The following is a 126820-nucleotide window of genomic DNA, read 5'->3' as shown; positions in this document are numbered from 1 at the left end:
CATTTGTTGAAACATCTTAGCTGGTATTCCATCAATTCCCAGAGTCTTGTTTTTTGTCAATGCCTCAGTACAGTTTGGACGTCTTCCTTCAGTACCATCGGCAATGGGTTATGCTCTAGTAGTTACCATAACACCAAATCCTTTCCATTGAGTTGATTCCAACTCATAGTGACCCTGTAGGACAGAGTAGAACTGTTCCACACGGTTTCCAAGGAGCAGTTGGTGGATTCAAACTGACAACCTTTTGGTTAGCAGCTGTAGCTCTTAACCACTGGACCCCCAGGGCTCCCAGTAGTAGTTCCTTTATTCCTGCATTTCTCTCAGTGTCCTCTCTTGCCTTGGCCATTTTGTACTGACTTCTCCCATATTATGTATTGCCTCTCCCTTTACAAATATTAACACCTGTCTACTGTCTCTTTGGCAATTTTTCTTCCCTTACCCTCCCATCCCTGGCAACCATCAAAGAGTTTTTTCTTTTTTTTTCCTGTGTGTAAACCTTTTGTTGTTACTTTATAAAAGCAGTCTCACACAATATTTGTCTTTTTGCAATTGATTTATTCCACTCAGCATAATGCCTTCCAGATTCATCCATGTTCTGAGATGTTTCATGGATTCATCACTATTCATTATCATTGCATAGCATCCCATCGTGTGTATGTACCACAGTTTGTTAATCCACTCACCTGTTGATGGGCGCTTAGGCTGCTTCCACCTTTTTGCTATTGTGAAAGATGCTGCAGTGAACATGGATGTGCATATGTCTATTCATGTCACAGCTCTTATTTTTTTAGCGTTATATACCTAGGAGTGGGATTGCTGGATCATATGGCATTTCTATTTCTAGCTTTTTGAGGAAGCACCGTACTGTTTTTCATAGTGGTTGTACCATTTTACATTCCCACCAGCAGTGTATAAGAGTCCCAATCTCCCCACATCTTCGTCAACATGTGTTATTTTCTGTTTGTTTTATTAGTCAGTAATGTTGGGATGAGATGGTATCTCATTGTAGTAGTTTTGATTTGCATCTCTCTAATTGCTAATGATTGCGAGCATTTCTTCTTGTGTTTGTTAGCAGCCTGAATGTCTTCTTTGGTGAAGTGTCTGTTCATATCCTTTGCCCATATTTTAATTGGATTATTTGTCTTTTTTTGTTGAGGTATTGAAGTTTTCTATAAATTTTAGAAGTTAGACCCTTGCGGATATGTCGCAGCCAAAATTTTTTTCCCAATCCATAGGTTCTCTTTTTACTCTTTTGGAGAAGTGTTTTGTTGAGTGTGTTTAATTTTTAGGAAGTCTCATTTACCTAGTTCATCTTGTGCTGTGTGTGGCATTTTTAATTATGTCTAGTAATCTATTTATGCCATATATTAGGGCCCCTAGCATTGTCCCTAATTTTTCCTCCATGATCATTATAGTTTTAGGCTTTATATTTAGGTCTATGATTGTTGAGATTGTGTGTCAACTTGCCTAGACCATGATTCTCAGTGCTTTGGTGGCTATGATGTAGTCTGGCAGTCGTATAATGATGTAATCACTTCCGTGATGAGATCTGATATAATGTGATCACCTCCAAGATGGTGTCTGCTCCGAGTAACCAATCAGTTGAAAGGGAGTTTCCTTGGGGTTGTGGCCCGCATCCAATACGGGTGGACTTTCTGGCAAGGCTCTCGGGTTTTTGCTCAGTCTGGATCCTGCAGCTGGCTCCTGTTCATCTGACTTCTAGCTCTTGTGACTTGAGCTAGCAGTTTACCTGTCGATCTTGGGATACGTCAACCTCCACAGTCTGTGAGCTAGTGGCCTGCTAGCTTACCTGCTGATCTGGGATTTGTTGATCTCTGCAGCCTGTGAGCCAGAGGCCTGTTGTCTGACTTGACAATCTTGGGTTCACCAGCCCCTGCAACTACATGAGTCAGGAGAAGCCTCCAGCCTGACCCATGGGCTTAGGACTTTCCAGCCTCTACAATCTCGTGAGCCATTTCCTTGATATAAATCTCTCTCTATATATATATATTTGTATATATATACACCTCACTGGTTTTGCATCTCTAGAGAACTCAGACTAAGACAAGGTCTTTGATCCATTTTGAGTTAGTTTTTGTGTATGGTGTGAGGTATGGATCCTGTTTCTTTTTTCTGCAGATAGATATCCAATTTTGCCAGCATCATTTGTTGAAAAGACTTTATAAAAATGGCATGAGGGCAGTGTCTGACCTCCTCTAACTTCCCAAGGGGTAAGAAGAGTCAAGATTAACAGCCCAAGGCTGATTCCTATGAGGCAGAGGTCAGACATGCCTCCCCTCTCCTCCCTCTTTACCATTTCTGTCACCAGCTGTCCCTCCCACAGCACTCTCTACTACTCTGCTGGGTTCAATAATTTATTGCAATGGCCACAGAAATCACAGACAATAATTGGGATAATGGGTTTTTTGGGGGAAGTAACAGGTTATAATTCAGGTACTGGGGGTTAGGACTTAACATGTTTTTTGGGGGGACACAATTCAACCCATTACAACCACTTAGACCAAAGCCCATTGCTGTCAAGTTGATTCCAACCCATAGTGACCCTGTAGGACAGAGTAGAACTGCCCCATAGCATTTCCAAGGCTGTAATCTTTAAAAACTAGTTTTTTTTTTTTTTTTTTTTTTAATCTTTATGGGGAGCCCTGGTGGCACGGTGTTTAAGAACTCAGCTGCTAACCAAAAAGTCAGCAGTTTGAATCTACCAGCTGCTCCTTGGAAGCCCTATGGGGTAGTTCTACTCTGTCCTACAGGGTTGCTATGAGTAGGAATCAACTCGACAGCAACAGGTTTTTGTTTTTAATCTTTATGGAATCTATATGGAAGCAGACTGCCTCGTCTTTCTCCTGCAGAGTGGCTGGTGGGTTTGAACAGATCTTTCAGTTAGCAGCTGACCACTTAAACCACTGCACAACCAGGAGTCCTAACCACTTAGAAGTCTGTTACAAAATCTGGATGAGAAATGACTGAAGCCTGCACTCAAGCGGCGGGAGAACACTGGGGACAGAGTGGAGGAGGTGAAATGGAGAGGGGAGTGTGGGCCAGAGAGGAGGGAAGGGGAGACAGCCTCATGGAAGTCTCCCAGGTTTCCCACTCTGTTGCCTGATGGGGAAGGGGATAGACTGTCCCTTCCAGGTCCCCTCCCTTCTGCCTAAAGCTTAGGATGACCCCCAGACCACTAAAAGAGTGTATTGGCTCCCCTCCCTGCCCCACCTTCCCTCCTCCAACTCTGTTTGCCTGCAATCCCCCGAGAAGAGAGAGAGAAAGAGATGAAATCATGGAACAAAGGGGATTAGAGCCACATTTCTTCCTTTCTCTACAATGGAAAACTCTAAGTTTGTTGGGAGAGGGGGGCTCTCGGGGGAGGCATGATGAGGTTATGGTTTTGAAATAGTTGCTGTCTCAAACTACCAATTTGACAGGCAACAAGGTTCTCATTTTTCTTTCTTTTAAGTGGGTTCTCTTCTTGGTACCCCCAGCTTAGAGCCTTCTCTGGGGTGAGGCCATTCTAGGATATTCCCCGCCTACGCGTGCCCCTGCCACCTGGCTGGGCACCCAAAGAGGGGGAAGTTTCCACCTCCTAAAGGGGGAAGGGCTCCCCCACGCAGGAGGGGGGTCAGAGCAGTAGGAAAACCCAGAGGTGGAGTTGGAGGATTTGATTTCATGTCCAAGTTCTGCCACTTCCCAGCTATTTGAATTTAGACAAGTGTCTTACCCTCCCTGAGCTTCAGACTCTTCACTGGCAAATGAAAATGATCATACCCAGCTCACAGGGTTACTGCGATGACTAAGCAATATTTTGTCTGTGGAGGATAAAAAGGGCTTTGAAAGTCAAGCCCACTCCAAAAATTGCAGGGCCTGGGGCAAGTGTAAAATGGGGACCTACCTCCAGTTGCCATCCAGTTGACTCCAACTCATGGCAACCACATGTGTGTCAGAGGACAGCTCTGTTCCATACAGTTTTAACTGGCTTATTTTTCGGGAGTAGATTGCCAGGCTTTTCTTCCAAGGCACCTCTGGGTAGACTCAAATTTCCAACCTTTTCTTTAATAGCCAAGCACTTAACCTTTTTTTTTTTTTTTGTATGAGTCAGAATCAACTCCACGGCAATGGGTTTAAATACTTAAGTGTTAAAAATCAAGCTTAACAAACTCTTAAATGAAATATGTTTCATCCTCCAACCTTGACAAACATGCTATTATAACAACGTGGAAGGCCAGATTTGAGTTCAGAGTTCCTGGACTCCTTGGAACACAATAGCATCGGGGAAAAGCTAGCCTAGGGCTTTGGCTCTCGGGCCATTCCTTCCTTCTCTTCCCATCGTCAGCACCAACCTGTACAGCAAGGGCTTCGTGCCGAAACATGAGGACACCCCTTCCTAACATCTCACCTCCACCCACATACCCCAATGCAAACAGCAGCAAACCTAGAGATGCACCCGCTCGAGGCACCTGGGGAGGATAGAGTGGGGGAAGGGGGCCATGCAGACCCTGGAAGCAGGCTTGGAGCTGTTAGGGCAGAAAATTCCAGGGTCGCAGGAAACCAGAGCATGGTGTGGAAGTGGGTGTGGGCTCCGGGTGGGCACATCTGCTTGCAGTGGTGTCACTGGGGTTGGTGTTGCTCAGCGAGGTAATTCATACTTTCACCTCCCCCATGGACCTCCTCCAGTACCAGACCATACAGAATCCTTAGTAACGTTTAGTATCAATTTTAATCATAGAATAACATGTGATATAGTTGTAATTGGCTTTTTAAACGTGATATTTCTTATATGAATAATAACAATGAAATTATTTTGTAAAATCTTTCTGCATTGAATTTCAGCATCATTAGTTACGTTATTAGTAACTGAAAGGAAGCCTTTTTTATTTTTCTGCTTCTTTTCCTTTAATACTTCATTCTCAAAAAAGTTATTGATATAGGTTCACAAATATTCATTACCGCAATATTGTAGCTAAAACACCAGGAAATTTGAAAAAATGAGTGACTATAAAAACACTGGCAGCAAGGAAAACAGCATGTGTTTGTAGCATGTACAGACAAAACCACGTGATTGAAAGGGTCATTGTAATAGGGTAATAGTGACAGCTCTGACTGGAATGCATTCAAAGGTTCAAAAAATAACACAGAGTTTTAGTCTTGTAGGTATATTGAGACGTGTACTCTGGGCTTATGAAAAATATTTCTGTTGTTGTAACTACCTACCTACCAACTGCCATGGAGTCGATTCCAACTCATAGCAACCCTATAGGGTTTCCAAGGCTGTAAATCTTTAAGGAAGCAGACTGCCACATCTTTCTCTTGCCCAGTGGCTGGTAGGTTCGGACCACCAACATTTTGTTAGGAACAGGGCACTTTAACCATAGTGCCACCTAAATACAGGGGTATTTTTATAAAAAAAAAAAAATTATGAATTTCTGCTGAAACACTGCACAAAAATTTTATAGACAATTATTTTGGCGTCACCTCCTCTGACAGTAGTTTCTGCCCCCCGCCCCCACTAGTAATGCCACCGTCTACTTGGCACCCTGGACACCTTATCCCATGGAGAGGGCCATGGCTGGAAGAAGCCAGAGCAAGGTCTATAAAGCTGCGGACTCAGACCAGAGGCTGCTGTTATCTGCTCTAAGGGTGGTAGGTGCTGCTGTAAACTAGAAAGCGATTGTGAGTAGGCAGTGTTATTATTCTTTCTGCAAGGCTTTAGTACTTCTTTCCTTTCTTTCTCTCTGATTCTCCACCACTCTCTTTCCTATTTTCCTTGGGAAGAATTTGGAGATAATTTACATGCTAGTGGGTCAGAGAAGTGGGAGAGTAGATTTCTTAGGGGACAGATGAACCAGGATGTTGGAAAGTCTTGAGTGAGGACCAAGGCCTCTTCAGGCCTAGGTGCTGCTAAGCATCTCCCTCCCCACATCTCTGCAAGACTTAGGGCTTATTATTTATTATCTGAAAACAGAGAATCCTTAGAGCCTTAGACAAGCGCGTGGCCAGAGACACGGGGAAAAAAATGTTCCAAGCACTCACCATGCACGATGACAAATGTAGTGCTGGAAGAGGAGATTTGGAGACACACAGTGACGCCCACCTGAACAGGAGATCCAGGCCCAAAGCTGGGCTCAAAGCCATCCTGCCCCACGCCCCCAAACCAGGTGAGACTGCATCCCCAGGCCTTGGTGAGCTGAGAGTACAGAAAAAGAGGCTTTAGGAAGCAATGCAGAGGGGACTAGAGTCTGAACCGAGAGTCAGGAAGCCTGGGCCTGCCTGAGGGGGTGTTCTGGGTAAGAGGAACATGGTCTTAGACCTAAGACCTAAAACTAGCTCTACTCATCCCAGCTACTAGCCATTGACCCAGGCAAAGTCCTTTTCCTCTGAGCCTCAAGTTCCTCATCTGTAAAATGGAAATAATGGTGTTTTTTCACAGAGTGGTGGTAAGGATTTAATTAGATAAAAGCATGAGACGTGCTTAGCACTGTGCCTGGAGTACAGAAAACAATAAATGCTGACCATATATATGATTGTTACTATGGTCACAGTGCCTGGAAAATGTCAGTCAAATGATAGTTGAACTCGTATGACCTTCAGTAGATCATGTTCCATTTATGGGCCTCGGTTTCCTCAACTGAAGAATTTCCTTTATTCTCTAGAAACATTTTGCTGTCAGTGCCCAAAGGCCCCTGACACAGATAACAGCTAACACTTACAGACACTTGCTGTGTGCTGGGCACTGTCTGAAGTACTTGGCATGAATTACATCATCTCATTCCCCACTATCCCCTTTGAGTGGCCTTCTAGTATTACCCAGGAACCTGGGAAATAGAAGGCTTAGGGAATTTGCCCTATATGACCCAGCAAGAGCCAGGCAGGCTGGCTCCAAAGTCCATCCTCCTGACCTCCAATAATCTAGTCTCCCCTTCCCTGTCCAGATGTGGACTGTGCTCCTCCTGGAGTGACCAGGCGGCCATTTTCAGGGATCCTCCTGTCAAGCCAGCCAGTTGACTGACTTGGCTGGTCCCCCACCCCCTACTGAACTGTGACTAGTGATGAAGCCAAGTTAGTCATTTTGGTCTTTGAGTCAAAGATCCTGCCTCCACGTGTTTAGACTTTCTGACTATGACACAGTCCCTCTGGCTCTGGGTTTGAAAGAATCAGCAATAGGAAATGCTGATTTTGAATTGAAACAAGAAAATGGCCATTCCTGAGATCATATGCATCTTAACCAAGGGCTTCGGCCCACGTTGTCTCACAGGGCACTTGCCACCACATGGTAAGACACACATGCCTGGGACTGTTAGCCAGTTTCACAGATGGAGAGGCCCAGCTGGCCTGGGATTGCACAGGGTGGAGGTGATGGTGGAGGCGGGATCTGAAATCAGGCCTCCCAGTGCTCCGTCCTATGTACACCCTACAGCCCAGACCCATTCTACTGGTAACACCCTCTGAGGGACCCTGAATCCCCAGCACTAGGGGCATCACTGTGAAGGGTGGGAATGGCTGCAGACCATTTGGCCAGACCTCTCCCATTTGCTCTGCCTTTTGGCACTGATCTGCAAGGTTACATTAAGCGTTCTTTTCTGTGTTGTTTGTGGGCAGAAGCAGCCTTGAAATTGCAAGGAACGGAGGTACCTGGCTCCCTGGAGACAATTTCAGAGTCCATCTCCCCACCTTGTTTATTTGTAAAATGGGAACACAGACACAACTGGTGTATGTTTTACATTAAACCAAATAGGAGCTTGTGGCATTTCTGTCTGCACTTGAGACATGTTTATACTGCTGGGTCCATTATGAATCTGTTTAATATCCTCTGAATTCTCCGAGTCCTCCATCCCTGCAGCCAGGAAGTGGGTAATGTGCACACGGGGAAGAAATTTCCAGGCACTCAGACCTTTAGGTAAAGGAGGACGCTTTTTTCTTTTTTTTTTTTTTAAGGGAGAAAAAGCCTGTTGCAAAACAAAATTAAAGTTTTCCTGTTCAGAATGGTTTTTCCAATGAGCTTTTCCTTATAGAAAGTCGCCCAGGTCCGAGAGAGAGAGAAAGTCTGAGGGAGCTACCAGGTAGAGGAACCTGGGGCCTACATTGTGCGAACAGCATCCCTTTGCCCTGGAGAGCGTGGGGTGGGGACACGGAGGTGAGTAACCCTTTAGGGGCTGAGGAAGACATGGGGGATCTGCATCCAGGAGCTCGAGGTCAACAGAGGGCTGCTTGGCTGCTGGGGGCTCCTGGGAAGCCAGCTTCAGGCTAATCCTGCTAGATTGGGAACAGGCTTCCCACAGGACTGCTGGCAGGAGCAGCTCCCTGCTTGCTGGCAGAACAGAGAGGTATTTTAGGGAGAAAAATGAGATTCTTGTTATTGCTTTATTTCTCCTGCAGAAATGTTGGTGTGTCCTAGCCAGAGCCAAGAAGAGAGGTAGGTGGGTGCCAACAGAAGGGTGAGCTCATTGCATGTGGGGATAGGAGGTGTTGCCAGCAAGGCACAGTGTAGAACAAAAGCTCCTCGTTTGCCATCCCAAACCCCTTGTCAAAGCAGAGCCCTTTGACCCTCCCATCACCTCCCCACTCCATTAGCTAGTCTGTCACTTTCCTTCTCCATCATTTCATCTCGCTTCTCCATTATTCGAGCCCTCTCCTGTCTGATCCCTCTAGTTTCTTGCATCTCGGACCAAACACTCCCTCCTCAATACCCTGGAGCATCCGTGCATGTTTGGAGACTGTGTGAAGGAAAGAGCCCAGGCTTCGGAGTCTCAGAAACATCTATCCAAATCCCAGCCCCACCACTTATGGGCTGTGTGATCCTGGACAAGGGTCTTGCCCTGTCTGGGCTTCTGCTGTCTCATCTGTGGCCGTGTTATCTTGCAGTGAGATGAAAAAGGAAATGAGAAAATACCTGGCAAATAGATGCTCATTTAATATTTCCTTCCCATGGAAGAAAAGGACATTGTATAATTAAGGGATTAAGAAACTTTGTCGTTGTTCATTGCCACCCAGTTGGCCCCGACTCATGGCAACCCCACGTACGACAGAATGAAACATGGCCCAGTCCTGTGCCATCTTCGTGATCATTGGTATGCTCAAGTCCATTGCTGCAGCCACTGTATATTTTGAGTGCCTTCCAGCCTAGGAGGCTCATCTTCCAGCACTACATTGGACAATATTCTGTTGTGATCTATAGCGTTTTCACTGGCTAATTTTCAGAAGTAGATCACCAGGTCCTTCTTCCTAGTCTTAGTTTGGAAGCTCCACTGAAATCTGTCCACCATAGGTGATCCTGCTGGTATTTGAAATACTGGTGGCATAGCTCCCAGCATCATAGCAACACACAGGCCGCCAAAGTACCGCAAACTGACAGACGGGCAGCAATGTCAAATTCCCGCCGGACTCGGAGAAATAAGGGGTCACAGGTTATGTGTTGTACTCATTACAGAGACCTGGTAATGGCCTGAGGATGACACAAATTGCTCTGGACTGAACCTAGAATTAAGAAGAGGGATTTGGGAGCGGTGAGGAAGCTTCCCCGGTGTTGGCCAAAAAAGAAACAGCATGCATGGCCAGAAACCTAGGTCAGAGAGGGCAAGGAACAAGATGATGCTGGCTGGATAAAAGCAGCCTGAGAACTGAGCAGCAACGAACTTCATAAAGTGGCACAAAGTTGTACCAGTTGGAAATTCTAAAAGGTGAGAGTGAAAAGGTGCTGGCCCACAGAGTCACCTATGTTGGGGCCCAGAGCTCTTAACTGGCATTTTGGCTGCCAGGGAAGGGCCTGAAACACACCCTCCAATCAACTTTGATTTTCCACCTATGAATCACGAAGAGGTGTTATTAACAACGGGCAGTCCGGAAGCTTTCTGAGGAAGAGCCAAATCCCTTTGTTTCTGTGGGCTGCATGATCGCATGTGGTATCTGTATGTAAATGTCACAACATTTAAAATTTTATCACTCTCTGGAATTATTGTATTAAATTTCACATCCTTGAAATTCCCAGCCCCCTGGGCAAAAACCCCAGTTGGCCTGCCCTGTTCTGGCCCTGGTTATGGGGGAGGTATCTCTGTGATATAAATTAGATTGGTTTATGCTTCCTGGATTTTATTTCTCCTTTGACTTCCTTTTGTAGTTCATAAATTTTTTTTTTTTTTCGTTTAATCCATCCTGTCTCAGTTTTGCTAAGGAAAATTAAGAAAAGGGGTTTGGGTCCACGCTTTGATGAGGGAGGGACAAAGAATGGACCAGAAGCCTTTGGGGTCACCAAGCAGGGGTGGCAATGGGAATGAACACAAATGAGGTATGCACTTTCTGGGACTTGCGCGCTCCACCCCACTTCCCCTTTGTTTTGCGGACACTCAAAGAGACAAGATGGACCCTATCCAAAACTGATGATACCATACACATACTAAGAAGCTGTGAAAAGGTTCATTACTCACATAATGAGGCTTTCTGGGGAGAGCAGAGGAAAGAGACTGACTTGGGGTTTTTATGGTGGTTAGAGGGTGGGGCTGGGGTGGGGGTTCTTCTGCATGGTTTGAACATCCCCCCAGCCCCAAAAGAGGGAGCACCTAGGATTTCTTATCAGCTTTCCAGATGTTGGACCGAAGGGGAAGAGAGATGGGGCTTAAAACCTGTCAGTTGTTAAACATCAAAAGTGGAGTGACATTCTTTATTACACCCTCTTCCATCCTCTGAGTCCTAGCAGCTCAGTGGTTAAGAGCTCAGGTGGTAACCAAAAGGTCGGCAGTGCAAATCCACTAGCGCTCCTTGGAAACCCTATGTGGCAATTCTACTCTGTTCTATAAGGTTGCTATGCGTTGGAATCAACTCCACAGTAACAGGTAAGGGTCTCCATCCTCAGTCAGAAGTGCAAAGGTGGTTGAGCAGCATCTTGGGCCATGCAGAAAAGGGTAATGTTCTAGTGATAGCTGATCAACAACAGAGCAGGAGACTGGGCCCCCATCTGGAGCCATAGCCATCATGTTAACCCCAAATGAACTCTTGCTCTGCTACATGAGAGAAAAATCAATTTTGGGGTTTCTGTTAGGGCAGCCAAACCTGAATTCTCACTAATCCAGGGGATGATGACCCCTCGGCCCCAGAGTCCTGAGGGTTAATGAGAGACTAGGGGAAAGCACTTAGTAAGTAAGGTACAAGTCCATTCATTTGTTTATTCATTCAACAAACTGTTATTGGCATCTCAGAAGGACAAATATTGTATGAGACCACTATTATAAGAACTCAATAAATAGTTCAAACAGAGAAGAAAATATTCTTTGATGGTTACAAGAGTGGGGAGGGAAAGAAGGAGGGAGGGGGGATTCACTAATTAGATAGTAGACAAGAACTAATTTAGGAGAAGGGATGGACAACACACAATACAGGAGAGGTCAGCACAACTGGACTATACCAAAAGAAAAGAAGTCTCCTGAATAAACTGAAAGCTTCAAAGGCCAGAGTGGCAGGGGCAGGGGTTTGGGGACCATGGTTTCAGGGGACATCTAGGTCAATTGGTGTAATATTAAAAACTATTAAGAAAACATTCTGCATCCCATTTTGGAGAGTGGCGTCTGGGGTCTTAAACACTAGCAAGTGGCCATCTAAGATGCAACAATTGATCTCGACCCACCTGGAGCAAAGGAGAGTGAAGATCACCAAAGACACAAGGTAAGTATGAGCCCAAGAGTCAGAACGGGCCACGAAAATCAAAGACTACATCAGCCTGAGACCAGAAGAACTAGAAGGTGCCCAGCTGCAACCGATGGTTGCCATGACAGCGAGCACAACAGAGAATCTCTGAAGAATTAAGACAGCAGTGGGATGCAGACCCCAAATTCTAGTAAAAAGACCAGACTTAATGGTCTGACTGAGACCAGAGGGAACCCAGAGGTCATGGTCCCCAGACCTTCTGTTAGTCCAAGACAGGAACCATTCTTGAAGCCAATTCTTCAGACAGGGATTGGACTGGACTACAAGAGAGAAAATGATACTGGTGAGGAGTGGGCTTCTTGGATCAAGTAGACACATGAGACTATCCAGGCAGCTCCTGTCTGGAGGGGAGATGTGAAGGCAGAGGGGGGCAGAAGCTGGCTGAATGGACACGGAAACACAGGGTAGAGAGAAGGAATGTGCTGTCTCATTAGGGGGAGAGCAACTAGGAGTATATAGCAAGGTGTATATGAGGCTTTGTATGAGAGACTGACTTGATTTGTAAACTTTCACCTAAAGCACAATAAGAATTAAAAAAAAAAAAAAACTGTAATTGGCACCTATTGTGTGCCTGGCCCTTCACTTACTCGCATTACCTCCTTCATACGGGCTCTGGAGCCATCTGCCTGGGTTCAAATCCTGGCTTTGCCACTAGCTGGTCTCATGACTGTGAGCAAGTTATTGACCTTTTCTGTGCCTCTGCTTCCTTGACTACCAAATGAGGTTGACGATGGAACCCACATCAAGAAATCAGCCCTGCTCTCCCAGAGCTCTGGGTAGTGAGCGAAAAAGATACACCAACCCACTTCCCCTGGGATTTCACTCCAGCCAAAAGCAAGTGTCTGAAATTTAAAAATAAAATGAATAAGCTCCAAAGGCAGGTTTTATGGCTTACTGGATGATGTGAAGTGAGAAAGCCAGGGAAGATGACCAGCAGGCCAAAATGACGACAAGTTAAAACCAGCCAAATTCTTTATAACAAATGAAAGTGTTTACGTGGTGAGGAGTGCGTTGTGCACATAAAATGAACCCATGGCATCCCCCAGGGCCTTTCCAGATGTTTCCAGTCAACATTTTAGGAGCACCTACTATGTGTTGAGTGGGGGCAGCGGCGGTTTAGTGGTAGAATTTTCACCTTCCATGCAGGAGACCCAGGTCCAATTCCCGGCCAATGTGTCTCATACTCAGCTACCACTTGTCTGTCAGTGAAGGCTTGCCTGTTGCTGTGATGCTGAACAGGTTTCAGTGGAGCTTCCAGACTAAGACAGACTGGGAAGAAAGGTCTGGCAATCTAATTCCAAAAATCAGTCAATGAAAACCATATGGATCACAACAGTCCAATCCCCAACCAATCTTGGGGATGGCCCAGGACCAGGTAGCGTTTTTTTCTGTTGTGCATGGGGTCACCATGAGTTGGGGCCAACTCAGCGGCAGCTAACACCACCACCACCACTATGTGCTGAGAACCAAGGATATAGAAGGAGACTTAATCTGTACGAGAGGGGAGTTTATGGTCTAGCATGGGTCATAGACAAGCCTAGAGGTGCATAGAGTGCAGTGTGAGCAATACTGCCAGGAAGGGCAGGCACAGGGGCTATAGGAACCCAGCGAAGGCACCTCCCCCAGACTGGGGGACCGGGTGATACTAAAAGTCATGTACAAATTTGGCCCAGATTTATGTTCTGTTTGGCCTTCACCGGGTTGTTTCTTAAATGCCTTAATTGCCAACAATTAAAATTTGAAGGTCCCATATAAAATCCAAGACTTCTGGCTTTTCTTTAAAAAGTGGAAGGTCTGGCCAATCTAGGTCTATGTTCTCTCAGCCATGGCTGAGTGGCGGCTGCCCCATTCAGAACGAGACCCAGGCTCTCCATATCCCTCCGGGTTCACACTACCTAAATGCCTACACACAGACCCTTCACTTGTTCATGCAGCCTCCTTGATACAGACCCTGGAGCCTTCTGCCTAGGTTCACATCCTAGCTGATCTTATGACCATGAGCAAGCTATTTGTTTTTTCCATGCCTCTGCTTCCTTGACTACCAAATGAGGATAACAATAGAACCTACATCATAGAGCATACTTACTCCTCACTTATTGACTATCTCATTATCTGATATTTTGCATTTATGACAATAGTAAAAAATCTACTGTCTATTTTGTGCATTAACAACAGACTCAAGATGAGAGTAGCGCTAGCTATGATAGTTAAGGTTATGTGTCAACATGGCTGAGCCATGATTCTCCGTGGTTTGGCAGTTTTGTAATGTAATTTGGCAATTATGTAATGATGTAGTCATTCTCCATTTTGTGATCTGATGTGGTCATTCTCGAGTTTCACATCGCCAATTCTCACATAATGACCTGGTCTTTGGAGCCTAACCATGTCAATAAGTGATGAGCGAGTATAATACATGTCAAGCATTTAGAACAATGCCTGGCATTTAGTAAACATGCAACAAATGTCAACTATTAATTTTTTTTTTTTTCATTTTTACTCACCTGGCCCCTGTAGGCATTTTTGTTTGTAACCCCTGGTGTAAGTGGTGAGCTAAGACCTTAGCCCAGGTCTGGTGACCCCAGAGCCTTTGATCTTCCCTTTGTATTCTGTGATTTTTCACTCTAATTTGGACCCATCCATCTGACTTCCATCACACCTTACTCTAGATCCAAGCCACACACAAATTCCTTACCTATAGAAACTATGAGATAATTTTTTTAAGCCACTAAGCTTTGGGGTAAGGAGAACTGGTGGTGAAATAGTTAAGTGCGCTGCTGCTAACTGAAAGTTTGGCGGTTCAAACCCACCATGGCTCCACAGGAGAAAAGACCTGGGGAACTGCTCCCATAAAGATTACAGCCTGGAAAACCCTATGGGGTAGTTCCACTCTGTCATATAGGGTCCCTGTGAGTTGTAAGCAACTCTACGGCACCCAACGACAAGCTCTGGGGTAGTTTGTTACACAGCAATAGATAAATAATACTTGGCCTAACACCCCAGTTCCTTCAACCTCCATGATTTCCAGACCCTTCCCCACCCTTTCCCTGTCCATACTGCAGTATATTAATAGCCCTCCTAAAACACAGGGCCTGGGACGGCACATACAGCTGTGGTCATACAACAAAACTATTTCCTCCTATGTGATGGACACTGTAATACTCATCTGCCTAACGTGTCCCCAGTAGTTTAATGCACACAGCTCACAGATGATTCATCCTGACCTGTGGTTGACTAAAACTGAATTGCAAGGAAAACCAAGTTACCTGCCATTGTGTACTTGTACGCTTGATTTTTTTTAATTCAAATATAGGACAGTACAATCACCCAAATAAGCATTCATCCTGCCTCTCCCAGCCAGGTGAGGATCCTGCAGACTCAATTCCACATCTTCTGTATTCATTTACCTCCTAGCTCCATGCCATCTGCGGCTGTGGTCAAGCTTCTACCCAGGCCTGAACCAGCTTGTTGACTAAACTAATGAACAAAAGCAGAAGCTGTTATCAAGGGCCTCAGAAGGAAGACAGGAACCCCACACTTACTGAGACTCATTACATGCCAATCACCTTGCCAGGTGCTTTTACAATTGATAGCTCATCTCATCCTCAGCACAACCCGACAAAACAGCCACTCTTTGCCGATAAAGAGACTAAGGCTCAGACAGGGTAAATAATTTCATTCCAAGGAAAAAATTTTTAAGAAGAAAAATCTATCATCAGGAAGCCATTTGTTGCTATGATAGAACAATCGAAAAAAATCTATATTATTTTCCTAGGACTGCTATAACCAATTAGCACAAATGGGTGTCTTCAAACAATAGAAATTTATTCTTTCACAGTTCTGGAGACTAGATGTCTGAAATCAAGGCTCAAGGCGGGAATCCATTCCTTGCCTCTTGGAGTTCTGGTAGCTATCAGCATTCTGGGTCTCGTGGCTGCATAACTCCAATTGCTGCTTCTGTCCTCACATGGCCTTCTCCTCCGTGTGCCTCTTATAGGGCCACTTGTCATTGGATTTAGGGCCTACCCGGATAATCCACTATAATTTCATCTCAAGATTCAGTTAGGGGAGTTATTGCTCATGGAACACTGAGTTTCAGTTTAAGATGATGGAAAAATTGCATTAATTAAGGGTAAGGATTGTACAGCTGATTAACGTAATTGATGGCAATAAGTTGTATACCTGTAAAAAGTTGAATTGGCAAATGTGTGATAGGTACATTTACAACAACAACAACAACAAAAAAGCAGCTGCTGAGGCTTCTTATGCACAACCAAACACATCATGGGATTTGGTTTCTTGGTTGGATGTTAGGATCATGGTTTCATGGGACATCCCAGTTAACTGGCCTCGATCGTGTTTGGTGCTTCTGTTCTATCTCCTAATTCACCGTATTGTGCTGGGGTCTTAAAAGTTTGCTAGCAGTCATCCAAGGTACAACAACTGGTCTGTATTCACCTGGAGCAACAGAAAAAGGAGGAGAATCAGGATCAGGTGGAGGAAACAGAATGTGAAGTTAATTGCTTCCACGAAAAACTTACCTCCTTTGCCACGAGACCAGAACTAGATGGTGCCCAGCCACCAATACTGAATGTTTTGATCAAAGGTTATATAGCAGGATCCTCATCAAGAGGATGCACCATGCGGAACAGAATTTCAAATTCTCATGGAATCTAGATTTTCTGGAGCCTTTGAGGCTAGACGAATCCCTGAAACAATTGCCCTGAGATAATCTTTAAAACTTAAGCCAAAAATAGCCCCTGAAGTCTTCTTTAAATAGTTTAGCTTAATTAGTAAAGAATATTTGCCTTGAGTGTTATGCTTTTTTAAGAATTATCTATATGGAATCAAATTGACAACAGCACCTCGAAAGATTAGATAGGAACCTTAGGGACAGTGAGTTTATGTTAATGGGGGAGGAACGATTCTGAAAAAGAGGGTGAGGATGGTTGGACAACTTGAAGGATGTAATCAATGTCACTGAATTTTACATGTAGAAATTGTTGAACAGGTATGTGTTCTGTTCTGTATATTCTCAACAAGAAAAAATAAAAATTTTTTAAAAGATCCTTAATTATATCTGCAAAGACCCTTTTTCCAAATGGGGTCACATTCACAGGTTCTGGGGATTAGGATGCGGACATATGTTTTGGGGAGCCACCATTCAAATCACAAGAAGCCCTCATGGCACAGTGGTTAAAATGCTTAGCTGCTAACCAAAAGGTCAGCAGTTCGAACCCACCAGCCGTTCCATGGGGGAAAGATGTGGCAGTCTGCTTCTGTAAAGATTACAGCCTAGGAAACCCAATGAGGCAATTCTACTCTGTCCTATAGGGTTACTATGAGTCAGAATCGACTCCATAGCAACAGGTTTGTTTGTTTTTTATTCAACCCACTGCATAACCTAAAAATACAACAATGACTCTAGGTAAATAATTTATCTACTCTGAGCCTCAGTTTCGTCATCTTTAAAATAGCAGCCATCTCTCAGGTTTGGAAGAAGATTTGATGAAAGTGTGTAAACAGTGTACCTGGTACAGTGCCTGACACATAGTAAGCTAGCAATCAAAAGAAGCCATTGTTAGCTAACATAATTTGTGTAAGGTAAGTGGTAAAACCAGGCAGAGGGCAGTAGAGTCATAGTGGTATAGTCAAAAGAGTTCAGGTATAAAGCCCAGCTCTGGCTCTTGCTCATTGTATGAACTTGGGCAAACACCTACCTAGCTCCCAAGGTCATTGTGAGGGACAGTGGGGTAATATGAATTGTAGGGCAAATGCGGGTTATTCTCATGCCTGGACTCTTACGTGGTTGCTGATTACTGTCACTACTATAGCAATGGACTCCTTCTTGCCTATAGTGTTTTTCTTCTTTTAAATTATTTCCTTGGGACAAATTCAAAATCCTTTCTCCAACTCTTTCTGCAGTTGTCAGATCCAAGAAAAGCAGGTAGCAGTAAATCCCACCACAGCTGAGGCTCAGAACCAAGCTGTGGCAGCAGTTCCCCCGCTAGGAGCTGCCTGTGGTAGGTGGCCCGCAGCTGCTCATTCTAGTTGAGGCTCATATGCCAAAGATTACATCATTAGGAAGGATAGCTCTCAGCCACGGGGATGGGAGGAAGGGATAGTAGCAAGATACTTTCTTAATCTCTTGGGATTACTATTTCATCTTGAGGAGAAGAAGAGCTGGTACAAATGCAGAATGCCAGGATTGCCAAGTGGTCCCTTGAGCACAGTCCAGAAAATTCTCATGGGAACGTGTATATCACATCTGAGAATGGAGATAGAGGGAGCCTGAGTACTAGGGGTCAGGGCCTCAGCCTTGGAATCTGCTTTGTGAGAGGAAATATGTAAATAAGAATGTGAAGGAATAAAGCAATGACCAGAGAAAGAGACAGAGTCCAAGATGGGGGTCCTTCACTAGATGGAGTCCCTGAATGAGTTTCAGCGCATCCTGAACTCCCAGAACTTATGCAATATTTTGTGTGCACAAACCAGTTGTCAGCTAAGGTACCTGATCCTTTGAGTTCAAATAAAATTGGCACCTACCCCATCCCACATGCACCCCTCCCAGTCCTTCTAAGGATTTGGGCTCTGGCTCACCTCTAGCTCCACCGTATTATCTTGCTGTAGGTACTACCCTTGTTCTGCTCTGGGTTAACTCAGACATGGAAACCAGCTCCTCTCTATGCCATCAACACCCCTCCTTACACACAAATACAAAAATCAGTCATACACAAGTGTATTGCAGACTCAGTATTCGAGGACCAGCAAGACAGACATTCATTTTGTTGATGTTGTTGGTTTTATGCGTTTCTTTGATTTTATCTGCCCAGCACCCCTTTCACCTTCTGGTAAAAAAAAAAAAAACAAACACAGAGAACCGTCTTTCCCCAATTCCATGTGTTTCTGGTAGTGCTGCCAGATGCCATATCCCAGCCCACCCAGCCACCAGGATAGGCAGGGAGAAGATAGACCCAGGCCAGGCCCAATTCAGTTAAGGTAGCCTGCCCCAGGGACAGGTTTCTGGGCTGGTGTGAGGTAGGTCTGGGGCTGATGGAGTCACTTTCCCCACCATATAGAAGGAGTCTCTGTACGGAGGGAAAGAATGAAGCCAAGGTGAAAAGAAGACAAACTAAGAGAAAAAGGGGAATGAGAAGGGAGTTACTATCCTTCAAGTCCCTGGATCCACTTGAGTCAAATGTGAGAGTAATCACACAGAGTGGAGCCCCCTGGATCGTGCAGCTCAGTGGGACCATGGCTCTACCATGAACTTCACAGGTAGGTAATCCAATGTATTTCTTTTTTCCAGGACTCTTTCTTGAGCAATTTGAGTTGGGGTTAAATCATGTGCTACCAAAAGACTAAGTACAGAGGTTTCCATCTAGTCTACCTTGCCGGTCCTTGAAACCTTAGCCAAGGCTGCACCACATTTTTTTGGTATTGAAGTCATGGTGAACGGTTGATTTCCAGCCTGGGTCAACCCAGAGCAGACAAGGATAGTACCTGCAGGTTGGCAAGATGGTCCACAAACTGAGCCATTTCGTTTATGCACAGCAACTTAGTCCTCCCTACGTTCTGCTCCACCTTTCATACCCAGCCCTGAGGCCTATGTAGCCCATCGAGTAATTTTCCCCAACAAAGACTGCTTCTTTCCCAAAGAGATTTCTGATGTTAAATACTTATATTTTCATCATATATATGTATGTTTTTTCCTATGCATATTTTTCTGGGGAGGGGATTGATAGCTCTCATCAGATCTCAAAGAGCTTCATGACTCAAAAAACAGCAATAGGAGTTCAGAATGGACATTCCTGGTGGGAGTCGGGAGGCGGAGAGGTGCAGTGGAGCAGGAGGGAGGAGCCGCTGACAGAGAGATGCAGAGTCAGACGCTGAAGGGCAGATCACAGGCCGTTCCAGCCAGAAGAATCCTCAGAGGTTTTCAAACATTTTCAGCCTCAGCGCTCTTTGTTCAAACAAAATCTTACTAGAAAGCTCAGTCTGTAAAACAGACAAAAGGAGACAACTTAAGAGGGAGAATATCCTTGTTGTTAGCTGCCATCAAGCTGGCCCCTGACTCATGGTAACCCCATGCACAATGGAACGAAATATCGCCCAGTCCTGCTCCATCCCCATGATCAGGTGGAGATTGGACCATTATGATCCGTAGGGTTTTCACCGGCTGATTTTTTGGAAGTAGACCTCCAGACCTTTCTTCCTAGTCCATCTTAGTCTGAAAGCTCTGCTGAAACCTGTTCAGCATCATAGCAACAAGCAAGCCTCCACTGACAGATGGGTAGTGGCCACTCAGGAGGCGTATTGGCCAAGAATTGAACCCAGATCCCCCACATGGAAGGGGAGAATTCTACCACTGAATGACCACCTCTCCTATAAGGGTAAGAATACTAGTTAAATACTCAAGGCCCAGGGGAAGACTTGACCCTTGAAGGCCCCAGACTTTGTGAATCCTTAAGACTCCTCAGTGTATGCTTGGTAAAATTCCAGATCTAGCGTAATCAATTCATTTTACAGATAGGGAAACTGAGGCCCACAAAGACTAGTGGTGACGTCGTCAGGACTAGAATCGTGCAGATTAACCAGTCAGCAAGGTAGGCACTGGCTTATAGTAAGCAAGGAACGCATGGGCTTACTTTTGCTTACATACTGGTCTGAGTGAAACTGTGCACTACAGGTAAGTAAGTAAGCACAAGTAAGGCCGTGCGTATCCTGCTTATTGGGTAGTTTGTCCCTGTCTAGAGTACACGGCTCCCTGGCCGCCTGTGGCCAGGCCAGTGCTCTTCTCTCTGTCCAGGATAATGTGAAACCACGCTTTCTCTCCCCACAGCCCAGGGCGCTCAGTCCCAGCCTGCACATACAGCCTGCCTCCTGTCCTGTAAAACACCCTCTCACTCTAGCCCCCTGACCCTCCTGGCCTTTCTGGGGAGGACACCAGGGATCTTCTTCACCCAGGAGGAGAGCTGTGGAGGCCAAGCCAGAAGACGCCTCGTTGCTCAGCACGCAGATGAGGCCATGTCCGCTCTCTCAGGGTCCACGGAGGAGCCAGTATGAGCCTGGGGCCCCAGGGAGCCAGCTCTGCCCCAGGCAGAATCCCAAGATGTCTCACTTTACAAGGATAGAATTTCGCTACTTGTGTATTTTAATTAAATTTTTATTTTTATGGCATTTTAGCAAAATTTCCCCCACTCCTGCAGCTCACTCATTGTTATTAAAAACCATGAAAAGATGAGGGAAAAAAAATGCTGTCCACGGGGCCAAAATGAGGCCATTTTTTTAGAAAAGATCTGACCACTTTGTATACTTTAAATCCACTCCCTGCCTTCGGATGCTGACGCCGCCCCTGTGACTTCACAGATCAGATTTTAAGTCTGGGGCTTATTGCTTTCTGAGCCCCCTGGGGCTTATAGGATTATTCTGGATTTAATCCTTTAATAATTTTTCCTCCCTCCTGTCTGAGACCTGGTTTTCCAGCTGAAAATCGCTCTGGGTGAAACAGCTTGCTTCCAGCCCCAATGAACTCCCCTCTCAGACTGCTGTCCTCTGTCACTGTAAGAAAATTCGGGAGCGGGATCTGTGGAAAGCTGACCATTTTGAGGATTTACAAAGATAAAGCTGGAAGTCCCTGTTCTGAAGTGGTTGAAACTGAAGCTCTAGTGGGGGGAGGGAGGGAGCCTATGCCAAACCCTATGCCTGAGGTTGGCATAATGTTATCCTGCTCATTATCCCTTACCGCGGCCTTGAAAGTGAGGGTTGTTATCCGCATTTTACAGAAGGAGAAACTGAGGCTCAATGACAACAAATCACTTGCTTAAGTTGAATCAGATGGTAAGAAGCAGAGCCAGACTTTGAATCCTCTCCCACAGGACTCTGGAATCCCTGTTCTCTGAGCCACACCAGCTACCAGCTCTGCCCTCCTCCACCCCAGCCAGTTACCCTTTTCAGCTGAGCATGTGGCTAGGAAGGGACACCCCTGGAATGGGCAGTGGAAGGAGGGGACCCTTGCTCAGCCAAGCAGCCCTGACAGTTAATCGGTGAGCCATGTCCCAGCCAACTCTCCCTGACTAACATATTCTCCACAAAAGATGAGCAGATTTCAACTCAAAATACCCACAGGATACGTACCCGCAGGATACACAATGCCGGAGGCTGGAGAACAGAGGTAAAAGAATGAATGAAACTTTCCATTTGGTACAGGAACCAAGCCCATTGGTGACTAACATAACAGGCCATGATGTTGCTGCCATGTGGGAGCCCAGAGGGGCAAACAAACCTCTGTGACCTGCACAGAGGTGGCCACATCTGGACTGGGCCTTAAATGGATGAGTTTCATCCCATTGTGGCTAGAGAAGATACTTAAGATACTTTGTATGATTTCAATCTTTAAATATATTAGACTTGCTTTGTGTCCTAATATATATTCTATCTGGAGAACGACTCATGTGCACTAGAGAAGAGTATAGATTGTGCTGTTGTTGAATGGCGTGTTCTATATCTATCTGTTAGGTTAGTTTGTTTATAGCCATGATCAAGTCCTCTATTTCTTTATTGTTATTTTGTCCACTTGTTCTATCCATTATTGAAAATGGTATATTAAAGTCTCCAACTATTGTTGTAGACCAATGTCTCCCTTCAATTCTGTCAGTGTTTGCTTTACATATTTTGAGGCTCTGAAGTTCAGTGCCTATATATTTATAATTATTATATCTTCTTTTTGTGTGTGAAATTGTCTTTTATAATTTATCTTATTTTGTTGTTGAGAATATGCACAGCAGAACATATAGCAGTTTATCCATTTTTACATGTACAATTCAGTGACATCGATTACGTTCTTCAAGTAGTATGACCACTCTCACCTTTTTTGAGTTGGCCCTCCCCCATTAACATAAACTCACTGCCCCCTAAGTTTCCTATCTAATCTTTCTAGTTGCTGTTGTCAATTTGATCCTATATAGATAAATCTTAAAAGAGCACAGTGCTCAAGGCAGACATACTTTACTAGTTAACCTGAACTATTTTTTGATTTTAAGAAGACTTCGGGGGATCTTTCTGGTTTAAGGCTTAAGGTTTAAAGATTATCTCAGGCCAATAGTTTTTGGGGAGTCATTGCTATATCCTCTTGATGAATTGACCCTTTTATCATTATATAGTATCTTTCTTTGTCCTTGGGTGGTGCAAACAATTTGCATTTGAGTACTAACCTAAAGGTTTGCTGTTCAAACCTGCCCAGCAGTACCACAGAAGAAGGTCCTGGTAATCTGCTTCCATCAGGATAAAAAAGAAAACCCTATGGATCAAATCTATTCTGTAACATATGAGATCGCCATGAGTCAGAATTGACTCAACAGTAACTCATTTTCTTTGTCTGTTATGACGGATTTTGACTTAAAGTCTATTTTGTCTGATATTAAAATTGCCACGCCAGCGTTATCATGACTACTTTTTGCATGGGATGAATGGATGTGTTGGATATCAACAAGCAGGAAGGAGCAAAGGTTTGCTGAGCAGGGGAGACAGCGTGAGCAAAAGTGTGGAGGTATGAAAGAAATGGTATATTTAGGAAACTATGCAAAACACAGTTCTAAGTGTAGAGGGAGAGGGAATAGCTACAAAGATGGTTAAACATGGGATATGACCACAAGTTTGGGACAGAGGGTAAGATCTTGCTCAGCTGTGTGGATGGAGCATAAGGTAGCAGGAAAAGGGTCTAGGATTCAGACCTAACTCAAGGGAAGGGGCAGGGTACCCTGTATCCTTTCATCATCTGGTAGTCCCAGGTCTTAGAGAAGTCAAGTTGAAATTCTGACCTCTCGTTCCTCCTTCCTGCATCACTGGCTGGGAGACCTGTGAGGGGAGTGGTTCCACTCACTCACCTTGATTGGGCTGAGCCCCACTCACATGATCTCTCTAGAACCCAGAGAACTAGCCCTCCTGCCCTCAACTGAGCTCTCCAGCCAGCAACCCAGTTCTGTATCCACAATTCATTCAACCAACAAACCTCCAGTGAGCATTTCACTGGGCCATGCACAGGCACTGGGCTTATAGTCCAGTGGGAGTAAACAGGTAACTGCAACACCCCAGGACAAGTTCTATCAATAAGGTGGTCCCCAGGGTATAGCAGCATCAGCATCTCCTAGAAACCTATTAGAAATGCAAATTTTCAGGCCCCACCCTAGACCTGTTGTCCTTGCAGTAAAGCTGCTGTGATGAAATGAGTTCCTTTATGTGGACTTTTGCCTTGGTTCTTTGAAAAAACAGCTTGAGAGATCTTTTTCCCCTAAACCCTGAGGAATTAGTTACATTTGCCCTAGTTTTCCACCCGGAAGAGTTTGTTACTTTTGTCCAGATTGATTGACATTTCCCAGGAAAGCTGTAAACAACTTGACTTTTTGTCTGGCCCTGGGCTGCAGCCTGCCCTGTGATTAATATGCGCCTTGCAGGGATTGGCCAATATACTATGCAAAAGAAGTGACTTTAGCCTACTATGCAAACCAAGTGTCTGTGGCCTACTGAGAGGGGATTGGTCAGTTCATGGCCCTGGCAGGCGAGCCATGCCTTAGAAATTGACAAGGAGTTTGCTTATATATGTAGCCAACTACACAGAGGTTGGCAGATGAAAGCAGAAAGAGAGAAGAAAGAGAGAGAGAAGGCAAAGAACCTTCTAAAAGAGCTACAACACAGGTCAAGGGCTGCAACATTGACAACAGGAAAAGACCTGGAAGAGGCCGTGTGGCAGAGCCGATGGCGACAGCTGAAACTTGCTGCTAGGAATACAGCTAAACAAAACTTGTAGCGGAGAGGCTGACAGTGGGGAGGCTGAAGGCAGAGAGACTTGTGTTGAGGGGTGTGCACCGCGGAGAGAAGGCCATGCTTACTTGCATGGTTGAGAGGAGCTGAGAGAGCTGTCTTGCGTGGAAGAAGGGATGGACGTGCTTTTCTCTTTGGAGGAGACTTGCGGAATTTTCCACAGGCTTCCTGATCCTGATCCCAAACTGTACCCCGTTACTTTCTTAATAAGCCACTTGACTATAAGTATGATCTGTGAGTTCTGCGTGGCCATTGCAAGGGATTTTGGAACCTAAAAGAGAAGTAGTGAATGCCACGGCGGCGGGGGGGGATGGCTGGTGTCAGAATTGGTAAAGAGGTTGGAGAGTGGAGGTTTATCTAATTTCTGCCTCACAGAAATCACCTTTGTGATGATAGTAATTCTCATTATCCCCCTGAAGTTAGATTCTATGCCACTACTACTCCCGTTTCACAACTGTGCCAAGGAGTTTTCTTGGCTATAATCTAGACAGAAGCAGATGGCCAGGCCTTTCTTCTGCAGCACCACTGAGTGGGCTCCAACGGACAAGCTTTAGGTTAGCAGTCCAGCACAAACTTTTCACGGCACCTAGGGGCCTGACCTTAGACCTATCGATTCAGAAACGGGGGTTAGGGCCCAGAAATCTGTGTTTTCACAAACCCTGCAGGTGATTCTGGTGCATGCTAATGTTTGAGAATGAATAGGCTATGGGAACACAGAGTGGACTGATCAGAGACTGAGTGGGCTGATCAGGGAAGGCTTCCTGGAGGAAGCACCTCCTGTAGTGAATCTTTGCAAACAAGGAACTAGACGAAGAAAGGAATAAAGAGATGTCCCAGGTGGATGAAGCTATGTACACAAGAGCCTAGCAGGTGAGGAGCTCTGGAGGTTTCCAAAGGAGTGCAGTGGTTGTGCGTTGGTAGGCAAGTGGCAAGAGATGAGCCTGCAGGAGCTGGGGTAAAAAAAAAAAAAAAAAAAAAAACATGACAGAGGAAGGAAAGATTTCAGAGTTTCAGAGAGAATGAAGGCAAATAGAAAATGCGGATGTGCAGGGGACCCCACTGTGGTGAACAGTGCACCCGCAACCCTGCAGAACCAGATACCCGGCATCCCCGGGGCCAGGGAGCCCCCCACAAAGGCCCCGCAACTCCTTTACCGGAGCGGCATGACCTCATGTGTTATGGCTGCAAAGGCACGGGGGAGGCCGAATCCGGTATTTGTACTGGAGTTAACTGGGGGCCCCGTGAATGATGGAGGCTTTGAGGAATGCACGGATCCTCGACGTGACCCCGCGAACAATGGTGTCGCTTACGACCACCATGGCCCCCAGCGGCTCACATCTGCACGTCCACAGCCCTTCTTGATGAAATAATAATAGTAGACAGTTATGAATATTGAAAATGCAAAGCAGATACATGCAGGAACTTGGGATGAGGAGGGCTCAGGGAGCACCCGAGAGCTATTTTTAGCCCAGGAACCGGAGCCCCCATTTTACCCGGGCAGCGGCTTGTCAATCAGGAAAATCCCGCTGCTCCCCCCAGCACTGATTTATGGTGATTCAGAGGGGAGATGCTGCCAGGAGTAGGCCGGGGCCAGGAAAATTTCATCTGTCTGGAATCCGACAGGAAAAAAGAGGCCTGGAAATTTCAGAGGAAGCTGGAATCTGCACCGGTTCCAGCGCCTCTGTTTGTGTTCGCTCAGCTGGCTCCTGTTAGCGAGTTAAGGGTCCGCTGAGGAAAAGCGTCAGGCCAGGTTTTTCCATCACTGCAAAACCTTGAGCTTGATCCCCAGACAGTGGCTGCTCCAGCGACCTCCGACCCCAAACAACAGGAGCCTTCACCAGGTTCCCGTCCCCCCCACCCCCCCACCCCCAGCCCCCTCACCGTATCTTAAATCAACATCTTTGTTTTTCTCTCTTTTCTCTTACTAAAAAAAAAGTCAGCCAAGTGATTCTTCTTTGTTGTTTGCTGTTTTAACCAAAGAGACATTTAGCAGCACACTCAAGAAGCAGGGTTCAATGTGAAAACTAATTAATTAAATTTACTTTTAATTTCCTCCCCTGGAGGGGCCTGGCTCTCACCCCCTCCTTCCTGGTGCGGGGCATCTGGAACCCCTAATCTACTAACCTGATGCTGTGAGCACTAGAATGAAGCCAGGGATTAGGGCTCTGCACAGAATCTTGCTGTGTGAAGGGACACTGAGCTTCTGCCAAGAGTGATGGTATAATCTGAGAACAGATAAGGGTGATGCTTGAATGACATGATGACCATAATGTCACTGAATTGTACAGGTGAAGATTGTGGAAATGGCAAATGTTTTCTTACAAATGTTTACCACAATTTAAAAAAAAAAAAACAAAAAATCTTGCTGCTTGGCCAAACCTAAGGAGGCAAACAAGATGGTGCCCTTTCCATCCATCCATTCATTCATTCTCTCAGTGCCTGTTTTGTGCCGGGCCCTAAACTGGGGGTCTAGAAGTGGGGCAGGGGACACAGAATGGGCATGACTTGCCCTCCAGGAGGTCACGGTTTGGTGGGGGGCACAGATCTGTAAATAAACAACATGGTGCAGAAGAACATATAAGGTACCTGTGTGACCAGAGGGGAGCCCCGAAGCACAGAGAAGACCTTGGGCTGGTTCCAAAGGCAGAAGGAACCTTGTGTACAAAGACAGAGAAGCAAGGAAGAAAGGGGACAGCCACACCACACCATGAGGAGGGCTGTGTGACTAGAGCCTAGATCTGGGGGCAGGGCCAGCCTCCGGAGAGAGTTTGTTCTGGGCACTTGGACTTATGCTGAGGGTGGTGGAGGATTTAAGCACCGAGATTAGGCGTGCACTTTGTCCAAGTGACCATAGTGGCTCTGCAGAAGGGGTGAGGAGCAAGGGGATCAGCCAGAAGAATCAACAGGGGCTGCCGAGGCAGGGGCAGAGGGGGTAGAGAGGAGGGCAGAGCAGAACCCCAGTTCTGTTCCCCGGTGGCTGGCTGTTCAATAAATAAACACCACTGGGAGACAGGAGACCTAATTTCCTAAAGAACTCAAAATAACCTCATGCCCCAATCTCCAAAGGACAAAAGTATCCGGGCCCACAGCTGCTTTGTAATGGTTGCCTGGGGGCCTGGCTCTGACCTGCAACTGTCCATCTTGGGACCTAGGCTTCACTGGTATACTGGGGGGGCTCCGAGAGACCAGTAAGGTACCTGCCTCGGGCACAAAATGCGAGGGGGTGCCCAAAAATTCAGTCATCAAGATAGATAACATCAAAATTAATTTTAAAAATTCATGATAAACAAAATATGACAATTTTAAATAAAGATAAGAGCCAACTCTGCAATCCATACCCTGCCTCATCCACCTCATCCTAAACCCAGCCCTGGCTCCAAAAAAACTTTGTTTATAAAAACAGGCAACCAGTTCACAGGCTATAGTTTACTAATTTTTTAAAACTATTGCATTAAAATGTTATTTGTCTTGCTTGCTGAGATTGTTGGTGCCTCCTTAAACTTGAACTGGAGGTGAGTGTTTCCCGGGCCTTACCCTAGACCTGGGCCTGCCAAAGATGGCCCCCTTCCTGGAATGAAGAGACCTGCATCCTGCAGAGAGCAACATGGCCATGGGAATTTAGCTGGAGATCATTATGACCCCATGTGTGTGGAGAGTTCCAGGCTGATCAGCAAGCCGGAACGAAGGGGCCCCACCAAACCTGGTGTACTGTCCCTCGGAATAGCTGATGCTACTGTGTACCTCAGAAGAATTATTTAAGCTTTCTAAACTCAGATGCCTCATCTATAAAATGGAAAGAAGAATGTCTATTTGTTTCTTTTTATTCCAAAGAAATCTAAGTCGGCCCAAACCCAGGACCTTTTGTACATTCAGCACCACACAAACCCTGAGTCCACACCCTGTGCTGGGCATCGTCCTGGGGAAACAGTGAAAAATGGGGAAACAGTGAGATAAGTATTCCCAATCCTCTGCCCACCACTGTAGGGCAGGTTTATACCACAGTTTAGGAAAACCAAAACCAAACCTGCTGCCGTCACGTCAATTTCGACTCATAGCGACCTTATAGGACAGAGTAGAACTGCCCCATAGAGTTTCCAAGGAGCACCTGGTGGATTTGAATTGCTGAGCTTTGGTTAGCAACCATAGCTCTTAACCATTACACAACCAGGGTTTCCAGATTAGGAGAAGGTAGGCCCAGAGACCAAAATCATTCATTCATTTGTTCCTTCAATAATGGGTATCCACTAAATACCTATTATGTGCCAGGCACTGGTTGAATCAGACATGATCCTTGATCTCAAGAAACTTGTAATCTAGTAGAGGAGACAGACTATAAAAAAAAAAAAAAAGCTGTAATTCCTCTATTAGATACAAAGCAATGTGGGCATCCAGAGAGGATAACCAATTTAGTTGATAGTGGGAGGAGGTTTTGCAGAGTTGGCCTTTAAATCAGTACAAATAGAATTGTGCCATACAGACTAGAGATTTTCGGACAAGGACCTGCATGTGCTAAGGCAAAATGTGAAAGAAGTTGGCAAGATTAGAGACAAGCAAAGCGTGGGTGGCTGAACAAAGTGTGCAGCAATGAGCAGTGCTGGGCAATGGGGTTGGTGAGACAAACAGGGGCTAGACTATGAAAGGCCCTATATGTTAAGATAATAGTTTGGATTTTATTCTATTGGCAGTGGGGAGCCATTGGTAGCTTTTAGGCAGAAAATGGCATATTTCAATCTGTTTTTACAAAGAAAACACTGGCAGCCATAAAGAGGAGGGATTGAAGCTGGAAGTATCTGGAGGTACAAGTCAGTTGGGATGTTTTGCAATAGTGCAAAGAAGAAATGCTAAAGGCATTGATGGCAGGGATGGAGTGCAGGGATAGAATTAAAGAGATTTCTGGTAAGAAGGTACACAATTTGGTGACTGTCTTAGTTATCTAGTAGTGTTACTATGACGGAAATGCCATAAGTGGATGGCTTTAACGAAGAAATTTATTCTCTCACAGTCTAAAAAAAAAAGTCTAGAAGGCTAGAAATCCAAATTCAGAGTGCCGGCTCCAGGGGAAGGCTTTCTCTTCCCGTCAACTCTGGGGAAGGTCCTTGTCATCAATCTTCCCTTGCCGAGGATCTCCTAAGTGCAGGGATCTCGGGTCCAAAGGACACGCTCTTCTCCTGACACTACTTTCTTGGTGGTATGCGATCCCCCGTCTTTCTGTTCAATTCTCTCTTTTATATGTCCAAAGAGATTGATTTAAGACACAACCTAATCTTGTAGATTGAGTCCAGCCTCATTAACATAACTGGCGATAATCCCGCCTCATTAACATCATAGAGGTGGGATTTACAACACATAGGAAAATCACATCAGGTGACAAAACAGTGGAAAATCACACAGTACTGGGAATTGTGGACTAGCCAAGTTGAACACATATTTGGGGGACACAATTCAATCCATAACAGCAACTAAGTAGATATGGAAGGAGAGGGAGGAGTCTAAGTTGATGTCCACATTTCTGATTTGAGTGATGGTGCAGATAGTGGTAAAGAAATAGGGAAATATAGAAAGAGGGGCAAGTCTAGGGAGCCAGTGAATGTGCTTGAGTCTTGACTTGTTGACTAGGGTGCACAGCAGACCTGCAGGTAAAATGACCAGACGAGACATGGGCCCAAGACTCAGCAACAAATTTGGGCTGGAGATGTTGTTGTTAGTTGCTGTCGAATCGATTCCGACTAATAGCGACCTCACTCGTTCAGAGCAGAACTGCTCCATAGCGTTTCCAAGGCTATGATCTTTCAGAAGCAGATCAACAGGACCTCTGGGTGGGTTCAAACCACCAACCTTTCAGATAGTAGCTGAGTACTTAACTGTTTGTGCCACCCAGGCCCTGAGCTGGGTATACAGCTGTGCCGATGGCCCCAGATAGCTAACCCAGGAAGATGGTTTAGAGTATGAAGAGAACTGAGAATGAGAGGACAGCAGAGGAAGAGCAGAACAAGATGAGGGAGACCAGAGACCAGCCAGGGAGACCCAGGAGGAGGAAGTACAGGAAACAGCGATATCCAGGAAATTAGTGATAAACTAAAGAAGAAAGGGTTTCATGCAGCAGAGTGGTAAGGGGAATGAAGAAGAGAACAAAACCGTGGTACAAAGATAAGGAGGGCATTGGTGACTTTAGCAGGAGCAATTTTAAAATCAACCAAAATCTGCATCTCCACTGAACCTATGGACTCTCACATCCGTTCCCACAGAATGGCAGGAGGAGGGTTGAGGAATATACAGGAGGTGAGAGGTGAGAAGTGGAGGCAATGAATGTGGACAACTCCTTCAAGAAGTTCTGGAGAAGAAAGAGGGAGAGAAAGTGGTAACATATTGGAGAGGGAAGGTCTAGAGGAAGTGAGAGAGACTTGAGTAGGGTTTTAGAATCACGAGGAAAGAGGTAATGGAGAGAAAAGAGAGACCTCCAACTGGGCTGCCCAGGAACGCCATGCCAACAGACCCATTCCACAGAGGTCCTTGGTTAAACTGGTTGTTTCAAATGCAAGACTCATTTTCCCACGTGATGTTTAGTTTCCTCAACCAGACTCCTGAAGCCTTTTTCTCCCATAAGACACAGCAGCATAGTTCAAGTTATGTGTGGAAAATGAGGTCCTTGTTCCAGCTTGGAGCTCTGGAGAGTATCTCACCATCTTAAGGATGCTGGAAGGCGGAAACTAGGCTCCCAGGAGTGGGCAGGGCAGACCCATGTTCTGGTCTGGCTCACTTAGCTGTGAGGAAAGAGACTCACTTAAGTTACCTCAAGGAAAGGAGAGTTTGTGACAAGGATACATGTAGTGGGGCCTAGAGCCAGAATAAGAATGAGACAGCCGCCGAGAACTACAGCAGCACCCCTGTCCTGTGGTCCCTCTGCCTCACTCTGTGCATCTTGTCCCCTGTTATCTCTCTGCCAACCAGCTTCTGCCACTCCGCGTTTTCAGCTCCCTTCTAACTTCCGCTGTTGTCATTAGTCACCACTGAGTCGATTCCAAACCCTGGTGGTGCATATAGCACTGGGCTGCTAACTGAAAGGTTGGTGGTTTGAACCCGCTCAGTGGCTCCAGAGGAGAAAGACTTGGCCAAGTGCTCCTATAAAGATCACAGCCTAGAAAACCCTAGGGTGCTGTTCTACTCTGTCACATGGGGTCACCGTGAGTCAGAATGGACTCAGCAGCACCCAACAACCACAATAACGTAACTTAGGCTTGCATGAGGCTTTGGTTTTGTTGTCGTTATTGTTGTTTATTTTGTTTTGTTTTTTAATTGTAAAAATACATATAACAAAACATTTGCCATTTCAATTTTTTTTACATGTACAATTCGGTAACAGTAACTATGTCATCATGTTGTACAACTATCCCCACTATCGAAATTTTTCCATCACCCTTAACAGAAATTCAGTGAGGCTTTAGCTTTTCACCCTCAACCTCACAGAATCCCCTTCAGCTACTATCCCAGATGCTGTCGGGGCCAGGCTCTGTTGCCCAGGTGAGATTCAAGGCAGCGATTTGATTGGCCCAGCCCCTGGGTCACAGCAGGGCCTTCAGACACTAGCCAGTCTATAGCTGGCTGTCTTTGGGTTAAGCACTCACCCAGCTCTAATCAGCCATGACAGTGAGCAGGGACCCAGGGACCCAGAGCCCCAGGACAGCAACAGGGCTGTTTAAGCCCAGCGCTTCCTGCAGAGGCTGAAATGGGGCTTGGGCAGGCACCCCAAACTGCATCTAGCACAATAAGCCTGTACTCCTCTTAAACCAAAACCAGTATCAGTTGCCGTCGAGTCAATTCTGGCTCACGGTGACCCCATGTGTTGCAGAGTAGATCTGTGCTCTATAGGGTTTTCAAGGCTGTGACTGTTCAGAAGCAAACCACCAAGACTTCCCTTCCAAGGTGCCTCTGAGTGTTCGAACTGCCAAACTTTCATTACCAGTCAAGTGTTTGTCCATTTGCCCCACCCAGGGTCTCCCTTTTAAACCAACCACCTGCTGATGCAGTCTAAATTGGAATAATTACCAATACCTGAGGTGGGAATGATGGGATATCAAACCACCAAAGCAGCAGCCACCTACCATGGACCTTTGAGTTTATGACATCAAGCCAAAGAAGTGAATTCGTAAAAGAGAATTATGAGGGAGATGGTGGCGAGGGACACTGGCTAGTGTCCGAAGGCCCCTACTACAAACACCATGGTGCCTTCTCTCCCACATCCCACAGCCCCCCAGCCTGCCCTCGTCTAGGAGCAGAGAGAGTTAGAAACCAGCAATGGTGGAACATGACATCAGGAGACATTGTTCAGAGACCTGTGAACCAGAAGGGGAGCCTTTTTGTGGAGGGGGCCAATGAACAGGGACCTTAACTGACCCCTCGTCCCACCTGCAATTAGGCTTCTTTCTCCTTCCAGCCCTTTCAGGCCCCAAAGTCTTAGCTCCACAGGAAGATCCTGTCTTCCTCAAAAAGGGGGGGAGTGTTCCCCTCTGCTATTAACAGAACTTCCGGTGACATGTTAATTGAGATTTTAACTCTAAGTATTCCAGTTTACCAGGAATGAAAGCAAAACAAAGACCAACTGAGATGCTGCAAATAGATACCCTGGTGAAAAGATAGATAAGCAGATGGAGAGAGGCAAAAGCTGAGGACCAATGAACCACGGGAACCTAGGACATTTGTCCTACTCACAGCTCAAACACCCGTGGTCTCTGCCTCTCAGGAGTTGCTGGTGGAGAGATGAATAAGACCCAGAGACCCACAGTCTCTGTCCTATAGGAAGCAGTGAGGGAAACATACATGCTCTTCACACAGTGACAATACCCGGCAGTGCCTGGAAGGCAGGGATATGCATCAAGCCTGCAGGGGTGATCAGGGCAGGCTTCACAGAGCAGGTGGTCTGAGTTCCAGCAACTGTACCCCAATTGTTCCCTGTGACCCAAAGACAGTCACACCCAATCCTCCAGCTCAGGTGGCTGGAAGGAGGAGCCAAGAAAAAGGAGGGCCACACTCTCTGCAAATATCAAGTGCTGCAGGCATCATAAAATCATCATCATCATCACCATCGGACACTGATGGCTCAGTGGGGGCCCCAGGAGAGGAGAGAGCCAGCACAGAGGATGCAATTGCCCAGGGTGGTCTGGGGCTGCCTACCCGCTACCTGCACCAGCGGGGCCACTTCGGAGGCGGGAAGGGGCATGTTGACACAGCTGGGGAAGAAAGGTCCCACCTCATTAATCATTTCAGAGCAGGAGCTCCCAGGGAGGGGGCATCCCAGGGGCACTGGGCTGGGTCTCATGGGGTTCCTGGGAGTAGAAAGAGAGGGCCTGGCTACAGGCCCAGAAGCCAGAGGACAGTCTGAGGAGGGCAGGATGGCTGGGAAGGTGGCTGCCCAGTCTCTAGGGAGCCTCAGGCCAGGGGCTTTCCTAGCCAGGATGTTTGTCTGCAGAGCAGCAGCCTTCTAGGTGGGGCTGGTAAACCCCTAATAAGCAGGGCCCTGGAGAGGAATAACTTTTTTCTTTATCATCTGGCCAAGCCAGTGTCAGCTGCTTGCCATGCAATTCCTGACCCTCCCTATACCCTGCCCGGGGTGTGTGTGTGTGTGTGTGAGAGAGAGAGAGAGAAAGAAAGAGAGGAGCCTGTTCTAAGGACATCAGGTTTACCACCCTTTACAGAGAGAAGATCCATTCAAACTCGAAGACTTTGCCCTGAATGAGGCCAGGAGAGCCAGTGGGGTTGTTTCTTGACTCATTGCTTATTATTCACTCCAAAAACACTTGCTGAGCACCTACTATATGCCTGGCACTGTTCTAGGTGCCAGGATACAACAAAAAACAGAGAGAAGGAGATCCTGTGTTTCTGGAGCTTACCATCTAGAGAGGGGTAGCAGAGAATGCAACAACAGTTTGTCCGCCGGAAGTGGTTGGAAAGGCCAATGCCCTCAGCCCAGACCCAGTTTTCACCACTGTCCTCCCTGGGCATCTTCTTCCCCTCTCCCAGCCCTCTCAGAGGCTCCCCCACAACCCAGAGTCCTAGGGGGGCTGGCAGTAGGAGGGTAAAAAGGCCTGCATCCTCCCAACTCCCCAGTAGCTCCCATCTGTTTGGAAGGGTGAAAGAAGGACAGTTCTGGGCATCCCACATCCAGTTTAAACCCTCTAGACTGGTAGGCGGCCAGGTGGCCAAGTGCCTCTCCCCTCTCTCCGCCACCTCAAGGAGCCCAGGGATACACCCTCTGCCTCTTTCCCTCACTTCCTCACCCCTTTCTCTTTCCCTCCTCCTCCTTTCTGCGCCTTTCTTCCTTCTCTTCTCCCCCACCCCAGCCGCTACTCTTTCTCCCCCCGCCCCCCACCCCTTCTTCCTGTCTCGAATTTTCCTACCCAGGAATCAGACCCCAGACAGTACCTAGGAAGTCTGCGGCCTTGCCTAATAGAACCGTAATAGTCCTCAGGGAGGCACGATAATGACATCCTCCTTAAATAAAAGGACTTAATGGAGATTTCCCAAATTTGAAAACCACATTTCCACTAGCAACCCATTCAGCAAGCGACTGCTCTGGAAAGGAACTCATGAGAAGCTGCCTTAGGGAGGGGGCACGGTGAGGTGGGAGGAGGGAAGGAGCCTGTGCAAAGAATGTTCTGTTCATCAGGGGTTTCAGTGGCAGCAGGAAGAGCCTGGTCTGAGGACACAAATCATAAAGGAAGGCCATCTCGGGCGTCTCCAAACCTACTGGGCCACCCAGAAAGAGCAGAAACTCAGAGTCAAGGAATCTGGGGAGACTCTGTTGAGTTACTTCACCTCTCTGAGCCTCCACTTCCTCAGCTAGGACTTGGGTGTCATCATCACCCAACATCCCCAGTGAGGGTCAGGGGCCAGCACTTCCCTGTGCCTAACAAGCAGCAGTGGCCAAATCAACTGTAGTCAGAGCCTCCTTAACAAACACAGCTAGATGGAAGCCCCTCTAACCCCGTGAAACAGCAGGCAAACCCGAGCTAACCCACCCATTCACCTGGATTTAAGAAAATGCTGGACTGTGGAGGGAGGTATGGGAAGAAGATTACGATTTTCTCGTTGCTTCGTCCCTAGGATGCTAATAAATGCTAAATGAGGTAAAAAAAAAAAAAAATGAGGTACAGGATATTAATTATGACCTTGAGGACTCTGGGAATCCCCCAGTTTAGCTCAGGCAATCACATGAACCTTTCTAGGCCCCACTTGGCTCCTCTGAAAATGGAGATGCTAAAACTGAACCAGGGGCAATCCAACCCTTGTAGTTTCCCCACACACACACTCACACACACACTCACAAGAAGGATGTGATGGGAAACGGCAGGATGACAAACATGAATAAATGAATTGAATGAATGAAGCAAGTCAGGACTCCTCAAGTTTCGGCAAAGCTCTTCCTCTCTCTGGGCCTCCATTTCCGGAGGTATAGAATCATGGGAGTAGGTGCTCTCTAAGAGCAATCCCATCCTAAAAATAAGTGAAACTGGAAGTAAAATGCTTCCCAGTTGAGCCTCGCCCCCGTACAGGCTGTGGTGCGTTTGCCAAGGCTGCCACCTTGTGGCAGAAACAGGCAACTCCCAGCTGAGGTCCCTGGACTTGGAGCCCTCGTAGCCTCCCAGAAAGTCAAAAGCAGCCAGGGCCCTCAGAGTCCATGGACCCCTCCCCCCCGCCCCCTCCTCATTGCATAACGGAGCCTCATCCCTCGCAATAGGATGGCTCTGTTTCCAGACATTCTGCTCTCAGTTTGTAGCGTTAGACATTCATTTTTGCAAATGTGATTCAGTCTTGAAGAGGAAAGGAACTACCATTTCCAAGCTCTTACTATGTGTCAGTTACTGTGGTAAATACATTATACATGTATTGTCTGAGTACAACCCTGTGAGAGATGTTATTGGCCCTCCCTTTACATGTGAGGAAACTGGGGCTCAGAGAGGTGAAGTGATTTGCACAAAGTCACACAGCCAGAAAGAGAAGCCCTGGAACTCAGAGAAAGGCCATGTGACTGATGCCAAAGCCCAGGCTGCCTCCCCAGAAATCAATGGTTCATTTTTCTCAGCTATTTCAGGCTTCGTCTGCTCAAGCCTTTTAATTTGGGGTGTGGTGGGGGGAGGGATCACTGAGCTGAAGGGATGAGGAGAGAGGCCTCTAGGGGACATCCCTGCCCTTCTCCTCATGTGGGAGCTGATGGAGCCTCACCCAAGGCTCTGGCCTTCACCAGTCAGTCTTGGGGCACATCAGAAGTTTTCTGAGTGTTTTCCCAAAATGCTGAAGAGAAACTTCCAAATTCCAAAGAAGACATGAACCCATGACTCAGAGGAACCAGAAACTCAATTCTTGTGTCTGTGGCATATTTTTCAGTTTATTCTGTTACCACTAGTGGGAACCCCCTTCCCCATCTCCTAGACACCATGACCAACCAATGTGGGGTGGTGAATGAAGATGGAGACACATCTGGTTCTCATAGTCTCAGGAAAAGTGATTATTGATGGGTTCCTGTGTCATGGCCACAGGACAAGCCTGGCTCCAAAAATTGTATTTTCATAAAGTTGGTTACCTCCACAAATATATAATCCTTCCAAAAGGAAACTATAAAACTCAAAGATTAAACAAAGGCAGCAATAATAACACATAAAGGATGCATGTAGTCACTGGACAAAGAGTTAACCAGCAAAAGACTCTGTCTAAAGGTAAATGAAAGGAGGAGGAGCAAGCCCAGGTATCACTGCTTGCAGCCCTCTGCCCCCAGTGGGTCCCTGCAGAGCTCACCCCAATTTCATATAAGTACGTCCCTTTTGAACAGGCTCCAACACTTTCAGATTTATTCACAATACACAATACAACATGTGCTCAACAGTCCACATGTTCTGTGTCTGTTGAGCACAAGATAATGAGGTTCTTCACCAGCAGCCCTCAGCTCTGTGAGACACGCTCAACAACTTCACACACAAAGACACACATATGAAATTCAGTGCTGCTGGTGGTAGTGGGCACAGTGCAAGGGGCTGGGGCTGGGATGTGCAGCCATACCATTCTGAGAGCTACCCTCCTGCCCTTGTGCTCCCAAGCTGTCCTAAGTTTAGCACAATCTGACCCTTAAACCTGCCAAACCAGTTGCTGTCAGACCAGCTCCAACTTGTGGCCAACCCCACGTGGGTCAGAGTAGAACTGTGTTCTACAGGATTTTCGATGGCTGTTTTTTTTTTTTTGGAAGCAGACCACCAGGCCTTTCTTCCAAAGCCCATCTGAGTGGACTCAAACCTCCAACCTTTCGGTTAGCAGCCGAGCGCATTAGCCATTTGCAACACACAGGGACTCATCAAACTCACCAGCCCACGACAATGTCCCTCATCCACGACCCCACTTGATCACAGCAATGAGAAACCCTTGAGAGCTTAAAAAGACCCTGCAAGAGTGTGTGGGCCAAGAGAACACTATTACTCTTTACCTATTATCAGACAGTTTGCTGGAGGCAGCTTTCCTTTCATTGTAAACTCTGGAGGAGGGAAGCCCCCCTAATTGGCAAGGTGGCACCACCTTGCCTAAGTGGCCTACCTGGCAATTGGCCTGGACCAGAGACCTTTCATGGCCCCATGACGCCCAACACCCAGGTCAGGACAGCTGTTCTGACTGAGGGGCAGAGACCCCCAGCTCCATTCCCAGTGGACCAGAGAGGTGTCATCTCTAACAGCCGGACCCAAGATACAGTCTTCGTCCACCCTGCCAGCTGACCATCTATTAGAGAACATGCACTCCAAAACGCCAGCTTGAGCAGAGGGCGGGCAGCACAAAGAAGGCAACACAGCATGTACCCCTCAGTACCTTTTGGGGAGACCCAGGGCTGAGCGAAGCTACAGGAGCTGCAGGCTCCGCTGCTGCCTGTGTTGGGGCAGAGGCAACTCCAGGAGTCGAGAGGGTTAAAAACCCACTCTTGGCTCATGGCTCTGTTCCAAAGGGTCTCCGTTAACACCAGAGGTCTCCTGATATCTCACTCTCTTTAATAGATTTTTCCCATTGACGGCTCAGTTTATTGACTATCATTTCCTTTTCTGCAGGGGAGCTATTTTCTGGGTCACTGATCCAACCAACTTAAAAGAGGCTGCATTGATTAGGTTTTATTGGTGGCGACTTGGACAGAGATGGGCAGACCTGCTCCTACCTGCTAACAGCTCCTTTTGCTTCCCCCTCCCAGCCCCCACCCATGCTGTTGACTTATGGGAGAGACAAAGTTGGAGCACTTAGGCCGAGGGCTTCATGGAGTGATGAGAACTTCTCCTAGCTTCATTGCCTCAAGCTCTGCAGCATTAGGGGTAAAAAGGCCGTTAAACAAAACAAAACAAAACAGAAGTGATATTAGCAGAGCTTGAATTAAGGGAGAAGCAAACCAGAAAATCATCCATTCATTTGTCGTTGTTGTTGTTAGGTGCACGGAGTCAGCTCCAACCCATAGCCACCTTATATATGACAGAACGAAACACTGCCCGGTCCTGCGCCATCCTCACAATCGTTGCTGATTGTGCCCATTGTTGCAGCCACTCCACTGTATCAGTCCATCTCATTGAGGGTTTTGCTTTTTTCTGATGACCCTCTACTTTACCCAACGTGATGTCCTTCTCCAAGGACTGGCCCCTCCTGATAATGTGTTCGAAGAGAGCATTTATTGAGCATTGTGTGGGATAAGGAGCCCTGGTGGTGCAGTGGTTAAGCATTTGGCTGCTAACCAAAAGGTCGGCAGTTTGAAGCCGCCAGGAGCTCCTTGGAAACCCTCTGGGGCAGTTTTACTCAGTCCTATAGGGTCACTATGCTGAAATTGAATCAATGGCAATGGGTTTGGTTTTTTTTGGTTTGGATATGGGATAATCATAAATACCACCGTAGCAACAATTTACTGGTTACAAAACTCCTTTGAAACTATTATCTCAGGTGAGGCCCACAGCTCTGAGCCATAAGTAGGATGATTATTATCCTCCTTCACAGATGCAAAACCTGCCCCAAGTCCCACGATTAGCAAGTGGCAAATTCAAGATTTTAAAATTAGCTGTCTGACTCCAGAGTCTCTATCCTTTGTGCTAGGAACTCAAGAGGATATGAAGAGAGAGGAGGCAAATTAACAGTTAATGTAAATCTGTGAATATTTATGTATGTACAGTGCACATCCCACTTACAGACCAAGTGGGGACAGAGCAGAAGTAGAAAGGCCTCGGGAGACACCTAGTTCAACCAAAAACCAAAAGACCCAAGCCAGTGGCCATAAAGTCAATTCCAACTCATGGCGACCCAATGTGTTCCAGAGTAGCACTGCCCTCCAGAGGGTTTCCTTTGGCTGTGACCTTTCTATCCTCCAAGGCACTTCCAGGTGGATTTGAACTGCCAACCTTTGGTTAGTAGCCTAGCACCTAAATGTTTGCACCACCCAGGGACTCCTCTAGCTCAACCACCCACCCTCCATTTCCAGGTGAGAAAAAGTGAGTGATGAGAAGAATGTAAAATAACACGCCCGCAGTAAAATGTTCACTCACACGTCTGTGCATTTATTCATTTAACAATAAATGAATGAGGTACTTGTATGTGTCCTCTCTTGAGCTCAGTAACGAGCGAGTATTCAGTGCAGAGAAAGAATTGATTGTCTGTGGGAACAGTCATTCATATAGAGATAGCATCTGTGCAGGCAGCCTTTGATCCTTCTCAATTCTGGGTCACTGATCTGACTCATTTCACCATGAGCCCTCCCACTCTCCCACCGGAGGCTGTTACCACATATAGAGCAGCTGATCTTGGGCTAGGACCCCAAAGCACGAAGTCCCCTCACTCGATCCTTATCCCACATTGAAATGTCCCTCAGTCCCACCTTGCACCCTGATCTTGTGCTGTCTTAGACTCAGGTAGATCGTGTCTAGGACAGCTGCTGCTCCCCAGAGCCTCCTGAAAGCAAAGTGCCCAAGCATGCCAAACAAGAATTAATTAATAGAGCCCAACTCAGCAGCCATGAGTTAGGGGTGGGAGAGCGTGTGTTTGCATGGGTAAATATTTGTGTGATGATGTTAGCACAGGAAGGGTGGGCTTATGAGGTACTGTGTCTGTCTATGTCTGTGTGTCTGATTGGGGCCCGTGGAGTTCATCCTGTTCACTTCCCTCCCCTTGTGTACATTCATTCATTCATACATACATTCCTACATTCAGCAAGCCTCTATTCACCCAGCATCTCCTCTGTGGCAAGCATTGCACTGGAACCTGGTGATTCAGAGATGAACAAGACAGAGACCCAACCCAGGAGAAACTCTTGGCCGGCCAAGCTGGGAAGAAAAACACATGTGCAAAGAATTACAGCCCAGTCTGGTGAGTGCCACAGTCAAGATATTTGCAAGGAAGAGGGGGCAGGGAAAACATTTCATAAAACACCATGCCTGAGATGAGTTAAGGACCAATAAGAGTTCACCAAGTGGGCCAAAGGTGAGGAGGATGTTCTGAGCAGTAGAGAGAAACATGTTCAGGCATGATGTGTTCTTGGAACTAGAACAGTCAAGTTCAAGGGAGGCAAGAGAACCGAGCCCACATAGGTAGGCAGGAACTGGATCTCGGTGGGCCTGGACTGCTGGCTGAAGCCTGGCACTGGGGAAGCAAGTTCAGATTGGTTGGAAGGGCAAGAATGTTCTCTCTCAAATCTGGCCGAGACCAGCTCTTTTTTCACAAAAGGCCCCAAATTCAGGCCCTTATCCTTTTGGCCGCCATAACCCTGGGCCCAAGTGTGAAATTTGTTCCCATGAAGAGAAGTTCTCTCCTAGCTCTAGCTGAAGTCATCACGTTTTCAACCTTCTTTATCCCTCTCTCTCCTGCAGGTCCCTCCCTGTAATGTAAAATCTGTGTTTCTCTCCTTCTGAATGGCAGATTAAATCATCTGAATTAAATAAATTTCTTCTAGTCAGGAAGCTTGGCACATATCAGGGAGTTCCAGCAAACCCTCCAGAAACAAAGACAGGGCCTGAGAGCCACCCAAATGAGCAACAGCTGAAAGGGTCGGCCGTTACCAGAACCCAGTTTCAATGATAAATCTGCAGCCGTCAAGGGGCGAGCATCACAAAACACATAAAGGCTCTTCACGGAAGAGTGGCAGCAAGTGTTTACCAGGCACTCGCAACAGGGAAATGAATCCTGACACCTCCCACTGTGGCACATGCTACATGCATGTGCACACACAGGCCCCAGCAAAGTCCAAATCCCAGCTCCAAATAGAGAGGAAAGCTTCTAGGCTCTATTTTAAGGTGGTGCTCACACACACACACACAAATATCTCACTCATATTCACAAATGCACAAACATCTCACACATACACAAATGTTTCATACACACTCACACCCACAAGCATACTCACTCCCCTTATACTCAAATATACCTCACACTCACACACTCACAGCATAATCACACACACCCACATATACACGCACACTCACGTCTCGCACCACACGTGTACTGGCACACACACTCACACATCCTCACACACACGCAAACTTCACACACACACACACACACACACACATATTGTCCAAGCTCCAGGAAAGCAAAACTAGCACCTCGTACGTTAACGTGAAAGGTATGCACGTATGTAGGTACGGGCTAGTGAATGTTTGGCCTCATCTGCAAGGCTTTTTCCAGTAGTGTCCTTGTCTGCCCAGCAGAGTAATAAGGCTTGGGCCATATCAGCACTGCCTTCCTGTTCCTGCAACTAGACTCACCAAAAGTTCCCTCTTTTCCCAAGATGCCTTTGGAGCTATTTTGTATGTAAAGTGTGTCAGAGTATAACACACAGAGAAATGTGCTCAAATCCTAAGTGTCCAGTTGGATGACTTCACAGAGATCGCACTCAGATCAAGAAGGAGAACATTTCCTGAACCCCAGAAACCCCCATGTGCTTCCTTCCAAGAGTAGTCCCTCCCCTGACTTGTAACAGCAGAGGTTAGCTTTACTTGGTTTTGAACTTTATTTAAATGGAATCAGAAGCTCACTTTTGGTGCGCTGTAGTGACATCCGCATCAAGAAATTCAACACACCGATGTCACAGGACGAAAGAAGAGGAAACAGGAGTGGAGGGGCACACTTGCCACCCTGGATAGACAAAGGATACGAAAGGGCTTTGAAGAGTGAAAATGCACTTCACTGAGGCAAGGAGTCCTCTGATCTGTCAGGTGAAACTAGCCGCCCAGAGTGAAGTCAGACTTCTTGCAGCAAGGCGTGGGCTCTGGAAAAAGGGACTCAATGTACATCTGGGCTCTTCCTCCTTAAGTATTTGGTCAAAATGGGTTAAAGCCACCACACTGACCAGACTCAGGGGATCTAAGTCAGAGTCCTAGATCTGCCACCAAATCCCTAGTAGCCCTGAGTAAGCCACTTCACCTCTCTGCACTTCTGCTTTCTCATCTCTACGATGGCGGTGAGGGTGATAACAGCTAAGTTTTCTTGAGTGCTTGCTGTGTGCCAAGCACTTCTCCAACTCACTGAATCCTCTTGATCACACACACACACATGCACACGCACACACCCATTGCTGTCGAGTCGATTCCAACTCACAGCAACCCTATAGGACCGAGTAGAACTGCCTGTGTAAGTTTCTGAGGAGCCCCTGGTGGATTTGAACGGCCAACCTTCTGGTTAGCAGCCGTAGCTCTTAACCACTACACCACCAGGGTTTCAGAGAATTACAGGCTGTGGGCCAAATCAGCTCCCGATCTGCTTGTATATAGCCTGCAAGCTAAGAATCCCTCTTACGTTTTTTTAACTTTTTTTTTTTTAACATTTTTAAATGGTTTGATAAAGTAAAAGAATAATATTTCATGACATAGGAAAATGATATGAAATACCAGTTCCAGTGTCTATAAATAAAGTTTTATTGGAACACAGCCACACTCATTTATCTATATATTGTCTCCAGATGCTTCCACGGTAGCTACAGCAGAGACCATACAGCACACAACCTAAGATATTTACTACGGCCCTTTAAGAAAAAGTTTGCCGACCCCCTGCTGTAGACCATCCTCGCCTTAGGCATTCTTTTTTTGTATGTGTGGTGAAATATAATCATTTCAACCATTTTTAAGTATACAATCCAGTGGCATTAATTACATTCACAATGTTGTGCAAGGACTATTCCCAAAACCTTTCATCACCCCAGACAGAAACCCCACACCTATTAAGCAATAACTCCCTGTTTTCCCTTCCCCCCGGCCACTGGTAACAGTTAATCTACCTTCCGTCTGTACGTGTTTTCTAGATAATTCATGGAAGTGGAGTCACACAGTATTTCTCCTTATGTACCTGGCTAATTTCAATTAACGTGTTTCATCCATGTTGTATCATGTGTCAGAGCTTCATTCCTTTTTACCGCTGAATAATATTCCATTGTATGGACATACCTGGGTGATACAAATGGTTAAGCACTGGACTACTAACTGAAAGGTTGGCAGTTCAAATCCACCCAGAGGCACATTGGAAGTAAGGCCTGGCGATCTGCTTCTGAAAGGTCACAGCCTTGGAAATCCTGAGGAGTAGTTCTACTCTGTACACATGGGGTCACCATGAGTCAGAATTGACTTAACAACTACTAACAACAACAACAACAGATATACCACATTGTGTTTATCCACTCATCTTTGATGAGCACTTGGGTTGTTTCCACCTGTTGGCTATATGAATAATGCTGCAGCGAACACTGGTTTCTGTTTGAGTTACTGCTTTCAACGCTTTGGGGTATATAGCTAGGAGTGGAATTGCTGGGTCGTGTGTTTTAATTTTATATTTAACTTTTTGAGGAATTGTTAGGCACTCTTTTTATCATCCCATGTAACAGATAAGGAAGCTGAGACACAGAGAGGTGAAGTAACCTGCCAAGAGACCCAGTCAGGAGTGGTAGTTCTGGGTTTCAAGTGCAGGCGGATCAGCTCCAGTCCACTCACTCCAGGGAACTGCCCATCACATGCAAGGTGGTGGGCATGGCACCACTTTACAAACCGTATAGAAAGTTAGATCAGGTGCCTCCCTCCCCTCCTGGCAGCCATCAGTGACTGAGTCTACACTCCCCGCTCAGACCAAAATGCCCCAACACTCCCACATACCACATCCAGCCCAAAGATCTACTGATGTGACTAGTGATTTTCTATAGACAAACTTCTACCTCACATTCTCGAGTTAAACCCATTGCCAGTCAAGTTGATTGCAACTCACAGTCGCCTTTATAGGACAGAGTAAAACTGCCCCATGGGGTTTCCGAGGAGAGGCTGGTGGATTTGAACTGCCCACCTTTTGGTTAGCACCGGATCTCTTAACCACTGAGCCACCAGAGCTGCGTTCCCGCATTAGTGACTCATTATTATAACTGGTCTGTGCAGGGCCCTGCTCTTGGTTTCATTCATTTACACATTCATTCGTTCCCTTTTATCCTAATACCCTACTACCATATTATAGTGCCTATCTTTCGGTTAAGGAGCCCTGGCAGTGCAGCAGTTAAACTCTTGGCTACTAACCAAAAGGTTGGAGATTCAAACCCACCAGCAGCTCTGTGGAAGAAAAGACCTGCAGATCTGCTCCCGTGAAGATTAGGAAACACTCTGGGGTTCTACTCTGACCTATAGGGTCACTGTGAGTCAGGACACAGCATCTTTCTGTTTGTTGAATTCTTCCAGAATAGGTAGTTATTTCAAATACATGTTTTTTATTTACATAAATGGTACTATGTCATGTATTGCCTTGTTTCCTACTTTTTATTTTTCCCTCACATTTTTGTTCTTTACTCTCTTATTGAGGTCTAACCTACATACAGTAAAGTGTGTAACATGCGCTGGTCCTAAGTGTACAACTCGAAGATTTTTTTTTACCTATGTATATGCCTTTGTAATCATCACCCAGCTCAAGATATAGAACAACCCCCAGCCCCCTAGAAAAGTTCTCCTGTGCCCCTTCCCAATCAATAAACCACTCCACCCTCTTCTCCCACCAGAGATAACCACTATTCCAGCTATCCTTGCCATCAATTAGTTTAGTTTTTTCTTGAACATCATTTAAATAGAATCACACAGTGGTCCTCTTTTGTGTCTTGCTTTTTTTGCTCAAATGTCTAGCAGGTTCATCCATGTGGCTGCTGGCAGCAGTACTTTGTTCTTGTTTATTGCTGTGTAGCACTAAGTATTTACGTTCTATCAAGTTCGCTCTGTGTACATGTAGTCTTGCATAGTGCACCTTGCTACACACCTTGGAGAATCCACTCCATTTTACCATTCCACTCTCAGTGAGACACCCAGGGTGCCTCCAATGACGCTCAGTCATCATCGTCATCCATGTCCCCTTATGGACCTGTGCAAATGGTTAAGCACTCTTCTACTAACCAAAAGGTCGGCAGTTCAAATTCACCTAGAGGCACCTCAGAAGACCTGGTGATCTGCTTCCAAAGGGTCCCAGCCTTGAAAACCCTATGGAGTGCGGTTCTGCTCTGTACACATGGGGTTGTAATCAGTCAGAATTGATTTGATGGCAACTAACAAAAACAAAAAAAACATTTGGCTGGGATACATACCTAGGAGCGGAATTGCTGGAACATAAGATAGGAACAGCCTGAAACTGACAAACTCTTTGCCATATCTACCAAAGCAGAATGCAGAGAGAAGGCAGGAACTTCTCTGGTGATCCTCTCCTGACCTCATCCTCCCCTCCCCCTTCCACCCCAGGAAAACCTTTTAGCTCCTCCTCGTGTCCCCTTGCAGGACCCAGCTAAGCGCTTCCTGAATGTCCCTGCCTCCACAGCAGCCCTCACCAAGCTGCTGCATTATAACAAGGCGATAATCAATGAACTGCTAACTCTATTGCAATAAAGGAGCGAGCCCAACCTTATATAATTCTTTTTAATTGTTTTCTCACATTACAGGGTTTTTTTTTTTTGCTAAACTTATTCCGCCATAAGTTATGTCGTTTAATTTCTCAAAGTGCTAATAATTTAATTGCTTCCTTCCTGCAGACAAAGTGCCTACACTGTCCTCCCTCCCCAATGCAGAGATTATAAAACGGAGCTGGCAGGAATACCTAAGAGGGGAGTCTTTTTGGCGGCAGGATTTGATGGGAAGCAGCTTTCTCAGAAGTCAGTGTGTGGGGCTGGAAACCTGGCTTCAGACTTCAAAGGGCTTGGAGTCTGCAGCTTGCTCACAAGGTTTATGGTAATCATAGTGGGGGAGGGGAAGGAACTGAGATTGGAAAGGCAGGATGGGGTAAGGAGCACTGAGCTAGGAGCTCTCCATCCTAAAAGGGGGTCAGGAGAGCCGGGATCCAACCAGAGCAGGAAGTAGTTAGATCAGACCCAGGGAACATTCCTGTCAGAACCCTGAGGACTGACTGGGCCAGGGGCAGGGTAGGGAGCTGACATGTGATCATAATGACTAGTATTTATTGAACAATCTCTGAGGGCCTGCCTCCCTATATCATCTCATTTTATCTTCACACCCAACTCTGAGGTAGGTACTATTATCATTGCTATTTTACAGATGAGAAAACTGAGGCAAAGAGGTTAAGTCTGGGGTGTCAGCCTCCAGAGCCTATTCGCTTTTAAGTGCCACTCAGCAATGCCTGTGCCATCTGTCTGGGTTGAGTAATGGCAACACACCTTATGTGGCAAGAGGGGGGAGGCAAAGGCCTCAGGGGACTATTCCTGAAGTATCCAAGACAGTGGTCTCCCAACCACCCAAGATATGATTGAGTCAGACATCCTCAGGACTCCCTGTTATGGATTGAAGTGTGTCTCCCCAAAAAATAAAAAATTATATGTGTTATTAATCCTAACCTCTATGCCTGTGGTTTTATAATCCCATTTGAGAACAGGTTGTCTCTGTTATGTTAATGAAATAGGATTAGTGTAGGGTGTGTTTTAAGTCAATCTCTTTTGAGATATAAAAGAGATTAAACAAGCAAGCAGAGCAGAGATGGGGTAAGATAGATGCCAAGATTTACAAGGAACCAGGAAACAAGCTGAAAAGACAAGAACATTCCTCTAGAGAGGATAGAGAGAGAAAACCTTTACGTAGAGCTGATGCTCTGAATTCTAACTTCCAGCCTCCTGCAAGAGACCTCTTTAAAGTGTTCAAAAGCAAAGATGTTGCTTTGAGGACTAATAACAAAAAAACCAAACCCATTGCCGACAAGTCTGACTCATATGACCCTATAGGACACAGCAGAACTACCACATAGGGTTTTCAAGGAGCATTTGATGGATTTGAACTTGCGACCTTTTGGCTAGCAGCGGTAGCTCTTAACCACTATGCCACCAGGGTTTCCTTTTGAAGGCTAAGGTGTGCCTAACACAAGTCATGGTATTTTCAATTGCCTTATATACCTGCAAAAGCTAGATAATGAATAAGGAAGACCAAGAAGAACTGATGCCTTTAAATCATGGTGTTGGTGAAGAATATTGAATATACCATGGACTGCCAGAAGAACAAACAAATCTGTCTCAGAAGAAGTACAGCCAGGATGTTCCCTAGAAGCGAGGATGGCAAGACTTGTCTCCCGTACTTTGGACGTGTTATCAGGAGGGACTCGTCCCTGGAGGAAGACATCATGCTTGATAAAGCGAAGCGTCAGTGAAAAAGAGGAAGACTCTCAATGAAATGGATTTACACAGCGGCTGCAACAATGGGCTCAAATAATAGCAACAATTGTGAGAATGGTACAGGACTAGGCAGGGTTTCGTTCTGTTGTTCATAGCGTCTCTATGAGTTGGAAGTGACTTGATGGCACCTAATAACAACAGCCTCCCAAACTGTGAGAAAATAAATTTCTTTTTGTTAAAGCCATCCACTTGTGGTACTACTGTTACAGCAACACTACAACACTAGGTAACTAAGACACTCCCCATTGCCTACAGGAGACAATCCAAGCTTCTAAACCTGGCCTTCAAAATCCTCACTCTCCCCAGTCCCATCCTCAATACTGCAAACTTGTCACCACCCTGGGACTCATATCTCCTTTTGGGCTCCAGCAACTTTGCAAATGCTGTTTCTTCAACATGGAACCTTTTTCCTTTTACACATGGTGAAATCTCACTTATCCTACAAGGTCCAGCTCAAATGCCTCTTCCCCTCTCTCCCAAGCCGACGCCCTCTCCCAAGCCTCCCAGGACACTGAGAGCACATCTTCCTAGGGTCCTGGCCTGCTGCACTGTTGGGTGACCTTACTCATCTGTGCCCCTTGCTACTCACAGCTCTGTGACTTTGGGAAAGTTACTTAACTTCTCTGAGCCCTGCAAGTTAACACATGTAAAACATTTCACCTGGCCCATGCCGAGTGTTCAAAGAAAGATGCGCTGTTATTTTTGTCTGTTATTTTGACTATCCCATCTCCTACCACAGTGCCTGGCATGTAATAGCTACTCATTAAATGAATAAAATAACTAACTAATTAAATAATTCCCCACCCCAGCCCCAGGAATGCTGTTGTTTGTCTAAGTTGGGACCCCAGATGTAGCACCTATTTGTTGTTTCCTTAGCCTGGTATTTCCTCTGGAAGGCAGGGACCCAAGGGTTCCAAATAAATTAACACCCACTCCACCCCAGGGAATGGGTACAGTGAGTTTCCTGGACTGTCAGCCACCAGGGTGGACCCCTGCCCAAGATGTGCCACCTCCAGACGTGGAGAACACAGATCCTTGCCACCAGCAGTTCCTTTCCCTTTTCTTTCTCTAGCTCTGTTTGCCTTCTCTATTAGCCAGAGCCAGGAGTCTCCAACTAGAACTGGCCTACCCCTTTCCCTGCCCCTCTGAATGGGGGTAGATTTGGGACAGACCTCAGATCTCCTGTTCTCAGTTCACTGATACAATGAAAAGAGTATTGAGCAGAGAATCAAAAGAGTTCAGACTCCAACTGCCATTCCTGGCTGTGTGACCTTGGGCAAGTCACTTAATCTTTCTGATCCCCCAGACTTGGTATAACATAGAGATACAGGTGAGACTCAACAATGTAAAGTAGCACAGAGACTATTCTGACGGGCTCCCTGCCCTATAACAGCTGCTTGCCCCGTGAGAGGAAAGAGAGCAGGGTCATAGAGGAATGCCTTGGGGTCTCTGGCCTTTGGGACCCTGTGGGGACCAGGGAAGAGATATGGGATCCAGAGCCACCACCACCACTCTGGCCACGGAAGTGCGGATGACTCGGAGGGTACGGGGAGACCGGTAGAACAAGGCACCACAAGCATGATTCAGGGGCTGCCATGCTTCTCCCCGACAAGCAGTTGCTGAAATTGGGTTTGGGCAAAAACCACAACTCACTGCCCCAGAACTGCCTGAGAAGATAGAGTAAGCTTTGTAATTTCCAGAAGGGGGTCAGGGGACCCCAAAGTCACCAAGGCCCATCCCCCCACCTCAGGAGCAGTGCTTTCACAAGACCCTCAGAGCCAGCGGAACACCTGTGTTAGTGGTCCCTCTGCATGAGGCCAAGATTTGGAAGCCTCTGTCAGGGGCAGAGACCAGGTGAGGGACTGGCACCCCGAGGCTGTGGGTGGGAGGGGCCCAGTGCGGAAGGGCCTCCAGGAAAACCACTGCTGAGCAGAGCAGGATCCTAAGAGTCTCTTCAGGCTGGAGCAGGTTCCCCTCCAGGACGGGCCCTCCCCATCCCTGTATTAACATACACCTCCCCCAGCTTTTCTTTTGTACCTCAAACCCGAGTGATGAAATATGTTATTATTATGACATTGCACAGCCACTCCCACCCACTCTCCACTAAGAAGGAAGTATCTGGCAGGTAGGGGCCTGTTTTACACCTCTATGGACAAAACCCGTCCCTAGCACCCACTCATTTATTCCTTCCTTCACAAATATTTACTGAGCACTTACTAGATGCCAGGCACTGAGGCTCATTCATTAGGCGTGTCAGCTGCTAACTCCCCAAATTGGGTCCCTGTCTTTGGTCTCCCAGGTTCCCAGAGGTAAGATACTCCCACTCTATCCCAGAAGAGGGCAGTGGGTCTAGCTAGGGCCTGGTGAGAAGCCACAGGAATTCCCCCTTTCTTCCTTCCCTCAGTCCCAGGGGTATGGGGGCTCCAAGGAAAGTCCACAGGCTGGACCTGGAGTCTCGGAGGAGGAGGAGCAGCCTAGGTTCCATTCAGGGGAAACCTCACTGCCCAGTCCACACCTGAGCACTAGGCAACCTGCTCAAGGCCCACTGATATGTGCAGGCAGGGCTAAATCAGTGCTGACTCGAGTGTCTCATTCTCACACGGGCCAGGAATTTTTCAAGCAGCTTCGTGGACAGCTAGTATGGACATAGGGCTGGAGCCACAGAGCCAACGTTCCAAAGAGAAAGTCCCAAAGCAAACATCTCAAGGTTTTCAAGGATTGTCTCCCCAGTTGCCACAACTCTCTTTCATTCTACCCTGAGTCTGCCTTTCTCCTGAATCTCACCTGGTACTCCCCAGACTCCTGCTTTGGTCCTATATCCACTAAGCCTATAACACCTTGGCCCTGCAACAAAATCCCACCCACCTTAAAGCCAACTCCAATGCCACCTCCTCTGAAAAGTCTTCTCTGCTACCCAGGGAGATATAATTTCTCTCTCCTTTCAGCTCCCAAGTTCAGGCCTCTTCTGTGGCTATGGTTAGGGCTTTGGCCTCTGAAATCAGACAACCCTGGATTCACAGACTGACTCTGCCCAGATGGGTGGTCTTGGGCAAGTTCCATCTCCTCACTGAGCCTGTGTGCTCCCATCTGTAATAAGAGGATTATGATGGTACCTCCCCCATAGCCTTTTTGAGAGGATTAAATGATTTAACGCACAGAGGGCTTAGGATAGTGCCTGGCGTCTAGTACGCCCTCAATAAATGTTAGCTATTTCTTCTAACTAAAAGGTTGGCAATTTGAATACAACCCAAAACACTGAGGAAGAATGACCTGGTGATCTGCTTTCATAAGGATTATAGCCAAGAAAATTCTATGGTGCGCAGTTCTACTCTGAAACAAACAGGGTTGCTATGAGTCAGAATGGACTTTATGGCGACGGGTGTGCGGTGTTGTGATTTCTGTTTTACTTAACAGCATTCTCCCCTGGGCAGAGAATATTAAATCTTCCCTACCAGAGGGTAAGCTAAACCCACAGAAGGAATCCTGTGAATGTTTGTTGAACAAATGAATGAATGAACAAATGAAGAGGGACAAGCCAATGCTGCAGTTACAACCTTTCAAAAGAGGTGCTGTTAATTCTGCTCAAGATGGCCTCCTGAGGTGGACCCTAACCATGACCCTCACCTACTTGGCCCAGAGGAGATGTCACCAAGGAGTGGGGTCTTCTGCACATCTCTCTGACTCTTGGCTCCTCTTCAAGGAAAGTTTCTCAAGTGTCTCTGGCTTCCTGGTCTCCACAAGGAAATGGGGAGGCACGCACACTGGTTGGACATCCACATAGGTGGTAGAGGGTGGGATGGGGCCAACTCCACAGCCCCTTTGCTCCAGGACTCCTCACCGCAAGGACTTGGGATCCAGACTCCGTGTGATGGGCAGGGCTCATCCCTGAGGATTCTCAAGTCAGCTTCTCCATCTCATTCTGGAAAAAGTCAGGCTTCAGGAAGGTAAATTCTCTGGTTATTGGGGCTCAGCACCCCCTCCCACTCTGCTCCTCCCACCATCAACCCCACTTGTGAGCATGGGTGCTGTTATGGATTGAATTGTATCCCCCCAAAAAATGTGTGCCAACTTGGCCAGTCCATGATTCCCAGTATTGTGGAATTGTCCACCATTTTGTCATCTGCTGTGATTTTCTTACGTGTTGTAAATCTTACCTCTATGATATGAATGAGGTGGGATTAGCAGCAGTTATGTTAATGAGGCAGGACTCAATCTGCAAGATTAGGTTGTATCTTAAGTCAATCTCTTTTGAGACATAAGTGCGAAGTGAGCAGAGAGACATGGGGACCCCATACCACCAAGAAACATGAACCAGGAAAATAGCACATTCTTTGGACCTGGGGTACCTGCTCTGAGAAGCTTCTAGAGCAGGGGAAGATTAATGATAAGGACCTTCCCACAGAGCCAACAGAGAGAGAAAGGTTTCCCCTGGAGCTGGCACCCTGAATTCAGACTTCCAGCCTCCTAGACTGTGAGAGAATAAATTTCTGTTTGTTAAAGTTACTCACTTGTGGTATATCTGTTATAGCAGCACTACATAACTAAGACAGGTGCCTTTGACCCCGCAGACAGCCCAGCACTGACCAGGAGACCTACTGCCTCATCCAAACACCAGTCCATATGCTGGGAGCCTGGGGGGCCTCAAGTGAAGGAGGCAGGGTGTGCAAGGGGAAGGGGACAGGACACAGACCATGCACACACCTCTGTGTGCACATATGCATAGAGAGAGAGTCTGAAAAGGGGCTTATTCTCATAGCTCGACATTTACTACACATTACCTCTAGTTGGCCCACTCCTACAAGGTAGATATTATTATCCAGATTGTACAGATAAAGAAATTGAGGCTCAGAGAGAGTAACTGATTCACCCAGGTCCTGAAGCCAGTCAGAAGCACAACCAAGATTTGGAACTGGTCTGTCTGTCTCCAAAATCCATGCCAAGTTATCAAGGGTCAGAGTAAGATTATGCTAAGGGTCCCAACAAAGCAGAAGTACCAATTTTTTTGTTTGTTCTTTGAAATACTCTGATATTTAATAAAAGCATCAAGGTAGTCATGATGGTAAAAAATAGATACTGTCTGGACTTCCTCTAAGTTGCTATATAGTTTATATAGTTTTTATTTTTAATTTTATGGGGGAGGTGGGCACAAAAGTTTCTTGGGCTTTTAACACATTCATGCCACTGCGTTCACAGTACGTCACCATTTGTGTCAATAGAGGGGAGGAGATTAATATATGTGTGTGAGGTCTGTATTTGCTTGTATATGCATGGACTATCTCAGGAAGGCGGCCAAGAAACTGAAAACCTCAACTGCTTCCAGGAAGGCAAAACGGGTTGTCAGGGGACAGAGATGGGAAGGATTATAAAACTTCACTAGAGAGCATTATATGCCTTTTGAATTTTGTGCCATGCAGATGTCTTACTTATTAGCGTAAATAAATAAATGTTTCACAAGTACTAGAGAACCCCCTGTGTAGGTGAACCTGGTTTCAAGCAAAAAGAAAACAAAGGAACTAGTTTGCCGTCAAGTCAATTCCCATTCATGGCAACCGCCCATGTGTTTCAGAGTAGAACCGCACTCCACAGGGTTTTCAATGGCTAGTGGTATAGCATTTAGTTACTAAGGCTGCTACCTGAAAGGCTAGCAGTTCGAATCTACCAGGTGCTCCTTGGAAACACTATGAGGCAGTTCTACTCTGTCTTATAGGGTCACTATGAGTCGGAATCGACTAGTCGGCAACAGGTTTTTTGGTATGATCATTGGGAAGCTAGGCCTTTCTTTGGAGGTGACTCTGGGTGGATTTGAACTGTCAACCCTTCAGTTAGTAGCCAAGTACTCAACCATTTGTACCACCCAGGGACTTCATTTTAAGCAAAAGTGACATAAAAATGTGAATCCAATAACTTCTGTTGTCGACTCTGCAGACACAGCTGGTACCAGGAAGCATAAAGGGCTGGTTACTACCTTGGAGTAGGGCAGAGAGGAAAATATAGAGATCTACAAACAATTGAAAATCTCATCAAGAAGCAAGGAAACGAGGAGGAGGGCACGCAGTACAGCAGGCAGAGAAGAGACCCACAGTAACTGGGGAGGTGGGGAAGGGGATCTAGGCGCCAAGCCCCCTCCCAGCTTGTGTTTGCATGTTGTTATGTACCCTCAACTGGATTCTCATTCCTGTTGACCCTTTAGGGCAGGGTAGAACTGCCCCATAGGGTTTCCTAGGCTGTACGTAATCTTTTTTTTTTTTTTTTTTTTTTTATGTAATCTTTAGGGGAGCAGATCACTAGGTCTTTTGTCCCTCCGAGCCTCTGGTGGGTTTGAACTGCTGACCTTTCAACCTTTCGGTTAGCAGCCAAGCAGCCTAACTATTGCTCCACCAGGGTTCCTTGTGTTTGGGGTGGAGGGGGAGGCATTTAAAGGGAGAGGAGAGGAGCCTGTGGTTTCCTGCTCTTATGATAGGCCAGGAAGTTGAAGTGGGAGAGGCGGTGGAGCAATGAACAAGCACCATACCTAACTTGGCCTCAGCCACTCACAATTTGCCCAATCCCATCCCCAATCTGAGACTCTGCTCTTTGTCTCTAAAATGAAGGGTTTGGCCCAGAAAGATCTCCAATGTGCCTCACAGCTCTAATATTCTCTGCTTTGATGGCTGCAGCCTTCTGCAAACCTGCATAAAATAGATTAGTTTTAGCAGTAGTAAAAACCAAACTGAAAATCAGATTTATCATTTTAATTAAATATACTTTACATGCTCAATTTCTAGGGAGGAAAATGCTTTCCTCCCCCCTCCCCCTGCCCCCATCAGTTTTCCCTTTGTGGGAGACATTCGTGTAGCAGACAGCCCAGCACTGATAAGAAAAGGCAAACCACCCCCTAAGAAGGCACACAATTAGCAAGATCCTAACAGGTATTTCTTAGCAGGTAAGCGAAACTTGAAGGAGGAGGAGGAAGACATAAAAAGGAAATGTCAGGAAGGGGAGGGTCAGGTGGGGTCAAGAAATAAGAGACGTGGAAATCAGGCTGTTAAGAACTTGCTTTTGTCTCTCCTCAGCTCCCAGAAGCGGTACCCTTGCAGCTGGGTGGAGTCAGGAGATGGCAGTTCAGTCCTCTCTTCCCCCATCCCCCATGTGACTTACGGCAGATTGATCTCTGAACTTTAGATTACTCAACTATAAAATAGAACTAAAAGTACTTACTTTGAGGATTGCTGGGAAGAGTTAATAAGAGAACATATCTGACAAGGCTTGTTAGGTGCAACTGAGCCGATTCCAACTCATGGTGGCCCTATAGGACAGAGTAGAACTGCCCCATAGGGTTTCCAACGAGCGGCTGGTAGATTTGAACTGCCAACCTCTTGGTTAGCTCTTAACCACTGCACCACCAGACTCCATAACCTTATAGATTACAGAACAAAACGTTGCCCAGTCCTCTGCCATCTCATGATTGTTGCTATGTCTGAATTCATTGTTTTGACTATTTGTGTTACTCCATCTCACTGAGGATTTCCTTCATTTTTGCTAACTCTCTACTTTACCAAACGTGAGTCCTTCTCTAGTGATCGGGCTTTCCTGATGCCCAAGTAACTGAGCAGAAGTCTCCCCATCTTCACTTCTTTGGAGCATTCCGATTGTATTTCTTCTAAGACTGATTTGTTCATCCTTCTGGCAGTCCATGATGTATTTGATATTCTTTGCCAACATCACAATCTGAAAGCATCAATTCTTCTTCTGTCTTCCTTTTTCATTGTCTAGTTTTTGCATGCATATGAAATAGGCACACCTTAGTGATCAAAGGGACATCTTTGCTTTTTAAAACTTGAAAGGGGTCTTTTGCAGCAGATTTTCCCAATGCAATATGTGGTTTGATTTTTTTTTTTTTCCCGCTGCTGCTTCCATGAGCTAACAAGGCTTAGACAACCATAAAATGGCAAGGATACACACAGAAGCCAATTTTGAAACTCAGATTGGAATACGTGGTCTGACAAGTGGAGTCCCTGTGTGGTGCAAATGGTTAACGTGCTCGAAGGTTAAACAAAAGAATGGAAGTTCCAGTCGACCCAGAGATGCTTCAGAAGAAAGGTCTGGTGATCTATTTCTGAAAAATCAATCACTGAAAACCCTGTGAAGCACGGTTCTACTCTGACGCACATGGGGTCGCCGTGAGTTCAAATCAACTCCACTGCAATCGGTTTTCTTTTTTTTTTTTTGGTCTGACAAGTATGAGTCGGAATCGACTCAATGGCACTGGGTTTTTGGTTTGGTTTGACAAGTAAGAATTGGGCTGCCCTGACCAGTACAGAATGTCTGGTCACTATCTTGTTAGGTATTTTGGCTTCTCAGTGTATACCCCTCCAATGTCCTTCCTTTCTGCCATCCTCCTCTCCACGCAGGCACTTGGTACCCATGGAGGGAGAAGGAGAACAGCCCTCATCCAGGAGGCACTTCATTTCCTGGGCTCTGGGCTTTGCGGCCCCAAATCATAAATTAACAAGCTTGGCTGTAAATTACCAGATAAATCTGGGCTGGGGTCACCAGCAAGATAGGTGAAACTCAACGAGAGAAGTAAATCTAGACAGTGGCTCTCTGAGTTGCAGGGATGCCCCAGAAGCCTCAGGGGCAGTCACTAACTGGGGGTGACAGAGAGAAGAGGTAGAGGGGCACGGTTTCTGTTTTGGGGGTAAAAAAAAACTAAAAAATTAATCCAGGAATCCCCCATTCCTGATCCTTTCCTCCAAAAAGAATCCAAGAGGACTCAAGTCCCCAGGCTCCTGCCGGCTCTGGGGTCCCTGCCCTGCCTCAGCAAGCCGAGATGTCCACTCAGTTGCCCGTTATTCGTGACAACAAAAGCAAATATAGACACTCTCAGAGAGGTGAGGGGAGACTAAGTGGGATAAACGGCATTTAATCTTTAAGGAGAGAAATTGCCTTCCCTCGACAGAGCCCCGCCCAGCAGGAGCTGTGGCCCCTGTCATAACTCAAATCTGCACTTAATTAAAAAGGGGAGCATCTTGGACTCTGCCCAACTGGCACTGATTCCATTCTCATCCTTCAAGCTGATAACATTTGTCCGTTTGTCTCTCTTCGATAGAAAGGGAAAAAAAAGTCTTATATCCTACAGCTCTCAGACAGGGCCTGTCCTTGGACAGGCAGCTTTGAAATCTAAAGCATCAGGGAAAGAGGCTGAACAGGACAAGAAAAGCTTTGCATTTTTTTTGCGGGGGGGGGGGCAGTCCTGAGATGCTACAGGGAGCAAATACGAAAAGCCGAAGTCATCAACACCTTCTAAAAATAAAAATTGCTTTCCTGCCTTCCTGGGTCTCTCTTTGGCCTCCCAGACTCTTTTCCTAGTATTAGGCTCAAACTTTCTTCCTAGGACAATATTCCAGAAAAAAAAAAAAAAAAACAACTAGTTGTCATCGAGTCAGTTCCAACTCAGGGCGATCCCATGTGTTTCAAATTAGAACTGTACTCCATACATGGCTGTGACCTTTCAGAAGCAGATTGCCAGGCCTTTCTTTCAAGATTCCAGAAGAAAGGAAGACATGTATTCAGCCTTGTTTAAAAATATGCTCCTCACTGGCCTTCTGACAAGTTCCTATTACACCTCTACAAAAGGTGACCCCCAGGAGGAATCCTAAAATCAGCCCCTCCAGGGATTGATTGGGCCCTGCAGACGTCATTGTGTCTAACCCTCTGCTCCTGAAAAAAATCACATCTGCCACACAAGATGGAAGTCTCTCCAGGGAAGCAAAACCTCCTGCCTCAGATTCCTGACTTAGGCCCTGTCTGCCACAGGAAATCCCTTAGGAGTTGGGTGGGGTGATCCTCTCCTCTTGTTTTCCTCCAGGCTCCTGATGACACCCCACCCCTACACCACCCAAGGGAAAGGGAGGCCTGGTCTCCACCCAACACCTCATCTTTAGGACTTCTCTGGAGACCTCTCTCCTCTACCAGGCGCCCCTGGAGTTGAGCAACATATCCCCGTTTCCTGTGCCCTTGCCTTTAGCCCAATATGCCCCCAGCTGGCTGGCTGAAGGGCAAACCCCCTTCCTGTAGGCCCTCCAGAGGTCTCCTCAAGCAAAGGAGAAGGTGGAAAGGAACACGGGAACCAGTTGCCATGCCTCACCCCCAAAGACATTCTCCAAAAGTGACGCCTTTCCAACCATTTTTAAGGTGATATATATTGACAAGATATTTGTAAAGAAGTCCATGGCAGAAGACATTAAGACATCTTAATCTCATTTTTTTAATCTCAGTGAGGGAGAAAGGGGTCACAGACCTGCTCTGTGATGACCCTGGTGAAGGCTATGAACTCTCTCCTCAGAAAAATGCACACACACTGTCTTAGGTTCCTAGGGCTGCCAAAACAAAGCACCACAAACTGGGTGGGTGGCTTAAAGAACAGAAAATGATTGTCTCACAGCTCTGGAGGATAGAAGTCTAAAACCAGGGTGTCGTCTGTGTGAATTCCTTTGGAGGACTCTGAGGGAGAATCTGTTCCCTGCCTCTCTCCTAGCTTCTGGTGATGGCCAGCGATCTTTGGCATTCTTTGGCATTCCAGTCTCTGCCTCTGTCTTCACAAGGCCATTTTTCCTCTGTGTCACTCTCTGTGTCTGCTCTCCTCTTTTACAAGGACACCACTTGTATTGGATTAGGACCCAGCCTACTCCAATGTGACCTCATGTTAACTGAAAGACCCTATTTCCACACAAGGTCACAGTCACAGGTACTGGGGGTTAGAACTTCAACATATCTTTTAGGGGACACAATTCAACTATTACACACACACTGATGAAGGCAGTTTCGGGGGTTCAACTCCATGGGCCCCGGTTCAGAGCCCCTGCCATTTCAAGGAAGCAATATGAAAGTGGATTGGTGAGACACGGACAGAAGAAAATCTGAGAGCGCCACCTGTTTTTGGTGGTTCTGATCTAGCAGACTCCACATTGCCACCTCCTAACCCTGATCTCTGGTTCATTGCCCCTGGTGGCAGCCCCCACCCTGGGAGACACTAAAGGGACACAGGGTACCACTTGGCCCTGTTTGTGTCATCCATCTGGCCTTACCATGCTGTCTCCCTGGGCTACCCTCTGAGTCCATCCTCTAAGCCTCTGAGATGCTCAGGTCTTCCAGGCTCAGAGGAACCCAGATGTTTGGGGGTATTCCTGTCCTCCCCCCTACAGTTAGGTTTGACACATAGGTCACCCACAGAGTGTCCCCTGCTAACCCAACCCAGGGAGCTAAATCCAGCCCTCTGTCACCACATTTGCTGAAACATGAACAGGGGGAGCCTACCCTTCTCGATGGCACCATAGCCACCTTGTCTACCCCTAGGCCTCTAATAGCATCCTCTCCCTTCCTGTCCCGCTCTCTAAACAAGCCATTGGACGAACATTTGCATATCTAAAAACCCACATTTACATCTTACAATTTAGACTCCTAGGAAACAGGTCAGAGTCTGGTCCCCAATCTTCTAAAAGGAAGGGAACATTTTTTGACAGACTTGTGCAACCCCTACCAAAGGTGTGGTAGAGGGTGTCAGGGGGAATGTTGTGTGTGTCCCCGACACAGCTGTGTGTCCAGAAGGAGGCTGTGAGCATCCTTAATTTGGGGAACCCTGTGTCCATGTGTTCGCTCTGGCTGAGGCATGGTCTCCATCTGGCTTGTTGTATGTTCTCTCGAAGTCCATTTTGTGCGTCCTCAGTCTGTTGTGTGCCTCTTTGGGGGTAGCTGCACGTCTGTGAGGTGTAAAGTACTGAATCTCTCCTAGCCTTCATTTCATCTGTAAGAAGGGGAAGGTCTTCATAGTACTCACCTCTCAGGACTGCTGTGAAGGTTGCATGACTTGATACCCTTCAAACATTTAAAACAGGGTACAGCACTTGGTGTCCACTTGGTAAATGTTGGTTACTGTGATGTGATTCCAACGGATATCTGCAGCCCCTCTATTCCTTTCCCTCCTCAACTTGAAGAGACTCCAATGTCCTCTGGAAGAGCCTCTGATGTCCCTGTCATTGATTGGATTGCGCCCCCTCAAAAATATGTCAACTTGGCTAGTCCGTGATTCCCAGTATTGTGTGATTGTCCACCATTTGGTCATCTGATATGATTTTCCTATGTCTTGTAAATCCTACCTCTGTAATGTTAATAAGGTGGGATTATTGGCAGTGATATTAATGAGGCAGGACTCAATCTACAAGTTTCGGTTGTGTCTTAAGTCAATTTCTTTTGAGATGTAAAAGAGAGAAGTGAGCAGAGCAGAGGGACATGGGGACCTCATACCACAAAGAAAGCAACACCAGGAGCAGAGTGCTGCCTTTGGACCCAAGCAAGGTTCCTGTGCTGAGAAGCTCCTAGAGCAGGGGAAAATTGATGACAAGGACCTTCCCACAAAGTTAACAGAGAGAAAAAGCCTTCCCCAGGAGCTGGCATCCTGAATTCGGACTTCAAGCCTCCTAGGCCATAAGAGAATAAATTTGTTTGTTAAAGCCATCCACTTGTGGTATTCCTGTTATAGCAGCACTAGATAACTAAGACAGTCCCCTTGTAAATGTCAATGTCACTGCTCCAACCCTGAATGTTGAAGCAGTGGCCAGATGAGGGGCCGTGAGGGCTGGGGGTGGGGGAAAAGAGAGATGGGGAAGTCTGGCAGTGGTATCTTCTCTCAGTTGGCCTGCACGCTGAACTGGAGGATGGGGAATGGAAAGGGGGCACTTACATACAGAGAGCCTGTGGCCCTCCAGGGAAATACAGGCCTCATGTAGGAAATATAGAACTCAGACCCAGAGGGGCAACCCTAGAGGACCCCTGAATGGAGTGCCTGCTCAGGGACCCATTGAATCTTCTTCATTGGCATGGAGACTACATTACAGCTGCCTTCCTGGAAGAAGCCTCTGATGTTCTGCCCCACCTGTCTTGGCCCAGGACACCTGCTTCTCCCAAAGCTGGTTCCACCAGCCCAAAGCTGGCATTTGCTTGGACTTGTCTCCCCTTCCTTGGGCAGAGCTCCCACTAAGCTTGATTTAAAAAAAAAACCCAGTGCCGTCGATTAGCTGGTCTTTATTGTATCTATTCACTGAACAAGCACGTCATGGAACCCTCATAAACATGAAGGAGGCCTAGGGGGAAGACTTCACAGAGGCAAATGAGACCTCCCCCCAGGCCTTGAAGAGTTCTCTATCTATAGGGATAACTGAATGAAGGGCATTCTCACCAGAGATACAGGTTAAGAATACTGCGAGGGCCTTACTGAACTGACTTAGGCTATCCTGGAAGGCTTTCTGGAGGAGACAGGCAATAGACATGAGCCTTAAAGAGAAGAGAGGAAAATATATTATCATTTGGTCAAAATGATCTCATGGAATGAGCCCTAAACAGGTGTCAGAGGTTTGATGTTCTGACTTAGTTCTAGTCCTAGTTCTCACCAGGGCTTTGAACTGGTTCGTTCCAGTTCAAACCCCTGCTGGGAATTGCATTTGCAACCCAGATATACTGAATCAGAACCTACGTTTTAACAAGATCCCCGGGGTTATTTTTATGTATAATACATTTTGAGAACCACTGCTGTACTAGTGGAAACCCTGGTGGCAAAAGAGCTACGGCTGCTAACCAAAAGGTCAGCAGTTCAAATCCACCAGTCGCTCCTTGGAAACCCTATGGGGCAGACTCCACGGCAACGGGTTTTTTTTTTTTTTTACGGGCTCTACTGGTGGTGCTCAGAATTGATCCCTAACCAGCAACTTTAGCATTGCCTGGGAATTTGTTAGAAAGACAAATTCTCAGAAGGGGTTCTAATGGGTTCTGACCCTGACCAACTGAAAGACCTTGGATGAATCATTTCCTCCTCTGAATCTCTACTGCCTCATTTGTAAAATGGGGGTGCTAGATGAGACCAAGTTTTGAAAGCACCGCTTACTGGCCTCGGGTTTAGCCATTCCCTGTGTTTATCACAAGCAGGCAGGGAGCAAAGTCAGATTCTCTCAAAGGAGTGCATAGACTGTAGACTCAGGCAGTTTTCTCAGAAAAAAGGCCTAGGGGTTCATGTCCTGTGTGCCCTACCCCACCCCGGGCCACAGCCCAAGCAGCCCAGCTCTCATCAGACATCTGTCTCGGTCACAGCTGTCTGCCTGCCACCCAACACTGTATCTGGCACAATAAACATTTATTAAAGGAAGAGATGAATTAATGAGATGACAGTGGCTGTGACAGACTTCTTGGCCAAACTGAAACCCTGTCCCCAGGTCATCAGATTCCTTGGGGCTTTGGCTCGCTAATATCCCATGCTTGATCTCAGGATAGGAGGAACAATGGCAAAGGAGCTGTACTTTCAGAAATCTCCCATCCTGGGACCTCTGGTTTCTGCTGTGATCAGTAGAAAGTGGGTCACAAAACAGCTCTGCAGCACACAGACCCTTGAGGAAATGCCTGTACCAATTTACATTTATTGAGTGCCTACTGTGTATCGACTCGACGGCCCTGTTTTGTTTTGTTTTTACTGTGTATTAAGTGTTGTCACATAGTTTCATCCAGGTGGGGATTTGGGGCCGTAAATCCCAGCTGTGCTAACTGAGTGACCTCAGGCAAGTCACTGCACTTCTCTGAGCCTTCCTTTTCAATCTCTGTAAAATGGAAACAATAGACTCACTTCGTTGGGTTATGGGAACGGAATGAGCATGAGAAAGGGGAGTGCTTCATAAATGCTAGTTTTTATTGTTTTCCTGGGCACACAAGCCCGCACGCCTCCCCCCAAGGCTCACACACAGATGTGTCCACACTCCCAGACACACGCAGATGTAGAGACATGTGAAGAGGTCCGCCGCAGGCGCTCGCCGCGCCTCAGACACAGGGGCCGTGGCCCAAACCGGCGGAGAAGCCACCGGGTCCTCAGCTTACCTCGCTTCCTCGCCTTTCTCGATGAATGAACTCTGGCCGCGAGGAGTTTATTTTTTTATGAATGGGAGCCCAAGCTGTGAATGGAGCCGGGAGCCAGCCCCTGCCTCCCGATTGGCCGCCGCGGCTGGGAAACTCCGCCTCTTGTTCGGGCCGGGAGAAGCTTCTGATTGGCGGGCGTGCCGGCCCTGGGGTTTCATTCACAAAAGTCAATGAAACAAAGGGAACGGCGGTGGGGGGGGAGGGGGGCCGAGGCTCGGGCGCAGGAAACGCACCAATCAGCGGCTCCCCCGGGCTCACAACTGTCTGCGGCGCCCGGAAAACTCACCGGTGCGCGGGGACCGGGGCCCGGCCGCCTCGCTCCGGCCCAGCCCCGCGGCCCTCCGAGAGGCCCGGGGCGTGCTCAAGGTCCCCCGCGGCTCCAGCAACGACAGCTGAGCCCCAGGTGAAGCTGTGGGAGGGGAGGGAGGGCGCGTATCTGCGATCCCTGCCTCGCCTACCACACTCTCCACCCTCTCCCCCGCCCCCTGCCTCCGCAGGTCCCAGGGCGGGGGTTGGAGGCGCTGGGGTTCGGGGCTGGAGGGGGCGTCCGAGTTGGGGGCGCGCGGATGGTGCGCGCCTGGGCCGCTCCTCTGCGCGCGCGCGCGCGAGCGCGCGCACACACACACACACACACACACACACACACGTCTTATGTAACCGAGCCGGGTAGAGCGGGGCTGCAGGACGCAGCAGAAAAGCGATCCCAGCTCCCAGAGCAGGTGGGACCTTGTTTGGCGGGAGGGGACTGGTGGCGACGCCTGGCCGCGGGGCGGAAACCTCTCCAGCGCCGGAGCAAGTCCGCGAAGTTTCGCCCTCGGATCCCGGGACGGCCCCTCCCCGTCCCTTGCCCCGCTCTCCCGCCCCACCGCCCTCCAGGACAACGTGCGAACGCAGCCCACCCCCCACCCTCAGGTCTCTGCCCCCGCGCGGGGCCGGAGCCGCGGCCGGAGGGAGCGGCCGGATGGAGCGGAGGATGAAAGGCGGATACTTGGACCAGCAAGTGCCCTACACCTTCTGCAGCGTGAGCGCCGCGCGGCCTCCACGCCCGCTAGGCCCCGCCCCCTCCCACGGGCCCCGCGGGGTCCTGGCTGGCCGGCCCCTGGGTCACCCGGGAACCCCAGCCCCGCCCCCCAGACCGGCAGCTTCTGGGTGACTCGGGGGCATTTTCCCCCTTCCCGCAGAAATCGCCCGGAAATGGGAGCCTGCGCGAAGCGCTGATGGTCCCGCAGGGGAAGCTCATGGACCCCGGCTCCCTGCCGCCCCCCGACTCCGAAGGTAAAGAAGCGGAGAGGCAAACCGCGACCCTCCACCCCCACACACACCCCGGGGGCCGATCCTGGAGTCCCCGCCCGTTTCCCAAAAAGACAAGCCGTCCAAGGGACTCCGGTCATTCTTCTCAGCTCCTGCCCGCAAGGGGGGTCGCCGGGCTCGCTGGGGCTCCCTGCCTCTCCCCATACCTCCACCTCACCTTCTCCAATTCCATTATTCACCCCTCAGATCTCTTCCAGGATCTAAGTCACTTCCAGGAAACGTGGCTCTCTGAAGGTGAGTAGTTTTGCGACCTTTTCTATACTTGGGCCATAGGAGGCTCTCGAGCCCCTGGCCTTGCAGCCAAGCCCACTTCCCCTCTTCCTTTCTCAGTCTTAGGGGCGTCTCCAAGGCCCCCTCTCCACTCCCCTGCTTCTCTGCTCTCCTCAGCGCTCAGGGTAGACACTTATATTGATATTTATTCTCTCTGCCCTGAGCCAGGCTTGTGTAACTAGGCCTGGGGATGAATCAAACCATTGTGTGGGGTATTTGCTTATTTGAATGGAACTTGGCCCCAGGCCCGTTTTCCTGGTTGAAATTTTCGTTTGCGAAGTTTGTTTGACAGCAGCCGCCTGGCCAAGATGTGTGTTGGAGTGTTGGGGTGGGGGGGGGGGAGATGGGGAGAGGGAGCAATTAATTTGTTACATATCTTCAGGAGTTGCCAAAACATTGATTTCCACCATACCTCCCCCCTTGGCTTCCCTTTCGCCAATCCCCAGCGCCAAACAATTTACTGTCCAGGCCAAAAGAACAACAAAAATTTAAATAATTAATTTCCAATGCACTTTGGTAAGAGGGCCCAGGGCTCGCTCCCCCGATACCCTTGATTGTAGTTCTGATGGTAACTATCCCTCCTCCATCCTTCCCAAATACCTCCACCCCCTCCACACCCCCACCAATTCCCCCCTTTCTGTGTGTTGGGGGCTTAGCTACAAGCTGACTAGAGTGGAGTTAGTGGCTGGGCCTTGTCTGGGTGGCAAAGTGTGTTCTAGGGGTCTCCAGGTTGGGTTCTTTGGTGTGTGTTGGTGGGGCCTGAGAGTGTCGCTGGTGGGGCTGCAGGTGGAGGTGAAATGGTGGCTTAGACAGTCTCTGGGAGGAAAGAGTTAACACTCCCATTTTAGGATCTCTTTATTTCAATGCAGAAAACCAAGAAACCAAAACATTAGGAACCCAGAATAGGCTTTTCTATTCCTTAGGATCTTCTTATCCCTCCACCTGGGTAACTTTCTTGGAGGATTTCTTTATTCACAAACCCAGCTCTTCTTGGAACCCTCTATAAGGAGTCTGGGGTAGAAGGAATAGACCCTTGGGTATATCCTTGGAGTGAGACTTGGTCTGTCTTGGTCACTGTAGTATCCCAAAATTATGTTGAAAAGAATTGACTGTTTAGCATAAAAAAGGTACTCAAGACATTTTGTGGAATTACGGCGGTTGGGCTGGGTGGGTGCTAGAGGGACATGGGGCATCGTGCAGCTCTTCCCCAATTCTACCAGCCCTGCGTGCCTAGCTCTGAGCTGCAGGCAGGGCTGTGCTCTGCCCGCCCAGCCTCCTCCCAAGGTTCCGGAGCTAGGCTGGAGCTGAGAACGCCGAGGTGTCAGTTTCCATGTTCCCCCTCAAAGACTTCCTTTCCCAATGCCTGACTTCTGTCTGGCTCACCAGGCTGCGTCTATCAGCTGCAGGTCCCTGCGCTCCCGACGGTGGGCAGCCCCCTGGGCTGGGAGCTGGGGTGGCCTCAGAGGTTGGTTTTTTGGCAGCAGCTGTTTCATTTGTGCCGGGTTTGGAATGGGAGGGGAAGGAAAGTGTTCTCATCTCTTTACCTTGGAAGCCCCACCCCTTGGGGGTGGGAGTCTAGAGATTGTGTGTCTGTATGTGTCAATGTGGCAGCGTGTGTGAGTGTGCGTGTGCGTGTGTGTGTGTGTTACATGCTGCTGCCCTAGGAGGCCCTGTGTATTTAAATCCAGTGGGTGGGGAGGCGGGGGTGGGGATCGCAAGGCAAGGGGGGGAGCTGGGATCTCCTTGGTTCCCTCTCCTTCCCTCTGAGGGAGCGGCTCAGGTTCCCAGCTGGCGATGGATGGCCAGGCCTGAGGGGGGGATGCTGAGGCCGCTTGCTCCTTCTCGCTCTCTCTGCGGAGACAGATGCAGCTGCCGGGGCCCTGTCCCCCTGCACCGTCCCAGAACCACCCCAGCCTCCTCTCCTGCCTCTTCCCACCAGGTCAGTGACCCCTGCAGCCCAGGGGGAGCTTTGGGGTGGTAGGGAGGGACTAGCTTTGGAAACTTGCCAATGGTGGGGCGCATCAGGCAGAATGGGGGCCGCAGCCCAATCTCCCTCCCGCGGCTTCATTTCTCCCTAAAGCCCTGAGAAGCTGGTTTGCCCCAATTTGGAGAGAAGCAGTGGGTCCAGATGATACACAGGCTGGACCAGGGACTGGTGTAGAGAGTTGCTGGTGCGGTTGTGGTTCAGAGTCCAGTGCCCTGGGGGTGACATGAGTGGGGTTTTGTAGAGGCATCTCAGACATCTTTGGGGTTGGGGTTTTTCTAAACAGAGGGGGATGAAGTGAGGCTAGGAGGGCGTGTCTGGTTTCCGGGTGCCTGGGATTTGCTGAGATGCTGGAGAAAGGACCAGGCTGTTGCAGGCAAACCCAAGCTCAGGCAGGCTGAGCCCACGATGCGGCCGGTTATGGTGGTCACCAACGTGCTGGTTTTGGTCAAGTGTTCCTCTCCGGGCTTCTTGGGAGCCCTTGGGAACCCTAGGAGACAATAACTTTGTGGTGCATAACGGACATTGACTCTGGGCCTTTGTGTGAGGCTGAGGTCCATAACATGGGGTCTGGATTCCCAGAGGCTCGGTAGATGAGTTGCAGGGGCCCTTGAGCCCTCTGCTATTGCATGTGTAACTGTTGGGGGTCCACCATGCACACAGGTCCATGCATTTTTCTGGGAAGAGAGTGATCCATAGCTTGTATTGGATTCTCAAAGGGGTGGGTCCATGCTCCCCTAAAGGGTAAGAATCACTGCTTCCAGACCCTCCTTCAAGGGCTCCAGTCCCCTTGCCCTTTGGCTTTCCATCTTCATCATATTTGTGGGTCCGAAGGGAGACCCTGTGTGCAAAGGGGGTGCATGGAGGGCATGTTTCACCTGTGTGCTGCCGCATCACCACCAGAAGGGAGTAAGGGAATTGGGGTGTTGTGTGAATTGCGTGCAGCATGTCTGTAGGGAGAGATGGGGTTAATCCCCTCCCCCAGTCTTTTCTAGCTACAATTCCTTGTTCTACATCTTTCTGTCTCCTCCCCTTCCAGAAGGCTCCTTGGGACAAATGTCCCCCTCCATAGATAGAGAACTGGTTCCTTCCAGCACAGAGGCTGCCAGGGTGGGGGAGGGGGTAAGGGTGAGAGACAAGGCAGTGGTCACACAATGGAGCAGAAGCTTCCAAGAATACCTTGCCCCCTCTCCCCACCCGGAGACACCTTAAGAAGCCTCCTCCCCAATAATTGGACCCTAAGAAAGAGAAAAAGTGATGGGGCATGTCTGGTGTAGGTGGCTAACCTGTGGTAGGCTTAGCTGCTTGGCTGTTTTAACCTCCCAGTTCTTCTGGAGCCCAGTTTGGGAGGCCCCTAAGCCCCTTCTCTTCTCCTACTGGCCCCCCTGTTTGAGAAACAATCCCTGAAACACTTTCTCTCTCTCTTTCTGGACATGCTGGCTGGCACTTGTCCCATCCTCTCCTTACTCATCTGCCATCTCCCCAGGCAGATCAACTCTCCCTTAGTGCCAGGATGGAGTTGGGGACAGACCCTGGCACACTGACATCGGCAGCCAAAACTCAGCCAAGTCAACAAATAAATAGAGTGGTGTGCACTCAAGACCAAACATGGTAATTAAAAATTCTCCTGCTCTCCAGGAACGCAAGGCTCAGTGTTCCCGTTCCTATTTCTATGCTCCTTGGCAGTCTCTGGGCGGCTGAGGCCCTGTCCTGCCCCTTTGGGGGAGGGCCACTGTTTTGGGGAGGGGCTGAGCAGGGACTGGGGTTCATGCCACAGCCCATTTTTGCCTCAGCTGATTTCTTCCTGGCCCTGGGAAGAGGATGGTGCCACCTCTTGGGATGTGATTGGTGAGCTGGGGGTGTCTTCTTCTGGAGACTTCTGGGGAGTGAGGGTTCTGGTCAAGCCTCTGGGCCTGAGAGTGGGAAGGAGAGGTGACCTCTGGGGCTCTCTGCTCTCGGTTTGGTTTTGGGTGTCAATTTTGGGTGTCATGTGAACTGGCCAGTGACGCCAGCAGGAGCTACCCCCAGCCCATTATCTCAATGGAAAGTGGCAGTTAATGATGTCCCAGGAGGGGATCCAGAGTGCGTCAGCCTCCCCCAAGTTCTGCCCCTCCCCAGCCCTTGGGACCCTCCTTACCTAGGTAGCAAGGAGGGAAGTGTTGCTCACCCTGCTCCCATCACCCTCATCCCTGCTACCTCTAGGGGTGCCACCTATTTGATGGAGCAGAGGGCATAGCATGGATGAGCGTGGGCCTAATATCTCTGGGTAGCTTGAGCAGGTTTTGAGTCCCTCCCTTTACCCAGTGTTTCCCAAACAAGCCTATTAAGGCCACAAGGGGCACTTGTTAAAAATACAGATGCCTGGGCCCCAACCTGGGCCTGTGGAATGAGATTATCCAGAGGAGGGGGCTGGGAATGTGCATTTTTAACAATTCCTGAGTGATTCTTTAATCAGGCCAGTTTGGGCATCGTTGCCTTTGCGCCTTATTTGAGCTCCCAAAAAGATGTGTGCTGGCTGTTGGTGTCTGTTTTTGCCAGGGGGTTATCGCATCCCACTGATTTATTGGATCATTCTAGGATTTTTTTTGCTGACTTTTCATGAGCTCATTAGATGCTGATGGTTCCTTATTCTTAAACTCCTTGACGCCAATCATTCTGTCAAAAAGTAAACCATCCCAGACCAATGGCTGTCAAGTCAACCGGAACTCATGGTGACCCCATGTGTGTCAGAGTAGAACTGTGCTCCATAGGGTTTTCAATGGTTCGTTTTTCAGAAGTTGATCACTAGGCCATTCTTCAGAGAAGAAAGTCTGGGTGGGCTTGAACCTCCAACCTTTCAGTTAGCAGCTGAGGTCGTTAGTTAACTGTTTGTACCACCCAGGGACACCCAACTATCTATAAACCTGTATTTAAAAGTATTTGGCACCTCTGATATTTAAAGCCAGTTAGTGAGGAATCCTCCTGCTAAGCAACTTATCACACCCTAAAGTGTCTGTTGTAAGGAAATGGGCTTTCCCTGGAGAGGACTTGCCCCTCCTCGTGTTACCCAGTGTATAGGGAAGGGCTGGGTGGATTACGAACTTTTCTCTTTTGGCTCCCAGACCCACCATGCTGGCTCCTGCCAGGTTGAGGATCAGAGATGATTATATGATTATTCTCATAGTCAACAAATAATGCATTAAGTGTCTACTCTGGTCAGACCCTGTTCTGGGTGCTGGGAAATCAGAGAGGAACAAGACAGGTAAACCCCTGCCCTCAGGAGACGGACGATGAACAAGTAAGGTAAGTTCAGGTAGTGATACATGCTAGGGAAAACAAAACAAAAGAGTGGGGTAGAGAACTAGGAGGGAGCACTTTGGTTTAGGTGGCCAGAGAAGCCCCCTGAGGAGATGACAAGCGAGCTAAGACCTTGGTGGCCAGAAAAAAAACAGGCAAAGCCCTTGGGATGATGGACAGCAGAGGGAATGAGTGAGGCATGTTTGAGAAATAGGAAGGAGACCAGGGCAGCTGAAGAGGGACAGGCGAGGAGGCAGGAGAGGAGGTTGGAGAGGTAAGCCAGGCCAGATCATGCGAGGTCTTGGAGGCCAAGTGGGGAGAGTTCAGATTTCATTCTAGATGCAGCAGGTGGCCACTGGAGTGCTTTAAGCAAGAGAGAGAAGTGATTTGATTTCTGTTTTTAAAAGATCATCCTGACAGCTATGTGGAAGGAGGAAGTTCCAATAAAAGGCCGTGGCTGGAATCTAAGTAAGAAACCATGGTGGCCTGGCCTAGTGTGGACACAGGAAAGATGGGGTGTGTGGTTATATAGGCTAGGGGTGTGGAGCTATGCCTCAGCCATCTACTCCTTACCCTCACCAGCCATTCTAAAGTCACCGGTCATTTTATCCATCAGTTTCCCCATTATCCAATCTGAGAGCAGTCTCCTTGGGATCCAGGTTCCATTATCACACCTTAGAGCCACCCTTTTCCTGGACTATCAGGAAGTTCTTATTGATGTCTGCCCTTCCCCTTCCTGCTACAATCTATTTATTCTTGAGAAAGGGACAAAAAATGGGCAACAACACTAGAGTCATGGGAGGTACTTGGCTGGGTATCCATCTACCTGAGAAACCTAACTTTTGGGAACCCAGTAGAAGAATTAGAAATCAGAGTGGGGATGCCTGGGTCAGAGGCCATGGATGAGCTGCTGTTTTATTTTAGCCTTTCTGCATAATCCGAAAACCCAGCTCCACCCACCCTGGCACCCTGGGAGCACTCCTCAGACCGTCAAGCTTGGAAAGCTCTCCCCTCCCCCAGCAGCACATCAAAGAGATGAGGCACCATGACCTCTGAGTGTCCCCAAGCCCCTGCAGTACTCCCCTCTCCCACTGTCATCCTCTTTTCACCTCTCCATTCCCCTTCCCTCCATTCATATCCATAACCTCCCCAACTCAAATTCACTTGGGAGGTTGTTTAAAATGCAGATTCCTGGGCCCAACCCAGATTCTGAATCTCCCCATGTGATTCCAAGTCCATAGGCTTTCATTCCTCCTAACTTCTGCCCATCCCAGATGTGACTCTGCTGTGAGCTTTGAGGGAGCTTGGAAGCTCTGATGGGTGGGGCTGTCTCCACTTCAGAAAAATGGAGGGAATAAAGACAAAGCATCCAGGAAAAGACTCTGGAATCTGCTCAGACAGGTTCTGGGAATGAGCAGGCTCTGTGTGCCTTCCCTCCAGGGTCTCAGTGGGGCCCAGAGATGGAGGGCACTAGGACCTGGGGTAGAGTTGCCTTCAGACTCTCCTCCCCTTCTGGGCTGGTGCAAATCTGCAGGGCTGTGATAATAGTGTCACCCAGGGGCCTTCTCCAGGCCCCCCACCCCTAGACTCACCTCTGACTTTTCTCTGCAGCTCAGGTACCAGACAGCGATGAGCAGTTTGTTCCCGATTTCCATTCAGAAAACTGTGAGTAGAGGGCTCTGGATGGGGGGGGGGGGCAGGAAATGAGTCCTAGGGATAGAGAATCACAGAGATCAACTTGTTCTTTCCTAAAGAAAAGGGTGAAGGGCAGGGTTCCCCATTCTTCGTTTGGACTCAAAGACCCAGGTAATAACTGGGAGATGAAGACCTTCGTTCAAATCTGAGGGCTGCCCCATTCTACCTGTGTAACCTTAGAGTAGACACTTATCTCTCTGATCCTCATTTCCTTATCTCTGAAATGAGGGGCTTGGACCAGTTCAGCAGGCTCCAATTCTAATGTTCTAATTTGCTTTCCTGCAACTGGGGGCGATTTTGCCCCTCAGGAGACACTTGACAATGTCTATAGATCTTCTTGGTTGTCAGAACCTGGGTTGGGGGGTGCTGCCACTGGCATCTGGTGAATAGAGACCAGGGGTGCTGCCAACCTCCCACAACAAAAAATTATCTGGTCCAAATGTCAGTAGTGCCACTGTTTCCTTAAACCAAAAATATCCCCTGAAGTCCTCTCAAAACTGAACAGTAGTTTAGCTCAACTAGTAAAAAAAAAAAAACACAAAAAAACTGCATTGAGCATTATGCTCTTTTAAGAACTATCTATATAGGATCAAATTGACAAGAGCAACTGGGAAGATTAGAATGGAAACCTAGGGGGCAGTGAGTTTATGTTAGTGAGGGAGGAACAACTCAGAAAAGGAAGGCGAGAATGGTTGCACAACTCAAAGAATGTAATCAGTGTCACTAAATTGTATATGTAGAGTCTGCTGAATTGGTGTATATTTTGCTGTGTATATTCTCAGCAACAAAATAAGTAAAATTTAGAAAAAAAAAAAAAAGAAGCCCTGCTTTCATGCAAGATACTTCGCCCTCAAATATCTTCACCAATGAGATCGAAGAAAGCACACATCATCGCACACAGCACTCACCCAGTTTGGAGCCAACTCTTTGCTGCTCAGCCTGATGGCTAGAGTTGGAGGACCCAGCAGGGGTCACGAGAAAGGCTAATGTTCCTCCCAGGTAATTAGGAGCATGTGTATAATGCCATTCAGCTGACATTCAAGTGGGCTAATATCCAACCTTAACCAGAAAAAGAAAGATCCTTTATAACCTCAAATAAAAAAACATCACCCTCCCTTGGAATTTTCCAGGGCACTCAGGAAAACCACAGGTCTTAGGCTGGAGGTGCTCGCTTACAAGAAGGTGTTTTCCAGGGTTTGGGATTGCATTAACGGTTGAACTTTAGACGTTTCTTTGGCTAATATTGGACATTAGACTGGGGTGTAAAACTAGGCATAATGTAAATAGCCAAACTCTTCTCAACAGTGTATGACTATAGATCTTAGGGGGTCCCTGGGTAATGCGGTTAACACTCAGCTGCTAACTGAAGGTTAGAGGTTTGAGCGCACCCAGAGGCACCTCAGAAGAAAGGCCGGGAGATCTGCTTCTGAAAAATTAGCCATTGAAAACCCTGTGGAGCACAATTCTACTCTGACACACATGGGGTTATAAAGAGTTGGGATCAGCTCGAGGGCAACTGGTACAGATCTTATAAAACTGAGACCCAATCACCCAGCTGGTCCTCAATGAGCAGAGGTGCCAGAAAGCCCTGCCTGCCTCTTCTGTGACTGTCTGATCTTGCTCTGCCACCCCCACTCCTACCACTGCAGTAGCTTTCCACAGCCCCACCACCAGGATCAAGAAGGAGCCCCAGAGTCCCCGCACAGACCCGGCCCTGTCCTGCAGCAGGAAGCCACCACTCCCCTACCGCCACGGCGAGCAGTGCCTTTACTCCAGGTAAGCCCCAGCCGGGCCCTGGGGAAGGATACTGGAAGGGTGTCAGGATGGTGGGAAGCAGGGAGGTACCTGTGAGCATTGGAAGCAGTTAAATGCATGGAGACAACAAAAACAGTTTCCAAACTGCTGTAAGAGGGAGCAATACAGCCAAGTGTTTCCTCTGAGAAGTCTGGGTGGACAGTACAGCAGGGGGACTCAAGGGATACCTGTAAGGCCAGGGCAGAGTCTGTTGCCACCTAAGAGACCTGATGTCCCAGCCAACCTAGTTGCTCTGGGGTGGGGAGAGGTGTTCTCAAGAAAAATCCCAGTTTATTTGATGAGAGGAGAAAGCAGTCACTTGGGATGGACTCTGTGGCTCACGCTGCTTCTCCCAGCCCCCTCTGCCCCTCCTTTCCCGGAATCCCTGTGAGCACACTTCCCCTGGGGAGGGAGGGCTCAGAGATGCTCAGCCAGCTTCTCTGACCCCTCACCCCTATCTCCCCCCACCAACTCCAGTGCCTATGATCCCTCCAGACAAATCGCCATCAAGTCCCCCGCCCCTGGTGCCCCTGGACAGTCGCCCCTACAGCCCTTTCCCCGGGCAGAACAACAGAGTTTCCTAAGGTCCTCTGGCCCCTCCCAGCCCCACCCTGCTGGCCATGGGTACCTCAGGGAGCACAGGTAAGGAGACCCTCTGCACCTGTGGGCCCAGGTCTCACCATTTGGTCCTCAATCCCTGAGTGCTCTCCACCTGCCCACTGACACCTGGGAGGAGGGAAGGAAGGAGGAAGGGATACTGACTGCCCCCTAGTCCCCTTCCAGAGCCCACCCTGCAAGCTCTGGGAGTGGCAGGCAAGAGGAGGGGTTGATTCAAGATTCTCTTCTCTTCCCTCTCCATCGAACCACATCCAGCTCCATCTTCCAGCATCCCTCGGACATTTGCCACTCCTTCACGTCCTCTCAGGGAGGGGGCCGGGAGCCCCTCCCAGCCCCCTACCAACACCAGCTGTCAGAGCCTTGCCTGCCCTACCCACAGCAGAGCTTCAAGCAGGAATATCACGACCCCCTGTATGAGCAGGCGGGTCAGCCGGCAGTAGGCCCTGGTGGGGTCAGTGGGCACAGGTACCCAGGGGCGGGGGTGGTGATCAAACAGGAGCAGACAGACTTCGCCTATGACTCAGGTAAGAGACTCTGCGGGAAAAGGCAGAGGGGTATTTTTCGGGATGGCCGGCGGGGGTGGCACATGATCTAATGAGCACTTAAGTTAAAGCCAGAACGTCTGCCCACAAGTTTGTTTGTTTAATATTTTCACTTTTATTCTTTTTTTTTAATCCTTTTCTTCATTGACTTTTATGGTGCTTTAGATGAAGGCTTACAGAGCAAATTAGTTTCTCTGCTCACAAGTTTTTTACCTTCCCAGCCATCTATTTACCAGTTCATACATCCAACCCACCTACCCATCCACTCACTTTTTTTCGTAGATTCAAAAGAATTATCGATTTTCTACCATCCAACATTTATTCAGAGAAAAAGATCAGTGGTTGTAAAGCCTAGCCCTCAGGTTCTTTAGGAAAAGCGAAAGCACTGATTTCTGTTTTAACAGGCATTTGGGGTTAAATACAACCAGAGTGCTGTGCCAGAGCATGGGCGTTTGGGAACTGGAGGATACAAAGACGAACAGGATGTGTCACTAGTGCCTGTCCCCACAGAAGCTTAAAAATACAAAGGGATTTGAATGCAAAGAAACATGAGCAACAAACTAGCCAGGCTCAAAGTTCCCAGTAGGAAGCTAGGATTAACAGGTGGTTTCCACATCCTGTCTGAGCCTCCGGGTTGATGGGTGACCCTCCCTCCTGGCCAGAGCTGGGGACCGGAAGTCAGGCTGGATGGAGGGACTGCTTTAAATGCTAGTTCCACCTGGCTGTTGACAGGAGGGAGACACACTCAGCCAGGTTCATAAATAGCTTAGCATTCAAAGCCCCAAGTGCAAAGGTCATTCTCATTTAGGAAGCGCCCAGAAAACCCCCTGTTCCTTCCTCCTGGCTTCTGTTACATTGTTACCAGCCCCAAACCTGAGTTTATCTACAAACCTGCATTAGAAAAATAAATCCAGAGATTAGAGTTGGCTCAGAGTTGGCTAGAGTTTGAGATTCTCCCTTTTCCTGGTGCCCTCGGGCTTTCAGGGGGAGCGGAGACAAGCAGCCAACCCTGAGACCGAAGGGGCCAGAAGGGTGCTGCTCCCCTCAAAGCCCACACAGCCGCCCGAGCCCGGCCAGGCAGCGGGATGGAGGGTGGGGGAGGGAGACCTTCTTGCCACTGACCTTCAAAGGCTGTACACCAGAGGGGATTGAGTTACGTGCCCTTGAACTCCTGCCCCTCCCCCTCGGCTTCCTCTGAATGGAGTCAGGAATTCCATTCACAAAATGGAGGCTTGAATGAGCCCACCCTCCCACCTCCTCCCCAAGGTGTCGGGTTTCAGCATCTCCTCATTCATAGGTGGGAGTGGAGCGGGGAGGGCCAGACCCGGTTGGAACTTGGAGGGGTGGTTCACACTACCGCCTCTCGAGGAGGAGTGGGAAGGTTTCAAGCCCATGGAGTGGAATGTGCTCTGCTGTCAGACCTGGAAAGACGCAGCCCGATGTCCACTATCTTCCTCAGACGTATGCGGGCGCTTCATCTCCCTCTCCCTCCCTCTCACACACATGCACGCACACAGGGCTGGGAACCTGACCTGCTGACCGGACATTTGCCCATTCCAAGAGAGTCTTAGGCATGGACACTGAACCTCTTCCCCGGAGGTTCATCTCTCACCTCCCTCCTCCCCCTTCACTCAGGAAACAGCTGCTCCCTGGCATCTAGGGCCTAGTGAACAGCTTTGCCAGTCCCAGCTGCTGCCATCCCTGCCCTCTGCCCAAGCTCTCAAGCCAAGGAGCTCAAGCCTCTACTCCCTCTGGGTGAACTTCCCCTGGGATTTGGCGGTGGGCAGGCAGCTGAGAAAAGAAAAGTCTCTGGAACGCAGGATGGCAGGAAGAACTTCTTGAATGTGTGTGTGTGGGACCAGCCACCTATAACGTCACCTCTCTTCCCCCGCCAGATGTCCCTGGGTGTACATCAATGTATCTTCACACAGAGGGCTTCTCCGGGCCCTCCCCAGGTGATGGGGCCATGGGTAAGGCAGCCCCCCCTTTCCTTACCAAGCCTTCCAAACTGGGGGAGGGAAACCCTGCTGGGGGAGAGGAGGGTCTCCTTGGCCAGGAGTCCCTCTGGACTCTGGGGTCTCATATCAGTGAGTCACCCAGATCTGAATGACCCCCAACTTCTTCCACAAGGCTATGGCTATGAGAAACCTCTGCGACCGTTCCCAGATGATGTCTGCGTCGTCCCTGAGAAATTTGAAGGTCAGAGAAGTGACTGTTCATAGGAGGGTCAGGGTCTTAACCTTGTACTCTGAATGTTTCCCCCAGGAATCACATTACATTCCATCATTAGAGAGGGAGGGGCACGTGAGAAAGGAGCCAGAGGGGAAGGGGTTCCCAACAAGAACACAGGATTGATATGTGGTGTCCAGAAGGCCCAATCCCCACACCTCCTATTTCCTGTGTTCCCCAGGAGACGTCAAGCAGGAAGGGATTGGTGCATTCCGAGAGGGGCCACCCTACCAGCGCCGGGGCGCCTTGCAGCTGTGGCAGTTTCTGGTGGCCCTGCTGGATGACCCAACGAATGCCCACTTCATTGCCTGGACCGGCAGGGGAATGGAGTTCAAATTAATTGAGCCTGAGGAGGTGGGACTCTCAGATGGCCCTGCCCCTTGTCAACAGCTTTAGGGCCTGGAGATGAGAGAAAATGGGCAACGTTGGAAGATGCCTTCACCATCCATCCCTGCTTTACCTAGCCTGAATTCTTGCCAAGCTTGGGTCTGTGGGCTGGTGCTTAGTTGCAAGGCTACCTTAGCATTTTGCACCAAGAATCTCGGGTGATTTTTCTGACCTGCCACCATTTTCCCTCTATTGAGCTAGCATCGCAGCCCAAAACTCTGTCTCTTCTGTTCCCAGGTTGCCAGACTCTGGGGCATCCAGAAGAACCGGCCGGCCATGAATTATGACAAGCTGAGCCGCTCACTCCGATACTATTACGAGAAAGGCATCATGCAGAAGGTCAGGTGCCAAGAGTCCAGGACCAAGAGGATGGGGGAGGTGACAGTGGAGGGAGTGGGGCTAGGAGAGCATTCCTCAGCAAGTTTGTAGGAGCAGATAATGAACCAATCAGAGGGGATGAGAAATTGTGGACAATCCCGAGGTTCCCTTCACTCAAAGTGCTCAACAGTAACTGAAAGGACCAAAGCATGAGGGATTGGGGTCAGAGGTGAACAGGAACAGTGAAGAGTCAGCTCTTTAAGGGAACCAGCATGGGGGAGGAATGTGCCTGTCTGGGACATGTGTCTACCTGGACTGGGAGAAGGGCTGCATTCCATCCCCTCTCTTTCTGTAGGTGGCGGGAGAGCGTTACGTGTACAAGTTTGTGTGTGAGCCTGAGGCCCTCTTCTCTTTGGCCTTCCCGGACAATCAGCGTCCAGCTCTCAAGGCCGAGTTTGACCGGCCAGTCAGTGAGGAGGACACAGTCCCCTTGTCCCACTTGGACGAGAGCCCCGCCTACCTCCCTGAGCTGACTGGCCCTGCTCAGCCCTTTGGCCCCAAGGGTGGCTACTCTTACTAGCCCCAGCAGCCACCCCTCTGCCACCAGTGGGTGCTGCCCTGTGTACATAGAGATGAATCTGGTGTTGGGGAACCCCCCACTCAAACCCACAGATGTCTCTGGGCTGTCCCATCTGCTGCCCTGGCCCAGACTCTGAGCTTCTCACCCGAGTCATGGGAGGAAAAGTGTGGAGAAAGGCCATGTATAATGGAGTTAGTCTCAAAAACTCCCCTGGGGGTTTCACCTCTGCTCAGGGAGAGTTCAGCTCAGCCTCTTCTGGGTCACGCCCAAGCCCCGCTCCTTTCCCTCCACCAGAGAGAACAAGATCCAGTTCTATTCTGGGGGACACAGGAGGCTCCGCAGTTTATCCTGGCCAGGGGGCGATGCATTGAGTTCCCCAGGACCCTTGAACCCTGCAGTCCACCCCAAGCTGTGGTCCTGGAGGGTCCCAGTTGTCAGTTCATGGTGCTGTGTTCCCAGACGCAGGGGAGGCTAGGGTGGTGGGGGCTGGGTGGAGGCAGGGAGGGTAAGTCCCTGCTCCAAGGGGCCCTCTGCCTTCTCCTAGGCCGGGGCCTGGAATTCCACCTCCACCATGTCTGCCAGACCCTAATAAAGGCCTCTGCTTCTCCTGTTAATTCTCCCTGTCCTCTTTGCTGCCACAGGAGAGAGGCCTGGGGGGTGGAAAGCACTCTGGCCTTTGGGCAGATGACCAGTGCTTGAGGCCAGGCCCTGACACTCCCAATGAGCTTTTCCTCTGAAAAATGGGTACAGTGATACCTGCCCCCACCCCAGATTATCATGTGAGGATCCAGAAATGATAGACAAAGGGTACTTTGGAATCTGGCCCGGGCCCCTGGGCCACCTTCAGCATGGTTCCTGCAGCAGTCTCCCAGCCCTGGCTGAGCTGCAAGGCCCACGTGGTGGAGCTCCCACGTGGAGCTTCCTCAGCAGGGTCTTAGTCTGCCTGAAAAATGTACACTCTGTGATCATACTTGCTCTGCTGACCCTGTGCCCGCATGTGCCCCAACGATGCTGCCACCATCCCTCCAGGTTGCTGTTTTCCCTGGAGTTGGGGACAAGCGCTTGTGTGGACAGGAATGAGGAATGCCCTTAGTAGACTTGAGGAGAATGGGCTCAAGGAGAAAGGTACCCTGTCAAGAGGGCGTGGGGAGAGATAAGAGCAGGCTCTGGCTTCTGGCCAGTGAACAAAGGGTCTAGATCTTCAGGGAAGGAGGAGTGGGAAACAGTATGGATTCTCTTTGCCCAAGTTTGGGAGACAGCGAGCCCTGGGAATGGGTGGGAAACAGCAGGGCCAGAGGTGGTGCACCTGGAGAGGGAGTCTGACGGTAGGAGGCAGATAGCTGAGGTGGGAGGGGCAGAATGGGCAGTTCTACACCCAGCCCATAAACAGCTTCCCCGGAGGGAGCAGGGCGGGCTCAGGGGAAAACAGGCACTCTCCAGTTAAATCAGAATGGAGCTGGGCTAAGGCTGGGCCCAACCCAAACTATTCGGGAAGCTCGCACAGGAAGAGATGTCTCTCGAGGGCTACTAAATCACAAAACGTCAACTTACAATTTAGAACAAGGAACATAAAGTCAATTTTAAAATACAAGTTTTTAAAAATAAATATAATTCCACAAGAAAGCCAGGCTATCACGGTGAGGGGAGGGCGCAAACATCAGGTGGAAACCCTGAAGTCATGAGTGCATGTAAGCAGAGACGCAGCATCAAGGGGAACAGGCCCTGAGACCTGTACTGACCCCTGCCCTTGTTCATTAACAAGCTCTTCACAGGTCTATTCAAATCCTCAGAGATACTGCTCCCAAAGAGACAGCTACAGCCGCCCACCAGAAAAGTCTCCTAAGGGCTGTACAAGGGATCGCCAAAACAAAATCATGCTCCAGGCTGGCTGAAGTTATACCCCAGACCAAGGAGCCTGACCCAGCAGTAGACCTTACTTAGGCCCCTCGGGGACAGCCCCTACACTTACACAAGTAAGCATAGACTCAGCACTTGGGCAGAGGCGGAACTCCAGAACTCAGGCTCCTGCTGGGTTGGGGTGAACAGTATGTTTTAATGGCCAAGAAGATTCCAGCACCACAAGGCTGGCTGGGAGTCCCCTCCTCCCCCCGGGTTATGCTCCACTCTGCTCCAACACTGCTGTTTCTGATAGAGTCTGAAGGCCAGACCCCACCATGTTGTCCAACAGCAGAGAAGTGACCTCAGCTCTTGGAGAGATGTTCAAAGAATACCGAGTTGGGGTCCCTTCTGCTCACCTAACCCACAACGACGACCAGCCCTGCTGCCTCTCACCCTTACCCTATGAACATCATTTCTCAACCTCATCCTAAGCCCCAAATCCCCTGTCTTGGGATAGTGATCCCAGAGGAGCCCACACCGTCAGTGCTGGTCCCTCGGGCTGCCCACCCATTTGTTGCTGAACTGGGGAGACCTGGGCTGGAATTAAGATTGGGGAGCTGATGCCCAGCTCCTGCTTCCCATTTGGTTTCATCTTCCAGTCCCTGCAGTCTCTTCCCATAACGCCTTGATTGTTGGCAGGGTCTTAGAAGGAGCACACTCATAGTCAGGTGCCCACTCAGCTTAATGAAGGGCAGGGATCTGCAGTCAACAGCCTCCCTGGCCTATATTCCCCTCCATTGGCTTCTCTGTGGATTGTGTCTTTAGAGTGGTTTATTTGCTGTCCGGTGACAACCTACATTCCTTTATTTCCTACAACATTGTATAGCTTCTTTTTGGTGTCTTCACATTTCAGAATTTTGCGATATGGGAGAGGGAGGAGGTGTAGGCAATGCCTTAACAGGATGTGGCCAATCCCTGGGGCTTCTCTACAACCTCCCCACGTGCACCAGCTCTTCGGATACTCCAAAACCTGGCCCGGCTGCCCCTCTAATGCTCCTCCAGGTAGAAAGCCTCCTCAGGAGCTGTGAGACGAGCACGAAGAGGTGGCTACTCCCCAGTTGGCCTGGGAGAGTTAAGGAAAAGAACATCAAGGAGGAGACCCAGAGACCAGATGCTGGGCAGTGCAAACCAGCTCTGAGAGGTGTTATGTTGGTTTTATGTTTGGGGCAGGGGAGGCGAGGCTTTGACCATAAAAACCCTTCGTTAAAGTTCACCGAGGACCTCAGGGGGAGAAAACAAAACAAAATAAAAGCTGTGCTGTCACTTAGCACATTTCAGAAGGAAAGTCACTGTGACTGTGCAGAGAGGGATAGGGGAGGGAAGGAGGGGAGGCCCTCAGCGTTCCTTATGCAGCACCTGTAAGCACTCAGGCCCCAGAAGTGCTCTGTGGAGTGGATGTGGTTAATCACGGGGCGATCGCTGGCCCAGCATCAGTGCTGAAGGATAAGAATGGAGGTCTGGGTTATGTGTCACCTCCGAGCCCAAAGAGGCCTGGGGCTCTGGTTTCAGGGTACTCTCCACCATGTGCAACGGAGCCACATACACTAAATCTCCCTCACCCTGAGCCCAGGCCAATAGCCCAACCTTTCAACTCAAAGAAAGCCACAGAAAGCCATTTTTGTTTCCTTAAGAAAATAAATAAATAGTTGCAGAAGGTTAGGCCAAAGTACAGGGTGACTGGTGGGTGGGCAGGAAGTGGGAGCCAACAACGTAGATGAGTTTAGATGCTTGCTGACTCCCCTTTCCCACCCCAGGGCTGCAGAAGTTGCCCCTTTCTTGGAGATGATGCAACGATCCTCACGTTGGCTGTGAACACCCAACTGGCCCCCGTGACTTGGTGTAGCGGGGGCTGGAGGCTCTGGCAAGGGCAGGCTTATATCCCTGTTTCTATTTTCTGACCAGGGAAAAAATGAGAGTCAGGTTTAGAAAATGTCCATTATGACATCCAGTCACAGCACAGCTGTATTCTCAGGGCCAGCTGTGTATCAGTAAGAGTAAGTCCAAGCCTGGGCCACTGTTGCAGGAACGGCAAACAGACAAGTCTTGCCTTTCAGCGCCGCCGGAAGGCCCGGGATATTCGCCAGGCATTGGGCTCCTCATAGCGGTTGTACAGGGGCTCAAGGCGCTGCTGCTTCTTCTGCTTGCTTAGTTTGGTCGGGTCAGAGACCTTGAAGAAGGCTGGGGCGAACTCCACAAGCCACCGGGGATCGATGGTAGTGACCTCACGCATGTACTCCTTTGTGGTCAGCACCAGCTCGTGGTACACCACCCTGAGGAGAGACAAGATGTGGTTCAAGCCTCCAAAACAGGCCCCACTCCACAGCCAGCCTGATCCCCAGAGGGCCTCAGCTGTGTTTGCATTTCACTCTTTTACCTATCCTGCTTGAACCCTCAGGAGACTGCAGGCTCTGTTTATGACAGCCAGACCCCCGTACTGAGGAGCCCACATGCCTCTAGCTATGAGAAAGCTGTCAGGATGTGTTCTAATCTTGGTTCTGGCTCTAACTAGTTAAGTGACACAGAGCCAATCATGTCCCTTCTCTGGGCCTCATTTTCCTGCTCTGTAAAATGGGAGTGGTTTTTCAGCTCATCTCCACAGACCCTAAGGCCCTGAAGAGGGGCCTTAGAGGCTGCCACAAAGAGATGGAGAGAAGGCCAAGCAGGTAAGGCTCTGTATCTCCAACCCTTTTCCTACCATGATAACCTAGTGGTTTTATGTTAGTGTTCTAGACAATACTCCAATTTTTTGAAATACTACTTTATAAAAAAAAAAAAAGAGTTTGAAAACCACCTCATAGGTGATCTCTAAGATCCTTCTAGCCCTAGCACCTATGACTTTCATTCTTTCAACAAGTATTAATATTGTACCTAATTCAGGGATGCTCAAGAAATACAAGCTATGTTAGAACAGAGGTGCTGAGAGCGGGCAAAGACAAACACAGCACCAGTAGATTTAAAAACAGGATGCTTTTTTAGAAGACCCCAGGGTCTCATGATATTAGCTGGGAACAACTGAGGAGACCAAGACTTCCTAGAGAAAAGCAGGCCCCACAGCCTGGGTCATCATCGGCCCAGAGGAGGCTTAGACCTGGGCCTGCCCACCTACCATTCCGGCTGTCTGTTGAAGAGTGCACTGGAAGGATGGATATAGACCACCTGCTGGTCAATCAGTGTCCGGTAACCCTCCTGCGGGTCTTTCTTGGCAGCATTCCGGAAGAATCCACTGCAGATGGCCTTCTGTACTCGGACTGTGGACTTACCACAGGAGACTACATCCAGCTTGTGTCTATTGGGAGAACAAATCAAGAGAGGACAAAGTCATAAGACTAGTCTGTTTTCAGAGCTTCTATCTTCTGGAATGAGGGGGCTCAATGCCCCCATATTGGGGTCCCCAGCGTAGTCACCAGGACCTCCCTTCCAGCCCTAAGTATACTACAGGGGCAGCCCTATACAGTGGGCAGGACAGAGGCTGTAACAGCGAGAAACTTGGCTTAGGCAAAAGTTGAACTCCGGAATAATAACATTCCAGAGGCTTATAAACAAAGAGCAGTTTTCAACAACTAACAAATCTTCTTCTTAGGAACTTTCTAAAGTGATTCTCAGCCTCACACTGGCCTGGGAAGAGGGAGCATAGCACAGATGGAGAAGCTGGTGGAAAGAGGTTATGTGAGAAGCAAGAGCACAGATGCCTGCAGCTGTAAGGGGGCGCAGAGAGAGATGAACACCTGACACCCCAGGTTCAGCCCAAGGCCGGGAGGGTCACCAGAGGGCCACCTACTCACCTATCCATTATGCCTAGCATCTGCTTGCGGATATCCTGGGCCCGGCGCAGGGAGCGAGCCTGGATGAAGTTCTCGTAGCACCAGGGGTTGGAGAACTTGTTGTTCTTCCAGGAGTTGTACACAGCCAGCAGGGTCAGGTGGTCCCCTTCGGTCTGGTGGAATTTGGCCTTCTTCTGGTCTGCGAGGGCTTGTTTATCCTGCCAAGCCATGGGACAGAGGATCATTTGCCACCCAACAATCATTAACTCAACATCCAGCAGTTCCAGGAAGCCTGAGAGGCCATCCTAAGTGTCCCCATCAGGCATCGCAGTGGTATTAGGCTGACTTCACTCCACCCCATCTGAACACAGGTGTCAGCTCCCTACCTTCGGCCTGTAGAAGACATTCTGCACAGACAGCATGGACACGATGGTCAGCATCTCCTCACTGCATCCCAGATGCACTGACATGATCAGCATTTTGCACAGCATTGGCTCCAGAGGGAACTCTGCCATCTAGAGGGAGAATAAGAAATTACAATTGCTTCTGTGTGGCAGACACATCTGGATTTGCCAGTGTGGGACGCTGATCAGAGTGAGTAAGGGATGGTAAGAGATTTCCCCCAAGCATGCCTTTCATGATGATGTGGGATGCCTGTCTCTATCAGGAGAATGCAGGGTTTTATTTTCTTTCCCAAATATACTCCAACAGAATGCATGTGACCAAGATCACAACTACTGGTAAAGCATGTGGAAATTTTGCAGATAACTTTTAAAATTAAAGCTAAGACAAAATGGTGCATAGTATATGATTCCATTTATATAAAGCTCTAAGAACTTCAAATTTAATATATAATGACAGAAAGGAGATCAGTGGTTGCGTGAAACAGGGAGCAGGGAAAGGAGAGACTGGGAAGAGGCACAAAAGATGCTTTGGCGTGATACAAATGTTCTTTATCTTGATTGTGGTGGTGGTTACACAGCTGTGTCTATTTGCCAAAACTCACTGAATTGTGCGCCAAATGGATACATTTACGGTATATCAATTTTATTGCAATAAAGCTAAAAACTGCCCACTCCCCGCTCCCCCCCAAAAAAAAATTAAGGCTAGACTCAGTAAAGTATCCTAAGGCAAAACTGTGGATAGAATTCCTCTTTCTGTAAACCCAAAATCAAAATCAAACCCTTTGCAATTGAGTCAATTCTGACTCATAGCAACCCTATAAGACAGAGTAGATCTCTGCCATAAGGTTTCCAAGGAGCAGCTGGTGGATTCAAACTGCCGGCCTTTTGGTTAGCAGTCTAAAGTGACAATGGGAAATTCAGGTTACAAACAGGCATCTAGAATTCTATTCAAAGCTTATCCAGGGCCTCAGAGCTCAGTTTTGCACAGACCAAAGAATAGGGAAGGCTGGCCGAGGAATCTTCCCCAAAGCACTAGAAGTCAAGTCTGTCCCTACCCTGCGGCCTAGGCGAGTGAGCAGGCCCTCGTCGTCTAGAGCCCCCAGTGTGTACAACTGCTCCATGGCTGTGATCAAGGTTTCCATTGGCGGGGCATCCATGAAGTCGAAGGACAGCAGGTCATTGATGCCCATGGCCTAGAACAGAGGGAAGAAAGCACATGATGGTCAGCCTGCTGGCCAGTGTTTACACGGAAGGAAGCTACTCGACACTTTCTTTCCTGTTTTTTCCTGCAATCGGGAAGCCACTCAGAAGATTAGCAGGCCAGGGCCAATCAAAACTCAGACTATTGGAAAGCAGGTACTTTCTCAGGAAACTTCAAAATAACACTCCATCAAAATGACAGTACACTGGCTTGTCCTACCTCTCGCATACCTGATTTCTACTGTGCCTCTAGGACATGCCTCATACCACGTTAGGTGGTAGGAATATAAAAATGACTAAGATACGGCCCTGCTCTCAAACAGCTGGAAATGGGTGAGAACCATGTCATGAAACCACAACAACACAGTGCAATCTATATGCCTGGCACACAGCAGGCATTCAAAACATATGCTAGCTAATCTGATGAATAAAAAAAAATGACAGAACAAGGAATTGTATATACAGGGTGATGTGATAGGACCTATGCTTTCTATTTCTTTCTATAAAGTGATTGTGACCATAAACACAGCAGGTGTTCAATAAATGCTTACTGTATGAATAACAACTACAAGGAATTATGTTAGCAATCATTAAGCACTGTGCTAAGTGCCTTTACCTGCATTATCTCATTTATCTTCACAACAGACACTATTAGCAGCTCCCTTTTTGTGATGAGAACACACGGCTGCGGTCAGAGAGAATAGATAAACTGGCCCAAGGTCACACAGCTCAGAGCAGAAGTGTGAGCCACGGGATGTCTCCCTGTTTGTGCTCTAGGGGCTAGCGCAGGTTTTTTCTGAAGCTCTGTTTTAGCCTCTCTTACAGGGAATGAATAATAAATTACAGCAGAGCATTCTGCACCAGTAAAGTGCCAGGGCTCCAGGGTAACATCAGTGTCATGGGGAAAATGCCATCATCAGGGAAATTACTCATGTGGCTACCCTGCCAAAAGAGTGAAGGTGCTCCCTGGGGACTGGGAGAGGAAGAGCAATGATGCAGAATGAAAACCAAGCCCTCAGAGGGCCAGGCTAAATCTGGACTAATCGTTCCCTTGCACAGTTTTGGGATAGGAAGCTTTCTTCCTCACTTTACAAGGACAAAATTGGACCTCAAAGCAAAAGTGGTTAAGGAAAGTGTGTTTGTCCACGGTTTAGCCTCATTTTATTTTTCCAATTTCCTTTTAGAATGTGTGCTCTCAACTAAAATCTTTTACAACCAAATATCCTGCTGGTTATTATCATAAGAAAAAATGTGTGTTCACAGCAGACATGCCAACTTAGCCCCAGACCTGGCAGTGGTGAGGCTGTTAGCACAGCCATTTGCATTTCACTCAAAGGGACTGGTTCCATGAGGTTACTAAAGTATTTAACAAGGTTCGTAAAACTGAGACTCAACTACTAAGGCCATAGGATTGGACTGTTTTACCAACCCGTGTAACAAGACAGTGACTTCTACCTTGAGAGAGAGCACCGTGCTTGCTAAGTTGGTTCTCTGGATCTCTGGCACGTTGGTGGTCAGCATTTCGTCTCTGTAGGCCCGTTCCGTGTATAGCCTGTAGCACTTCCCTGGGCCTGTTCTCCCAGCTCTGCCAGCTCGTTGCTTTGCCTGAGCCTAAGGGGTGGGCATATAAAAGTAACATATTTGTTAAATCCTGTTTAACAGTTTTACCCAGGAAATCCGCTAAAAGGGGGCACTTAGGTACTGGCAAAATCAGAAATGGGTTTGGTTTATTTCACTTCCTTTAGGGCCATTTCCAAGACTAACAATGCTCTTATCGTCTCTCCAACACTCAGCACTTTAGGAAAGTTTGTTCAAGTGAGGCAAGTATAAGCAGGATGAAAGGAAGAAATACTGTAAAGACACAGAAATAGACCTTCAAAATCATGTGGCAGAATATAAACAAGAAAGCGTAAAACAAGATGACAAAACACCATCCCCGCAGTTAGGACCAAAAATGTAACTAAATAAATAATGTTAACCATACAAAGGACGACACTGCAGCCATTGTAAAAATCAACTTTGAGATTGTCCAATGACTGGACGTGCTCACTCATAGAAAGTGAAAAAGTGAGTTATAAAACAATATAAAACTAGTTTTATAAAAACCTCTATATGCATACATAAAATGCCAGATGGAAAATGACTTGGAAAAAAATACCCTAAAATGTTAAAGAGGTTAACTGACAGTCGCCTTGCAGACGAGTTTTATTTCATTTCTACTTTACCAAATATTCTATACTGAACATATAATTTTTAATATTCAGGAAAATTAAAAATTTAAACAAAAACTATGCAAAAATACATACTTAATACTAGAATTACAATTGTGAAAAAAAAAAAGGAAAAAAGATTGAAAAGAAAAACACCAAAATGATAACAGAGGTGGTACTAGGATTGTGGGCAATTTCAATTTTTTTCCTCCTATTTTGTAAAAATAATGCAATATTACTTCTGTAGATGGGAACAGAATGAAAAATGAAAAGGGGAAAAAAAACAGTTTAGCCACGTGTTGCTAGGATGCAGTGAAACACAATCTCTTAAGAGAGCCATTTTCTGATAGAACAGTCTGTCTTACAAAGAGTATCAGGATTTACAAATTGCCAGGCCAGCTCCAAACCAACGCGGGGAGTATAAAAGGACAATTAACCACACACATCAGGCAGCAATACAGAACCCAGAATGTTTCAGAAAGGCACTAACCAGGATTCCACAGCCTTCTACAGAGTTCCCTCGCCAAATCAGGGAAGGCATGTGTTTTTAGTTTCTTGATCACTGTGAGTGCTGTGCACTACCCAGAGAAGTGGTACAGAGCACACATGCTGGAGCCGGTACGCCTGCTGTGTGGTTTGAGGCGAGCCACTTAACCCCTCTGTGCTTCAGTCTCCTCATCTGTGAAATGAGGCTAATAATGACACCTAACACGTAGGTGGTAGAATGTAATGAATCAATGTATGCAACAGCGCCTCGGACAGAGTCTGGCACTTAGTAAGCACCATGTGTTTGTTACTATCCTTACTTAAACTTCGAAATGAAAATAACATTATTTTTTCAGATTATGAGAGCAATACATGGCAGCTGGAATCTGTTAAAACAATAAATATTAAGTGTAAAGAAAAACTGCACATCGCTCGTCACTACAGTAACCAGCACCACCATCCAGAAATAACCTTAGCTGCCGTCTGCACTCCATCCTTCCAGTCTTGTGCATGCTCCACACTCTGAGCACAAGTGCACAATTTTTTTTTTAAACACAAATTGGATTATACCATTCATGCTATTTTATAGCTTAGTTTTTTCAAACAATGCATCACAGTTACATGCTTATATCATTAAACATAGATACACACTACTATGTTAATGGTCATGTAACATTCCACGGAAACCCTGATGGCATAGCAGTTAAGTGCTATGGCTGCTAACCAAAAGGTCGGCAGTTTGAATCTACCAGGCGCTCCTTGGAAACTCTACGGAGCAGTTCTGCTCTGTCCTATAGGGTCGCTATGAGTCGGAATTGACTTGATGGCGGTGGACTTAACATTTCGTGGCATGGCGTGGCATACCGTGCTTTATTTAACTACTTACCTTTTGGAGCTCATTTCGACTTTTTTCAGTTTTTTCCTAATATAAGCAATGCTACCACAAACACCCTTTTCCACTGCCTTTGGATTTGTGTTCAGTCATTTCTAAATTTCAAACACGTCCCAAGAAGCAGAACTGGTAGGTTAAGGAGTATGAACTTCTAAACTTTTGATACATTGAGGCCAAACTGTCCTCAAAAAGGATGATAATTCCTTTTTTAATATAATTTAGGCAGGAAATTATTCCACAATTACCCAAGAAACACATAGCCACCTCACGTATTATTATTATCCCAGATATCTGTGGCCAAGTACTTTAAACAATATGCTCCTACCACCTAAACTGGATAATCTAGGGTGCGAAGGATTCAAACTTTTCTTTTAAGTTCAAGCTTTATGGGGCTTTTAAATGTTGAAGCACTACCCTAAAGTTCAGAGGCAATCTCTGAACAATTTGCATAGTAACTATTAAACGGGAACCTAATTTGCTATGTAAACTTCCACCAAAAACACAATACCCATTGCTGTCCAGTTGATTCCAACTTACAGCAACCCTACAGGGCAGAATCAAAATGCCCCATAGGGTTTCCAAGGAACAGCTGGTGGATTCGAACTGCCAACCTTTTGGTTAGTAGAGTTCTTATTAACCACCGCACTACCAGGGGAAACCCTGGTGGCGTAGTGGTTAAGTGCTATGGCTGCTAACCAAAGGGTTGACAGTTCAAATCCGCTAGATGCTCCTTGGAAACTCTATGGGGCAGTTCTACTCTGTCCTATAGGGTTGGTGTGAGTCGGAATCGACTCAACAGCACTGGACTTGGTTTTTTTTTGTTTGCGTCACCAGGGCTCCAACAATTAAAAAAAAAAAAAAGTAGGTCAAAGCTGCCATATATATTAAAACGATTAATAAATCATATTACTGCTGTAAAATGTAAATAAAGGAAACAACTCAAAACCTTCCCTTATTCCACTAAAGCGCCCAGTAACTTAAAAATTCATCTTTGAAAACCGTACAGTTCAAAATACAGAATCAAAAAACAATTTCAGAAGGACTCTAGCCTGGATTTTCAGGAAAGCTACTGGTAGACATAACCATACCTGAGAAATAGGCGTCACCACAAGCTGGTCGATCCCTGTCTTAGAGTTGTACACTTTCTGCTTCACGAATCCAGGGTCCACCACGTAGTAGATGCCATCGATAGTCAGTGATGTCTCTGCAATGTTGGTGGCAATCACAACCTACAAGTGAGAGGGGCGCAGCTGGACTGAGCTGCCTGGCTCAGCCCCCAGGTATCAAACAGAACTTTTCAACTCAGATACCTTCCCAAAGAAATATGCGGCTATCTCCCTCTATAGACATTTAAGGTGATACTGAACTCCAGCTCTGCCTCAAATGGGCAGAAGGGAACATTCCTTCATCCTAAGGGTTACGTTTGGGAGGGGATGGTACCCGAGAGGAGTCACAGGATAGAAAAAACTAAGGCCAATCAAGCTCAACTTCATTTGGTGCAAAGGACTACGTATCTCATTTTCTAGATCCAATGTTGATTACTACAATTTTAATTTTCTAGCACTCTGGGAAAGCAGGCAGAGGTTTCCTGGCATCACATGTGCCAATGCAAAATGAGATTTCTGTCCCGCACTGGGACATCTGGACTACAAAATAGGCTGTTCATGTACGTGGAACGAGAGAATTTTTTTTTTTTTTCTGGTCATAAAATGAACCACGAGGCAGCGAAGGAATTTCACAGTTTGCATGTGTGCGGCAGTATATGTGATCTAGAAGATTATTAGTCTCAGTTTGGCAATGCCACTGTTCTTCCACCCAGAGGTTCAGCTAATAAAACACAATTGCTTAGAAAAATCATTGCTAGGAGGCACCAGAACATCTCGCATCATGCCAGGATCTTACCAGCCCTGAAAGGCTGAGACCTGCTACAAAGCTGCAGAAACCTTGCTTGGAAAGAAGTCCAATCATCAAGAATAGAACAGCGGAGGAATCCACCATCTTTTTCCCCATGTCTGCTCTGCCTCCCATGTGTTCCTCCTCAGCACCATCCTCCACCCAGCTGCCCAAGCCAGAAATCTGGGAGTCATTCCTGACTTCTCCCTTCCTTCTTCCCCTCCCCCTCCAGGCACCCACCATGTCCTGTTCATTCTAACTCTTTCATGTTATTCAAAGTCATCTGTCTTCCACTCCTAGGTATACACCCAAGAGAAATGAAATCATGTCCACACAACAACCCGTAGAAGAATCTTCACAGCGGCATCACTCACAACAGCCAAAACGTGGAAACAACCCAAACGACTACCAACTGATGAACAGATAAACAAAATGTGGTACAGCCATACAAAGGAAATCATTTGGCAAAAAGAAACGAAGACTCGATATCACATTCACGCTACAACATGAATGAAACGTGATAACATATTCAGTGAAAGACGCCAATCAAAAGGACCATATATGATTCCACTTATATGAAACATCCAGAATAGGCGAATCAATACACAGAAAGTAAATTAGGAGTTTCCAGGGACTGAGCAGAGGTGGGATGGGTGTTACCACTAAAAGGGTACAGGGTTTCTTCCTGAGGTAATGAAAATGTCCTAAAATTGACTGTAGTGATGGTTGCATTTTGTAAATATACTAAAAACCACTGAATTGTACACTTAAAAGGGTGAGTTTTATAAGGGTGAACATATATTATACAGGAACTATACCCCAAAGATGTCACCCTGAAAACTAAGGTGCGCCTGACCCAAGCCATGATATTTTCAATCACATCATATGCATGTGAAAGCTGGACAATGAATAAGGAAGACTGAAGAAGAGTTGACGCCTTTGAATTGTGGTGTTGGCAAAGAATATTGAATATACCGTGGACTGCTAAAAGAACAAACAAATCTGTCTTGGAAGAAGTACAACCAGAATGCTCCTTAGAAGCAAGGATGGCGAGCTGCATCTTACATACTTTGGACACACTGTTAGGAAGGATCAGTCCCTGGAGGAGGACATCATGCTTGGCAGAGTACAAGGTCAGCGGAAAAGAGAAAGACCCTCAACGAGGTAGACTGACACAGTGGCTGCAACAATGAGCTCAAGCATAAAAATAATCGTAAGGATGGCGCAGGACTGGGCAGCGTTTCATTCTGTTGTGCATAGGGTCACTGTGAGTCAGAGCCGACTCGACAGCATCTAACAACAACAACATACCCCAATAAAAAACCCATCTGTCTCCTACCCTGTTGTCTCATATACCTACTCAGGCACTCCAATCCAGCCACTGGAAGGAACTACATGGCTCCCTAAACTGGCCTTGTGTGCTCTCTTGCCTCAGGCCATCACAGACTGCTCTGTCTCCTCCAAATGTACATCCTCCTGCCCTCCTTGCCTAGCTGAATTCTGGAAAGTTCTCAGGACTAGCTTAGATCCTTATTTCCTCTAAGAAGTCTGGGTGCGGTGCTCCCCTGCTGGGTATCCACAGGTCCGGTAGCCTTTTCACTACTGTTACAGGCCTGTCTACTGTGTGTGCCCCACCGAAGACTGGTGCCTAGCCCAAACATGGTAGATGCTCAGAAAATATTTGCTGACTGAAGGAAAAGAGAGGAAGGAGAGCAGGGTCCACACACAAGATCCCCACTTCTCAAAAAAAACTTGCTGGACTAATCTCTGAAACATAAAAAACAAGACTTGCACACCCCTTAAGCAATTCCCATATGGCCAGCAGCATACCCCTCCTGCTTTCAGGGCATGAGGGACCTTCACTTCTGCCCAGCGTTACCTTTCTGCTGCCAGGTGGAGCAGGGTCAAAGATTCGGGTCTGCATCTCACTGGGAAGGGCAGAGTACACCGGGAGGATAATTAACTCGGGAACATCAGGTCCCAGGGATTTCATTCGCTCATACAGGATCTCACAAGCAGTATCGATCTCCTCCTGACCCGTCAAGAAGACCAGGATATCACCTACAGACAGAACAGAGGCATTAATTTACCTTCTAGCTGTGTGTGTGTATGAGAGAGAAAGAGAGAGACATATGCGCGTGTGCTCCAAACAAAGGCTACAGTGATGTTAACAGAACTCCAAATAATAGAAAATACATACATTCCCACCACTACCAAGTGGTTATTATTTGCCCATGTTTAAATAGATGTGTTTAAACCCTGCACACTACTGGCATTTTATATTTTATTGTTGCGAAAATATTAATGTTTTTACTACCACCATTTCAAACATGGAAGCTGAGATAGAACACTACTTAAAAGACGTTTTTTAAAAAGACTAGTGATAAAGATAGCTACACTAGCACTTTTGGCCTGAGAGAAATGAATGCCCTTTCCCCTCACCTGGTGGCTCTGTTAAGTGGATCTGCATGACAGTGATCAAGCTGGCATCCAGATAATCTGTCTCGGGTTCCTTTGTGTACAGTATTTCTACTGGGTAAGTTCGGCCCGGGATGGTGAAAATGGGAGCTTCATAGAAGTACTGAGAAAACTTCACTGCATCCAAGGTGGCTGAGGTGACAATCAGCTTCATGTCCTGCCGTTTCTGAACCGTCTAAATGGAAATGTGAGTGGTTTGTGAATAAGGTCTACCCAAAGAGGCACAAGTTCTCAAACTCAACTCCTGGAATTCCACTTCCAACAGGTAGAGGGTCACGAAAGAGCACCTAGTTACCTTTTTCAACAATCCAAAGAGCACGTCAGTGTGAATGGTTCTCTCGTGTGCCTCGTCCAACATGATGATCGCATACTGAGTGAGGTCGGGGTCAATCAGGCACTCTCTGAGCAGCATCCCATCCGTCATGTACTTGATGACTGTTTCGGGGCTGGTGCAGTCCTCAAATCGGATAGTGTAGCCCACCTAAAACAGAGCAGGAGAAAATCTCAGTGATACCCATCTCTCCTTTCTGCAATTATCAGGGGTCTCCAGACAAGATGTCTGCCCAGTCAGATTACTGCCCATAATCCTAAAAAAAAAAAAAACAACCAAACCTGTTGCCATCAAGTCGATTCCGACTCATAGCGACCCTATAGGACACAGTAGAACCGCCCCATACGGTTTCCAAGGAGCGCCTGGTGGATTCGAACTGCCAACCTTTTGGTTAGCAGCTATAGCTCTTAACCACTATGCTACCAGGGTCTCCCCCATAATCCTACTAGACAAGAATTTAACCAAGATGTGCAGTGATTTCCTCATAGTAAAGTCTGGCTTGAGCTTGTCCCTGAACAGACCAATGATGACAATGACATCACCATTTGCTACTTAACCGAGAACCCTTTCTCCCTCAGGAGAAATCTAATAAAAAGGCAGTATTAGTCCCACTACATAAATAAAGAGATGTGGACTCTTCACGATTTTTTTTCTGGCATTTCTACAGCAGCTTCAGCACCTACTTACCTCTTGGCCTAAGCAACAACCAAACTCCTCTGACACTCTTTTGGCCACTGACATGGCTGCCACTCTTCTGGGCTGGGTACATCCGATCTTGCCCCTGGACGTGTAGCCTGCCTCCGCTAGGTACTGGGTGATCTGCGTTGTCTTCCCAGATCCTGTCTCTCCAATAACAATCAGGATCTGATTGTCATGGACAGCCTAATAACCACAGAATATAAATACGGTCATTAAATCTGCTACACACTCCTCTGGAGTCTCCTTCCAACAACTAGGGTTTAAATTATTTTTAAGGATGCATAGAAAAGAATCCTGGGGAAAAATGCTAACAGTGTTAACAGTAATTTTTTATGAGCAATGGGACTTTAAATAATTTTCCTGCTCTTTCTATTTTCTTTAATTGCATGTGTAACTTAAATTAAAAACTTTATCATTAATCTTTTTTTTTAACTGCCTCAAATTTATTTTTTAAAGAACATTTACTGGTTTTCTTAAATTCATAAAAACATAAAAATGATGCTAACAGCATAAAGCACCACCCAAATATATCTGACCATATACTTTTTCAAGTTATTGCATGGTTTAAAAATTCAACAGTAAATAAAAAGTGTTCCTTCCCACTATCACTCCCAAATCTCCAGTACCTCTCCCCAAAAGATCAGCTTACTTTTTATTTCCAATTTTATGTCGGTGCTATTTGTGATGGCAAAGGACTGAAATCAACCAATATGTCTATTAATACGGGACTAATTAAAAACACAAGAGCACACCCACATACTGAAGCACTAAAAAGGCATTAAAAAAAAAAAAGGATGTAGAGCGGTCTCAGAGATATCATTAAGTGGAAAAAAATACAGAACAGTGTATGTAATACACTACAATCTATAAATGTACAGAGTATACATAAACAAAAAAATAAATATGCATATGAGTGTGTGTGTCCACATATATATTTGTGCTTGCTTATATCTGTTTAAGATCTCATTGAAAAGATTCACTGGAAACTAGTAAACTTGCTTGCCTTCGGGAAGGTTTAGTGGTCTTAAAATCAGATCTCTCCATAATATGAAAAAAAAATATTTGAAGCAAAGTCCTTGCCTATATGGATCTGCTGGCTGCGTATCCCCATTCTAAGTGACCAGAGCCACTGGTCCATCTAACACAGTACTCGGTCCGCCTGGACCCGCTCCAGGGTCCACTGGTTCAAACAGATTTACTTCCTCATAGGAAAAAAAACTGTAGACTAACATACTTTTTTTTTTAATCTAGATATTTTTTGTTTTTTTCCTACCCCTTTTGGAAAGCCATTTCAAATACGCACACGCCTGTCCAGCTAACTGCCATTAAAAATGTCATATCCTCTTTGAGAGCCCCCTCCCATGAATCAATACATCGTAAAAGGCTTCTCACCTGGACCAGCTGTTCCTTAAGTTTGTAGATGGGCAGGCTCTCCCTCTGCTCAATGATTGACATCTGGGTCTTTTTCCCATAAGACGCTTTGTTGCCCCCAAAGGCATGTTTCTTCCACTCAGGAATGTCATTGGGCATCATCCCAATACCCCTCATGTTGGCAGCAATCTGCCTGCCTTCCGCTGGGAAGGAAAACAGGCAACTTAGTATTTTCCTCAAACCACAAGGAAAAAAGCAAATGCCACAAGGGAAAACAACAAAATGGCAGGTGGACACTACACATTATTTCGGTTCAATCTGAGCCTTGACCAAGGAAGGGTACTCAGAGGAACAAATTATGTGAAGAAAACAGTATGGAAGTGGGAGTAAGGGCAGGAAGACGGAGACAGGCCGTAACAAGTAGTGCTCCATATGTGTGATGTTTCCCAATTTAAAAAAAGTGAAGGTCAGTTGAGGGAAGTGAAAGGTTGATCATTTGACATTCTGTAAACCCTGGGATTCTTTTTTTTTAACTGAGATAAAATTCCCATAAATAAAATTCACTGTTTTAACCATTTCAAAGTGTACAATTCAGTGGCCTTTAGTATCTTCACAAAGTTGTACAGCCACCATTACCCAATTTTAGTTTATTTTTATTGCCCCAGAAAGAAACTCCATACCCATGAACATACCTCAAACCCATTCCCCTCTCTGTCCAGGTCCTGGCAACCACTAACCTACTTTTTGTCTCTATGGATTTGCCTATTCCGGACATTCCATATAAATGGAATCATCCAATATGTGGTCTTTTGTGTCTGGCTTCTTCATCTAGCATAATGTTTTCTAGGTTAACCCTGGAATTCGTGGCTGTGAGAAGCAAAAGAAAGAGGAGAATTTTAGTGGCTCTCTAGGGTGTGCAAAAATTTTACAAGTTTGATGGCAAAAAAACAGCTATGAAAATATATTTATATCTATTAACGAAACAAGTGAGCCATTCTGAGGGACACCCTGAATAATCCTTTAGAAATGAACTCTAATCATGTCACTCCCCTGCTTAGAACTTTTCAACACTTTCCAGTGCACTTAGAATTGAGCCCCAAATTCCTAATGCTATCGGCAAAGCCTTGGCCTGCCATTCTAGCCTTACCTCCCACCACTGTGCCCTTGACTGTCTGTACTCCAGCCACACTGGTCTTCCTTCAGTTCCTTGAATGCATTAGGCTCTTTCTCACCTCATGGCCCAGCACAGGCTATTTCTCAGCCTGACACATTCTCCCTAACCCCTGTCCCTCTACCATTTTGACAGGCTTAAGTCTTACCCTTCAGGTCTCAACATATACTACCTATATTCCTTCATACAGCACTAATCATAATTTAATTACTCGAGTATTATTCAACAGTCATCTCCCGCATTAAACTGTCAGCCTCAAAAAGCAGGAATCATGTCTGTTTTAATTTACAGCTGTATCCTCAGTTGCCTACCACAAATTAATAAGTATTTGTTAAATGAATGCCTGTATCCAGTGATTGTTAATACTTACTGAACTGTCAAAGAATTCTATGAAAGAGGAAGTTTCAAAGTTGTATTACGTTTAGAATAAAAATTTTTAAGTTATTTGGGAGAAAAATTCAGCCAGTCTAATGATTTGACTAGGGTTTCAAAACATTTTTGGTTTTAATCGCATGTTCAAAAAAACAAAAGAAATGCTTTAACTGAATGGGAAAATCAAAACACCAAAGCCGAAGCTAAACTTTTGGTGTGAGCTGACATAGCCCCCTTCCCTGTGAATGGGAAGGAGCAGGTGTTTTTTAAAAGTTCACATCCCCCTCCCAGGGTCCTACCATCAGGCAAAGGATCAACCCAGTGTTTGTTGAGTCCCATGGGAATAGAATCCATCTCAGCTTCCCGCTGGGCCTGCTTGAGTTCCCGCCTTTCTTTAGCCAAGGCACTCTGCATCATGGCTGCTTGGGAGAGGGAGCCATCTGGGTTCTAGGGCGACAAAGGAAAAAGTAACATCAGAATGGAATCTTAGCATGCAAGTCTACTTGACATTTCCAGTTTGAGTCCCAGTATTTCTCACCTTGACGATTTTAATAGGGCTCATGTCCATACTCTGCTTGGTGTGCCCTCTTAGGAATGGAGGCTCTTCCTCAACCAGTTCGATCTCAAGGTCCTCATCTAAAAGTTCCCCCAAAAGAAGAATCAGCAAAAACAAAAAAGAAATGACCAATTATTTTCACCAAAACAATTCATATCCATGGGCACCAGCATACCTCCCAAGGTCAAAAGGACAGTAATGCAAGTGAAACTCTAACACAGATGACTTGTCCCCATACATCTCTAGGGCATTTGTGTTCCAGCCCCAAAACTGATCACAGGTACTTTCAAAAGAAGGCAAATCTGTAGAAAACGCTGTTCTGACACTCTAAATGGTACCAAATCATTTGCCATGCAACTTCATTATGGAATAATCCTTAGCCCACAATAGATTGGCCAAAAAAAAAAAAAATTAAGTTGGAAAATATCAAGTGTTGGCAAGGATGTAGAGCACAGGAACTCTCTTACACTTCTGGAAGGTGTATAAATTGATACAAAAACTTTGGAAAACAATTTGGAACTGCCTGGGAAAGCAGAACACACATTTCCTACTAACTAGTCATTCTCCCATGTATTAAGAAGAGATAAAAATTTTACAATAGCATTATTCATGAATTAAAAACAAAAAGCGGAAACCATCCACATGTCCATCAAAAGTAAAATAGATAACAGTACGTTTATGTACTGGAAGACTCTACAGGAGTGAAAACAAACGAAACACAGCTATAAAAATCAACATGGACAAATATCAAAAGCATGTTGGTGAGTCCAAAAGAAGGAAAAAGAACACACATAAGATGATTTCATTTATATGAGTTCAAAAACAGATCAATTAAACACTGCAAAACTCCAAAGAAAAGGGGATGATCAACACAGAAGTTACCCAGAGGAAGAGGAAGGAAGAGCTAATCAGGGGGTCATATAGGGGCTTCGAAGCTCTGGTAAAGTTCTACTTCATAAGCTGGTAGTGGGTATGTAGGTGGTCATTTATTTTTGTTCTACCAATTACATGTGCTCTATTATAAGACTTCACGGTTTAAAAAAATCTTTGTTCCCAGGGCAACTCAGAGGTAATCGGATGGATTCAGTGTTTTCAGAATTACTAAGAATATGAAATCAAATTTACTCCCAAACACTCCAGTTATAAATTGGCCTAGTAACATGTTTAATGCTTCTGTTCTATCTTCTAGTTCATTGGTTGTGCCTGGGGTCTTAAAACCGGCCATCTAAGGCAGAATAATTGGTCTCTATTCACTTGAAGCAACAGAGGAAGAAGAGACAGGAATAGATGGATATGGAATGTGCGGCTAATTGCCTCCATGAATAACTGTCTCCTTTGCCATGAGACCAAGAACTAGATGGTACCTGGCTATCATTACTGAACATTTTGATCAAAGAGTCTATAGAAGAATCCTGATTAAAAGGGGAGGGAAATGTAGAACAGAATTTCAAACTCTTATGGACTTCAGACTTTTTGAAGTCATGGAGGCTGGATGAACCCCTGAAATTATTGCCCTGAGATAATCTTTAAACCTTAACTAATAAAAAATACCTGCCTTGAGCATTACACTCTCTTAAGAACTATCTATATGAGACTGAAGTGACAACAACTGAAAAGATAGGAAACTTATGGGGCAGTGCGTTTATGCTAATGGAGGAGAAACAACTCAGAAAAGGGGGTTGAGGATGGATGTACAAAGAACGTAATCCAGGTCACTGAACTATACATGTAGAGATGTTTGAACTGATATATGTTCTGCTGGTTATATTTTTACAACAAAAAAATTTTTAACTTAGTCTCAAAAATACAACTTTTCATATCCTTAAAACTCCTTATAAGCAATAAGTATCACAAGATTCCCGTAAACATATAAACATGTGTGGGAAAAATGAACTTTTTGCTTCCATCATGGAGGGACTCTTGCTCTTTGAGATGACTGGTGAGAACTAATGATTACTAACCACTGGGTTAAACTACAAATCAACCACCCAGTCCAATGGCTCAACTTGCCAATTATCCTCCAGATCTATTACTCCACTCAATACAAGTGGCTAGTTACCTTCTTCATCATCCACCTTAGGGAGAATGCCTGTCTCTTCATCAAAGTCTGGAAACTCTTCTTTGGAAAGGACATTGGCAGCAATCATCTAGACAAACAGAAGGCAGCATTTGTAACCCACTAGGATTAAAGCTCTTCTCTTGTAGGAGAGTGGGTACAGAGGTTTCCTGCAGGAAACCAAGGGTTTTTCTCCTCTGACCCAGGAGGCAGGGCCTCAAATGTCATATACGCCATTCCTGGAGGGCACTACACCATGGTGCCAAAAAGTACGGGTTCAAAGCCTCATCCCTAGGAAGAGTTATCTGCACCTTCCCTTGTTTCCAGAGCACTCTGCCCATTTCTTATGTAACCCTTCACAATTATTTGTTTAGATGTCTGTTCCACTTGACTTTGGGTCCTCAAGGGTAGGAACCATGACACATTCATCTTGATAGCCCTGGCATCTAGCATGGTCCCTGCCACACCATGGTTCTCAGATATTTACTGAAGAACGGTGAAAACAAGGAGCACTTACATAGCATTTACCATACGGCAGGTACCGACCTAAGCACTTCAATTTTATTAACTCGTTTAATCCCTACACTACCACCATCATCCCCATTTTACAGATGAGAACACTATATACAAAGAGGTAGAGTAATCTGACTCAAGACTACGCAGCTAGCGAGTAGTCAGAAGTCACCACAGGCCATCATGCTCCAGGGCCTGTATTCTTAGCTGCTATGCTACAGGCTGAATGACCACACGGGTACAAAGGTTAAGGTCCCAACCTGTTTGATCTCCCACTTCTCTGGGTCAGAGATGCGGGTGAGGCGCTTGCGCTCTAGCGAGTCATCCTCTACTTCAGGGGCACTGACGAGGGACAGGTGAGTGGGTCTGTCAGGATTCCGCATTGAGGTCTCCTCATTGGTCTCCCCAACAAGATTTCGTCGTCGGTTTGGGTTCAGATCTTCTCCAGTCTCTTGGTCTACATCCTAAGGCGCAAAGACAAGGGTGCTAGCTCAACTGCTGTCCTTTTACGTTTCCTTGGCCTTCGAATGTGGAAAAAGGCTGGACATATCACCTACCTTCATGCTCAGGCTAGTCTTGGTCCCGGTGAAGGACAGCACTTTGACCTTAACCCTTTGGCCTTTGCTCACCACATCCGCCACATTGGCTACTCGGCCTTCTCGCCGGAGCTCAGAAATGTGCACCAGCCCTTCCCACCGCTTCCTGAGGAACAGAGACAGATGGCAGATATAGAACATGTCTAAAAATGCCTTTTCCCAATCTATTTCCACTCTTGTTGGAAGTGAACAAGAGGAAATTGTCTTAAACTGAAGAGGAAAGTACCAAGAAGTTGATCAAATAATAAAACTGCATGATCACCCTTCCAAAGGAAAGAAATTATGGGACAAATTATCATGTCTCAACTGGCAAAAGGGCAGATGTCCTGAAGACAGAGCAAAAAATAAATGTGAATTCATTCATATTTCAAATAAAAGGTCAAATTCAAAACAAACTTGTATGGCTGCCTTGACTAAAGTATCATCAATTATAAAAACTTTTCGGAACGTGAAAATCTCGTGATAAAAGAAACTGTGCCCATCACCAGCACGAATGAGGAGCACCAGCTGTTACCTTAGTCCCTCCAGCTGCACAAAGCACCCGAACTGCATGATGCTGGTAACTTTGCCATTGTAAATGTCCCCGATGGCGGGCTCCTCAGGGGGAGGGCGGTCCACATGCTTATCCCGCCATCTGTCCAGACTCCTCTCCCCATATTTGTCCCGGTCCTTGCGGTCTTTGGGGGGACTCTGACTTCTACTCCTGGACCGATATCTAGACTTCCCTTTATTCCTCTCCCGGGTCCTGGAATGTGATCGAGAACGGGACCGGTGTCTCCGCTTATGGTCTCTATCTCTGTCCCGCTCTCTGTCTCTGTCTCGATCTCGGCTCCGCTTCTTCTTCTTTGTCCTGTCCCTAACAAAGCAACAAGTACCAGTTTGAAAAAGAAATGAGCGCAATTTCATCTTTGCATACTCAGGCACTTGGCACAGTGCCATGCACACGCTAGTTGCTCACTAAGTACTGAATTAACTTGAATTTCAACAGCTATGACATCCCTGGAAACCCTGGTGGCGTAGTGGTTAAGTGCCATGGCTGCTAATCAAAGGGTCAGCAGTTCAAATCCACCAGTCACTCTCTGGAAACTCTATGGGGCAGTTCTACTCAGTCCTATAGGGTCACTATGAGTCAAAAGCAACTCGACAGCACTGTGTTTGGTTTTTGGTTTTTGGTTATGACATCCCTGCAGGTCATATTCATATTCAGTCCCTTTCAACCCAGGTTTCTATCTTCTGAATATCTTAGCATTTGCTGCATAAACCTTTTCGGCAGAGAACAATAAAATCTGATCCAAGAATATAATGCATGGCCAGTCCAGATTCTGTAAACTCGCCCAAAATTTTGCTTGGCTAGTCCACAAAATTCACCTATCACCCTTGATATCTTAAACTTCCAAAGAACTCCAAGGACAAACCGGTGCTCAGCGTCTCTCTGCTTCTCCTGGCCTGCTGCGCTGGGCATTAAGGCTTCCAGTTCTTTCAGGACGTCCACAGCGACTTTCACGTCGTCCTCATCCAACATGGTCTACAGTGGCAGGGCCAGCAGAGTCAGGAGAGGGGGAAAGTATCAATCAGGAATCTGTACTTCAGGTTTGCCTACCAATCTAACAGCCCCTATGTCACAGACCACTTATGTGAAGGAAGCAGAAGAGGGGTAGCAATTTCCAACACAATTCAAAACAGGGCAGAAAGAATGAGCAAAGGCTCTGGGAAGTTACTTCTACACTTGGCAAATCCTCTTTAATCCTTAATATAACCTATAGGAGACAATTCAGAATTAGCCACCCCTCCTGTGAAAGCATGCAAGTGATGATTATGAAAGGAACACAGATCCTAAAAAACTTTTTAAAAGCAACCCTCTTTTTGCTCTCCTTTCCCCCTTTACCCTGCTTTATGTCTTTCCGTAGTCCTTAACAATATCGGCAACATCCCAGAAAAAACCCAGTGCCATCGAACCAATTCCGACTCATAGCGACCCTACAGGACAGAGTAGAACTGCCCCATAGAGTTTCCAAGGAGCACCTGGCGGACTTGAGCTGCCGACCCTTTGGTTAGCAGCCGTAGCACTTAACCACTACGCCACCAGGGTTTCCATTGGCAATATAGACTTATTTATTTATCGCCTGTCTCCTCCCCACCAGGCTATCTACATGTTTATTTCCTGTCCGCATCCCCAACCCCCAACACTAGAAATGTAATCTTCAAGAAGGCAGGAACTCTTGTCTGTTTTGTACACTGCTGTATCTCTGGCACTTAGAACAGTATTGGCATATAGTATGTATTTGATAAACATTTGCTAAGACAAAATAAAAAATCAAAACACTTCAAAAATTAGACCTCCTAACACGTAATGAAACAAAAAATCTAATTTCACACATCGGCCATCTGTTCCAGAACCTTAAGTTATTTCATACCTATTTTATATCCCTAACTGCTGGTTCCCACAATTCCCAATCTTATTTCCTGTCATGGATTGAACTGCGCCCCCCAAAAATATGTGTCAACTTGTTAGGCCATAATTCCCAGTATTGTGTGGTTGTCCTCCCTTATGTGATTAATGTAATTTTCCTATGTGTTATAAATCCTAATCTCTGCCTGTGGTTAATCAGGTAAGTAAGATTAGATTCCATTAAACAGGATTAGAGTGGGATGTAACACCCTTACCCGGGTCACAACCTTGATCCAATGTAGAGGGAGTTTCCCTGGGGTATGGCCTGAAACACCTTTTATCTTACAAGAGATAAAGGGAAAAGGAAGGCAGCTGAGGGTGGGGGACCTCATACCACCAAGAAAGCAGCACTGGGAGCAGAGCACGTCCTTTGGACTCTGGGTTCCTGCGCCTGACAAACTCCTAGACCAAGGGAAGATTGATAACAAGGATATTCCTTTAGAGCCAACAGAGGCAGAAAGCCTTCTACGGGAGCTGATGCCCTGAATTTGGACTTGTAGCCTACTGGACTATGAGAGAATAAATTTCTCTTTGTTGAAGCCATCAACTTGTGGTATTTCTGTTACAGCAGCACTAGATAACTAAGACGTTTCCCGTGAATATCATTCCCTGAACCCTTTAACAGTATTCTATTCATAACAGTTGCTCAAGGAGTGATTTGAAAATCAAATGCTTTCACTCTGAACAATATATAACACAAAGACAAACTTAAAATTAATATAACAAATAACAAGACACATAAAAGGGAAGGAAAGCATACAGTAGTAGAAATTCTCAAAACCATTATCAATACCCGAACGGAAGGGTTGTCTGGTTGGCAAAAGACTGGGAAGAGTTCCTTCAGCTTTTCTTTCTCGGTTTTGGGTTTAACAACTGGATCTTGTTTCATTAAAAAACATGAAAGGGTAAAAAGAAAAAAAATGTATTTAACATTTTTAATAGTTAACAAAACAACTTCAACGTTAGATTTGCATCAAACAAAAAATGTGGCGTTTTTGTTATACATTAATCATATACATTACTATAAACGTAACCTAACTTACTAAAAACACCAACCACAAAGACCTCAACAGGCTGAGTATCTGGGAATGTGGCAGGGAGGGGGTGCAGCAGTGCTCACTTGGTTATGACTTACAATTTTAACTTTATCTCAATTAATTTGAAAATTTTCACCAGAACATTTCCTTGCTTAGCAACTGCTAGGAGGAAAACAAATGCAACTTACTGGCTGCTCACTACCTGAACAATGCTCAGCAGGAAGCTCTACTCACCTTTGCTAGTAGAAGGCTTTGCTGGAGGCCGCATGGTTTGTATGAGACGCAGCAAGTTACTAATAAGAGAATCCTTTGAAAAGAAATATAAAACAAAAATTGCCAGTCACTTGATCAATGTCTAAATATACTTAGAAAAGGAAAAAAGCAAAGAATACCCTTTGGAGAAGGATAGTTATGCACCTGAATTTGGGTAGTTCGAACAAATGAGTGTCAATTTGATGTAGCATGGACATGGCACAGTGCCTTCACAGAAAGCTGTATTTAGGACTCTTTGGGCAAAGTCATTTAGCTCCCTTCAATCATTTTATTTCCCATGGCCCAGAACTACCTCCAAAGCCAGACTCTTGTTTCTGGCTTCCTGCTTTCACAGTACCAAGATATAAACACCCACAAAGACTTAATGACAAAAATTCTGCCCCATTTTCCTAGAAAGGTGTCACAGGAAATTCGGTTACAGCATCACTGCTTAAAAACCAAACCCGATGCTGTCAATTTCAACTCATTGCTACCCTATAGGACAGAAAAGAAATTGTCCCATAGGGTTTCTAAGGCTATAATCTTTACAGAAACAGACTACATCTTTTTCCCACAGAGCAGCTGGTGGGTTTGAAACACTGACCTGTTGGTTAGTAGCCAAGCGCTTAGCCACTGTGTCACCAGGACTTAGTGGTACAAAGACATTACATAATTAATAGCTTACTTGATTGCTTTGTACCATTTTTTTCTTTCCTACATCAAAACCCTATTTTTAGATTCGATAGTGGCAGTAAAACAAAACACGAGTCTCCAGATACACGTACCGTGAATTCTGCACCATTTTTAACCAGAGAAGTCTTAAAAGTATCAAAGGTGGTATTTTTCTCAGCAAGACTGATCACGAATTCAGCTGCAAACAAGAAAAGAAATTAGAACAAGAAAGATACGGCAACTTGAACAGGAAATAAGATTCAAATATGTCAAAAAGAATTAATTTTCTATGAACGTGCTAGTGAATTTTTATAAGTGAGAAGATACTACTACAAAATGGTTCACCAGGCCCATGAGTGCGTTTAAACTGGGAAAGACCCGCTATTTGCCACAGATCATTGTACCTTCTTCTCACAAAACTACTAGCTGGGCACACTGCCATACAGACCCTAGACATGAGAATGTCTAAAAGTAAAAGCACACGCATACACATGCACACAGACACACACACAGTTTCTGGAAGGACAAACTCAATCTATAGACGAGGGCACAGCAGCTGCTGGGTGGTACGACCCCCAAGTTGATGACACACTTGCCCCATAAATTTTTCTCCACAAATCTGCCTAGTTCTTGAAATTTCTAACATTACAGCTATTTATTAAGAAACGCTCAAGAGAGAAGTGCATTTTACCGTGTGCTGAGATAATCCTCACACCTAATTTCACAAAAAAAAATTTTTTTAATTTTATGATTGTGTTGGGCTGCGAATCCTACCAAAAAATAATGGCATAAGTATACCTGAAAGATCTGAATGATGCGCTTATAACTAGTCCTACCATACCACTTCTGCGCTGGAATGTGCCTTTACCTTTTCGATGACATTGAGCCAAATGCCACCAGGATACATGGCTATGCATAATAACAATTTAATGAAAACAATGTCAGTGGTTTTTGAACATCTCCTCTGTGCCAGGCACTAAGCTAAGTGCTTTACATGGATTATCCCCATGATCCTCACAACAACCCTCATAGGTAGGTACCATTACTGTCCCCGTTTTACAGATGAGGAAGCTGAGGGTTTGTGAAGCTGACCTACCCAATAGTAACTGGTGGAACCAGAATTGGAACCCAGGAAATCTGACTTCAGAGTCCACATTCTTCAGAGAAAAGAGGGAGAACTGAGTCCCATCTCATGGTGCTAGGCATGCCAGGCTCAGAAAAACCTACCCCAAAGCATCTGCAGTCATTAATCAGTATTAGCTTTTTTACTTTTCTGAATAAAATGGGGCTCCATCAAATTGATTGGGCTATTAAAAAAGGATTAGTAATTAAAAACAAGTTAGTTCACTGCTGAAAACACGAAAAATAATGACATTGATTTGAATGATATTTCATCATGGTCAAAATAAAATGAATTAAGCCAGCCCAATGGGAGGCACCAGTGGAAGATCGGAGGGCGAGAGAATGGAGGAGCCAGGGTATCGGTATTTATCCCTCAAATTGCTTGCTGTGACATTTCCAGATGTGACTGTGGCTCCTCTCAGGCTCTGGCAACATCACCTCCCACCTCAATCTGAGGCCTAAAAAACCAAACCAAACCCAGTGCCGTCGAGTCGATTCCGACTCATAGCGACCCTACAGGACAGAGTAGAACCGCCCCATAGAGTTTCCAAGGAGCGCCGGGTGGATTCGAACTGCCGACCCTTTGGTTAGCAGTTGTAGCACTTAACCACTATGTCACTCTTGCTAACTTCTGATGGCCTCACCATTCCCCAACAACAACAAAAAAAATTAAGTCAAAAAATGAAACATAAAAGAAGCAAATACATACATTCTGTTATTAAACTCAATCCTAGCAATTTAGTTTCAACAAAACAACACTGTCACAGTAAATTAAGGTTACTATTTTAATGTTTTTGGTTTTATAATTCTGCATATGACATAAAAATCATATTTGTAGCTTATTTGCAAATTTCTTTAGGGTTTTTATTGTCAAAGAGTAAGGTCTCTGAGTCTATTAAAGGTAAAAGCAAAGAGTTTTATTGAGGGTAATACAATTCATGAATTGGGGAAACACAGGGCAGAGAGGAAACTACCAAGTGCTCCAACATTCCCAGGAAGAGGTGAGCCTTTTATATGGTAAAATGGGGAAGGGTGGCGCATAACTAGCAGTAAAATGGAGGGAAGAGTAGCAAGAACAAACATCATAACCTCCCTTAAAATCAGCAAACCCTTCCTGGAACATCCATATTGTCACCTCCACCCTTATTAGCTAAGTTTAGAGAAATCACGTCAAGAACACAGAGACAGGCTTTGGTCAAGCTAAAGTCTGATTAAAAATGGAGTCTAGTTAACAATATGGAGTTTGATGCAAACCGGGGTTAGCTAACCTGTTCCAGCCAGGTACCTAATTTGGAGTATTCCTCCACATCAGTTATAAAAGCTATAAGAATATGGAGTTTCTACCTCACTTCATTTTTGTACGTGATTAGGTTAGCATTGAAACAATTTAAATTAACACTAGAAGATCTCAATAACTCTGTTTCCTTTAAAAGAAGCCAGACATAGAGAAAAATGTAAGCTCCCTCACAGCAGGAAACCAGGGCTTGGAACCAGTTCATTCCAGTTAGACCCCCCCGTTGAGAATCTGCATTCCACTCCAGATATACTGAATCAAAATCTACATTTCAAAAATGTAGATGTAAATTAGTCAGATGCAAAAGGACAAATATTGTATAAGACCACTATTATAAGATCTTGAGAAATAGTATAAACTGAGAAGAACGCATTCTTTTGTGGTTACGAGATGGGGGAGGGAGGGAGGGTGGGAGAGGGTTATTTACTGATTAGTTAGTGGATAAGAACTACTTTAGGTGAAGGGAAGGACAATACTTAATAAAGGGAAGGTCAGCTCAACTGGACTGGTCCAAAAGCAAAGAAGTTTGCTGGATAAACTGAATGCTTCAAAGGTCAGCGGAGCAAGGGCGGGGGTTTGGAGACTATGGCTTAAGGGGACTTCTAAGTCAATTGGCAAAATAAATTCTGTTATGAAAACATTCTACATCCCACTTTGAAGTGTGGCATCTGGGGTCTTAAATGCTAACAAGCGGCCATCTAAGATGCATCAACTGGTCTCAACCCACCTGGATCAAAGGAGAATGAAGAACACCAAGGTCACATGATAACTATGAGCCCAAGAGAGAGAAGGGGGCACATGAACTAGAGACTTACATCATCCTGAGACCAGAAGAACTAGATGGTGCCCGGCCACAACCGATGACTGCCCTGACAAGGAGTACAACAGAGAACCCCTGAGGGAGCAGAAGAACATTGGGATGCAGACCCTAAATTCTCATAAAAAAAACAGACTTAATGGTCTGACTGAGACTAGAAGAATCCCGGTGGTCATGGTCCCCAAACCTTCTGTTGGCTCAGGACAAGAACCATTCCCGAAGACAACTCATCAGACATGGAAGGGACTGGACAATGGGTTGGAGAGAGATGCTGATGAAGAGTGAGCTACTTGTATCGGGTGGACACTTGAGACTGTGTTGGCGTCTCCTGTCTGGAGGGGAGATGGGAGGGTAGAGAGGGTTAGAAACTGGCAAAATCGTCACGAAAGGAGAGACTGGAAGGAGGGAGCGGGCTGACTCATTGGGAGAGAGTAAGTAGGAGTATGGAGTAAAGTGTATATAGGCTTATGTGTGACAGACTGACTTGATTTGTAAACTTTCACTTAAAGCACAATAAAATTAAAAAAAAAAAAAAAGTCCCTAGATGAGAAAAAAAGGTTAGCAACTTGCTAGGAAATAAGCAGGTGCTCAAAGAAGTGGGGGAAGGGGCCCTGGTGGTGCAGTGGTTAAAGTACTCAAATGCTAACCAAAAAGTCAGTGGTTCAAACCCACAAACCCACTGGCCACTCTATGGGAGAAAGATGTGGCGGTCTGCTTCCGTGAAGACTTACAGTTTTGGAAATCCAGTAGGGCAATTCTACTCTGTCCTATATGGTTGCTATGAGTTGGAATGAATTCAGTAGTAACGGATTTGATTTTTTGGTTTCTAAGAAGGGGAAGAACTATATTGTTTTGTTTTATTTTTTCAAAGTAAACCAGACAAAAAGGACAAGAATAAAGCTAAAATGTCTGCAAAGAAATTTTTGTTATATTTAAACATCGCAGCCAAGCTCTAAGCTAAGAGCTCTTCATCAGTGTTTCGCACTGTAGTGTGCTCTCTTCCTTACAGCCCACAACGGAATATGACACTAAGTGTTTAAGATCTTTTACAGCAATTTGATGAAGAAATTTTAAATCTATTACATCAAATAACAAAAAACCTGGGCTTATATCTAGTATTCTTTTTAAATTTTATTTTCCTATTAATTCACTTTTTATTGTATTTTCCAAAAATATTCGTCCATGACAGTTTAGAGTTAAAATAAATAAATAAAAACAAAAAAAAACTGATCCCTTACCACACACACACACACACACAAAATGTAGATGTACTCTTACGTAAGAATCACCCAGGGATCTTGTTAAAACGTAGTTAGTAGGAAGGTTCAAACTGCTCACCTTTTGGTTAGCATTGTCCTACACCAGGACTCCGAGAAAATAAAAGTCAGATGAACTCCCTTCCTAGTCCTACCATCAATTTCTAGACCTTTGCATCTGGAACCACGGGCCATCTATCCTTCTGCCTGTTTCAATGGATGAAGCATCCCTCCACGCATGTCCTAGATCCTGTCCATCCCCTCTCACCATAAAGATTCCTCCTGTCCTATGGCCTTGTTTTAGGACCCTGACTGTTTCTGATTCCTCATTTTTGGTTTCCCAGATGGAAAGCTGCCCCCAAACCCCTAACGACTGGTGTTTGAGAAGCAGAATAACACGAACAGTCAAGAGCGCAGCTAAAAGCAGAGACACGGACTTCAAAAAGACCTGAATTCCAGACCAGGATATGTAATCTTGAGGGGATTACTTAAATTCTCCGAGCCTTTCTTCTCTATCTAGAATCAGAGATCATAATACTACCTCACAGCCTGGTATGAAGATCAAATAAGACAAAGTAGATAAAGCGCTGAGGGTACTATCTGACATAGTGAGCACCCAATAAATGTCAGACATTAACATTATCACCGTGGATGCTGCTGCTGCTGCTGCTGCTGTTATCGTCATTCTCAAGCAAAGGCCACGGCCGCAGGTTCCGTGGACCAAAATCTCTTGTGACAGACAGAGAGAGACCAAGAGACCACACACACACACACAGACTTTACACACTCGGCCCATCAACCTCCTTTCTGCTTCCGCTTCCCTAGGCCCCGAACCTCCCCCGGACTCACCCAGATCCTTGTCGTTGATCCCCAAATGATTGTCCAGCTCGGTGCAAACCTTCGACACCAAAGACAGATACTCGAGTTTGGCGAGTTCTTCCGCGGGGCCTGGCTCCGCCCCAGCTATGGCTCCCGCCAGGGCCACAGCCACAGCCATGGCTACAGCACCCCCTGGCCTCCGCACTGCCGGACCTCGGAGCTATTCCGGCCCGGCTCCAGCTTCCACATCCGGGTCGCGCACGTCTCTTTTGTTTACGGGAAATCAGGCTCCACTAACTTCTAACTACGCAGCCGGATGGATCATAGAGATCAGACAGGAAATGCTTAAGGAAGGACCGACAAGAGTGGGTTGCTCTGCACGCTGGCGGGCGCCCTCTATAGGTAAGCTAGCTTCTTCGCCCAGCCTCAGGCCTGGAAACCTTTACTCCTCCCAGAGCGCTCCCGCCCTTCGTCGGCAGAGGGCGTTGGTGGCCTGCTCACGGGGCGCGAGGAGGCACCCCCCCCCTCCAGCCGCCCGCGCGTGCGCTCTACAAGTCTTGCAAAAGAAATTGAATGCAAGTTGCTGAAAAAGGCTTTACGGTGAAAACTGGTTTTACAGTGGATGAGCTTCTTGTTGGGCCTCACTTTTTCTGGCCTCGTGGTGTACAATCTCAAGCAACTCTATAACAAACCAGAAGGCGATAGATTCTAGTTCAGATATTAACTCCTCTCCCCATTTTGCGAGTGAGGAAACTAGCGCTTCCACAATCTAACTGGGTTACCTTGGACAGATTAATCTTTGCGGCCTTAGTTTTCTCATCTGTAAAATGGGAAATGTTTCTCTAATTGGCTGTAGGTGAAGACTGAATGAGAACTATGTAAGGAGCCTGACGCATAGTGGGCACACGACAAGTGGTAGTTATTATCTTCCATGGCCAAGACAATGGTCACAGTAAAGCCGGTCTCAAACACAGACCCCCTCAGCCTGGGACCTCAGAGGGACGCCTGCCTCCTCCCTTGTGAAAACTACTTAATCCCAATTTCCCAGATCCCAACACTCTCAGTCCCCTTGTTGCCCCAAACCTCAGCTGTGCTGTGAACCCAAGGTGAGAAGCCCAGCAGAACCGGAAACGGAACTCAGCTGCCCCAACTTCTAGTTGAGGGTAGCTTTTTTCCTGGTGGCAACCCTAGGGTGAAGTAGGAATTTTTCCGTACCACACTCCCCTGTGTGACACATAAGGAAACTGAGGCACAGCAAAGGAAGTGGCTCCTCCATCAATCAAAAGGGAGGAAATCAGACTCTTTTGCTACTTTTTGCCTCAGGTTACATTACGCTGGTGCATATGGGACTCTGTTCTCCTATCACCTCATCGTGGACTGAAGAATGGCAGAGAAAACCCTGAACAGCCCTCACTGCCTCCCAGAGCTCCATGTTTACACATTCCTAGGAATCAGTACTGGACCCTCTGAGCGCTTCCCTCTCCTCCTCTCTTTTCCTTGTTTTCTCCAAGAATGGAATGGAAAATCCTGTACTTGACTGAATGTGCCCAACTTGCCTGCTTAAGATTTGGAGTTAGGGCTTCAGGGCTTATTCCTCTTGACTTCCTTTGTGCTTCTTTGTCTTTAAAAAAATCCTATTTGTATACTGCTTTCCTCCAATATTTTATTGGAAGGAAGAACACACAAGAAGTTTGTTTTGTTTTAAAAGCTCTGTGGGAAGAGGGCCCAGAGAATCATATGGGCTTTTTTGATTGGGAATTATTAAGCTTATGTAAATATTAACCAAAATGTATTAAATTTTATTTACAGATGCCATTAACTGCATATTTTCAGAAGTGACAGTTTTTTAATGCAATACACATATTTTCTGCAGCACCTAAGGATTTTTTTTAAGCCAGAGGAAAACAAATACATACATAGATGCAGATAACGACAGCCCAAACACAGTTGCACATGGAATTCTCCTACTTTCTCTCCCCAAAAGAGACACTGAACAAATACAGTTCAAAAGCAAATGCTCTGTAACTGTCCTTTGGATAAAATATATACTGTATATCGTATCAGATATAATTAATTGCCCATTATTATAGTATGCCTTTCCTTGGACAGGCTCCCTGTGGATCTTTTAACACAGCCACTGATCCTTTCCATTAAATACTTTAACTCTACACAAAATATTAAAACAAATATGTTATGCTGAGTACTGCCCATGCCACCATCCATGATGGATAAGAAATTAATTTCCCACTATCATCTTTGCCATAACAATGGTAATGCTTTTATGCCTGTTCCTAGACTGATACGTGAGCTCAGCCCTACCCTGAATTCCCACATTATTTCTCCTCTGCCCCAGAGACTGGTCCCAGCTACTGGCATTTGGGTTAGAACTCGGGGGCTAGAGAAAGAGAGGGAGACGCAGTACTGAACGTTTAGTGGCCCTAGCTTGAGTGGGGGAGGGTAAGAAATCATTTAAGTGCGTATAGCTGAAAGGTGGCATCCTCAGGGAAGTTGGTGAGAAGAATCACGGGACTTCCTGTCACCAAAACAAAATGGTGTTGCTGCAAACAAGACAGCCCTGGCTTTTTCTCCTGAGGTAAAGCTAGGATCTTAGGGAAAACACCTCCACTCTAGAAGGCAAGATCAGAATGATTTGTTTCTAAGAATGGGACTGCCTCCAAGTGTTATTGTTACAAACAAAAGGAGACTTCAGAGAAAAATGGCCCCTTTGCTGCTCCCACGGAGCCCTGGTGGCACAGTGGATAAGAGCTCAGCTGCTAACCAAAAGGTCAGCAGTTGAAATCCACCAGCCACTCCTTGGAAACCCTGTGGGGCAGTTCTACTCTGTCCTGTAGGGTCGCCATGAGTCAGAATCGCCTCCAGGGCAAGGGGTTTGATTTGGTTTTTTGGTTGCTGCTCCACTGCTGCTCCGACCCAACTAGAGAGATTGGGAGCCATCCTAAAGATACTGTGGGAATGGACTGAGCCCTTTCATCTGAGACCCTCACTGTAAGGGATGAGCCCCAGAGAAAGGGAAGCAATGGAACACCCCTCATTTTTCACTCTTGGACTTTCCCCCAAATTTTTCTCCAAATTTGTATGCATTCAGCAAGCGTGTGTGGAACATCTACTTCGTGCCCAGGCACTGTGGTGGTTTCTGCCAAGGACCGTGATCAGGGGTCTGAAAGATAGTGAAAAAACCAAGGAAGAACTAGAACGCTCTAAATGCTGCACTCGGCTGAGGAAGCTCATTGCAAAGCTGTGTTTATAACTTTGGTCTCTGCTGACTAAAACAGGAGGGTAGGTGACTGGAAGACAAAAAACGAAGCAGGTCTGCTCCCTGTCATCTAAGGGCAGCAGGGAGCAGGGGAGGAGGCAGGGCCAGGACAGGGCCCATCTCACAGATAATTTGTACTGCTGTAATCCGTAATTTGTTTGCCTTATCTTCTAATGTCAGATCACAGCCTCAATGTTGAGCAAAATGTCCCTGACCTAAAATTCCCTCTCTTCCTGGGCCATCAATCTGCCATCGGTAATAATGGATGCACTGAGCTTTATTCTCCAAAACTTTATAGTATTAGGCAAAAAAAAAAAAGTTCCTTCTCAGCAGCAGAATTTTTCTGTTTTGTCACAAACGAGCTTCCACCTTCTCTCTCACTTCAGAGCTGGCTTAAAAATGTCAGGCATCTAGCCCCATTGCCACTGAGTCAATTCCTACTCATAGTGACCCTATAGGACAGCTTCAGTGGTAGCAATAGCTGCTGCCCTTATGCCAGAAGAGCCGCCTCTGGGTCCTGGGATTACAATAATTATGGTGAATTATGCCTCCAGGGTGAAAATTAGCAATCTGGTGAGGTAACTAAAAATTAAAGCATCTCTTTCCAGAGCTCACTCCACCCAGCTGAGCCACCAAATAAAACCAGCATATGGGGCAATTAGGGAACCGGCTCCTGCTTTCTGAGCACAGCAGAAACAAGAGTTCAGGGGCCCGGGTTCCCCTGCCTGGTTCAGTAATTATCACAAGTTCCTGACAGATGTCCCCTTTGCCTCACAGTGGTGTACCAGGTCTGAGTTCTCCCATAAACACCAACCTGTAGTTCAGCCCAACAAAGTAATTTATTCCACGACATCGCCATTTTGTCATCTTCCATTGCAAACTGGCTGAGGCAGGGGAAAGGGGGAAGTGAAGATAACCCATATCACATGGGTGCGTGTAGGGCAAAGATGTATTTTCTTCTCAGTCATATATTTGCTTTTATATGACCCAGAAAGACTCTGATCTTCTCCAGTCCCACAGCCCACTCTCAATTACTGGTATGAGTAAAACTGATAAAAAAAATTTTTTGAACAACATAGAAGTCCAATATTGGGTTGTCATCCTCATCATTGAGCCCACGCAAAAGTCCCACTCTATTCTATCCCCGTGGACTTGGATCTAATGGGCTGTCACAGGTAACAAGGATCGATTGGGGTCACATTGTTAGCTACTTGGAAACTGGGATTTAAATGCATTATTTAATCAATCGTATTTCTCATAAAGTTTTATAGTTGGAAGGAATTTAAAAGATAATATAATCAAAGCCACACATTAGATTCCGTCATTATTTGAAATGTTTCTACTCCCAGATCTCAATCTCTGAAATTCCTTTTGACCCAACTTATTCTTCTATCTCTCTGTCATTGAACCTCCTCTTAATTTCTATGGTGTCTCTAAGCCTTTCACCTCCCCTCTTCTCTTCCAACATATCAACACTCTTACTTTCACTACTATTCTCTCCTGACCTAGACCTTATGTTCAGCCAATTTGAAATATGCACCCACAAATGCCTTTTGGTCCTGAGATCACAGGACCTTCCATTGTATTTCTACTGCCCTTGCTTTGCAAGCCCCAGTGGTACCTGCTACACTGTTTCTCCCCTAAATTGCTGGAGTAAGTCTCAATGTTGTGCTGGTTCAACCCACTACAAGTTCACAATCCAAAGCCAAATTCATTCGGGCCCTACTTGGGCTTGGCAGTATTTTTACTTATCTTTGCTGGACAATGTCTTTCCCTACAGTGTGATCCAAGACTTCCTCAACTCTCTTCAAGCCCAGAACCCATCCTCACTGCATTCTTTCTCAGAAGACTTCACCTCCTACTTACAGGGAAGATGGGGGTATCCAAGACTCTACCCTCACTTCCACCTCAGAATTAGTCCGTATCTTTGCCCAATTCTTTCTTCTGTCTCTAGGAACGTATAAACTACATTTCCTGCTTTTTTTTTTTTTTTTTAATTGGACTGACATGTCATGAGGACATGGACTTCTAAGGAAAAGGCAGTAATTTGAGAAATTCTAAACTACAATTTAAATAACTGTTCCGCTATTTTGAGCCTTTGGCACACCATATATTGTAATTATATCTGTGTCTGTGTAACACGAGATAACTAATATAAGCACTTCATATTGGACTGAGGTGAATCTTCATCCAAGCATGCTCTAGCCTTATAGGCCAGAAAAGCATTCAGAGTGCGAGGAAATGTAGAAATGAGCTTGCTCAGGCCAACTGAGAATCACGTGGGATCCTTGGGGCCAATTTCCACCAAATCAAGAGGTACCACAGTCAATATTTGAGCCATGTGGCCTGCTCTGACAACTGAATGCCTGTAGCTAACCTTGTTTGTGTGCCCCACTGTGTTGCAACAGATTGCTTTTGTATGGCCTTTCTCTCCATGGTCTTGTTAACTCCCACCCAAGTGATTGGTTGGGAGTATACAAATAAGGTAATTGTGGTCCACCAAGGGGATTGGAAGTTGTTGTTGTTGTTGTTAGGTGCCGTCAAGTAGGTTCCGACTCATAGCGACCCTATGCACAACAGAACGAAACACTGCCCGGTCCTGCGCCATCCTTGCAAGTGTTGTTATGCTTGAGCTCATTGTTGCAGCCACTGTGTCAATCCACCTCATTGAGGGTCTTCCTCTTTTCCGCTGACCCTGTACTCTGCCAAGCATGATGTCCTTCCCCAGGGACTGATCCCTCCTGACAACATGTCCAAAGTATGTAAGACGCAGTCTCTCCATCCTTGCCTCTAAGGAGCATTCTGGCTGCACTTCCTCCAAGACAGATTTGTTCGTTCTTTTGGCAATCCATGATATATTCAATATTCTTTGCCAACACCACAATTCAAAGGCTTCAACTCTTCTTCGGTCTTCCTTATTCATTGTCCAGCTTTCACAAGCATATGATGTGATTGAAAATACCATGGCTTAAATCAGGAGCACCTTAGTCTTCAGGGTGACATCTTTGCTCTTCAACACTTTGAAGAGGTCCTTTGCAGCAGATTTGCCCAATGCAATGAGTCTTTTGATTTCTTGACTGCTGCTTCCATGGCTGTTGATTGTGGATCCAAGTAAAATGAAATCCTTGACAACTTCAATCTTTTCTCCGTTTATCATGATGTTACTCATTGGTCCACTTGTGAGGATTTTTGTTTTCTTTATGTTGAGGTGTAATCCATACTGAAGGCTGTGATCTTTGATGTTCATTAGTAAGTGCTTCAAGTCGTCTTCCCTTTCAGCAAGCAAGGTTGTGTCATCTGCATAACGCAGGTTATTAATGAGTCTTCCTCCAATCCTGATGCCCCTTTCTTCTTCATATAGTCCAGCTTCTTATATTATTTGTTCAGAGTACGGATTGAATAGGCATAGTGAAAGAATACAATCCCGACGCACACCTTTCCTGACTTTAAACCAATCAGTATCCCTTTCTTCTGTCCGAACAACTGCCTCTTGATCTATGTAAAGGTTATTCATGAGCACAATTAAGTGTTCTGGAATTCCCATTCTTCGCAGTGTTATCTATAGTTCGTTATGATCCACACAGTCGAATGCCTTTGCATAGCCAATAAAACACAGGTAAGCATCCTTCTGGTATTCTCTGCTTTCAGCGAGGATCCATCTGATATCAGCAGTGATATCCCTGGTTCCACGTCCTCCTCTGAAACCGGCCTGAATTTCTGGCAGTTCCCTGTCGATATACTGCTGCAGCCGTTTTTGAATGATCTTCAGCAAAATTTTGCTTGCGTGTGATATTAATGATATTGTTCTATAATTTCCACATTCGGTTGGATCACCTTTCTTGGAAATAGGCATAAATATGGATCTCTTCCAGTCAGTTGGCCAGGAAGCTGTCTTCCATATTTCTTAGCATAGACGAGTGAGCACCTCCAGCGCTGCATCTGTTTGTTGAAACATCTCAATTGATATTTCATCAATTCCTGGAGCCTTGTTTTTCGCCAATGCCTTCAGAGCAGCTTGGACTTCTTCTTTCAGTACCATCGGTTCCTGATCAAATGCCACCTCTTGAAAAGGTTGAACATCAACTAATTCTTTTTGGTATAATGACTCTGTGTACTCCTTCCATCTTCTTTTGATGCTTCCTGCATTGTTTAATATTTTCCCCATGGAATCCTTCACTATTGCAACTCGAGGCTTGAACTTTTTTCTTCTGTTCTTTCAGCTTGAGAAATGCCAAACGTGTTCTTCCCTTTTGGTTTTCCATCTCCAGCTCTTTGCATATGTCATTATAATACTTTACTTTGTCTTCTCAAGAGGCCCTTTGAAATCTTCTGTTCAGTTCTTTTTCTTCATGAATTCTTCCTTTTGCTTCACCTGCTCGACGCTCAAAAGCGAGTTTCAGAGTCTCACCTGACATCCATCTTGGTCTTTTCTTTCTTGTCTGTCTTTTCAGTGACCTCTTGCTTTCTTCATGGATAATGTCCTTCCACAACTCGTCTGGTCTTCGGTCACTAGTGTTCAATGCATCAAATCTATTCTTCAGATGGTCTCTAAATTCAGGTGGTGTATACTCAAGGTCATATTTTGGCTCTCCTGGACTTGCTCTGATTTTCTTCAGTTTCAGCTTGAACTTGCATATGAGTAATTGATGGTCTGTTCCACAGTCGGCCCCTGACCTTGTTCTGACTGATGATATTGAGCTTTTCCATCATCTCTTTCCACAGATGTAGTCGATTTGATTTCTGTGTGTTCCATCTGGCAAGGTCCATGTGTATAGTCGCCATTTATGTTGGTGAAAGAAGGTATTTGTAATGAAGAAGTCGTTGGTCTTGCAAAATTCTATCAATTCGATCTCCAGCATTGTTTCTATCACCAAGGCCACAGTTTCCAACTACTGATCCTTCTTCTTTGTTTCCAACTTTCGCATTTCAATCGCCAGTAATTATCAATGCATCTTGATTGCATGTCCAATCAATTTCAGACTGCAGCAGCTGATAAAAATCTTCTATTTCTTCATCTTTGGCCCTAGTGGTTGGTACGTAAATTTGAATAACAGCCGTATTAACTGGTCTTCCTCGTAGGCGTATGGATATTATCCTATCACTGACAGCGTTGTACTTCAGGATAGATCTTGAAATGTTCTTTTTGACGATGAATGCAACACCATTCCTCTTCAAGTTGTCATTCCCAGCATAGTAGACTATATGATTGTCTGATTCAAAATGGCCAATACCAGTCCATTTCAGCTCACTAATGCTAGGATATTGATGTTTATGTGTTCCATTTAATTTTTGATGATTTCCAATTTTCCTGGATTCATACTTCATACATTCCAGGTTCTGATTATTAATGGATGTTTGCAGCTGTTTCTTCTCATTTTGAGTCATGCCACATCAGCAAATGAAGGTCCCAAAAGCTTTACTCCATGTGCATCATTAAGGTCAACTCTGCTTTGAGGAGGCAGCTCTTCCCCAGTCATCTTTTGAGTGCCTTCCAACCTAGGAGGCTCATCTTCCAGCACTATATCAGACAAAGTTCAGCTGCTATTCATAAGGTTTTCACTGGCTAATGCTTTTCAGAAGTAGTCTGCCGGGTCCTTCTTCCTAGTCTGTCTTAATCTGGAAGCTCAGCTGAAACCTGTCCTCCATGGGTGACCCTGCTGTTATCTGAATACCGGTGGCATAGCTTCCAGCATCACAGCAACACACAAGCCCCCACAGTACGACAAACTGACAGACATGTCGGGGAGGGGATTGGATAGCAAGCTAAGGGGATTGGATAGGTTGCTAATAATGCAAATAAATTTCATGGCATCCTTGTGGCAGTAAACGAAACCAAACCTGTTGGCTTTGAGTTGATTTCGACTCATAGTGACCCTATCAGACAGAGTAGAACTGCCCCATAGGGTTCCCAAGGAACAACTGGTGGATTCAAACTGCTGACCTTTTGGTTAGCAGCTGAGCTCTTAACCACTGTGCCACCAGGGCTTCCATGTGGGAGTAGGACCACGCAAAGAAGGTCTATGGAATCCTAATGAGGGGATTGGTCAGTTTTGCCATCCTGCTAAGCTTAAAATGAGCCATCCCAGAGGCGGGAAGAGAGGGTCTTACCCCCACCAAGGAAGAAGAACCAAGAGCAGAGTGTGCCCATTGGCCCCCAGGGTCCCTGTGCTAAGAAGCTCCTGGAACCTGGAGACTGAGAGAGAGCTGTAACACTGAAGACAGCTAGAAACAGTGGCGGAGAAACAGCAGCAGAAGAGACCTCCAAAGGGTTTCCTGGCCCAGTGGGTTTCCTGACCCACATAGTGGAGCAAGAAAGGTGAGCGCCTTTGGGCAGGAGGCTTGATAGAGGAGCAGGGTGCCTCCGGGTACTTGGTGGAGCTAGGTTTGCTAAGCCACAGAGCTATAGCTGAACGCCTTCAGGACAAACCATACTGGTGGAGTGGGGTGCCTAGGGGCTCTTATCGGCAGCGCTAAAAGAGCAGGGCAGAGGCCTAGGAGCTAGAGAGAGGTGTGCCTGTGGGTGTGGCTGAAAAGAGGCTCTCCTGATGGAAGAATTATATCCTGAGTGTTCCTGAACCTGAATTGCAACCTGTTACTTCTCTAATAAACCTCATAATCATTAGTATTGTCTGTGAGTTCTGTGTGGCCGTTGCAATGAATTATCGAACTCAGCAGAGTACTAAAGAGTGCATAGAAGGGACGGTTGGTGTTAGAATTGCTAAAAAGGTTGGAGGGTAGAGGCATGTCTGACCTCTGCCTCATAGGAATCAGCCTTGGGCTGTTGATCCTGATTCTCCTTCCACCTTGTGAACTTAAATGAGGTCAGACTCTGCCACCATGGCATTTTTACACCCAAGAATTTTTTTTTTTTTTGGAGATGTTAAGCCATAGGAAAAAGAAAGAGAATCAACTTTTATTGAGCAGCCCCTTAGGCATGTGACTAGATATTTCAGCCATTATCACCACAACCCTAAGAGGTAGGTAGGAACCAGATGAAGATACAGGAAGAGTGTCATGGATTGAATTATGTCCCCCCAAAAATGTGTGTATCAATTTGGCTAGGCCATGATTCCCAGTATCGTGTGGTTGTCCTCAATTTTATGATTGTAATTTTATGTTAAGAGGATTAGGATGGGATTGTAATACCACCCTTACTCAGGTCACCTTCCTGACCCAATGTGGAGGGAATTTTCCTGGTGTGTGGCCTGCACCATCTTTTATCTCTCAAGAGATAGAAAGGGAAGCAAGCAAAGAGTTGGGGACCTCATACCACCAAGAAAGCAGCACCAGGAGCAGAGCGCATACTTTGGGACTGGGGTCCTTGCACCTGAGAAACTCCTTGATCATGGGAAGACTGAGGACAAGGGCCTTCTTCCAGAGCCAACAGAGAGAGAAAGCCTTCCCCTGGAGCTGACACCTTGAATTTGGACTTTTAGCATACTTTACTGTGAGGAAATAAATTTCTCTTTGTTAAAGCCATCCACTTGTGGTATTTCTGTTATGGCAGCACTAGATGACTAAGACAGAGGAGGAAACAGGCAGTAGGGCCATTTGGCCAGACCTCAAATGATGGGGCCACCAATGGCTGCTTTTTAGAGGCAAATTTGAGCAGGGTTGGTTTAAGCCTTGAACTGTATCCTCCAACTTTTTCTAAGAGCCATGTTCTTTCCAGCTGCCAAGACCTAGGCTAGTCATTCACATCTACCTGTAAATGTGAGCTTGGCTTGTGATCAAAAAAACTGTCCCCTTTGCCACCTAGGAAATGGTGCACAGGTTATTATATTACCTCCTGCTCACATGAAGACCTTTCCTCCAGAGTGCAGGGAAGCTTGCTCTCTGAATGTCATCCAGCTATTTCAGTAAATATAAATAAAGACTGATTAGTTGTATATTACAAACTACATATGTAATTGATATTTTTATTGTATCAGCTTATTATAGCTTTAAATGTCTTCACTTGTAGATTGATTTAAAAAAAAACTATGCTTCATAATTTTCTACATTTTACCTTTTCTTTATTTTTATACCTGGTTTACATAAAACAGAAAGATTTCACGTTTGATGTGTTCTTCTATGCCTCCACTAGTGTTTTTTGTCTGTCAGCTCTGTAATAATACTCTTCAGATCATTTGCATTGTTTAATATTCACACAGTTTCATTTGCCATTTTTAAAGTGTTGTTCAATTAGATGCTAAATTTCAGAATTTAGGTCTTGCCTAGTGTCTTAGTCATCTAGTGCTTTATAACAGAAATGCCACAAGCAGATGGCTTTAACAAAGAGAAATTTATTTTCTCAGAGTCTAGTAGGCTAGAAGTTCAAATTCAGGGTGTCAGCTCCAGGGAAAGTCTTTCTCTGCTCTGGAGGAAAGTCCTTGCCATCAATCTTCCCCTGCACTAGGAGCTTCTCAGCACAAGGACCCTGGGTCCAAATAATGCACTACTCTCCTGGCTCTCGTTTCTTGGTGGTATGAAATCCCAATGTCTTTCTGCTCGGTTCTCTCTTTTATATCTCAAAAGAGATTGGCTTAAGAGACAATCTAATCTTGAAGATCTCATTAACATAACTGCTGGTAATCCATCTCATTAACACCATGGAGATAGGATTTGTAATACACAGGAAAATCACATCAGATGATAAAATGGTGGACAATCATACAATACTGGGAATCGTGGCCTAGCCAAATTGATACACATGTTTTTGGGGGACACAATTCAACCCATGACACCTGGGAAATAATTTAGGTTAAAAAGTAACTGCTTTACAACTTTTGGAACTTGAAAGTAGATATTATACTCACCAACATAATTTCTTTTTGTTAATAAATTTAAAAGTTTACTAGTTTATCTAATTTTTCAGCACCCGGTATTAGCTAAATCTAAGGACAAGATGAAGGCATCAGAATGTGAGAGCTGTATCCCTCATTGTGGCACTGGACAGTATTATTATTCCCATTTTACATATGAGAAAACTGAGGCTCAGAGAGATGAAGGAACTGTGTAAGTGGGTTAGCTGCCAGGCAGCCTCACAGTGACTTTCTTAATGTCTGGAAATGGTACTCAGTGGTCTTGTCTCTGCTTCCTGACCCTACCCCCATCTTGCCACAGTTAATTGGTTTAAGGCTGGCCACCTAACCAAAGTCAGGCCAATCACAGTTCTTCTCCAGGATTTTTGAAATTGAAGTTGAGGGCAGAAAACAGGTCTTCTCTGATGGTAAAGCTATGATCCATGAGACACAGGAGCTACCAGAAGCCATGAATCCCTCCAAGAGAAAGCTCGACTAAAAGAATAAAACTAACAGATCTTATCCCTGACAACGTCGGAATGACTGGCACAAAGGCACTGAACCCAGCCCTTCCAACTTCATGTGAGTCACACAATATTCAGCTCAATCTCCTACAGCATGTGGGAAGCTGGTGTTCCCACTGATGTTGCGCATTTCAAGACGACACATGCACCTAGGGGCATCAGTTTGAAAAGACATGCTACTCTCCCCACTATGTATCCACGCTGGTCTCAGATAGCATGGTGAATAATCAGCCCCCAGAAGCCACACCCAGGCAAACTCATACAGACTTGGAAGGATGAGAAGGGAAAACAGAGGACGTGGAAAATCTAAATTAAAGACAAAGGTAACAAAACTCTACGTGATTATATGCTTTACTGTTTCCAAGGGCTTGTTTTGAGTCTCACAGCAACTCTGGAAGGAGACAGAGCAGGTATTACCAATGTTATACAGAGAAGGAAACTAAAAAGACATCTGCCACAGTGCCGGGGCATAGCAAGTGCTCAGTAAACTCATTCATCCATTTCACTTGCTACCAATGCTCAGTGACCATTTGATGCATGAATTAATGTGGCTCAGAGGCATGAAGTAACTTGTCCAATACGACACAGCTAATAAGGGGCAGAACTCGTTGCTGTCAAGTTGATTCCGACTCATAGCGACCCTATAGGACAGAGTAGAACTGACCCATAGAGTTTCCAAGGAGCGCCTGGTGGATTCAGACTGCCAACCTTTTGGTTAGCAGCCGTAGCACTTAATCACTGTGCCACCAGGGTTTCCAATAAGTGGCAGAGAAGACACTAAAACTCAGGTCGTCTCATTCTCTACACTATACTACATCCCAAACTGTGAGCATTTCTAACTCCTTCATCCCCTTCATGAATTCATGTATTCTGAGTTCACATCTGAAGACCCCGATTCCCCACTACATGAGAGAGGAGGCGCTTCTTATGCCTGCCAGCTTTGCAAAAATATTCTCTAGATACGGTAAATGCGGGCCATAGAAATCATTAGATCTTCTTGCATTGAAAGGTCTGGCTTCCCAGGCAAACTGTTTCAGAAACCGATGACTCAAGCACAAAAATTCTCAAGAAAACAAGAATGATTATGACAGGAGCTAGTACATGATTTATGAATCGGACACCTAGCCCCAATCCCCTCTTGCTGCCCTCAATGGCATCTGAAACTAATTTGAGGAGGCAGCAGGACATTCCATCGCCTAAACCCCATGGAGGTGGAAACCCTGCCCTTCTATCAGTAGGAAATCCCAAGAGCAGAAAATGTAATTTGTCCCGCTGAGCGCATGAAGATGACTCAGGCCTGTCCCTGCTTTACTCCCTTGTCACCGGAAGAGTATCAGTTCAGAAATCACATGCAGAAATTAGATCAAAATTCAAATGTGAGCAGGGGCGTTGCCGTCACTTGGGGAATATCCCCCAGATGAGGTTGCAGATGCTCTTCCCGCACCTTCTGGGAGACATCTGTCACTGACTCCTTGGCATCTGGCAGATGCTTCACTCCCTGATGGGCAGAATCATCTGGTTGCAGATCTCTAACTCAAATCTGTCTTTGACAATGAGTTTCTAACGAGATTCCTACCAGACCCAGTCCTGGGGAAATAAAAAGAATAATCCCCATGGGGAGATGATTTGCTCCTTTGGGCAGACTCCTCTTGCTTAGCCAAGACCAACCTGGGGTCTGTCTGGGCTTTGGGGAAAATGAGAACTCAAACTTAGCCCGGGTATCACGGTGGCTCCAGGTATTTGGTACTTTAAGCAAGCAATCGAGCAAAGCAGTTAAGCATCCAGTGTGAGCTAAGTGTGCTGGAGATTCAAGGGTGGGCAAAATAGCCCCAGCCCTTGGAGAGTTTATAATCCACAGGGGAGGTAACTCACATTACAGTTATTAATTCATTCAACAGACATTCTTAAAACACCCACTAAGAACCAAAAGCCCAAAACCAAACCCACTGCCGTCGAGTCGATTCCGACTCATAGCGACCCTATAGGACAGAATAGAACTGCCCCACAGAGTTTCCAAGGAGTGCCTGGTGGATTTGAACCGCTGACCTCTTGGTTAGCAGCCATAGTACTTAGCCACTACGCCACCAGTGTTTCCCCCACTAAGAAGAGATACTGGGAAAAATGCGAAAGTTCTTTCAAGCAGGGCCTCTTAGGACAGCCAAACTTTGGTTGATCACCTCAAATCTCAAGTGAAGAAACTGGATTGTAAATGGTATCAATAACCCTAGGTTGGTGAACAGTTTCCAGAGAATTTATTGATGCTCGCCAAAGTCATCATGAGACTGATTTAGGAATCAGAAGGCCAAGTTGACCATTTATAATAAGGGCAAACCTTCCCAGTGTCAGGAGTACTCTAGTCTGAAATTACACAGGGGCCAGGACCACGTGGTGCTGTCATCAGTAGGATGGGCGTAACTGACTTACAGGGTGGGGATCGCGCTTATAGGGTCACTCGCCAGACCCTGAGCAAGCATCTCAAGAGATCAGCAGTTGTCCTTCAGTATCTGGCAATGTCCATCCGAATTTTAAGTCTTATTTCTAAGAATTTATCCTAGAAAGATATGCATGCAAGTAAGTATGCAAAACTACATGTACAAATGCACAAAGATACAATAGTGGAAAACCAGAAACCACCCAAATGTCCATCACCAGGGAAATGGTTCAATGTATCATGGTATATCCATAGTGAACATAAGGTAGCCATGAAGTGGCAGAGTATTTTGGATGGTGTCTTAGTTGTCTAGTGCTGATATAACAGAAATACCACAAGTGGGTGGCTTTAACAAACAGAAATTTATTTTCTCACAATTAGGCAGCTAGAAATCCAAATTCAGGGTGCTGGCTCTAGGGAAAGGCTTTCTCTAACGGCTCTGAAGGAAGGTCCTTGTTCTTCGGCCATCACACTGTGGCTTGGCACCTATCTTCTTCAATCTCTGCCTGCTTCTCAATGTCTAATCTGTTATTTTATATCTCAAGAGATTGATTTAAGACATGCCCTATACCAATACTGTCTAATTACCCTAACAAAGAAAACTCATCCCCAAATGGGATTATAACCACAGGTGTAAAAAAAAAAAAATCAAACCTGTTGCCCTCAAGTCAAATTCCGACTCATAGTGACCCCATAGGCCAGAACAGAACTGCCCCATGGGGTTTCCAAGGAGCGGCTGGTGGATTTGAATTGCCGACCTTTCGATTAGCAGCCATAGCTCTTAACCACTGCGCCACCAGGGCTCCAACCACAGGTATATGGGTTAGGATTTACAGTACATATTTTTGGAGGACACAATTCAATCCATAACAATTGGCAAGATTGCATTATTGTTATTTTTTAAGGATAGATGGATACTGGTGGATATAAAAATACTTGGAAACATATGCTTTTATCCATATTTAATCTGGAAGGAAGCACAAGAAATTGGCAAGAGGGAACAAAAGAGGAACATTGACTTTCTCTTAGTACCTTTTTATAATGTTTAAAATTTTTATAATGGAGCATCTATTGTTTTTAAATACCTTTAAAGTA

General features: G+C 46.4%; 2 protein-coding genes across 4 annotated transcripts; one reads left to right on the top strand and one right to left on the bottom strand.

The window, feature by feature from the left end:
• Nucleotides 1-63382: 63382 nt before the first annotated feature.
• ETV4 (ETS variant transcription factor 4) lies at nt 63383-78597 on the top strand. 3 transcript variants are annotated; one of them, XM_049860070.1, is made up of 13 exons: nt 63383-63506; nt 64016-64124; nt 64285-64378; nt 64601-64648; nt 71556-71609; nt 73289-73415; nt 73911-74075; nt 74307-74575; nt 76489-76548; nt 76724-76792; nt 77004-77176; nt 77447-77548; nt 77883-78597. In XM_049860070.1, the coding sequence occupies exons 2-13, from the start codon at nt 64065-64067 to the stop codon at nt 78105-78107; spliced, it is 1446 nt and encodes a 481-aa protein (XP_049716027.1). In that variant the 5' UTR covers nt 63383-63506; nt 64016-64064; the 3' UTR covers nt 78108-78597. The 3 variants fall into 3 exon arrangements, with proteins under 3 accessions (XP_049716027.1, XP_049716026.1, XP_049716028.1); XM_049860069.1 differs by having other exon boundaries at nt 76489-76563; XM_049860071.1 differs by lacking the exon at nt 76724-76792 and having other exon boundaries at nt 76489-76563.
• A 1129-nt stretch (nt 78598-79726) lies between these two features.
• DHX8 (DEAH-box helicase 8) lies at nt 79727-110979 on the bottom strand. Its single transcript, XM_049860068.1, has 23 exons — nt 110744-110979; nt 105519-105604; nt 104716-104788; nt 104238-104323; nt 102411-102520; nt 101510-101851; nt 100957-101101; nt 100660-100863; nt 99890-99977; nt 97813-97910; nt 97574-97721; nt 95753-95934; nt 94349-94543; nt 93626-93811; nt 93295-93505; nt 92732-92913; nt 90048-90188; nt 86827-86982; nt 85227-85364; nt 84154-84282; nt 83789-83985; nt 83113-83292; nt 79727-82276 (listed from the first exon to the last, which is right to left on the bottom strand). Exons 1-23 carry the CDS (start codon nt 110889-110891, stop codon nt 82057-82059), a joined length of 3645 nt encoding a protein of 1214 aa, XP_049716025.1. The 5' UTR covers nt 110892-110979; the 3' UTR covers nt 79727-82056.
• Between the last annotated feature and the right edge of the window lie 15841 nt (nt 110980-126820).

The sequence above is a fragment of the Elephas maximus genome, chromosome 19, assembly GCF_024166365.1.
Source record: "Elephas maximus indicus isolate mEleMax1 chromosome 19, mEleMax1 primary haplotype, whole genome shotgun sequence".
NCBI classification, from domain to species: Eukaryota; Metazoa; Chordata; class Mammalia; order Proboscidea; family Elephantidae; genus Elephas; species Elephas maximus.
This window is presented reverse-complemented; position numbering and strand designations above follow the sequence as displayed.

Coding starts and splice junctions, on each gene's coding strand:
- ETV4 (XM_049860069.1), top strand. CDS start 64,065: ATGGAGCGGAGGATGAAAGGCGGATACTTGGACCAGCAAGTGCCCTAC. Junction 64,125..64,284: donor TGCCCTACACCTTCTGCAGC/GTGAGCGCCGCG, acceptor CCCTTCCCGCAG/AAATCGCCCGGAAATGGGAG. Junction 74,076..74,306: donor GGGTACCTCAGGGAGCACAG/GTAAGGAGACCC, acceptor AACCACATCCAG/CTCCATCTTCCAGCATCCCT.
- DHX8 (XM_049860068.1), bottom strand. CDS start 110,891: ATGGCTGTGGCTGTGGCCCTGGCGGGAGCCATAGCTGGGGCGGAGCCA. Junction 97,911..99,889: donor TAAGGTGGATGATGAAGAAG/GTAACTAGCCAC, acceptor GGGAACTTTTAG/ATGAGGACCTTGAGATCGAA. Junction 94,544..95,752: donor TTAAGGAACAGCTGGTCCAG/GTGAGAAGCCTT, acceptor TGTGGTTATTAG/GCTGTCCATGACAATCAGAT.